The sequence below is a fragment of the Phyllostomus hastatus genome, unplaced genomic scaffold, assembly GCF_019186645.2.
Source record: "Phyllostomus hastatus isolate PE091 unplaced genomic scaffold, TTU_PhHast_1.1 phas_scaffold_200, whole genome shotgun sequence".
Taxonomy (NCBI): domain Eukaryota; kingdom Metazoa; phylum Chordata; class Mammalia; order Chiroptera; family Phyllostomidae; genus Phyllostomus; species Phyllostomus hastatus.
Window position 1 is genome coordinate 5,180,694 of NW_025334016.1, and position 144,179 is coordinate 5,324,872.

Consider the following 144,179-nt stretch of genomic DNA (forward strand, 5'->3'; position numbering starts at 1 on the left):
CGGGTGGACGGTGATGGCTGCTTCGTTGACGGCTTGCAGATCGTGGATGGGCCAGTACCTGCTCCCGTCCAGCTTCTTGACCACCAGAAAAGGGGTGTTCCACTGGGATTGACAGGGGACTGGTATCCCGTCTTGTAGGTGTCTGCGGATGACCTCGGAAATCCCTAGGCAGGCCTCTCGGGACAGGGGATACTGCTGCAGGTGGCGGGGCTTAGTCCCCAGCTTGAGTTCTATGACTATAGGGGTCTGGGTTTTAGCTCATCCGGGCGGGTTGCCTCCAGCCCAGACCTCAGGGTACTCTTCACATAGTTGGGCCTTCAGTCCCGGTCCTGGTTCCATCTCACCTGGGTTCCCTTCGTCCTCCAAGTGAAGCTGGTATTCTTCCTCCCTCAGGAGGACTACAGCCAGGATGCTTGGGGCTTGTACCTGCAGGTGGGCTTCCCCGGAAGGCTGGAAGATGACCTGCGCCCCGAGCTTTGTGAGTAGATTGCGTCCCAATAACAGAATGGGGCACTTGGGTAGATAGAGGAACTCATGCCTGACGGTACGTCCCCCTAGTTCCACAGTGTGGGCTTGACAAAGTCTTTTAGGGCTACTGGGGCATCCAGTGGCCCCTATTATGGTGATCTCTCGCCCCAAGGGGGGCCACTGGAGTTGTTACAGCTGAGTGTTCCACGCCTGTGTCTACCATGAACGGCAGGCTGTGGCCCCCTACTTTCATTCGGACCATGGGCTCGCAGGGGCCTAGATTCAGAGAGGCCGGTCCTTCTCAGTCCGAGTCCCTCCCAGACAGGTTGAGGATAGAGGGAGCTGTTCCCCCAACTTCCTGCTTGGGGGGCCTTTTCTTCCAGTTCAGGCATTCCTTTTTCCAGTGTCCTCTCTCCTTACAGTAAGCACACTGGTCCTGCTCTACACTCCAGTGCCCTCCTGCTCCCTCCCTTCTTCTACCACCTTTCTTGTTTGGTGGTGGACGCCTGAGGGCCATAGCCAGAAGGGCTGCTTTCTTTTCCATCCTCTTCCGTGCCTCCCTCTCGGCAGCTTCCTCCCAGTTGTTGTAGACCTTGTTAGCAATCTCAACTAACTGACTTATGTTCATTCTGACAAAACCCTCAAGCTTCTGGAGTTTCTTTCAGATGTCCGAGACTGACTGTGACACATAGGCTGTGTTGACCATCCACTGGTTGTCAGGGCTCTCCAGGTCAAAAGGGGTGTAGATGCAGTAGGCTTCATACACCCGCTCAAGAAAATCGCCTGGACACTCGTCTGGCCTTTGAGTGACGATTGCCACCTTGGACATGTTAGTGGGTCTCCTTGTTACGGCATGGATTCCACAGAGTAATGTACCACGGTAATGGGCCAGGGCCACTCGTCCTTCCTCTGTGTTGTGGTCCCAGTTTGGCTGGGTCTCAGGGGCTGCCAGCCGGGCCCACTGGATAGGGTCTAGGGTCCCCACAGGGGCAGTCGCCTCCAGGTGATGGTGTGCCTCTTGTATGGTGCATTGGCGCTCCTCCATGTTGAACAGAGTAAGTAGGAGCTGCCGGCAATCATAGCAAGTTGGGCGGTGAGTCTGCATGATAGACTCCATAAGGTCAAACAGAGCCTGTGGTTTTTCGGAATAGGAGGGAGTATGATGTTTCCAATTAAGGAGGTCAGTCGTGGTAAATGGCTGATAATAAACCACGGTTCGACTGGGTTGCTCCATACCATCTGGGCCCATGTGTGGTGGAGCCTGAGTCTCCCTGAGTGGTAGTTGCAGCCCCTGACAGCTGCACAATCAAGTGGCGACCAGAGAGACTTGGGGAACACCTGGTTCTGCCGGAGGCACTGAAGGAGGAGGGGTGTCTAAGGCTGGAGAGGATTCCTGTGCTCTGAGAGCATACGGGGGTGAAGAGCCACCAGGACCTCCTCCTCCAGGTCTCCCTTAGAAATAGGAGGTCAGCGTGCCTGGGTTATGAGCACTCGGGCCTGGGGCATGCTTTGAGGGCCTTGGGTACAGCATGGCCGGCCTGTCTTTCATGGGCCTCCTGCGTTGCCAGATGCCTTGACTGAATGCTTCATACAGCGCTACAACTACCCTGACATGTCCTGCACTAACTCCTGCCAGCGGTCAATATAAACAAACTGGTCGGGGTGACCTGGCCTGCCTGTGACTATGAGATAGACTGCCTGTATAATGCCTAGATTCAGGGTGCCTTCAGGGGGGCAGCCTACCCCCAAAGTTGGCCATTCGGATGAACAAAAGGTCTCTAATTGACCCACATCCATGCTCGCGTCCTGGCCCCTGAACCGATCGAAATTCTGTAACATACAGTCCAGTACTGTGGAAGAACCCCTCCCCACCACCGCCCCATGACGAATCCTCCTGATCAGCGCTGACAGACAAGGGAAGGGATTCTCGGGTCGCCCGCCTGGACTCTCCTCTCGTGAGAGACTTAGGTCCATCTTGGCTAAGGCTGCCCAGGTAGAATTTGGGTTAAACTCCCAGCTGTTATGCTGTATGATGGACCGAGGAACCGCAGGTTAGGGCTCACTCATGCTCTGTAGGCTTCTGCCGGTGGAGCAACAGACACAATCATCCACACAAACACACAGAGATTATCACGTTCCCACCTGCCCGAACAGTGGGAACCCTACCTGGGCCTTCTGGCCTGAGAGGTGATCAGTCCCTCCTTCCACCACAAGGGTGAGCCTGGTCTCGGGCACTGGTCCCTGGGGCACTTACCAGATAGGCGCGCCTTCTAAGATTTCACCAGTTCGCACCCCGCCAGCCCGGGTCAAGGAGCGGTCCGGGGGCCAAGCCCCAGGAGCCCAAGATGTTCAGGACCCGAAATCACCAGGGAGTGCACCTCCTTTTCACCACCGGGCCCCACCAGCCGCCCCATGGCCGCCTTCACCGGAGGCAACAGCCTGCTCACATGAGTCGCTTCCCAGTCAGGGAACCAAAATGTTACAGAAAAGCGACTCAGACAGCTTCGGGGTTTACGAAGTGGAGTTTTATTCGCGCATGCAGATCCAGAAGAGGCAGTCTCCAAAATCTGGGCCCCAAGCTCAGGCTGGGGCTTGCTTATATTCTTGCTACAAAGGCGGAAGCAGGAGAAGGGAAGAGCGCAGTTGCTGGCAGGAAGCCGTTTTACAGAAGCAGAATGCAGGGGTTAGCGTGCAGCCTTGAGATAACTGCTATCTGAGAATGGCTACTGCTCAGTATGTCCTGTCACAAATCCACTGAGCCACACCAGCCAGGGCAGTTCATTCATTTTTATAGTTGAATAGTATTCCTTGTATGGATATACCTCATTTTGTCTATCCATTCACAATGTGTAAGTATTGTCAGGAGTGATGCCAAAACCACCATAAAAATATCAAAAGACAAATGACAACTAGGAGAAAATATCTGCAACATGCATCATACATAAAATATTAATATCTCTAATATATAAAGAACTTTCAAAATTTGAAAGAAGTCCAAAATTCTCATTTAGAAATGAGCTGGTATGGTATAAACCAGCCCTGGCTGGTATGGTTCAGTGGACTGAGTGCCGACCTGTGAACCAAGGGATTGCCAGTTCAATTCCCAGTCAGGGCACATGCCTGGGTTGCGGGTCAGATCCCCAGTTGGGAGCACGTGAGGGTCAACCACACATTGATGTTTCTGCCTTCCCCTCTCTCTAAAAATAAATAAATAAATAAAATCTTTAAAACAAAAGAAATGAGCCAAAGACGTGAACAGGCAATTCCCCTAAAAGGATATTAAAATGGCTCTTAAACATATGAAAAGATGTTCAAATTCATTTATAATAGGAATGCAAAAGAGGGAGGGGGTATAAAGGGACTAAATGGTAATGGAGAAAAATACAATACAGATATTTTTTAAAGAATGCAAAAGACCAAAGGAAGAAAAAAATTTAAAGAAAACAAAAATAAATTAAACAAAACAAAACAAACAAAAAAAGAATGCAAATTAAAACCATGCTGTGAGCCCTGGCTGCTGTGGCTCAGTTGGTTAGGTGTTATCCTGCAAACTCAAAGGTTGCCAGTTTGATTCCAGTCAGGGCACATGCCTGGGGTGCAGGTTGGGTCCCTGGTTGGGACTCTTACAGAAGGCAACTGACTGATGTTTCTCTCTCACAACAATGTTTCTCTCCCCCTCTTTCTCCCTCCCTTCCCCCCTCTCTCTAAAACAACAACGACAACAACAAACTATACTGAGAACACCAACTAGGATGGTTACAATAAAAAAGAAAGAAAATGCCCTGGCCAGGTAGCTCAGTTGGTTAAGAGTGTCATCCTGATACACCAAGGTTGTGGGTTTGATCCTGATCAGGGCACATGCAAGAGTCCACCAATGAATGCATAAATAAGTAAAACAACAAATCAGTGTTTCTCTCTCTCTCTCTCTCAAATCAATAAATTTTTTAAAAAGAAAAAAATAACAAATATTAGTGAAGATGTACAAAAATTGGAAGCCTCATACTAAGCTGAGGGAATGTAAAATGTTGCAGCCATTTTGGAAGACAGTCTTGCAGTTCCTCAAATGATTAAACTTAGAGTTACATATGGCCCATCCATTCTGCTGCTAGGTATGTACCCGAGAGAAATGAAAACATACATCTACACAAGAACATGTTCATGGCAGCATTATTCACAACAGCCAAACATGGAAACAACCTAAATGTCTATCAACTGATGAATGGATGAATAAAATGTGGGTTATCTACATAGTGGAATAGTATTCTACCATAAAAGGAAATACTACTACATGCTACAACATGAACAAACCTTGAAACATGCTAAGTGAAAGAAGGTGGACACAAAATGTCACATTGTATGATTTCATTTATATGAAATGTCCAGAAAAGGCAACTCCTTAGAGTCAGGAAGTAGTTTGGAGATTGCCAGGGGCTTTGGAGAGGGGAGAATGAGGAATGACTACTAATGGGTACAGGGTTTCTTTGGGGGGTGATAAAAAGTCCTAGAATTGATTGTAGTGATGGTTGCACAGCTCTGTGAAAATACTGAGAACCACTGAGTTGTACACTTGAAATGGGTAAGTTATATGGCATGTGAATTATACCTCGCTACAGCTGTTATTTAAAAAAAAAAACTACAGTGAGATACCATTTTTTATCTATCAGATTAGCAAGCTACCTATAAAAAAAAAGAGAGTGTAGAAGATCTCTATGTGGTGAAATGGGGTGGTTTCCAGGATATACTGTAAAGTGAAAGAAGAGTATAAATAGCCTGTTCCCATTTGTGTAAGAGGAAATAAGTAAAAATGCATATATCTCCTTATCTTTGCAAAAGGAAACACAGGAAGGATGACCCAGAAAACAACAAAGTTAATTGCCCATAAGGTGTGCATGTGTTGAGGGAGAAAGGTGGACAGCATGGAATAAATCAAGGAGGAACCAGCCCCTGCAGGGTATATCTTTTTGGGTAGTTTAATACTGAAAGGTCAGATGAAACAGCTTCAAGGGGCTCTTACTGTCCCAATACAGGCCAATTGGAGCATCAAAACTAAGAGGACAGTAAAGGATTATAACCCACTGAATACAATAGGAATCTATGAGACCACATTAATAATAAATAGGTAAGTATGTCAATAGGGGGACGAGGGAGGTTCTTCCTTAAAGCAATGCTGACTGACATATATATGGAAGGACTGTTAGAATTGGAAAATTGTCAGTTTGCATCCATCACAGTAAATATTGATGTGGACATGAATCATTAATGATGCTAAATCTACAGGAGAGTGTGATAAGGAGTAGGATATTTACATAGTCTTAAAGTATCTATCTACTAATCATTTGTTAGCTGCAATGGGCAGAGTTGTAACTCTCCAGTGGAGACACTGGACAATGTCTCAACGAGGTGATCCAAACATACATTATCTAAGAGGGACAGAGAGATGTGTGCCTCTGGGTGTGATCCTCAGAGAAGGATACCAATCACTTTGATAGTCTAATGGCTGAGAAACTATAACCTGAATCTAATTGTGAGGAAACATTGGGCAAACTCCCATTGAGGAACACTATATAAAATAACTGGCCTGGACTCCTAAAAAATGTCAGTATTGTGAAAAACAAAGGAAAGCTGAGAAACTGTTCCAGATGAAAGGGGACTATGAAGTCATACTGGACTGGAACCTGTACTGAAGAAAAAAATGCTATAAAGGACATTATTGGGACAATGGGCAAAACTAAACTATGGACTATAATTACATAAACTATGATATATAATGTTATATCACTGATAACTGTACTGTGATAACATTACAGAATATCTTAGTTCTTAGGAAATACACACTGAAGTATTAAGTAAAGCAGAAGAATGTCTGTAACCTACTCTCAAATTTTTCAGATAAAATAAGTAGTAACGTGTGTTTGTTTGGAAATATTGCAAGTTTGGTTCCAGACCACTGCAATAAAACAAGTATTGTAAAAGTGAGTCACGTGAATATTTTGGTTTCCCAGCACATAGTTTACACTAAACTATAATCTATTAAGTGTGCAATGCCATTATGTCTAAACAAAAGTATGCACATTAATTAAAAAATACTTTATTGTTAAAAAATGCTAACCATCACCTGAGCCTTCAGCGAGTTGGAATCTTTTTGCTGGAAGAGGGTCTTACCTTTAACTTGTAAAAAATGCAATGTCTTGCCCTGACCAGTGTGGCTCAGTTGGTTGAGCATTGTCCTGCAAAGCGAAAGGTCGCTGGTTTGATTCCCAGTTAGGCCACATGCCTGAGTTGCAGGTTCCATTTCCAGTTGGGGTGTGTGTGAGAGACAATTGATTGATGTTTTTCTCCCTCTTTTTCTCCCTCCTTTTCTCCCTCCATTCCCCTCTCTCCAAAAATAAATAAATAAAATCTTTTTAAAAATAAAAATATTTAAAAAGTTCAGTGTCTGCGAAGTACAATAAAGCCAAGCATCATAGACATATACATACATACATATATATACTTACAAATTTATAAAGAGAATAAAACAAACAGCAAAGTTTAAAACGGGCTGCAGTGGTTTGTATTGTGTCAGCCTGGCTGAGCTGGAATCATGTTTCCCAGAGTCCCCTTCCCCTCATGGCTCCAGGTAAGAGCTGGCTCAGAGACTACTATAAGAGATTTGGCATGTGGAAATAAAACATGACTCTCAGAAGGCAGTTGGCAGGAAATGCAGTGGAAGACAAACAGGTACAGAAGTGTTCTCAGATTCCAGCTCTTCCTGACTGACTGCTGGTCTAGTGCCTCCTCCCCTAGCCCATCATCACCAGACCCTTGGCTGAGGGCATCTCAAAGGCAACAGCCACCCCACCCCACCTCCCTGCCATCCTCCCTTGGACCCCAAGCCCCACTCTGGAGGTTGAATGGGCCTGGCTCCTCAAACTGACGTGTTGGTGACCCTTCTCATCTTCCAGCTCCCCTTTCACAAGTCACCACCTCCCCAGCACCCTCCACAACTCTGTTCCCTCTATTCCCTGTAACAAATTCTCTACTCACAGCAGCCCTTCTTCCCTGACAAAGCACTGACATAGAGGAATCTGAGTAAAGGGTATGTGAGAGTTGTCTGTATCTTGCAACATTTTTTTGCAAGTGTGAAATAGTTTCAAAATCAAGTTTTAAATATTTTTTATGATTTAAAATATTGAATGATCCTCCCACTAAAAGGTTTAAAAAAAGGTTTTTACTTCTGGTACAAAAATTAAGTATGTGGAGTAGGCACTAACCTATTTTCTATGACAAAACCCCCTCCAAATGAGGCCCTGGCAAGACAGCGGGTGGAGGAAGGCTTTGCAACCTTTTGCTTGTTTCACCATTGGCCTGTTCTGAGGACACTCAAATAGGCAGAGATAAACAAAAGACTGGGATGAAGCAGTGGGTCACTGGGGCTGGACCCAACCGATCCCTTCCTGCCACCTGATTGCACTAAGAGACCCAGACCAGATTACAACACAAGGGGCATTTTGTTGCTAGAGAAAATGAGATAGAACACAAATTTCACTGCCATTCTGGTAGCTACTAAAAGATGCTGGATAACTACCCAGCCTTCAGCCATTGTATTCACGGGGGGAAAAAACAGCATAAGAAGGCAGAAGATTAGAATCAGAGCCACAGATGGCTCTAAAATTACTTTCAGCAGTAACTGAAAATAGCAGAGCCAATATATCCACCTATTGTTTTATTCATCCAGCTTCTCTTGAGGCACTATGCTATTTATTCCCTTTGGTAGAGTTTAAGAACAAATATTCCAAGGAAATCAGCATAGGATGTGGCAAAAAAAATTCATTAAATACCTAAATCCTAAATCAGTTCAGTTTTCACAGCCATAATTCAGGAATAGTCTCATGCTTTGTAAAATGTTGGCCAGCATTCCTGAGCAATTTTGATGAAATACATTTCTGATTTTTAAACCACAAGACAGAAAATAATTTTAAAAATAAAATCTTGGCTAGGGAATATAGTCAATAGTATTGAAATAACTATGCATGGTACCAAGGAGGTTATGAAAATATCAGGGGGGAACACTTTGAAAAGTATATGATGTCTAACCACTATGCTGTATACCCGAAACTAACATGAAATAATATTAAATGTAAACTGTAATTGAAAAATTAAAAAATAAAATTAAAAAACCCAAATAAATAAGTAAATAAATACATTGTTGCCATCATTAGAGTAAGACTTGATTCAGGCCAGAATCATCAATTGATGCTAAATCTAGTTGGTTAAGTGTTAGATACGGAAATGAATATTTATGCAGTCTCAAAGTATCTTCCCACAAATTACTTATTAAATACAAAGGGGGAAATACTGACTTTACAGTGGAGAAATCTGGTGAACACTATCTTAATATAGCTAGTAGGCAGACACACAGTATCTCTCCTAGTGTAATACAGTGTGGATAGAATACTACTTCCATGGGTGTCCTGCCCAAAATGAACATCTGAATGTAGTCACAAGGAAACATCAAATGAACCCAAACTGAGGGACATTCTATCAAAGAGCCGGCCTGTACTCTTCTAAAATGTCAATGTCATGAATGCCAAAGAAAGGCAGAGGACTGTTGTAGGATAAAAGAGACTAAAGAGACATCACAGTTAAATGCAATGTGCAATCCTGGTCTGGATCCTGGACTAGAAAAACAAAACTATTATACAAGACATTATCGGGGCAATTGGCAAAATCTGAATACAACTTGTAGATTATGGTATTACACCAATGTTAAGTGCCTTGATTTTGATGGGTGTGTTGTGGTAATGTAAAAGAAAGTCCATGAATGTCCATATGCTTAGGAAATACTGAAGTTCTTAAGAAACACCCGTAGGGTAGAGAAAACAATAAAGTATGGTAAAATGTTGATAAGTCTGCGTGAAGGATATATGGAAGTTGTTTGACACTTCCTGTTTTGTTATTCTTGTTTTAAACTATTTTCACTTTTCTGTGAGTTTGAAATTATTTCAACATAAACAGTTGAAAAGAACAATTAAAATAAAAAGATGCACTCTCTATGGTCCATTGTGTTGAAACTCAATGAGAAGTCACGTAGGTTCAGCATTGTTAATATCAAGCAAGATATCATAGGACCTGTGACTTAGAATCTTGGTTAGGAGAAAGTGTGTGTGGCACATTTTCAACAGACTGGGATCTATCTTTGTATTTTCTTGTCTTCTCCCATCCTTTTCCTTTGAAAGATGATGGTGAACTTGTTGACCATGTTCATGGTAGTGTCTCTGGGTTGAGTCACACAGTTGGCCCTGACAGCCTTATGTTAAAGAGGCAGCACAGAGAGTAGAAATGCCACTTCCAATAATATTAAAAGAAATATTAGTTAAGGTATTGATAAACCTTTAGCTCTCATCTTTTAAAGATGTTTAGTCTCATCTTTTAAAACACAGTAAAATATACAGCAGTACTAATTTACCTGCAAAAGCCCTGGCTGGTATGGCTCACTGCATTGTGCACCAGCCTGTGAACCATAGGGTTATCAGTTTGATTCCCAGTCAGAGCATATGCCTGGGATGCAGGCCAAATCCCCTGTGGGGGGCACATGAGAGGCAGCCACACATTGATGTTTCTTCCCCTCTCTTTCTCCCTCCCTTCCCCTCTCTCTAAAAATAAATAAATAAAATGTTTAAAAACAAGACAAACCACCCCCCCCAATTTACCTGCAATGAAGGGTAGTCACAGGTTAGCACTATTGATGTTCTCTAATCCTAAAACTGTTCTGTCACTCTTTGCTTCAGTCATTCAATTTTCTACAGCTCTGCTCATTTCTCCCCCTATATCTTTCTCAAGTCTCTCTTCAAGTGCTGCTAAGTTCCATTACAATGTCTTACCCTCTGTTTGGGCCATTTATTGCTACTCTAACAACCAATGGATATCTACCAGGCACAAAACTTATAGAAAACTATATTTATCCGGCATCTACCAGTCTGGAAATTACCACGAAATACATTGTCTATACCTCCATTTCTCTAACTGTAAAATGCCCCTCTGAGAAGGCAGATCTTGTCTTGTTCAATTTGGGCCACGTCTAGTCAACATATCAGAAAAGCTTGTGGGGAGAAGGAATATTTCATTTGGTGCTACTTTCCCTGGCCTAAGGAAACTTACAACATAATCAGAAGGACAGAAAGACATCAGACGTTAAAGTGATCAGTGCATAGGACTTATGTGAGAGATAGGAAACCTTAATCCTGGTCTACCATGAATTCACTGCGTAACCATGGCAAATAACATGGTCTCTTAAGGCTTCATGCCTTATTTGTAAAATGAGGCAGTTGGATTGGATGATAATAGCTGAAATTCACTCAGCACTTATATTAACAGGCCCAATGCTCAGCACTGATCAAAGATTAACATATTGAAACCTCACAATACTGCTGGGAGGTATGTATCACTATTTTCCTCATTTGACAGATAGTCTATGAGATTCTTTCAACTCCAATGTTCTATAATTATGTGATTCAAGTTAAATAATATGGTAAACTATATTTTATAAAAGTGACCACAATATTTCCCACCCCACATGCTCTTCTTAAAGTATGACTTTGACACTCCTGCCTTTGAGGGTGGGTCTATGTCCCCTCTCGCTGAATTTGGGTAGGCTTGTGGCTAGATAAAATGCGTAATGTTATGTGACTTAAGGCTAGATCATAAAAGCCAACAGAGCTTATATTAATTTCCTATTGCTGCACAGCAGATTACCATAAATTTAGTGGCTTCAAACAAAACCAATTTAATTAGCTCATAGTCTGTAGGTAAGAATTCTGGGTTCAGCATGGCTGGGTCCTATGCTCGGGGTTTCATGAGATCAAAATGAAGGTGTTGGCTAAACTGAGTTCTCAGAGGGTCTTTGGGGACCATCTTAGAATTCTGTCTACCACATAGCTTCTGTTTGATTCTCTTGTCTTATTGTTCTTAGAGTTTAGCTACTACACTGTGAGGAAGCACAAGTAGCTTCTGGAGAGGAACTGAGACCTGTCCACCAATAGTCCCAGCTGAGCTCCCAGCCAACAACCAGTATCAACTTGCCAGCCATGTAGTGAGTCACTTTGAAAGTGAATCTTCCAGCCTCAAGCTGAGCTGCCCAGCTGGCAGTCTATGGAACAGATGAGTTGTCCTTATTGAGTCCAGTCCAAATTGCAAATTTGTGAGTAAAAGAAGGGATTATTGTTGTTCTAAGCCACTAAGATTTGGGATGACTTGTTATGCAGCAACAGATCATTGAAAACAAATAACAACCCAAGTGAGAGATGATCTACACAAGGGTGTCAAACTCATTTTCACGAGGGGCTGCATCAGTCTCACAGTTGCCTTCAAAGGGCTGAATGTAATTTTAGGGCTGCATAAATGTAACTACTCCTTAACAGTTAAGCGAGAGCTTGGCACTGCCGCTGGGTAGAAACAAGATGCAGGCCAGATAAAACAAGGTGGAGGGCCGGATTAGGCCAGTGGGCCTTGTGTTTGCCACCTATGATCTACAAGTACTAAAACCTTCTGTGGACAAGGAGTGGTAATGTACATTTCTTTTAGGACATCCAAGCATCTGGCAGTGTAGGCCTACAATGTCATTCAATTCATGTTTACTGATTTATTAATTCAAGCTTATACTGAACTGATTTATATCAGTATACTAGTCATCCATATTTGGAAGCTTAGCATTTTAGAAGGGTTATCTAAAAAGTATGCTTACCTTTTGAGCAATATATATATGTTTTATTTGTGAAATATTTGGGATGTAAATGAATATATGAACTTTTTTGGTAACCCTCACTAGAGGATATGTTCTTTACAAAATTGATTTGAGAGAGAGAGGAAGGGAGAGAGAGAGAAACATCAATGTGAGAGAGAAACATCAATTTGTTGCTTCTCATACATGCCTGACCTGGGATTGAATCTGCAACCTATGTATGTGCCTTGACCGGGGATTGAACTTGCAGTCTTTTCGTGTATGGACAACACTCCAACCAACTGAGCCACCTGACTAGGGCTGAATGTAATAACTTTATAGGCTTGTTTATAAATCAGTACTTAAAATATTAATATTTCAATGTACACTTACTTTTCAACAACTATTATTTTTATTGGGAAAAGGTAGAGAACACTTGGAAAATAATAATCAGTTTGTTATTAAGAATTCTTTTTTAAAGGTTTTATTTATTTATTTTTAGAGAGAGAGGAAGGGAGGGAGGAATGGAGAGAAACATAAATGTGTGGTTGCCTCTCAAATGCCCACCACTGGGGAACTGGCCTGCAATCCAGGCAAGTGCCCTGACTGGGAATCGAACCAGTGACCCTTTGGTTCACAATCCAGTGCTCAATCCACTAAGCCATGCCTGCCAGGGCTGTCATTAAGAATTTCATCAATGGATATTAAGTGTTAGATGAAAGACTGTTGGAGAATAGAATATCCATACACTCTCAAAGAGGCTCCCCCTGGTTTATTTGTTGATTACAGAGAGGGAAAGCTGCCTTGGCAATGCAGGGACCTGGCAGACAACTCCTTAACCAAATGATCAAACTTAATATTACCAATGATGGAACAAATGACACAGTGCCTGCCACTGTGATGCATTAAGGACACAATCTCACCTGTGTAGTATTCGTGCCAAAAAATGTTTAACCTAAATCTAATTATGAGAAAACAGACAAGTCCAAATTAAGAATATTCTGAACAACCACTGACTTGTACTCTTCAAAAATACCAAAGTCACTAAAGAAAAAGAACACTGCAAAACTATTCCAGATTAAGGGAGATTAACCTAAAAGAGATAAGTAAATATGAACCTTGATTGGATCCTGGATGTCTCCTATTCCAACAAGAAAGGAAAAAAAAAACATAAAACTCTAAAACTTAAACATATACTGCATATTAGATATCAGTATTGTACTGTGTTAAGTATGTGACTAGATTGTGGTGTTGTGGTTAAGTTAGGAGAATGTCCTTGTTAGGATCCAGATGCTGGAATATTTAGGGGTGAGCTGCCACTATGTCTGCAAATATCACTCTGGAAAATTGTGTAAGGCCTAAAATTCTTTACGTGGTTGAAGAATTTTGTATCAGCATGTAGTCAATAGTGTCCACAGACTGAACAGTCAATAGTGTCCACAGACTGAACAGAGAGAACAATCAAAGTTCTCTATATAGCTGAGGAGAAGCAGGCAGCTAAACCCGCACCTTCTTCGGTGGTAGGCAGAGCCCTGAGAGCTTTATGGTGGCCGCAGCATGATCGGTGCAAATGATGAAGCTGTGGTTCCACCTTTGCCAGAGGGGCACACACAGACATTCATGCATACTTGTGCATTCCACACATTGCAGGTACTCACCGGAATGAAGGTACAGACAACTGCAACCGGTGCTGTCGGATGCACTTTACGGCATTGCAGTGCATGCAAGATAGCGGCACATGAAGTCTGGTGCACTTTACAGCAGTCAAGCTAAGGCATGAGGCAGGCATTGACGTCACATCCGGGTTGCTATGGGATCCGGTCTTCACGTTCCACATCATTGTGAGCTGTCTGTTCATCCTCTGGCAGTCCTGCGGCTCCGTGATCATGGCGGCGATAGCGGCACTGTGGCGGAAGGCAACGGACTATGTGAAGACCAAGGAGTTCCGGGATTATGTGACTAGTACACACTTTTGGGGTCCGGTGGCCAACTGGGGCCTACCAATAGCTGCCTTTCGGGATATGAAGGTGTCTCCGGACATCATCAGTGGCCGCATGACAACAGCGCTCATCCTCTACTCGATGGCTTTCATGCGCTTTGCTTACCGCGTAAAGCCTCGAAACTTGCTGCTGATGGCCTGTCATGGCACCAACGTGGTGGCGCAGAGCATGCAGGCGAGTCGCTACATGGTCTACCATTACGGCGGCGGCGCTGAGAAGACCACTGCTGTTGCCACCGTCGTGGCTTCCACCGCCACCACCACTCCAACCGCTACTGAAGACACCCCTTTCACCACCGACGACACAGCCTGTGACTAGGTGGCCACAAGCCCCAATCTGCAGTCCCCGAAATGAGATTAATGACTGAGATGACCCTATCGAACTTTTGCAGCTTGCAAGCACTGAACTGTTTTTCTTCCTAAAGAAAAGACCAATGAAAAGTTTCAATTAGACTCTAACAGTGCAAATCTCATTTAAACCTGCAGTTTGGTTAATAAAAAAAGATGCAAAGTAGCATAGAACTGAAACTGAGTGCTGCCTCTTTCTTGACCTAGAAATAAATTGTTTTGTAGAAGCTGAGGAAGGTAGATTGCTTGATTTTTCCTTCATGGTACCCACAAATTGAAGGTTTAGTTTATATAGGGAAGAAAGATTATTTGAATGAAAGATATTTCAAATTATCTAACTCACTGTTTTTTGGTGTGTTTTTTTTTCAAGTTTTCTTAAAGCTCTCTTGGGAACATGTTTTGTTACTTGTTTTGTATATCTAGGCCAAATAAGGATGCTTAGCACACATGACTTTTAAACCTTGGTAGAGTCACAAATCTCCTTACACCAAAACCAAAGTCTGGGGGCTATTTCTATTGATGGAAATACTTGGAAGTGAGTTTAAATCAACTCCGTGAAATCCAGTTGAGACTTTTAAGGAGTACTTATTAAGAGAATCTAGAATCTCTTTGTGACTAAGCAATTATAGAACTTTCCATGGAAACAGAATAAATAACTGTGAGGTCAATTACTCTGAATTCTAGGTAATTAGGAAATAAAAATGACAAAATCAGAATCCTTTCCTGTTTTCCTCATGCCTAAAAATGGGGAAATGGCAGTTTGTAAAATTGGTTGAACACTAGCTACGGTTGGGGATGAGGGTCTGTGGTCAACAGTATTAGCCCAGAGTATCCACCTTCCCCACCAGGAATCTCATAAATGCTAAGTTTTCTTAAACCAGGGAGGACAGAAAAGAGAAGGGTGGAGCTGTGGGTGTGAGGCCATTCTGCGGCAGAGGCTACCCTCTAGGACTTGATGCAAAATTCCCGCCTAACTCTGGAGGATGCAGGGAGTTCCAGAGTGGTCTACTGGGGAATCTCAATAAATGTGTTTAAGACTGCTTTTGTTAGATATTTCAAATGCAAAGAAATTTAAAACAGCCATCTGAAAGGTTCTGAAATTATCAGGTTTGGGATAAGACAGGCACATTAGTGGAACTCTCAAAGATCCCCCTTTATTTTCTGTGGCATCTAAGCAGTTCTCTTTATGGACAGTTTCTGCATCACACATTTTACATACGGGGGAGAAGAAACAAACTGTGGAAAACAATAATGTATTAGTTATCTATTGCTGTGTAACAAATCACTCCCAAACTTAGCTTTAAACAAGATATTTAAAATTAACAACAACAACAAATATTATCTCACACAATTTCTGAGGGTCAGGAACGGGAATTAGCTCAGTGTTTGCTGCTGGCTCAGGGCCTCTTAGCTGTCCACTGTGGCTGCAGTCTCTGAAGGCTTGCCCGGGGCTAGAGAATCAATCCCATTTCTAAACTGAGTTTGCAGGAGGCTTCAGTTCCTTGTCATGTGGGCTACAGGGGCTGTTTATAACACGTCACTGACAGCAGGTGTTCCGAGAGAGAGAGAACCCAAGATGGAAGCTATCCTGGGAAGTGATATACCATCACTTCAGCTGTGTTCTACTGGTCACATGGACCAACCCTGTTACACTGTGGGAGGACAATACAAGGGTGGAAATACCAGGAGGCAGGCATCACTGGGGGCGATCTTCTAGACTGGCAACCACACACACAGTTCTAAAAATTCTCATGCAGTAGTAAAAAGCTGTTCTTAAAGTTCTCAACTGAATCATAACCTTTCATCTAGATTTTTACGAAAACTTTGGATTTCCCCCTTCACTATTACATGAGTAGAAATTAATATATTTTTAGATTTGTCTTACAAAATGTATTTTATAATTTGAGTATGTTTCAGTAAAAGGCCACTGTCTGTTGAACACATGTCAGAGCGGGTAGGTTTCTAATTAATCTGGGGGAAACAGAGGTACTCTTTGTTGATAATTTCCTATTATTCTACATTTATAATTTAGTGGGCAAAAAGGTTAGAGAAAACATTCAGAAGGTTATAACACCTCTACTCTCATGCAGTACTATGCTTAGAGGATCCAATTCATAGTATGCCCCACTCAATTAAGAGATCTAACCCTTTGTTGCCTAGGATATTCACGTGTAAAGCCATATGAGTGATTAATACTTTAATAAAAATGCAACTTTAAAATCATTAGAGTAACAATCATTTTATAATACCCCAAACTCTCAAACATAAATAATCCTTTCTGGCCTTTGCAATTTAACTTTAAACTGTCTACAGATCTCTACCAGTATTTTATGAAGCCAATAACAGTTTCTCAACTGGCAGTTTTTTTCCCAGAAGTTTTTGTTACTGACACACATTTGTAATTTCCCAAAATTTGTTTTCTATATTGAGTTTAGTAAGTCATTACTTCCTCCTTAGGTGGAAGGAGCTCTGAGCTTCCTGGCAAAGCACAGGCTAAAACCCAAAGAACTGCCTTATCTTGGCAACTATGATGCTAAAAGCCATTTTTTTCCTCTAAGTCTTTCAAAGCATGAATCATATATTGTTTCAGGGAGAGGCTGAGAGCAAATCATATTGCTGGATGAAAACAAGGCACTTCGAGGTGAAACAAAGCCTTGTGCAGAAAGGAAACCACTTCCTGGGGGCCTCTGACCTTGACAACTCATAAATCTCCCCAGAGGTGGAGCTGATATCCACAAAAATGTATGCTACAATGTACTACCGGAAATGTGACACAACTTTTACAGTCTGAATTTATATTGTTCATATCTCTTTATTTTGAAATTTAAAATTTTCAGTAAAAAATTCAAAATACATGACTGCATGTTTGTTGTATAATTTTCACAAAGTAGAAAAGCAAAATTCCTTCAAACCCCTCCACTCAACCCCAATTCCTTTTACAGATCAGCAAAAAATCTTGGGAAAAACACACAACTTTCCAGAAATGTTATCTTAAAATACAAATAGTTTTACAGCATGCTATGCATTGTTAAACATTCTGCTTTTCTATTTAATAGGTCTTAGAGATTATCCCATATTACTGCTTTGCAGCATTTCCTCATTCTTTTTACCAGTTGCTTAATATTCTATAGCATGGCTGTGCTGACTTATTCAACCAGTCTTCTCCTGATGGCTGGCTGCCAATTCTGCTGTGAATACTTGGTGCCCACATGTGCGGGTCTACAGAAGAAAGGCCCACTGGCTGATGTCCCTGTACACAACACATTCGCTTTTAAGCCCTCTCTGGGGAATGTCTTCCTTTCTCTATCTTAATTTCAATGTAATTAAACACTGCCAGTATAGTTTTCTGAACAGTATCTTTAATTTATCAAAGCAGACATTAAGCCCAATAAGATAAAAGCTCATAAACCACCATCCATACCTTTAAAATCCTCACATTTGCATTTACCTTAGTGCCTGGCACATGGTTGACACTTGATAAATGTTAGATAGATAAGGTAACCTAACTAGATACAAGAGGTATGAAAATCAGGAGTTCATAATCCCATTGGAAATGAGGTCTTAAATTGGTTAGTTAATCAAGATTTAATTTGATGCCAAGTTTTGACTCATATCTAGAAGATAGGAAATATTTCAAAGTTTCTTAGTTTAGAGGAGTTACAAGCTGAATGAAAATTCTTACTTCGCTATTGAGGTCATCTGAAGGAACTCCATGTAAAGAAAGGGAGAAAGAACATGTAAGATTAAACACCAAATAGTGCCCCAGCTGGTGTGGCTCAGTGGATTGAGCACTGGCCTGCAAACCAAAGAGTCGCCGGTTGGATTCCCAGTCAGGGCACAAGCCTGGGTTGCTGGCCAGGTCCCTAGTGTGGGGCATGCGGGAGGCAACTACCCATTGATGTTTCTTTCCCTGTCTTCCTCCCTCCCTTCCCCTCTCTAAAAATAAATAAAATCTTTAAAAAAAAAAAGACCAAATAGAAACAGGAAAGATTAAAGCAGGAAGTTATAGGCAAATCTGCATTCATCCAGGTTTTACAAAATTACATTAAATGCCTTTTAATGTAAAAATACACCTCCATCCTCGGCCCATTCTCTATAGATCACATTCTTGATGGGCAGCTGAGGAAGCAAAAGAGCTCAGTTTCAGTGGGGCTATTCCTGCAGGCAGTGGGGAATGTGGCAGTTGGCAATTCTGTCCCTGAAGGTTCAGAGGCAACATGGCCCAGTTGAACACCATTGCATACAATGGGACAGAGGTTTCACAGTTCCAGAAACAAACAGAACAAAGACAGAATTAGATAGCTTTTGGGGTAAAAAGAGTAAGGGAGTATGAATGAATTTGTGAATCTGTTGAAAAAAAAAAAACCGATGTCTTTGAATTCCCGTAAGAATGGTGAAATTTCATTTTTTTTTAAATTCTTAAATCTTGCAAGGAAAGGCCGGGCTTACATAACAGTACAACTAACATTTACATCTATATACAAATACTCCTAAGCTATCAGCTGACCATTCAGTCAACAAATATTCATTGAGCATAGGAGGGCCAGTCCCTGTGCTCTGCACCTGGGATCCAGCTGGACAGAAAGAGCTGTGACTGCCAACGGGTTTACTTTTCCTAAGTGCCACATACAAGTCAGCAACTGCAGAGCTTTCCCCAACATCCCTGTTTGTGATGCTGGCCTAGAGCCCCCTACCCCGCTTTGGTCAGTCAAGTCACTGTGTTCTCCACTCCCCACTCCCTGACCAGCCTGGGCCCACTTCCTTGTCCTACTGCCTCAGGCTACTAGAGCTGGTTGAAATAGCTCTGTAACTAATTGGAAATGGCTAGAAAAATGGCCTTTCAGGCAATTTTTTTTCTTACTTTCTTCTAAAAAGGAAGGATTTATATCTTGACTTTTACATCATAGCTCACCCCTTGGGCATCCTCATGAATGAGACTTTCAGGAAGGAGGGGGTGGGGTGGAGCAGGACTTATGTTTCAGGGAGCAGAGAACTCTGCATGACCCTTCACACAGGCTGCCAAACACAGCCTTTACTGTGTTAAGCAGCTAGAGTTTAGTACCAAAAAATAATCTCACCTTTTAAATAGTAACATAACAAAACAAAACAATACAAACAAAAGGAAAAAAACACCAAAAAACCAAGAATACTACGTTTGGCATAAGAGTATGTAATATTTTTTGGCCAGTATAAATCACACAACACTAAGCTTATGAATATTAAAAAAAATCCCAAAGAATCAAAGGAAAAGTCCAAGAAAAGACAACAAAAATGTCTTTTTGGTTGGGTAGAGGACTCTGGTAAGTTTTCCCTTTTGCACAGAAAAGGATGGCTGAGATGGAAGCCATGCTGACTTTCATAGGACACGTCTGATTTTTGTCAAAGGGCAACCTAAAATAAAAGAAAATATTTAATTTTATTTTGTGGGGGGGAGTAAAATACCAAAGACAGTTATTTAACAAGTTTTACTTAGGAAATTAACAAGTTGCTATCAATACCACAGCTAAGAGCTAGACATCATTATTATCACTGTAGGGTTGACATGCTCCCTGATTATGTGATAAAGTTGAATCCCTTAAGACTAGACCAATGACTTCAGGTATATCTGACCACATGAAGTTGGCAGGGAGTTTTTGTTGAATTACTTCATATATGAAAACTATCAACTAGAATGAGCACAAAGCCCAGTGTCCTTTCTCTCAAACAATAAGGACATAGGGAAATTTCAGAGGAGACTATGTGTGTGTTCATTATGACCTTACACAAAAGAACCGACATCAAAGAGATGAGGCTATTGTATCCTTATTTAACATCAAATGCCTAAATTTACCTCAGGCCTCCCCTTCAGGTGCCTGTGCCCCAGGTTCCTTTGAATCCAGTTTCTGATGCTGTAGATAGAGGCTGTCTAGCTTCTGCATATCTTCTGTAAGACCATTTCTAAGATCTTCATTGTTTCTTAGAAATTCTTTTACCACCTCCAGCTGATTTAAGATCTGCAAAAGAAACCATACAGTTTACAGCTGAGATAATTTTATAGCAGGCTTGTAATTCAGGTGAAAATTAACTGGCTCCTGCTCAAGTCTCCACCAAGAGACAGAAACCTTGGCTACAGGCAACCATCCATAAACAGGTTAAGGTTTGAAAAACAAAACCAAACAAACCCTTTAAAACAAAGCATCCTCTACTCAACAAAATAAGACCCAGGCTAGCTAGTTCTGGGCCACACAAGGGGATGTTTGCAACACACTGATAATCCTCAAGTTATGATGAGGTCACATCCTGATAAGCCCATCGTATATAATTCAAAAATGCATTTAATACAACCTAACCTACCAAACATCACAGCTTAGCCTAGCCTACCTTAAATGTGCTCAGAACACCTACATTAGCCTACCATTGGGCAAAATTATCTCACTGCCACTGCCCAGCAAAAGATCAAAATGCAAAGTATAGTTTCTACTGAAATACGTTATCTGTGTTGCACCATAGTAAAGCCAAAAAACCATAAGTAAAAATCTTTGTAACATACACACATATATATGTATACACATATGTACATGTATATAAAATGAAGCCTTTTCATTTTGATTTTCCTACCTGTACATGCATTACTAGTAAATATATATCCATATATATCCATATAGATGTGTATGGTTATCCATATGCATGCATATGGGTGTATCTGTTTATTTAATAGTAATATATGTATAGGTAAAAATTTCAAGATGAGCACAAGAGTGCAAGGTAAATAATCAGTCTTCTTCCAAACCCCTGTCCTCAGTTACTTAGCTCCTTCCCCCAAAGGTGATCACCATGAAATTTATGTTTCTTCTGGAGATATTCTATGCATTTCCATGTGAGCATGTATATACACTATATACACATTAAAAAAAATATACAAATGCCAGGACACTAGACATTGTTCTTCAACTGATCTTTCCTATTTCCTGTAACAGATTATATAGTGGCCTTGTTATCTTTTTTAATGGCTGAATATTTCAGTTGTTGATATTTCACATTTTAACATATTATTTCAAACCTTCTGTTAGGACCAATAATGCTGTATATGTATCATTTTGAATAAAAGACAAGTCCATTGGTAGGGTGTTTTTAGAAGTGAAATGCAGTTTTAATTCTGATGGAGTTTTCTGTTTTATTAATGGATTTTGCCAAAGCTTTCATTTACTGAGGATGTACCAATTTAAACTCCCACCAGTAATGTACTACCTGATATTTAATGAAAGTACTCATAATAGTACCATGGAAATGTACCAAGGGCTTATCCCAGGACATCCTTACTGGTCACTGTGCTTGTTACAAAGATGAAAGTTACTCATATTTTTGGGTGTGATAAGTTTTTTTAATGGGGGACTCCCAAGTTCAAGCTAGGTCAAGGTGATCAAAAGCTAATGAAGGAAAGTGGTGGAGTACCCTACCCCTAGCAGAACGGTGGTTCTCAAACTTTAGAGTGTACATGAATGATTCTGATGCAGCAGGTCTAGGGTGGAAACTAAGCAAGCACTCAGGCGATTGTGATGTCAGCAAATGAAACAGCCAGAGATGCTGGACAATGACTGCTAGGGACTGAAGGGAGGAGAGGAAGACTGGCTGTGGCTTATTGCCTGGATGAATAGGGAGCAGGGAGGAGGTCTTCAGAAAAGTTAGTAAGTATGCAGCGACATGCCCTTCAGCTGGAGTTGCTTGTTACACAGCTGGAAATAAGCTCACAACTCCCCAAAGTCACCTGGGCTTTAAAATCATAAATCTGGAAACCATAAACTTGTAAAATGAAGATCATACCAATAACATTATTCACAGCAAACACAGCACACCGTGGGCACTGCACCGTTAGCACTTATTGCTGGTGCCTGGTGCTCTAGAAGCATCCCTGGGGTCCTTCCCTCAATACTTGTGACCGCACTGGCTGTGACTGTGTACCACACACACACTACAAGATGGAGTAGGGTCCTTCCTCCCCATCTGGATGGACTTGGGAGTTGTGACCATGTCCTGTCAATTCCTGATCCTCTCTGCCCTTGAAATGTGCTTAAGGGGGGCAATTATTTTAGTTTGGTTAGGTGGGGAGGGGGGAGAAAAAGTCAAGTTTTTAAAAAATTATTAATTATATGTAAAGGGGAAGAGAAAGTGTAGAAATGGAAAAGCTGAAGTACTAGGAGAAAATTATGGAATACAGTCAGAAGTACCCGGATATTGAAGCCCTACTTTGTCACTTAATCACTGTGTGACTTTGGGCAAGACACTTGATCTCTCTGAACTTATTTCCATGTATGCAAATAAAGGATGATGATACCGACCCCACAAGAATTCTTGTGAGAATTAAAAAAGCCTACTAAAAACACTTAGCATTGTGTCTGGTACATTCCTTCCTTCCCACATTCATGTAACAAATGTTTAGTGAGAGTCAGTCTACCATATGCCAGAGACTATAGGCAAAAGATGCTTAGCACCTCCTTCTTCTACTCCCTTAAGCCAAAACCCTTGGACTTGTGTCTGACGCCTCTTTCTCCCTCATGCCACATCTGCCCACCTCACCATCTCTACACTTCCACCCTGGTCCGACCACCATCTCTCTTATATGGTATCTGCAGCAGCCGCTTAACGGGTCTCCCTGCTTTTATCTTTAACCACCCCCACCCCTCCCCAGTATCCTCAGCATAGCAGCCAGTTGTGCTCCTTTTGCAATTCTGCTGCTGGGAATTCTGCCACAGCTCCCATCTCAGAAGAAAGAGCCTAGATCCTTCTCACTGGCTCTACAAGGCCCAAAGTGTCCTGCCTCCTCCATCTTCGCTCTCTCACCTCCTCACCCACCACTATTCTCATCCTCACCCCACTCCAGCCACCCTGGCTCACCTTTCTGCTGCTCCCTCTGCTTGAATGCTCTAATTCCAAATACACGCATGGCCAGTTCTCACCTCCTCCAAGGTGTTGCTAAGTCTCTTCTCAGTAAGGCCATCCTGACCACCCTACTGTAACTTGATATGAGTCCCCACTCCATTTCCTGATCCCCTATACTCTGCTCAACACAGTACTTCTTCGAAGGCACATAATTTATTCATTATGCTGTTTACTGTCTGTCTCTCCCTACAGGAAACTTCAGTTTGTTCACTGATGCACACACTAAGCTTCTAGGATTGTGCCTGCAACACAGTAGGTGCTTGCTCAGTAAATTTCCTGGAATGTAACAAAGTGACATTTTGATCCTCTCTCTGATTGCCTTGAGTACACTGTCACTGCCCCTTCTCCCCAGGTCTCCCCATGGATCTCTGTGAAGGTGGTTCCTTCAGCAGAGTTTACAAAATCAGTGATGATTTTCAAGAATGTGCAAGCTCTTAAAGTGTTTTTTTAGCCACTTACTGCAGTCAATGTGCTTTAGCTGAATTTTTTAAACTCCCAGATCTGAATTGAGCATGGAGGGCTGGCAGGACTATGCGAAGAGCTCCTGGGTAGCAGCTAAATTCTGCTGCAGTGGGGCCCTTGCTGGACACGCTCCACACATGTCCCAAGGGACCTGCTGCTCCCATGCGGCTCTGAAGCGGAATACATTTTACAATCGCTTCCAAATGCATAGTGTATTTTCACAGGAGCCCCTTTTACAATGTTATTTATCATTAGGGCTCAACACTCGAGCAGAAAAGAACGGAGATGATGAGCTCTCTGTGCCATGTGCTCCTTGGCACTCACTCTCATGCTCCATGATGCATTTTTGGGAACTGTCACACTAAATTACCAGCATTAACCATTTTTTTTTTCAACGTGGCTTTCCAACCCTTCTCCTTTTGTTTTAAGGAACACCAGAAACAGATCTTGTTAAACGTTTACAAAAAAATTCCTGTGGTCATAATAGAATGAATAGAATAGAAATAGTCACTGTTTTTCTTAATTCCTAGATGCACTTTTTTTTCATATTTCAACATCTTAAATGTGAATGCATCTTAGCACTGAAAGTGTCTTACAATAAACTGGCAGCATTTTTTTTCTGTCTTAGAAGTAAATGAATTAATGATGTGTCTTACAATTGATGTCATGTTAGAGTCACTGAAATTTGGTTTATCAAATCATCTGACTTTGGAGACTAATGCTAAAGAACATGGATGACCACATCTGGTATTGAACTTACAAATGAGGTCAAGTTCCACACACCATGGAAAGCCACCCTTCAACTTCTTAGAGATAACATGCCAATCAATCTGAATTTACATTTTGATCTATTGAAATATCAAGAGAAATGCCATGGTCTACTAAACAAAAGCATGCAAAATGAGAACTTATCAACTCTATCTAGAGATTTGGGAACCCAGAGAACAAGCCAATTAACCCCAATTTCCTCTCTGTAAAACAGATAATGAGGGTTTGAAATTTAAAATTGCTAACTCTTCAGTGATACAAGATGCAGTGAGGCATGTGGAAAGGCACAGGATCAGAGTGAGGAGACCCACAGTCAGCCCTCCGACCCAGCCGGTGGCCTTACATCTGACAGCACCTGGTCCTTGATGTTGCTGCTTCATGTGTAAAGCAGGGGCTATGATGAGATGACTGCCAGGTCCCCTTCCAGCTCACAGCTCACATAGACTCCTGGCTTGTGTTGCTGCTGATGTGTTTTGTTCTTTGTTCCACAAACAGGAAAGAACTGTAGCTCCCTCAACAGAGAAGAGGAAACTATGAACGACTCAGGGGCCATGAGCCCAATCCTCTGGCTGCCTTCTCTTGTTCAACTCTGCTTCTGAAAGCAGTAGCAGAAAGAGAACTGGGGCTGGCTCTACTGGCATTTTATTAAAAAAAAAAAGATTTTATTTATTTATTTTTAGAGAGAGTGGAAGGAAAGGAGAAAGAGAGGGAGGGAAACATCAATGTGTGGTCGCCCCCTATGGGGGGACCTGGCCTGCAACCCAGGCATATGCCCTGACTGGGAATTGAACCAGCAACCATTTGGTTCGCAGGCCAGCCAGCACTCAATCCACTGAGCCACACCAGCCGGGCTATAATGGCACTTTAAAATAAAGCAAGATGAAACACACGGATTTAGAAAACAGAAGATTTAACAGCCTTATTCCTCATTTTAAATACCTATGATGTGCCAGGAAGGGCACACCCCAAAACCAGCCATACACAGTCCCTGCACTAAAGGAACTCACCAAGCTGAATGAAGCATCTGGGTCAAGGTCAAAACAGTTCACATACGCATATGGACCAGTAAGGAGCATAACTTAATGAACACTTGGTGGTACATAAATATCTTCTCTGTGTTTAATGAGGTAACCAGCAAAACTACCTTCCTTGGACAAGGTGAAATGGAGGGATAAAATGATTTGTCTTAAGATATACCAATCTAGAATTCTAATCTAGCAAGTGCTGGAATATTTTGGAACTTTACTAGAATACAATTCTGGGGGTTTTTTAAATTAATTTTATAGCTTACATGGAACAAATGGGATTCATTCTCCTGCACTCCCCATTAGGACTTAAATTCATCCTTACCTTGCAGTATCCTAAGCTAGAAACCTCACTGATCTTTTTCACTCCCTCCTTCCAGTCCCATGCCATGTTCCAAGTAATCTACTCAGCCACTAAGAGCCATCAGTTCTGCCCAAGCAATGTCTCCCAAATCTGGCTCTTCCTCCATGTCTCTAGTTTCTGCCCTCTTTCTCTCACCATTCCAACACTGCAGGAGCCTACTAGCTAGTCTCCAACTCCAAATGTCACAAGAGTTAACTTTCTAAAAGCCCTATCTGCTCTATTTCATTCACTCTTTCTTGCTTAAAAAAACATCTGTTGGGCCCTGGCTGGTGTAGCTCAGTGGATTGAGCATGGGCCTGTGAACCAAAGGGTTGCCAGTTCAATTCCCAGTCAGGGCACATGCCTAGGTTGCAGGCCAGGTCCCCATAGGGGGCGCATGAGAGGCAACCACCCACTGATGTTTCTCTCTCTTTCTCCTTCCCTTCCCTTCCCTTTGAAAATAAATAAATAAAACCTTAAAAAAATAAACCACCTGTTGACTCCCTACCACTGTTTAGGAATAAGGTCCAACCTCCATGGTGTAGCACAGAAAACCTTTCAAAATATGGCTTCAACCTACCTGACCACCTCACATCTGACCATGCCTCATGCCTCCTATGCTCACTGCCCAGGCCCAAGCTGCTCTTCCATGCCTTGGCTGGTGCTGCTCCTTCTGTCAAGAATGCCATTCTTCTCTTGCCAATTTGTCAAACTCTGATTTGATTCCGTTAGTCCCAGCTCAACAGACTTTGTCAGCAAAGCCCCCACTCTCTTTTTGCAACCCCTCCTTGACCTCCAGAGAATCTCTAGAACTTTTATTCAGAATTCTATGGTATCTCTTACTGTGTGGTACATATTAGGCACTCAAATGTTTGCTGATGAAGTGAAAATAATTATGTAAAGATAATGTTAATCTGTGCCAAAAGAATACTCATTTCTGGAAACGATTTGTCTTATAAGTCCGAAACATAACTGGCAATGTGACTCTTAAAATGAGCGACTCTTCCTCCCTGGCATCTTTTTTTGTTTTGTTTACTCACACAGAGGATATGATCATTGTTTCCTTTTACCTCTTCTGGCAGCACCTCATGTTCTTTTGCTTGAAGATATATCTCTTGAAATTTTTCCTTTAGAAATTCCACTTCTATTTCATTTACTTGGCTCTCACTCAGGTAAATGCCTGTTTCATATTCACCCCCATCTCGATGATCTTCCTCAGGGATGTGAACAGCCCAGTCAGATGTCAAGAGCTGTTGGATTATCGAACAAATATATGAACTGATTGAATGGAAAAGATACTCTACTGTATTACTCAAAGAACTTATAATTAAATATCACTGACTGGATCCATTTTAAAAACATCCTGTGACCACAGAACAGCCTTTCAGACCAGCACAATTCTAGATATCAGAGTAACATGTATTTCCCTATTTACGTGCTAAAGTTTCAATTAAACCTAATAAACCTCAAATTCTCAATGTGTGGCTGTGGTTTCTTTTTCCCTTAGTTCTTTATGTCAGAACTGTTCAGTCTAATTTTTACCTGTTCTATTGTGGAGTAGACCTCCACAATCTCTGGTATATTCTGAAATTCCTCCAGAAAATTTTGGATCTTCATCTGGAAATCTCGAAGCCATGCAGAAGATACCTTCATCTCTGAAGAGTGCATGATTTCATTACGACACTTAATTACCTGGAGAGAGACGAAGAAAAATAAAAGGCTTCAAAGTCAAACAGTGGGGTAAACTAAGATTTTGTAGTTCCAAAGAAAAGTTGCAGAAAGGTTTTTTGTTAGTTACAAAAATGTTCAACCCCCTGCCACTTGAATAATAAACATATCAGGGTAAGAAATAAAAGCAAACTTACAACTATCCTTAGCTCTTGAAATCTTGTGACTGGCTGCATATCTCTTACAATGATCCATATCTCTTAACTGAAAACAACCTGCCAAGAGCAAGAGTATTGGCTACCAGCTCCGCATAAACCCAAAGACTGAAGCAGACAATGCAAAAATTCTTTAACTATCGTTGGAGCCCCAGAAAGCTGGGCCAAGGGAGTTTCTTACCGCAGAAACCATGATGCAAAGAAGACCAACTTTTGCCTGTATTTTGAGACAGACAGTGCTGTCTAATCATATATTAAATTCATGTAAAGTCTTCCACATCTTTGTTAAGAGATATTGTAGAGGTCACCTCTGTACTGTGGTAGTTTTGTCTCTGCAATATCACAGAGGATTCTTAGTCCTTTCAGCCACTGGCAACCTAACAAAATATACATGCGTTTTCTCTACATTTTACACATAATCCATCCAAATACCTTCTCTTCAAAGACCCTCAGAGTAATAAATGTGCCAGAGCTGTTCTCTGGTGAAACAGAGAAAGTCTAAATCTCCAGAGGAAATCTGCCATAGCAACTTATTCTGACCTTGTTTATTCACTAGTGTTTCTATTTTCTCCAGTTTATGTAACTTTTATGTTTGGGCTCAAATACTGGCATACAATGAACAGAATGATGCATTGCTGTGTGTGTGTGTGTGTGTGTGTGTGTGTGTGTGTGTTTAACACTGAAACTAACTGCTTCTGTTTATGGCAAAACAGAGAAGAGAAATTTGAGGTTCATCTAGTTTGGCAGTGAAAAGCATTAATGACAGGTTGTCAGAAAGCGTTAATTAGGGAGAACTGAAGGGCTAACTATATTCGCACTGGGGTTCTTAGACATCACAGAAGGTACATGGGATGTGAGCCCCACTAGCCTGCTAAGGGATGCCAACTTTGAAGCAAAGTCTAAGTTTCTTTGCACATCACTGTTTTGGGGACAGACCGTGTGCTACATCTACACGTTGTTTTAGCATCACAAGGTGTGTTCTTTGGCTGGTCTTCACAGTACCTACAGGACAGACTCCCATTGTGCAGTTTGAGATCTGACAGCTCTTACCTCTGTGACTTTCTTTCGATCAACCATGAAGTGATCGCAGGAGTTGATCAGGCTTAAAAGAGCAGCTGCATCACATTCCTTGGGTCCTGTTTTGTCTGCCAGTCCTCGGGGCATGAAGGCCTGTAGGAGAGGGTCAGAAGGAGTGGTGACACAGAGATGGAGCTCAGAAGAGAAAGCAGGGCTAAGGGTACACATCTGGGAGCCATCGGCATAAAGGAAGTATTTAATATTTAACTCTATGGACCTGGGCAGTATCACCAGAGCAGAAGAGCGGGACAGAATGGGCCTGAGAAAAGCCAACACTCAGAAAGAGGCCAAGGAGTAACCAGGAAAGTAGGAGGAAACCCAGAGGATAATGATGTCATACAGCCAGTAGTGATAAGAGACACTCTTCTTCCTTTGTAGCAGAAAGATGATGGTGGACATGGAGGTAGGTTGGTAGGTCTTGTAAAAATGAAGAACCATGTATCTGGGGGGTCTTCAACTCCAAGAAGGGTGAGCAAGGTTAGCAGCTGGGATTGAGGGTGGAGGAACACAAGTGGGAGCTTGGCAAGGGAAAGGCAGCAACAGTCATCTCCAGGAACAGAAGTCTATAGAGAGACGTGGTCGGATGGCTTGGGCTCGTGAGCGAGAACTGAAAGTGACAAGATTTCATTTTTTATTGTTGAATAATATTCCATTATGTCTGTGTATACACATATACATATACACACATTCGTATATATTCTTTATCGATGCATCTATTTATGGATACCTGGGCTGATTCTATATCTTAGCTATTACTAGTAGTAATAATAGAATGAACATAGGAGGGCATGTATCTCTTTGAATTAGTGTTTCTGTTTTCTTCTTGTCATTTGTGACAACATGGATGGATATAGAGTATTATGCTAAGTGAAATAAGTCAGATAGAGGGAGACAAATACCATACACTTTTGTTTATATGTGGCATCTAGGAAAATGAATAAACAAAACAAAATAGAAACATCCTCACACAAATCGATAACAAGCTGATGGTTGCTAAAGGGGAGGAGGTGGGGGAATGGGCTAAAAAAATAAATTGCTCATTAAAAGAAAAAAAAGAAGAAAAACCAACAGTAAAACCAGCCAGCTCCCTTGTGAGCTTCTTTCCCTGAGTAGAAGCAGGTGATGTCATCAGGGCTGGAGCTGGTCCAGGCAAGTTCAGAGAAAGGAGAAAAAAGGAGAACAGGGACAGAAAAGAATATTCACACAGGGGTGGAGTAGAAGGTCTGTAGGTGACAGCAACAAAACTGATGGCCTGTGCTTCAAGAGGATTCTGAGAGTGAGAAAGCAGCAACAGAGACCAAACTGGTGAGAGACAATCACAGTAAAAGGTAGAGGTTTAAGTTTTATTGTTTTCTAGGTAAAAGAAGTTGGTAATTCTATAGCAGCTTTAAAAAATGGAGAAGAGAGTACAGGTGTGGTGGGTTTACTGGTCCACGAGCACCAAGTCTAGGGCCCCCTGACACAGTCCAATTTCATTTTTGAGGTTAGGGAACACAGGCTGGCCCAATGTCACACCACAGCAGCTGGGCTGAGACTCTGACTTCTGCTTCCCAGGCACCAAGCCTGTGCCTGCTGCTAACTGGCACGAAGGCTGATTCCAAAAGCTATTTTATGTTAGGAGGTCACTTTGACTGCCCCTCCACACCCCCCAGCTGGTTTCTGACAAACATAAAAAAGACAAAAAAATTTTTCCCTCCAATTGGCCCAACTAGCCATGTTGTCAAAATCTAAAACCAGGCATTATGGTATCCTTGTATCTGGCTGCCTACCCCATCTCCGAAGTTTTATTCCTTACATGGGTACTTAAAGTCCTTAACAGTTTAGCCTTTTCTTTCCTAACCTCATTTTGCCATCCTCATCATATCCTAGAACCAAACATAGCCACTAAGGGAGCTTATCCTCAAAAACGCATTTCATATTTCACCCTCTGTGCCTATGCTCATGATGCTCACTCTACATCTTGCGCTAGCATCTCTTGTTGATATCCTTCCTATAGCTTTGCAAGCAGGGGTAGCAAAACTCAAAATGCCTTCAGGAAGCAGACAGAAGCCAGCTTCTACTTCACTAAGGTGGGTTGGGTCCAATAGAATAGCCTAGACACCAGACCTTAAACACCCAATTTCTCTGAATCTGTTTATGAGGTCCCAGGCTCCAGATAACTCCTACCTGGTGCCACCACCCTCCAACCCTACAGACTGAGGTGCTTACCTTGGCCACCTCCCAAGCGTCCACAGGCCAGCGGCCCGGCCGGCAGTTTCCCCAGTGGACGTCTCCATTTCTGTTGGTGTGATGTTTCAAAATTTCCCGTTTCCACTCTGCGCATACCTGACACTGAGGATGAAACTATAGAGGGTGGAGTTGAGGAGGGGCCAGGTAGTGAAGGGCATTTGGGCATCTGAGCCCCGCGCCTTACGGTCAGCCCCCCACCAGGGAGGGCACGGGACGTTATGCTCAGGACCCGACTGGGACTGGGACTGGGACGGGGTCAGGAAGTGGTGATCAAGGCTTCGGGCCAGGCGCTCACCTGGCGGGCGCGCGGGCTGCACCGAGAGCCGCTGCGGCAGGCGGCTCTGGGGCCCAGGCCGGGGTCGGAGGCAAGCAGGCCGCGGTGAAAGGCTAGCATCTCCCGGCTGATGAAGCCCTGCAGGCAGCCACGTAGCAGCAGCAGGCAGTGGCCCGCCTTTACCCAGTTCTTGTACTCCGCGCAGTTGAGGCGAGCTGCCAGCTCAGACAGTACCATGTTTCCGTTCTTGCCCTGGAAGCCCTGTGGCGAGGGGCGGGGGGCAGGCAGCAGTGCGCAAGCGCAGAATCCTGGACGGTGCCAGATTGGGCAAGGCGCCGTGGGCGTGGCCCCATGTACTCCACCCCCAAATGCAGAACTTCCCTAGGTGGAACGTTCTGGCTCTTGTGGCACGTCAGCTCCACCCTAATCATACGTGCCCCAGACATAAAAAATACTTTGTCTGGTGCTTGCCCAGAATGCCTCTGCCTGAAACTCTTAATCCCTTTTCTGTTCCAAAATGAGACCACCCCCGCCCCAGGCGCAGAATATCCTCTTGCGTGAGGTCCGCGGTCCTGTTTTTTATAGGGATGTTAGCACTCAAAGCACACTTCCTGAATTACATTCTTCTTGCATTATTCGATTCTAGGAAGTTTACTGGTTCCTAAACCCACAGATTGGCTGCAGCGAATCAGGGCATTAATGATAAGTGACCATGGTATCCTGTTGTTTGCAGTGTGCCAAGGTGACACAAAGCTCTAAAGCATCTGCCATTGGGCCACCTGGGAAAGGCAAAGTGGACATCACCTGGATTCTGGAAGGCAGCACTACCCAGATAAGGACTACTTTGGACTCCTGATTGTATGATAATTAGTGCTCCTCCCATAAGGGAGTGTTGAGTTAGGTTACAAATAATTGTGTCACGACGGTCAGAATGCAATAAATCAACTTCAAATAACAAGAGGTCACCTCAGTTTTAGTTACGTTTAGTCATCTTACTGAGTTTTGAAAACATGTTAAAATTGTGTGTAGTCAAAAGGTCCTGAGGTTAAGAGTCTAAATGCTGAAGCCTGCCCCCGACTTCCTATTTCACATCAAAGTGGCAGTGTTCAGAACTAGACCAGGACTCAAATGGCCTCTTCTTAGCTATTTGATCTTAAGCAGTCTTAAATTTGATCTCAGCAAGTTATTTCATTTTCCTGGGCCTCAGTTTACTCATCTGTAAAAGGAAGCTATTAATACCTACCATTTGGGTTGTTGTGAGGATTAAATATACACTGAAATACTTAGAACAGTGCCTGGCAACTGTAAATATTAGCTCTCAGTAAATATTAGCTGTTACTTTATATTAACCTAAATGTGCCCTTTCATCAGATTTCTGGGCAAGGTATTTTAACAAGTCACAGCCACTTGGAAGCAGAGGCAATTTATAGAAAATTGTGAGATCATGGTCTACAGGAGTTGTGTAGTAAAATGCTGGTTGGCCTCTGCTAATTTTTTCTTAACAACCTCAAAACTAAATCTATACTAAATAAATTTCAAATCATTCCCTTAAGACATACTGTCCATTCCCATCAAACCAAATGAAACAAAATTCCACAAGAAACAATAAAATACACATTAACATTTGCCCTTTCTATCCCTTAAGTCCCCTAACTATAAGTTCTCTTAAAACTTTCAGAATATTGATTTTATATCAAGAACACTTGGGTAAAAAATAAATATTAAAGCAAAATGCAGTAGGTATTTCTTTGGGGGGAGGGAGGAAATCATGAAACTTTTTATGTTGAAATTGGATCTGAATTTAGAGTAGTAAAATTGTGCTTCTTAAAGTTACCAAATTAACCAGTTCAAAGAATGACTAACAATTAGTATCCTGTGGCTGAGCAGGTTACTGCACTAATTTTTAATGGTATTCAAATTCAAAATCATAGCCCTGGCTGGTGTAGCTCAGTGGCTTGGGCGTGGGCTGCAAAACAAATGGTCACCAATTCGATTCCCAGTCAGAGCACATGTCTGGGTTGCAGGCCGTGTCCCCAGTGGGGGCCAAGTGAGAGGCAACCACACATTGATGTTTCTCTTCCTCTCTTTCTCATTCCCTTCCCCTCTCTCTAAAAATAAAATAAATTAAAAAAAATATTTTAAAAATTTCAAAATCATGTATATTTTAGTTTATATCTGCACTCAGCACACCCAGAGTTAATTTTCAAATATAAGGTTCAGCTTATAATTAATAACTTGACATGTTTTGTTGAAGTTTTCATTTTTTCCCTAATTCTGAAAGTACTTTTATACATTCTGAAACAGCATTTCAACAGATAGAAAAAAGGTGGCAAATCAGGTCCAATTTCTTCTTTCAAGGTTAAATTAATACTAAACCATACTACTACTCAAACATCTTCATGAAAATTAACTAGAGAGTTGGTAGTTCTCTGAAACTTGTATAAATTTTATTTATTACTAAAATCACACTGAAAACATCTTAAAGTTAAGACCCAAACCCCCTATAAGAAAAATCTCTATGGGCATCCAGTCCCTTTGACCGAAACTGGGTAACAAAAGAGGCAAAAGACATGGTTTGTGATGAAGCCTAAAATTCGAATGCTAGAGTGTTCAAGCTTTAATAAAGTATATACCAATTCCAAGTACCAAGCATAATTATCAAAATTCAAAGTTGTACTCTTAAATAAGCATCAAAAGCAATTTTGTTCACTGAATCCTATCTTACTTTTGATTTGTACAATGCATTCAGAAATGAGTTACAATTAGGAAAAGTGTCCACTGAATGCATCATGCTTAAAAATGCAATTAACATTCCAAAACCAACCATACTTAAAAGGGAAAATACCTGAAAAGTTAACTGTTTTAATAAAATTATTTGAGGCAATATTATCCTGTGGATAAAAATACATTTGTTGTATTTTTACATGTAGATTTCTACATGAAAGACAGGATTCAGCTCTAAATAGAATAGGACTGACCCTTGATAAAGACATCTTAGATGGACAAACCGATGTGATTACCACTGTAAGGAGAACTAGAAACAGAAGGATAAAAGGTAAGTTAAAGGAAAGATAGATGTTTAGTCACTTGCTCCTGAATAGTGGCAGAGTTGGGCGAGAATCAGGAGATGAAGGCAGAAATAAGACATAGAAGAAAGTCAAAGAAGGCCTCAACTCTGACCAGAAATGAACAGAGAATCAAGCAAAGTTGAGAACAGATATGATATAGTTGCAGTGAGATGCTGGAAACTAGAATTTTAGTAGTTACAGAAGCTCAATTAAATCATCTAAAAGGGAATTAGACAAAACATCTGAAATTTAATGGAGAACTAATATTGTATTGACCAGATAACTTGGCATGGTAGTTGTCATTTAAAAAACCTTCCCAAATAACATCAAGTCACCAGAAGACCTTTGCTTCCAGTCATATTCTTTCAAGCTTATCAAAGTCCCTGACTGATTGGGAGAGATAGCACAGTACTCCAAAAGGAAACTATGCTGAGATGTTTCGGTATCAGAAACTCCATTCGACTCTGGACAGACCTTGGATGTTAGATTCTTCAAAGTGAGGGGACTGGACCAGGTTTCTTCCAAGCAAAAACATTTTATCGTTTTATTGATAATGAATTAAATTGGGATTGTTCAGACCAACCCCAAATTTGATGGGGAAGTTAAGCAAGATAAGGAAACATCACAGAAATTTCATGTAGGGACAGAGCACTCAAATCCATTTCCTAACTAATGCTGCATGCAGAAGTATCCTGTAAACTAAATTTGCCTAACAGAAAAGTTACCATATCCTCAACAGACCAGAATGTTGAAGTATTTGGGATCCTTGACTAATAGGAAGTACTGTCTCTTTTCCAAGACTGGGTTCTTTCTCTTTTACCAAAATCCTAAACTGAAAGATAACCAAGGTGCTAAATGTTCACCACCAGTTGATTTAGGAATGTTTGAAGAAAATAAACTTGAAACAAAGAAGCAGATGTTTTTGGTCAAATTCCAGACATATGTTATTAGAAATTAATTACTGGCCCCACCAGGGTAAAGAAGAAGGGAGGCCCTGAGAATCTATAGAGCTGATATACACACAAGTGAGTGTCACTGTTTTTTTTAAACCTAGTTTATTAAATATTGCTTCTTTGGGACGTTTTTATAACAACTCCCAGAACATTTTCATGTGAGGATTCAAAGCGGTCATAGTAAAATACAGCTTCAATATAAAGTTTATCACAGTTTTACAGTATTCAAAATGACAGACCTGCCTTAAAAAAACAAAACAGAAACCAAAAAGGACTATTACACCCAAAACATAAGAAAACAATTAAATAAACAAGTTTGGCATTTCCGTAACTTTATAGTATAAAACAGAATATTGACTCTATGATTGGCAAGCGGACACTGATGTAATAATTACCTAGTTTGAAACGTGTCCCATTTAAACACACTATACAAGTTCACTATACAAAAGACTGATGGTCTGTTTGATGAAAGAAATGCACCCTGAAAATTTTTGCGAATTTAGAATATTTAGCTCTTTAAGTCAAAAAGTCCTTTTCCTTTTTAAAACTGAAGGCTGAATTCAGACTTTCATTTGTCAGCCTTCCTGGTTTAAAAACAATAGTGTCTATGGACGCCCACCAGGGGGCAGTGTAAGATTAGCCATTAAATCACGAACAGCTGCAAATATTGTGCATTCACCTGCAACAGAGAAAAATGGTCATTAGCTATTCGCAATACAGGAAAGATGATGTCAACACACCGGTGGGGTAAGGGTAATTAAATCTAAAATTAGCAAGAACTGTAAAGATCAAAATAAAAGAATTAAATTTTAACTGCACAGGTTACAGGGGATTAAGCTTTGGTGTTAAGTATCAGACAATTTGGTTTGGGTTTTGTTTTTTCCTCATGAGGAAATTTGGGGCAAGCCTCAGTTAAATTTGAATTTAAGAAGATATGCCTAGAATTTCTCTATAGAAACAATGGATTAGGAGAATTGGATAAACCTTTCAGCTGGGCTTCAAGGGTACTTACTGACAACTGGCTTACAAATTTTGAATCTAATGAAAAGATCTACATAGTTTGTATTTATACATTAGGTACACCAATGGTGTCCTTCTAATGTTGCATTAAAGGTCAGATAAAATCTCTATGACAGCACTGTCCAACAGAACTTTCTGTGATGATGGAAATATTCTATATGTGCATGTGGCTACCAAGCACTTGTAATGTAGCTAGGGTGACTGAAGAACTGAATTTTTAAATTTTATTTAATTTTAATTAAATTTAAATAGTCACATGAGACCACTGGCAATTATATTGGACAGTGCAATTCTATGACATCTATTGGAGGTTTCTCCCAAATTTGAAGGAAATGATCAGCTTCTGGAGTTCAACATTAAAAATCAATTAATACTTCTTAAAAGTGTATTTTTCTTAAAAGCACTTCAGGGGAGGAAGTGATGGTTTTGGGAGGAAAGGAGGAAGACTGAATTATGGTACAACAATACCAAAACAAGATTTGTTTGGGGGAGCGAGGAAGTTAATGATTCATCCTCTCAATTTCCCCTTCGCTGAAAAAAAAAATACCCTGCCTCTTCCTTCCTATAAATATTAATATATTTTAATATAATAAACCAAAACCAGCTGTAAATATTATAAACCAAGAGCTGGGTCCCTTCCCTAGAGCACAGCCTAACACTACAGTGACTGAAAGTGAGAGAACTTAATTGAAAAGGGAAAACGTGCAGGGGCCCTGTCCAAGTTACTGCACTCTTCTCTTCTAGCACTGGAAAATTAAGGTAGAGAAAGAAAATGAAATCCAAAGGTTTAACCTGTCTAAGGTAGAAATATAACCAAACAACAACAACAACAAAAATTTCCAAGATATACCAACAATTTCTTAAAAGAAGTTGTATCTTTCTTTTTCCATTTGAAAAACACATTTTCATTATTGACAGGTAGAAAAATGCTTGATTGCCATATAGGATCAAAACATTATTTCCTTTTAACTTTAAATTCCACAAGACATAATAATGATAATCATCTGTTTGTGAAAGAATGGTGTTTTATTATCAAAGTTCTACTAAACTACTATGTTGAAAATTCTGACGGCTTTAAACTTTCATTCTTAAGGACCTATTTTTAGCTGAAAGAAGAAATAAGTCAAAGGATGAAAGCAGAAAATTTTAAGACATGGAAGTATTACAACAAAAGAACCATACCCTTCTCTACTGCCCAGTGCATTCCTTATAAACTATACTTGAGTGAGAACTTGCCTATGTATACAATATGGGGAAACAAACAGCTAAAAATATAATTTCTCCCATGATTCCTGTTTCTAGTAAAATTTTGACACTGGTACATAAAAATGTTTCAGAGAACAACTTTCCCTCATTTAAAAACATAATTCTGTTATACTATTCTAAACAGAAAGATAGCAGACTTCTGTAATATTAGAAATAAGCAAATTGAAAGAAAAGTTCTCTTTGCTGAGCTTTATGTTTTGTAACCAAGAATTTAGCACTGCCATGAGTTATGTGTTAAGCGTAGGCTACGACAGTAGTGAACAGACCTTGTTTGTCTTGCCAGAAACATTCTGGTTCCCTTGAAAATGCTCAGTTTGAGAGCTTCATTGTGCACTTGGTGAAAAGGTTCACTTGCACCCGCCTGAACTTATATAAGAAGCCCAAAAAGCAGTGATGCCATTTGTATCAGCTTTTATTCTTCACAAAACATTTTGAAGATACAGAACTTTTGAACGATATTTGTTCTATTCATGATTGAACCATGAAATATGAGAAACCAACATGCATTTCAACTTGGTGATGTACAGAGAGGCAGGTATCAATGGTAGGGCAGGAATTCACAGCCATGGAAAATCCTATCATCCTAACCTAGGGCTTTGTGGCAATGTGTGCTATAAATACAAGCTTCTGGCATTAGCAACTGGGTCAATCCCAATAGTAAGTCACTAACAAAAATAAAGTCCAGGCAGCAGAGACATGGACAAAAACAAAGAACCAGTGAGAAAGGAAGAAAGCGACAGGCAGACATTAAAAGGGCCATAGCAACCAGAACTCTACTACTAGGATTGGGGGTGAGGTGAGTAAAGACAGAGCAGCAGGGAGGAAGGGGGAATCCCTCAAAAGAACTGTTATAACACACAGGCAATTAAATATCATCTACTGGTCATGTACCTTGTCGTGGTGGGTTCATCTCTGCAAACCTCTTCAGAATGTTGCTGACCATCATAGGAGCAGCAACAGAAGAGTTCTGCTGTCTGGGAATGTCTGCCTGCTGGGTTGTACCTGAAGCCATGTCATAAATGATTGGAACTATAATACTAACAGGTTCTTGGGGAGGGACCGATGTTTTCTGAGTTAGTTGAAGCTGTAGATATACAACACACACAAAGAGAATAAAAACAGTTAAAATAAAACATTTGAGCAAATTTATCAAAGGTACTATCATTTACTATCAGATTAAGATACATCAAGTAGAAGAAAACTAAATATGACAAGTGACACACAACTGAATATTATGATTAATATGCAACTGTCACAGATTATGTAGTTCAGCAATTTTCTACTAATACTAAAACTGGGATTACATGAAGTCTAAACTGACAAGGAATCTGGACTGGTATTTGGCAGCAACAGATAATTTCTGCAATTATCCAAAAGGTGCTGTATTATCCTCACATGGCTTTCTCTTCAGAAGCTCTGCACATACACACATGCTGGGTGGTACTTACAAAAAACAGTATTTTAGATTTCAGCACCACAGCAGGAGTCCCAGGAGGTGCGATTGGTGGTGCACTGGGAGGGATCGTCAGACAAAACTGAACATTCCATTTTAGCTGTGTTGCCTGGTCAGGAAACTTTTGAAAAAAAAATCAAGATAAAATTATATGAGCATTAAGAGTCTACAAAGTTAGACAGAATTTTATTTTATACCAAATTATCAACAAGCAACACAAAGTTGGTAACTGGCATATTTTCAAATAGCAACTGGGTCAATCCCAATAGTAAGTCACTAACAAAAATAAAGTCCAGGCAGCAGAGACATGGACAAAAACAAAGAACCAGTGAGAAAGGAAGAAAGGAAATATATATGTAAAGTTAGTAATTGAAAAGTCAACTATGCATTTATGTGGTTTCCGCTCCTCTCCTCTTACTTTTTTAATTCCTGTGAATTCCAAATCCTCAGTATCTCTGACATGTTTTACTTTCACTGATGCCATGGAGCTCAGGGTTTATTACTTCTCCCATGATCTCTTAATGGTCCCTTCCAGTGGCCGCCTCTCCCAGTCCACCCTCACACCACTGCCAATGTTCTAGACCTGGGGTACCCAACCCCCCGGCTGTGGAGAGGTACCGGTCCGTGGCCTGTTAGGAATTGGGCTGCACAGCAGGAGGTGAGCAGCAGGCTAGTGAGTGAAGCTTTGCTTGAATTACCATCTGAGCTCAGCCTCCTGTATCCCCCTACTCCCCACTCACTCTGATCCGTGGAAAAACTGTCTTCCATGAAACCAGTCCCTGGTGCCAAAAAGGCTGGGGACTGCTGTTCTAGAGAATGGCTCTAATCTAGCTCACAGATGTTCAGTGATATGCAATGCTACATGTTGTCCCCCACCTCCTCCAAGGATCAACACCTGGCATTCAAGGCCCTTCGTAAGTGGTGCCAATCTACACTCCCGTTTCGGTTCCAATTCCTTCCCTAAAACAAACTAGTCAGAGTGTTAATAATTTTAAACTATATCCATTGATGCTTTTATTGCCACATAAATATTTACTCCTTTAAAAACCTGAATATCTTTTTGACATAAATAATTTCCTATGGCCTATCAGAGCAGAAGCCATACTGTCCCAATATTAAAACACCAACTGAAAAAAGAAGTGAGGTATTTGGAATCACCCAAAGCAATAGTAGAAACATTAAAATGAAAGGGCTACTGTAAGACTGGAAAAATATAACCAGTTATCACCTGGATTCCATCTATACAATTATATAATCTCATAGGAAAGAAGAGAAATTTAAAATCTCCTGGGGAAGATAGATTTTTTTTTTTGATAAATGGCATTAAGACAATTAGGGGCATCTGAAAAAGCTGGATCCATACCTCACACACATGACACCAAGACATATTTAAAATGGATTCAAAATTTAAATATGTAATTTAATTAAAAAATGAATCCATACAGTATTAGAATAAACCCTAGGAGAGTTCTTTCATTATCTGGGAGTAGGAAGAGTGTATTAAATACATTTGTTTCTATAAGAGGTAAGCCACTGGAACTCAGGTTGCTTGTAGGGAAGGAGACTAAATGGCTGGACAGGGATGAATGAGAAATTTCCCACTGTATCTTCTTATTCTAAAATCGAAAGATACAACAGGATTATGTTGTCTACCCGAAACATAATATTTAAGTGAGAAATCAAGAAGAATTTAAGAGAAAAATAAAAGTACCTAAACAGGTTAAAACCAGTGAACATTGTTCCCACCAACTCCAACATCCTCAAACATACCTGGCTATAAGAATTTGTGTTTCTCTGTAACTTACCAGCTCTAGTTTCATAATATGCACACAGTCCCTGAGGATGTGTGTAGGAGCTCCTAATAGTTTGGTGAAGGCTATTAATGTATTGGCTTTAAATGGTGGTCCAGCAACCTACAGGGACAAATAAAGCAGGTTATTCTTCATTCCACTTTGACTCTTCTGTTTCATTGATTACATTAACATTATACATTAATAAACACATACTCTTGTTTCAAAGAATTTCTCCAAAACTTGAAGTTCATCAGGTTTCCACTGTCCTGCATTCTCAGGTGTTACTTTTAGCTGAAGTGTCTGGTTGGTTTTAGGACTAAGGGCGACTCTGCATTTCAGCGCATCTGTCTTAAACATGATCACCCCAGGTTCATTGGAATTTATCAGTTGCAGCTGCAAAACAAGGATGCATCAAATTAGCATGTAAAAGAATGTGTAAGACAAAGAAAAAAATGAAATGTTACCCAGAAAACTGTTTCAAAAGGAAAACAGTTGCTACCTGTTCTGAAACAAATATGTAGGTGCTAAGCAACAAAATTGCTAACACCACTGCAAAGAGAGGCAATCAGACATTACATGTCTCTTGATGGAGGAATGTGTAACACCACCTATGAAATATCCTTATAAAACAATAACCAACTTGAGCCTGAATTACAGTAGTTAGACCCACAGGATTGATTCATATTATAGATCTAGAGGGGTCAAAAGAACATGTTAAATGATTCTAAAGGGATGCAATCAGCAAAATCCAGACTCTGACAAACTCTATAGGACAAATGATATTTCTTTAACAAATAAATGTAAGGAAGAATGGGGGAATCTATAGTTTGAAAGAGACTTAAAAACTTGCTTGGGTTCTGGTTCAAACTGTAAAAATGGTGATATATTGGGAAATCTGGACACCAACCATATTTGATAATAAATTGTATTTATGGATGAAATGATGCCTGGAATTTTGCTGTTAAACAATCTGGGAGGAACTACAAATGAAACAATACTGGTATGAGTTACTGTTGAAGGTAGGTGTTGGGAACAGAGAAGTTCATTTTCCAATTCTACTTGTGTATACACTAAAAATTTTCCACATTAACAAATTTTAGAAAACTAGCATACTAGGAAAAATTTAAAAATATCTGGATTGGGACCTTCTTTCTGCTAGTCCAGGGGTTGGTAAGTATTTTAGACTATATGGTCTCTGTCACAACCACTCAATGATGCCATTGTGGCTAGAAGCAGGCATAAACAACATGTATTGAGTGGGTCTAGCTGTGTTCCAATAAAACTTTATTTACAGAAACAGGTGGTGGGCAGGACTTGTCTCCAGGTCTATAGTTTACTGACCTCCACTCTAGCCTGTATGTTGATTATGCTGATGAGAAAAATGAGTTTTCACAAGCTGAATATGTATATATATGGCTTTTAAGCAGCAGAGGTGAGCCTAGATCAGATTACCATTTTAAATGCTAATTTATTTAACCTATGTTAAAACCTTTATTTTTTTCAAATCTGAATATAAAGGTTGCCACATAGCTTGGTGCCACCCATGGAGTGGGTATTTTCAAATTCATCATCCTGTCTACCACTTCATAAACAAATATATACTTCAACAACAATAATTATAAGTAACTAATATGTACTGAATACCAAGACATTATGCTACAAGCTTTATATGAAATATCTCAAATTTCCACAACTGTTATGAGCTAGGTAGATACTATTATCTACTATTATCAGAGATGTGGAAAAATGGCCAAGCTCATCCTAGCAGGTGGCATGGTCTGGTACAAATCCAGGCAGCTCGACTTTAGAATGGGTGCTCTCAACTCTGAACTATCTCCTAAGGGTATCACCACAGGATAGGTTAAAATTCCTTTTCTACCAGGGTTTTTAATCAATTCAAACTATTTGTGTATTTAAAAAGCAGCTTTCAGCCTTGTGATCATCATAATTTTATTTCAATGGAGACTCAGATTTGAAGTCAGCCCACCTGCAAAAGCATTCTAGAGGACAAGTAGCTACTCATATGTTATTCTCTACAAAGCCAGATGTCCTGGGTACACGTGCCCTATGGTACTGAGTGGACCTATCTCCAGGTCCATGTTAGCCACAGGATGAAAAATTATAAAATGAAGGAGTATGTTAATGTAAGAATGGAAAAGAAAATAGTGGAGTCCATTTGTAATAATAGGGCTGGGTGCAAAGTGTAATTCTAACAAGCTGGTTAAAGGAGATGAGGAAATATCACTTTAGTTCAGACCCTACTCTGATGGGCAACTTAGCATCTGCCTTTGACAATCACTACTTATCAGTTAGTTCACTAGGTACCCATACCGTTTCTTGTTGAATAATTCTTTGAAGATGTCTTCTCATGATGACCGATCCAAGGAATCTTTCAAGCGGAGAACAAAGGTAACTACCTGCCAGGCCAGGCACAAGGCCTGGCGTTGGAGAGGGCAGCAGTAAAATGTTCAAGGCACTGTGAGTGAGGATGGTGGGTATGGAGGCTGCCCAGGAACGCTGAGGTAGTTTACGAGGTGGGGGCATGTTTGTTGGCATCGTTTGGGAACCTTATGGGAAGGAAAACATGTCATTTCATTTATAAGTACATATTATCTCATTGTTCCCTGATTTGTTTTTAGTACAAATCTTTGACATTCTATAGTAATCTCTACTGTTTTAGTTGCCCCTTGTGGTGTAACAATCATATATTAGCTTCCTTTGCAGTGAGAGTTTGAAACAATGCCTTCAAGAAAGAATGCAGTCTATCTATTTCTCTACCTGGATTCTGAGTTGGCTTTCTGACTTGCCATGGCCGACAGAATGCAGTGGCAGTTGCAAGCCTAGGCTTTCACTTACTCTCTTGGAGCTCCCTGTCCAGCCACCAGATGAACAAGCTCATGATCAACTAGGAGACTACATGGAACAGAGAAAAGCCGTGTGGCTAGAGTCACCTTAGATCAGCCAGGCCCCAACCAACCCAGGAGCTGAGCACAGATGCATGAGTAGACCCATTAGAGCCTGGAAGAATCACCCAGCTGGCCTCAGCCCAAACTGCCAACCTGCAGAATGGTGAGTGAACATACGACTGTTGCTGTTAAGCCACTAAAAGTCACATAGCGAAAGCTAACTAACATAATTATATTATTATTCTCTTTTGTGTTAATTTACGTAACACTGTCAGAAACTTTACGTATCTTTTCAGATCTAGTATTGCAGCTAAGGTAGTAGTCAGTCATAACACAGGTCTCAGAAAAGTTGTGGAAGAGACATTTCTCTTTCTTAAATTTTGCCTGACTTTGATAATTAATTCCTATTGTCACCGATTTGCTAAATGGTTAAAAGTTGAAATTATTAAGCATCCCCATTCAACAAGTAGATCATGATCTTCAAATGTGAGGATGGAATAAAATAGGTCATTTGTTGGTTATACTAAAAGCAAACATAAAAATGTTGATTACGCTCACTTGTTCCAGCTCGAGGGGAATGAGAAGCATCTGGAACTGGAGAATGTAGTGATGGGTTGGCTGGTGACATTCCAGGCAACCGTGTTGCCGGTGAGGGGCCAGACACTTGAGGAGACCCTGGCCAGTTCCCTGCTCGTCCACTTGGTGACACCATAGTGTATGGAGAACTGGGGTCCAGGGTTCCTATAAACAAGTAAATAACGGGTTTTCAAAACCAGTATTTTAATCACGGAAAAGTATTTGACAGCATTTAAATGTTTATACCCTACAGGGTGATACATTTTTTTCTTTCAGTATGGTATTTCACTGAAGCATGATGCTTACCATGGCACATCTGAATATTCTGTGTAGTTTATGTACTTTCTAACATGATATAAAAACTACATAAAACAAGACTGAGAAAGGATAAAATTTACCTTCATACAAGCTTCAAGATGTGTAATAAGTACCAACTTACACCATATAATAAATCAATTATATATTTGAAAATAGTAAGCAAAAAAAAATCTCAAAGCTCCATTAAGGAAAGAAATCTTACATTTTAAAACCAACTCCGACAAATTATGTTTTCATTCTACTCAGAGGAGGCTGAGAAGAGAAATATTTTCCATTTTCTTTACTTATTGAAGGCTGCATTGAGTAAGAAATGAACCAAAGAATTGGGTTTTGAAAGGAGCAATTTTCTGAACAATTCGGTATTTAAATTTCACCCAGCAGATATTTTTACATTTACACCCTTTTGTAACTAAATGACAAACTGAAAAAAAAAAAAACTTCTATCATATTATCAGAGGGTAAATGGTCCTTACTTAGAAGTCTTACAAATTAATAAGAAAAAAACGACAAGAACACAGGAAGAGGATATAAACTGACACACATAAGAAATACCAGAGGCTAATGAACTTCACTAATAATCAAAGCAACATACATTAAACAATAAGATACCATTTTTTTACCTATCAAAATGACCAAGATATTCAAAATAATCATAATACCCCATGTTGGCAATGATGCAGAAAAAGACATTCTTCTATAATACTAGAGAAAATTGGGACAAGCTTTTAGGTGAGCCATCTGTAATATGTTTCAAGAGCTTTAGAATTGCTCAAACCTTTTGGGACAGCAATTCCACTTCTAGGAACTTACCTAAGGAAATAATCATGTGAGCAGAAATGACACCATTTTTAGTTGTGAAAAAATGGAAACATTCTACCATATCATAATAGGAGAGCAGTTAACTTATGGTATGCCTAGAAAACAGAGTACTATGAAGCCATTTAGTATGATGATGTAGAGTTTTTACTGTCAGATGTTTCCACAAATATTAACAGTAAAGAGTAAAATAATCACAGATACTACCCAGCTGTAAAATCTGAGGAAATTCATTATGTTCTGATTTGGCGTGGTATTCATGATATATTTAAGTGAAAAAAGTAAGGAACTAACCACCATGTGCAGTATGCTGTCTGCCATGTGTATGTAAAAGAGATGGAAAAAACACTTACATGTACTTGCTTATTTACACATAAAACATCTATGCAAGAGCAATAAAAAATTAACGACACTAACTAAATGTCTCTGGGAGGAAGAACTAGGTTGCTAGTGGAACAGAAAGGAAACACTTCACTGGCTACTTCTATTCTTTATCTATTTGAACCAACCTGAAATAAAATTTTTGAGTTAAAGAGTGGAAAAATTCAAGGCTCAAAATAACACATAGGATAGGGTCCCAATTTTTGTTGTTGTTGGGCGGGGGTGTCTGAGGCGGAAGACAAGAAGATGGGCAGAGAGCAAGCGAAAGCAAGAGATTCGAGCAGATCGGCAAGCAGGGGATGTGTGACAGGAAGAGTGAGGGAGAGAGGGAAAGGGAGAAAGTCCAAAGCATACAAAAGTGGTAGGTCTCTGCATGGTGTGATTAGGAAATATTTATTTTATTTTGCTATTTCCCCAATAAACAAGTGCTAGATTTGCAGTAAGAAAATAATTTACTTAACAAAAACGACTTTCACGTCAAACTCTTATGCTACAGCAACTTCCATGTACGGACTCACCATGTGGACTAGCAAAACTGGCCCCTGGTCCTATTGAGAGTCCATGCGAGGATGGGGGAGGAGTTGGAACAAATGACGCTGGTGATGGGGCTCTCAAAGCCCCACTGGGGGAGCTTGCAGCATGCAGATTTCCTAATAAATGAAAATAATTATAGATGATCTTGCAGGACACATATCATGTCCTGTTCAAGGACCCCAAGTTAAGACCCTACAAACTAAAGAAACAAATAGTAAAGCTCCCATAAGCAGCACAAAAGAAAACTAGAATAATTTTATTATTGGAAAAGAGAGATTAATTCCACGGGGCCCAAATTCTAGGTCTTATATTGGCTAATTTTAAAAAAATATCCACTGTACTTTTTATTCCCTCATTCACTAACTAGGCATGAAAATACACTTCATGCCAAGTATTGTGTGTAGTAGGCACTGGGAATGTAGCACATAAGAAGATGAAAATTCCTGTCCTTGTGGAACTTATATTCTAGCAGAATGAGAAAGACTTACAAATATATGTCAGGTAATAATGAGTGCTATGGAGAAAAACAGGGGAAGGTAAGGGGGCAATATTGTGCAGTGGTTGAGGTGGGTGCTGTTCTCTATATAAGGTAATCAGAGAAGATTTTGTGAGCTGAGAAATAAAGAAAGTGAAGGAAAAGGTATGAGGATATCCAGGGGATAAGATATTCCAGGCAAACAGAGGAGCTAGGGGAAAGGCCCCAAAGGTAGCAGCAGTTATAAATAACATGGAAGAGGCCAGTGCCGCTGGAACAGTGTGAGCAAGGGGGAAGTGGGAAGATAGGAGGTCAAAGAGGCAGGGGGTGGTCTTATCACACAGGGACTTGTAGGCCACTCAAAGGACTTAGGGTTTACCCTGAATGAAATGGGAAGCCATGAAGAGTTTGCAGCAGAGGAGTCATGAACTAATTTCTGTTCCAGAAGGATCACTCTAGCTGCTATGTGAAGAACAGACTATGGGGCAGGGACAGGGACAAGGAAACCAGTTAGAGGATAAGTACAATCATCCAAGTGAGAGAGAGTTAGTGACTTGGGCAAGGGCACAGGCTGAGATGGTGAGAGTAGTTAGACTGTAGATAAATTCTAAAGGTAGAGGTGGCAGTATTTGGTAACTGACTGAATGTGGGTATGAGAGAGAGTCCAACATGACTAACCGTTTTGGCTCAAGTAGCAGGAAGGAAGGGAATGCCATTTTCTGAGATGGGGTGCTTGTAAGAGGAGCAATTTGGGGCGGGGAGGATACTGCTAGGTTGGTTAGGAATTTAGTTTCAGCCATGGTGAGTTTCAGATGTCAACTAGACAGCTAAATGGAAATGTTGAGTAGATAGCTGGAAAATACAGGACTTGAGTTCAGGGGAGAGGCCTAGATAGGAGATTTAAAAAAAAACGAAACAAAACAACTGGGAGACATAAGCTTAAATATGAGAGTATTTTATGAGAGAGTATTTAGCCATAAGACTAGTTTTAACTTAGAATTATCAGAGGAGAACTATGACTACCAAAACTATGAATAAATTCAACATTAAAATACTTGCTACATTATCATAACTATCCTCCATATCATCAAGTTTGAAATTATCTCTATGTAAAACAATTTCACATTTTCATGTTCTATAATATCTAATGCAATGCCTTACATTCAATATAATATGCTGATCAATTTGATTAACTTTTAAGTGTAATTTTGTTTATTTAGCTGTGTGACCTGGACAAGTAACAACTTCTCCAGACCTCAGTTTTCCTCTATAAAATAGGAATAACAGGTTTCCACCACAGGTTTGCTGTGGGAACTAAACGGCTAAAATACTTTAAGTATTATATACCTATTACTATCATTATTTCAAAATAATTATTTCTCTTACCTTCTATGTAAAACCAGTTTCAACTCTATCCTAGAAAAATTCTATCCTCCTTGCATTCTATGCCGCTGTGTCTCCTGTTTTCCTCCTTGCTCCCTGGCTGTTCCTTCTCAGGCTCCTACACTGTTGACTGCCAGTGCTCCTCAGGAACTGAGCTCACCCACCCACTTGGGCTTCAACGACCTTTGATGACATGAAAACAACTTCCAAGTTTTCATCTGTGGTCCAACCCCTCTCTGACGAGCAGGTAGGAGATCTTCTACTCAAGAAACCTGACACTTGCCTTCCTTGCTAGATGATAAGATCAAGAGCAGGGCTGGTATCTGGCTCACAGATGAATCCTCAGCGCCACTCAGCATTTGGCACAGAGCAAGTGCTTAGGCAACACCAATGAATCGTTTGGTTAAAAGTAAAATTTTGGCATCCTTAAGTAATTTTACAGTGCACTTCATGGGACTGTCAACAGAGTCATTTTGTTTGGACAAACAGGCTGTGCACTGCCCAACTCTAAGGGGCAGGCACTGTCCACGTATAATGGGGCTCAGCAAACTTTCTGTAAGGGGTCAGTCATCATGGTGGGAAAGCAGCCATACACACTACAGAAATGGGTGTGGCGTACTCCAATAAAACTATTTACAAAACCAGGTGGTGGGCAGGACTAGTCCCACAGGCTCTTGCTGTCGACTTCTGACACAGATCATGTAATTAGCACCTCTTGGAGTTGGGCCATGAGTCTAGCTCTGGGTGACAATGCCTCCATTTAATTTAAACCTTTTAAATTGCTCTGGAATCATGAACACAGATTTCACAATGCTGACATAATGAATGAATGGCAAATATCTAGCCACAGACTAGAAAGGGAGTTCTCTCTGAAGTCAAGGCTACCATGTGCAGTACTTCTATGTGTGTATATTTTAGATTTAAAGGTGAACAGGACAAGAGAATAAGTAATATCTTACCTGGGGACTGTGTGTGCATCATAGATGGAGATTGACTAACTGTGCTATGATAGGATGTAGGAGGTGAAGTAAGAGGATAAGCGCCTGATGATCCTGGCTGCTTTGGAAATGGCTGAAAAGAAGAAATTTAAATGTAAAATGGTCAACTGCATATAGTATGAGTGTAATGGCTTTCCCCAATGGATAGCTTCAGTGTTAACATTTACACATTTCATGGAAATGTGCAAAATCCACACTGATGACACAGGTTTTTAAAAACTCTGATTTTCAAATGTTTTAACAATAGCAACATCCTCATTCCTGATCTTGCAATACCATTGCTTATATTTCTCAAGATGTTTTTGCTCATTTTATCTGTCCTAGTTTAACTGGCAGTGTTATTTCTGGCTGGGTATAAAAAAATAGTGCATTTTTCACTCAGTGGAGTTTTGGAGTCAATGAAATATGGTAGTTCAACCTGGCCTCTACTTACCTTTACCTTCATCTGTGGTAATGAAAACCCTAGGACAATGTAAGTAATCTTTTATACACTTTTTTTTTAATGAGGTACGAATCACATATAGTGAAGTGTACAAATCTTAAATGTACAGTCAGATGAATTTTTACAAATGTAATTGCCACACAGATCAAGATATTGAAGAACATTACCAGAACCCCAGAGGTCACCCTTATACACCTTGCCTTTACCACCTCCCTAAAGGTAAGACTCCTCTGACTTCCATCACTCAGGTTTGGTTTTTGCCTGGTTTTGCACTTCATAAAAATACTGAAAGAACTCATTACATACATGGCATCTGACTTCTTTTGTTCAACTTTATGTCAGCAAAATTCATCATGCTGTTGCATGTAGTAATAGTTTGCCTTCTCATTTCTGTAAAGTATTCCATTGTGTAAACATACCACAATTTATTCACTCATTCTACTGTTGCTGGGTATTTGGGGTATTTACTACTGTTTGAATATATACTGTTGCTATGAACGTTGTTGTGTCGATGCATTTCTGTCACATGTACATGTAAGAGCAGAATCGTTAAATCACAGGTATGCATAACATTCAGCTCTAGCCCTCTGGAATACTGCTAAACCTCACTGCAAGGTAGGTGTACCACTTCACAAACCCTTGAGCAATAAATGAGAGTTTCAGTTGCTACTAATGGCAAATGTTGGCAAGGATTATCAATTGTTTTCTTAAAGCCACATTTGTGGCTATGGACGTTTATCTCATTGTGCTTTTAATTTGTATTTCTGTGATCCTGAATGATACTGAACACCTTTTTTGTGCTTATTAGTTATCTGTATATCCTCTTTTGTGATTATATTGGAGATTACCTGGCATCATTTTAAACACATGAGTCTGAGGTTAATGATATTTCTGGTATGGTTAAAACCATTTCTGGTACTATTTACTTCCCACCACTGGAAGCCTTGTCCTCATCACCCTCTATTACTATTTTTTCATGAGCATCTTGGGCCCACCAAGGACCTCTTTGCTTTTTAACAAAGAAGCCCAGACATCTGTAGAACCTGTTAAGTTAAACAAACGTGATGCTGCTTGGAATTTCAGCCATATGTTACCTGTTGCTGGGGTGGTGGCTGGAGTTGTGAGATTAGAGAATCCATCATATCTCCTCCTATGGGAGAAGGGGGATTATCATCCTCATTTACAGACCTTCTTCGAGCATCCTGATTGCTGTCAACAAACATATTCAGGAATGTCTATGGATATAAATAGGCAAAATTTAGATTATTTTACCTAACTTTAAAGTGTTTTTTAATTATTTATAATATTTTAACAGAAATAAACATATGTCTATCTCTGAAATGTAAGTTTAAGACATGATCACCATTACTAGGACAACCTAAAAGAAATACTGGTAATTTTGAAGGGGGGATACTGAGGAAAACTGTTACACATAAAAACAAAATCAACACATCTAGGTTTAAAAAACTGTATCAACTAAGAAGTACTGTGCAGGCAAAAAGTTGAATAAGGAATTACACCCTGGTACTTCTTAACAATAGATCAAAACATTTTCTTATTAATTTCTGAACCAAAAATGGGGGGGATCAAAAGTTGTATCTCAGAAAATTTCCTTTTTAGTGAGAATTCTCACATTTTAAGCTAGAATTAAACCATCTATCTATTCCCTTTTTTATCTAATATGACTAAATCTTGAACCATCAAGAATGGGGCAGTCTGTTTTATAAGGTATGTCACCAAAAACTAAGCAAGGCTCCTAGAATTTCTGTCAAGTACAGATTTTCATTAAAATTTTTTTTCTTTAAAGATTTTATTTATTCACTTTTAGACAAGGAAAGGGAGGGAGAAAGAAGAGAGAAACATCAATGTGAGAGAGATATATCGGTATATTGATCAATTGCCTCTTGCATACCTCCAACTGGGGACCTGGCCCACAACCCAGGCATGTGCCCTGACTGAGAATCAAACTGCTGACCTTTCAGTTCGCAGGCTCACGTTCAATCCACTGAGCCACACTACCCAGGGGCTGATTCTCTTTCTTTTAATACTGTGTATTTCCTTAGTCTTCAAAAATATAGATCATAAGTTTATCAGAATCATGTGAAAGCTTTTAAAAGCACATGGTCTGATTTCTAATTAAATATGATGAATTCACAACACATATTTCATCTCCCAATACTCTACCTGAAGCACTTATAAAAACATTTTTTAAAGCAATCAATGACAAAGATAAAAAAAGAATGGGAAAAGAAAAAAATAGCAATAAATTCTGGAGGCAGCAGAGCAGATGGTTGAGTGGTAAATGAACTACCCAATGTGAGGAAGTTGTATACTAAGCAAGCAGTGGGGAAAGCCAAAAAGCAAAGCTATTTCCATCTAGATCCCAAAAACGCTTAGGAACTGGTAGCACCAGATACCTTCGGAAATACGGATGAAGATAAAACAAAAAACCAAAGGATTGGATGAAAGTCTCTTTAAGAGACACTAAAACCAAGAGATATACAAATGGCCAACAAGGCACATGAAAAGATAATCAACATCATTAATCATCAGGGAAATGCAAATCAAAACCACAATGAGATAATTACCTTACACCCATCAGAGTGGTTATTATAAAAAAGACAAGAAATAACAAGAGTTGGTGAGGATGTGGAGAAAAGAGAACCTGCATGCACTTTTTCTGGAAATGTAAACTGGTATAGCCATTTGGGAAAATAGTACAGATGTTCCTCAAAAAAAAAAAATAATAAAAAATACAACTACCATATGACCCAGCAATTACCATTTCTGGGTATTTATCCAATGAAAACAAAAATACTAATTTGAAAAGCTGTTTGTGCTCCTATGCTCACTCCTGCATTATTTACAACAGCCAAGTTAAGAAAACAACTTAAGTGTCCACTGATACATGATTGGATAAAGATGTAGTGTACATAGCCCTGGCTGGTGTGGCTCAGTGGACTGAGTGCTGGCCTGCGAACCAAGGGGTTACCGGACCAATTCCCAGTCAGGGCACATGCCTGGGTTGCAAGTGAGGTCCCCATTAGGGGGTACGAGAGAGGCAACCACACATTGATGTCTTCTCTCCATCTATTTCTCCCTCCTTTTCCCTCTCTCTAAAAATAAATAAATAAAAATCTTTAAAAAAGAGACTGAAACCCTCCTGGAGCCCCTGTCACTTCCACTGAGTTAGGTTGACCTGTCACCCTGGCAGAGGGTCTCTGACTGGGGGACTCTAGAGTAACTGAGAGAAGGGGTACCATATTAAAAAGGAAAATTAAAGTTTACATACTGACTGCTAAAAACACTAGTTTCATTCTCTTATTTGACTTGCCAAAAATTGGATGCCAGATGCACACCATCTATGCAGAGACTTGGAAACTCTTCTCTTGGTACTCAAACCAGCCCAACCAAAAGATCTGACACTGGGAGTCACTCAGAGAAACGGCACAAGAATACCCTGTAGTGAAGACCATGGTCAACAAGTCTCACTTTAAATAAGAGCAGGGTTAAGAATCACTTAATATTTGAAGAAAGATGCTAATATGAAAGAGATCAAAACAAAAAAAGCAAGATGGATGAAATGGAGATTTTGTAGGAAGAAAAGAGGTTAAAGAAGGTAAGTTAACCATATGCAACAGGATGTCATGAAATGAATATTTAGAAACAAGAAAAAACTCTTGGAAAATTTTTAAAAGACAGCAAAAAAATATCTTGGCAGAAGTGAAAAACAGGATAGAAGGAAAAAGTACAGAAATTTCCCAGAAACAAAGAAATTAGAAAAAAGAGAAAAGAAAATTAAAGGATGAGTTAAGGATGTCCAACACCAGAATACTAGGGATACCAGAAAGAACTAACTGAGAGAACAAAGAAGAATAAAGAAACAATATAAGGAATTTCCCCAGAACAAAAGGTTGTAAGTTTCCAGACTGTAAGAGCCCACTTAGTCACATAAAGTTCAAGAATCTGGACAGGATTAAACTTCTTATCAGTCATACGGAAGCTAAAAGACAATGGAACAATACCTTCAAAATGACTGCAATCTAGAATTGTGTATCTAGCCACTCTCTCAATTAGATAAGGGTAAACTAAAGACACTTTCACACAAAGTCTCAAATTAATCTCTCATGTACTTTCTCCCAGAAACTACTTGGAAGCATTTGACCAAAACAATGGAGTAAACTAAGGAAAAGACATGGGATCCAAGCTACAGGACACAGAACACAAGTTCTGTGTGAAGTGAAGTGAAGATACCTCTCCCTTTGTTATCCTTCTGTAGATTCCCAAGTCAAAATTTTGCAAAAGGTGTGGAGCACTACCATTCCAGTTTAGAGGTCAGAGGACCATGGAAGACATTTCTTCAAGATGTAACTGGTAAGATATCTGACAGGGTGAAGTACTGAAGGAAGTCTGGAAGAATAGTGTTTACATACCCACAATAATGTGAACAATGAAAAATTACCCAACCAAAATTGCTATCTAACCATATTGTAAGGATAGGAGGAAAAGAAGAGGGTATTTGTGTACTGGGATCAGCAACCCAGAACATGGAAGAGACATATAAAAAAGCATTAATTTCTCATCTTTCATTGTAAGAACCAGATAATGCCTCAACAAATTGCAATGTAAGCATCTATTTAGAAATAAGATGTAAAGCCCAAGAGAATCCACTACATAAGAGTTGAAAACACAGCAGGAAAATGGGCAAGAGGAGGCTGCAGGGGACTAATTTTCAAAACAATCCATCTGTAACTATTTTACTCCAGAATCTCCAGGGATTGGGGCCCAGGATCCCACATTTAAAAAAGCATCATAGTTCCACTGATGAATCAAGCCTACTTAATAATCAACAATAAAGACTACTTTTAAAGTTCTTCAGAGTTGCAAATAGTAAAGAGGACTCTTCAGTGTCTTCTACCTTGCTTATCACAGAGAAAGGAAATAAAGGAAAAGACATTTTATCATAAACATAAACATGTTTATGTTTATAAACATAACATACATAAACATACCCACAACACTTTATTAGAACTTCTAGCACCTTCAGAATAAATTGGCAGAGATAATGTGTTAACGTGGCTACTTACTAAATTGAAACACAAATTTGTTGCTTTTCCCCATTATCTCCCCTTCACAGGAATTGTTTGAGATCATATTTATGCTTATTCATGCTGTAACACTGAAGTCTGTTACCTTTAGTCCTGGTGCGGGATAAAATCCTTCAACTAACTTGCTATTATCAAAAAGACTATAGGCACCATCCCGTATTGCCACAACACCTCGACTCCGGCAGTATATATCAATGCAATACATGTTTCTGAAGGCCAGTCTGATGTGAGTGGACGACTGTGGCAAAATGGAGAAGCACTGGTAGGCAGTGTTGGTTCTCTGGGTCAAGCCCAACATCGGCACAGTGGGGAGTTTGTTGATGGCATTTAATGGAGCCTGAGTATCAAACAGTACCTATAGTAAAAAACAAACACAGTGAGAGCAGCTGGTTTCTGTACAATGCTAAAAGCTCAGAATTTTCAATGTGTAACTTTCACAAATGAGACAATGTCCTTCCAACACAAGATCACTGTGTTCACTCTGAATAAAAATTCCCCAAGAAAAGTGGGAGACATAAAAATGACAAAGGCACCCACCCTCATCACTAACACTGACTTAATCTTATTTTTAAAGAGAAAATAAACTTAATTACCTGTAATAACTGAACCACATTTGGTGTTTTGTTGAACATTTCTTGAAGCTGATGGAGAATAGTATTGTGACAGTTACTGCAACCTGAGTTTGGACCAACAGTTCCCAAAGAAATGTGAAATTTCTGATGTATGGAATTCCATTGGATACTAATCTAAATCAAAGAGAATACATGTTTTAGAAACTGAGAAAGTAACAGATTCAAGTATCAGAATAAATCTAAATTAGATCTTTTATGAAAGCAATGCTTAAGACTGGACACTTTAAATTCCAGATGTGCTGTTACTATAGACCAGCACCCTCACTGAGCATGTGAGTTAGATAGCCCTAAATAAAACAGACAGCTCTAAATAAAACAGGAAGTCCTAAAGAAAATATTTTGACTGAACTTTATTTTAAAATTATCATTGGTGTTCCTAATTTTCACTTTTCCTTTGAACTGACAAAGAGTCACCCTTTAGGTGCACACTATCATAAAGGGAAAAGAAGCCACACCCAACACAGATGTTTTCGTTAACAGATTTTTAAACACTCAGGTAATTTCTGATATTACCTGATGTGGAGCCAGCTGGCTAAATTTTCATACTAAATTTCTAGGGCTTTACATATGAGGTAGAAAAAAGGAAAAAGGAAGCTATGGATTATGGGAAATACCTTCAAAAGTAAGACAGGTTCAAACAATGTTAATGATCACATGATCAAAAGCACTGACATACCATATTGTTCAAAACCACTGAGGCATACACTTCATTATAATGATCACATTGCTAAGCAGATTTGAAATTAGTTAAGAACAAAATACAAATACCAAAAGTAATTACCTTGTCTAAAACTCAAGATTATATAACTATCAAAGACACTATTAATTTTTGTTTTCAATTTTAAAGAGTAAAACATTATAGTACACTATGTTTATGCCAACAAAGTATTTAAAATTTACCATTTTGTCTCTAATTTGCACTTGAGCCCTCAATTATCTCAAGGCAGTTTTTATAATTTTTGAATTCTTGATTTTTACAAGATGTATGAGAGGAACTTCAGTTTTAATAAATTCATATACTTACTGAGCTTCCCTTGGTAGTTCCGTAACACAAGATAAGTTTTCGGTAATTATAAACACGAACTTCTGAGAAAATATTTAGATGAGCAGGTATGTCTAAATAGAAAGGAAACAAAAGGTACGAGTATACATGCAAAATTAAAGTCCATATTTTTGAAAAAGAGGGTATTTTGGCAATATATTCATAGATCAAAAGGTCCCCAAATATGTAATTTATTAACAAAAAAAAAAGAAAGCAACAGCATAAACACACTGTAGGCTTCCATTTCCATTTCTATAAAGGGGGACTAGGCAAGGGTGGAGATACATTGAATCAATGTAGCATAGTAGTTAGAGGTTTCAATTCCAGCTCTGCCATTTACTAGCTATTATGTGACCTTCAACAAGTTTCTTAAATCTCTCTGACTTGTTTTCTTCATTTTTAAAATGAAGAATAATTTACCCACCTTACAGGGTGATCATGAGGAGTAAATGAGTTAACACATGCAAACTGTTTATTACATCGTATGGGACATAGTAATCTCTCTGTGAGGTACTACCTATTATATATATGATTTGCCTGTGTGTAAAAATTTCTGGATGCATAAGAAACTTAACAGTAGTCATCTCTGAGGGAAGGAAACTGAAGGCTATGTTGAAAGGGTAACTTTTTTTCATTAGACATACTTCTGAAATTTTTTTTTTACAATGTGCATGTTTTACTTCTTCAGTTCAAAAGGGGGGGGGGATGCTTTCTTTCCCCCAAAAGGAAGATTATCTCATGTACCTGGTAGAGAACGTGCAAATTCCAACACACACTCATATAATCTTGCAATGCTATTCCAGTCATTAAGGAACATTTCAACCACTTTTCTACCACCAACAGGTTCAGACAACAGGTTTTCATATGTTAGATAAACATGCCGGGATGGTCCTACCGGATTAAAAAAAGAGATTAATTACAATCAATATGAAAATAAATTCAGAAATATGCAAAGGCAAAGTGTGTGAAGCATATTACCTTGTTCCCTGGTAGAAGTGCCATTAAGTGGACAATTTGCAAACACTAGCTCTGCTACCCATGTGCGGTTATTTCTACCTTGTAATCGGAAAGTGCAATCGAGGAGAGACCGATCCAGAGCCTTCTGGGTTTCCTCATTTACACCCTTGCAGGGAGGAATTCTGGTGATAAATGAGAGCATATGAAGTGTACCTCACATCACAGAAAGACAAAAGCACAGTCTCCACAATGACAGGAAGGTTATCTACATTAGAGCTCCAGTTCAAATGCACGTACCAGGCACGTTCTATAAAAGAAGGAAGCAATTTACAGCAATTCACGGCAATTAATAGTTGTTTAACCCATTTCCATTCATTTCAACATAGGTGAGGGCTCTTCACTTTTAACAAAGTGATGTTTGTTTTCATCCTTAATCTTGTTATTAGAAAAAGACTACAATTCTTCAGAATGACAATCAAGGATATTGGCTTTCTACAAAATTTATTTAGAAAAACTAAGGGGGACAAAATACTTGTAAAATCACTCTTTGAAGGCAGGATGATAATACAGTGGAAAGAACAAGAATGTTGGAGACAAGGACCTGCCTTTTTTCTTCTTAAGTTTTTAGTTATTTTCAGAGAGAGGGAAGGAAGAGAGAAAGAGGGAAAGAAACATCAATGTGTAAGAGAAACCTATCAGTTGCCTCTTACATGCCTGCAACCCAAGCATGTGCCCTGACCAGGAATCAAACCAAGAGTGACCTCCTGGTTTGTGGGATGGCACCCAACTATCTGAGCCACACCAGCAGGGCAGAGACCTGCATTTTATTTTGGACTCAGCCACATTTAAACCCTCTGAATTTCAGTTTCCCAACTACAAAATGGAGATAAAAATTATCTCATGGGTCAATGATTTGAAAATATGCCAAAAAATATATAAAGTGCTTATGATGGCTGAGATAGCAGGTATCCATATATTTAATTCCCCCTTGCAGTAAACCAAGCCTTGATCACCCACTGCGAATGATAATTTCCAGGTTCATTATCCCCCGCTTCTCCTCTTCTGCTGGAGAGGTGACACATTGTGATAAGCTTCACATGTATTAATTCATTTAACATCCATATTATCACTTACATATATCCTATGTATTAGTTTTGATGTCTTAAAACACCTACCTATCCATTTTCCTCTTGCAGATTTATGACTATCTTATTTGTCATAAAAGATTAAGAAGTAATACAGTTTAGCTGTTTTTTTCAGTAATGGAGGAAATAATGAGATAACATATTATTTAACTATACATTATCCTTTAACTCATAGGGAAGGTGGATTAATTCTCAGACTTGGAATGATTATCAATATCTAAGGCAAAAACAACTAATATAATTAGAAACATGGAATATTGATTCACACCTGGTATTCAGGATGTAACACCTAGAACAATATTAACATTTTGGGGTCGATAACTCTGTTGTAAAGGGCTGTCCAGTGCAGCCCTGGTCTCTACCTACTAGGTGCCAGGAGCTCCTCTACCCCCTCTTCTCAGTTAATGATTACCAAAACCATCTCCAAACATTGCCAAATGTCCCCTAGAGGACAAAACTACCCTGTGGATGAGAACCACTGACCTAGAATAAACAACTTAAGAGAGCAAACAAGAGACAGAGTTTGCACATGGTAAAAGAAAAAAAAAACTTGTTTGGGAGAAACAAATCTATACAGTTTGCATAAAAAGAGAATTAACATAGTACTGAAATTTTCTCAATTAAAAGTTCATTACAGCTCCTCTTAAATAAATGTACAGGTTTTAAGGTTTTCAAAAGTTAATCTTTAATACTACATACCTTTTATCACTACCAGAAAGATTTTATCAAACGTTTTATTTGGAGTATTACTATAGGAATCACATACATCGCATATATGCTTTTCAGCACTGTAGGTGTACTGAGGACTTGCCTGCCCTTACCCTTCAAAACATAACCATAACCCATAAGAGTTACAAAGCAACCAATTCAGATAGATTTTTAAATCTTGATCTTGAAAATATGAATGTACTATATTATTCTCCTTTCACATAAAATAGGTGTTTCATGAAATCCAAGTGGTTAGAAAATGAACACACAGAAACCAAGACATGTTCGAGCAAGACTCCTTCCAATTTATGCTCTCGGGCACCACACTACCTTGAAAAAACATTCCATGTCACTTTCTTAATCTATGACACAAATACAATTGGCTCTACTTCAAGAAACTTGTAAAATATTTACTTGCTTTCATGGTTATAAATGTAACAGAGAAAATAAAAGTAAACTACAGTTTTTAATCTTCCACACATGATCATGTGAGGGAAAGAAAAAAATAGAACTGAACAGGTTCCCCAAAAGAAAACCAGACAACTGTTACAAACTCAAAATACTATTGGGTTGGTCCAAAAGTCCATTTAATTTTTTCCATAAAATAAAAGACACATATTTTATTTTCCCCAATAACTGTACTGATTTGGATATTTTGAGTACAAGGTCTAACTGAAAAACATCCAGCCACTGTTAATATAACGAGAACGGTTTGCACATCAATGTAATCTGGCAGCCAAGGAGAGTGGACTGGAATGTGCATGCATGAAGAACAATGACTTGTGTGAAGCTTGAACCATTCCTCTGAGGGAATTATTCAGATGATTCAGAAGGCCAGAGCTATGGGCAACTGGTGATTGGCAGCTTTATCACAACAATGCGCCCGCTGATGCATCACATCTAGTACAGAGGTTTTTGGTGAGACATCAAACCACCCAGGTGACTCAGCCTCCCTATGGCCCAGATTTGGCATCCTGCGACTTCTGGCTTTTCCCAAAAGTAAAATCACCTTTGAAAGGGAAGAGATTTCAGACAGTTGATGAGATTCATGCTGGGGCAGCTAATGGCAAATTAGAACTGTGTGAAGTCCCAAGGTGCCTACTTTGAAGGGGACCGAGGTGTCATTGGCCTATGTACAATGTTTCTTGTACCTTGTGTCTTTCTTCAAGAAATGTCTTAATTTTTCATAATACATGGTCAGATACTTTCTGGACAGACCTTGTATGTTCGCTGTCTCCCACTATTGCCTTCTAGTGGGTAGAGTCCAGGGGTGCTGCTAAACATCTTCCAATGCATAAGGACAGACCCACAGCAAATAATTATTTGTCCAAGATGTCAATAGCACCAAAAAACTTCATAAACCACTTTAGACACATTTGATCAGTCACAGCACCTTCTCCATAAACTGCACAAATCTTTTTTTAATTGCATTTTTACCTTTCTTAAAATAATAAAGCATAATATACCAAAAATGTTGTATGTTTTCTTTCATTTTCAGTATTATAATGGTTGTACAAAAATTCACCAATTCTGGTAAGTTTTCTAAAAAATGCACACTGATAGGACAGCTGTCACAATACAATCTAACAAAACTATTTCCAATTAAGTTAAAGACAACTACAGTAAAAACTAAATGAACTTTTGGCCAACCCAATACTGTATTGTCCAGGACAATGAATTAACCTTAACAGAAAATTTATACCAACTCAGAAAAGTTTTTTGATCTAAATGGCTACTCCTGACTGATTTTTCTCCTATAATTCTGAGAACTGAATAAATTTAGGAATTGGGTTTTGGTCTTCTAGGGCAGATATTATGTCAGTGCTGCTCCTTTTTGGCCATTTTGTGCTGTGTGTCAGTTTCATTCCGAGGGGTTTTACAAACATCAGTAATGACATTATGACCCTGTGGTCCAAAAGTGGTGTGATCACAGAAAGTGTTAGTAAAAGAAGCACAATTATGCCAGTAAGGAAAGGGAAGAGGGTTTTATAAAGTTTGCACTTGCATGTGCAGAAGGACTGAGTCACACAACTGACATAAGCTGAGTCACATAACTTACAAAAAAGAGACGGGCTTATGTATTACTTACATAAGTTATAAGAGGTAAGAAAACACAATGGAGGAAATGAAAAAAAACAAAACAAAACAAAACCCTCATGGACGTGGCTAGAGGGCCAGCACCACTGTCCATTACTATAATGTTAGTTCTAGGGAAGGCAGGAGGTTTACTCAAGAGCTCAAAACTAGGCACCATAAGCATGCCATTCTTGAGACCTATGTCGTCTTGTGCTGTAGACTCAAGGCTCTTCTGAGTCTGTACAAGGCAATAGGTCCATGAACCATAGCAATCTAAGGTGTTTGCCATGATACTTTCAGAGGCACATCAAGGAGACCAGTTCAATGGATTTTCAAGGAGAAAAGGTGAACAAAAACAGAACATACTTTTAGCCAAGAGGAGAGAACTGTGCTACTTTTAAAGGTTTGAAGTATCATCTTATACTCCCATTTAATATAAACATATCTAGGACTAAAAGCTTTGTAAAAGAAGAGTTTTTGAAGATTAAGTGCATTAGAGCAACTACTAATTATTAATAGATCTATGCAGGGTTATAATTTAGTAAATCATGTTTAGACATTTACTGTTTACTTTTCCTTTCTTCACTTCTATATCCTACACCCATAATGGACAGCATGTACTGGACAAGCAGGTACCTTTAATTAATTTATTTCTATATACTTTCCTTTTATGCTTTAAATATAGAAAACATTATCCAGGATATAAAGACTTTCTAAAAAACTATTGTAAAATGAAGCTAAAAAATATTAAGTGCTTCCTCCTTAGGTCCTAGGAGTATTATGAGTTCTCCTGAGTTCAAGAAGAAAAGGGACTGAAGTGCCCTTCATAAAAAAAAAAAAAGCTGAGCATAAGATACTATAAAACTCTTAAAAATATGAAAAACAAAAATCAAAACACATTCTTGGGCGAAGATTAAAAAAATATGAAAAATATAAGTAACTAATAGAACACAAATGTTAACATCATCTACTTATCTGCAGTTGCCAAGAAGAGTGGAAAAAAACCCCAAAACCCTGTATTTTAAGCAGAAGTAATTCAAAACCAAAAACAATTAAGTTAAACGTACTACATTTTCCTATTGATTTCCATTATAAGACTAGCTCTCCCACTCCTCAAAAGAACATTTCATAGAGATGGCATTAAGACAGCCAGGAAGGGAAGCTATTCCAGTTCTTCAAACCTTTATCTAGAGTGAGCACCATGACACATGGGTAGAGTGTATGCCATTTGCTAGTGCTTCCCATCTTCCACAGAAACAAACCGATTCCCAAAGAACAAAAATTAAAGCCCTGCTGGCTGAAACTGCAGAGCTGCCATGTCTTGGTTGACACAGAAATTCAATCAATAAAAACTGCTTATATGGTTTATATTAAGCAACATCTAAGAAACAATACAAATGCAAAAAAAAAAAAAGAGAGAGAAAAGAAAAGAAAAGGTTTTCTGCTCCAGAAAGGTTGAGCTCTTAAATGGCACACTACCTTTGCAAGTCCATTCGGGTAACATTATGAAGCACATACCCTCCATGAGCTTTCCTTCAAAGTATACTTTGGCCCCTTGTCCTATATGTTTAGAACCAAGCCCTCTGTCCATCTCCTTCTGTATGCTCTATCCAAGTGATCTAATTTACCATCCCAGCTCAATGATTATCACCTTGGTGATGACTCATCTACCTGTCCTGTCCAGACCTGTCACCTGAGTTTGAGATACTTCCGTACCTGCCCAAAGAGATGTCTAAGTACCTCAAACTTCGGAAAGCCCCTTCAAATGCACATCATCAGTGTCCCTAATCTCAGAAAAAAACAACAATCATCTATTATTTGGCCAAGATAAATCTAAGAGCCATCTTTGTCACCATCTCCTCTTTCTCACCTGCAATATCAATCTAATCACCAACCAACCCTTGGATATTTCATCTCTTAAGTCCCTACAGAACCTTCCCTAACCGAAGCTATCAACAACTCTCATGTGAAGCATTTCAACAACTCGTTTCACACTTTTGAGTCTTGTTTCTCTGCAATTTATTCTCCACACTGCTATCCAGGTAAGCTTTCAAAAACACCTATATATGACATCTGTTTCTGTTTAAAAACATCCAATGGCTTCTTACTACCATTAGGCTAAAGTCTAAATTCCTTAAGGACACTTACAAAGCCCTGTAGGACCTGACCCCTTCTTGTTTACACATCTAGATTCACCTCTTCCAACCCCTGCTGTACTGAGCTTCTTTCAGATCCAGGAGGCTGAGCTCTCTTGCCTCCAAACCTTCACAAAAGCCGTGATCCCTTCTGGTTAGGACCACTCACTCCCACCCTGGCTCCCTTTCCTCTAAGTCTCAACTCTCCTATAGTCAGAGTACATACAATTGGCACTTCATCAGAGATACCTTTTCTGACTTCCAAACTAGCCCAGATCCCCCTGCTATGAGCCCAGAACATGCTGAAGGGCTCCATCAGAAGTCAACCATGACACACAGTCACACTCAGGAAACATCTGTTGAATCAATGAAAGAAGTGCAGAGGAAAGACAACCTAAAATACCAAATGGTGCTGGATCACCACTCAGCAAGTGAAAGATAATCCTGCCCCTGCCCTAACCAGTGTGGCTCCATTGGGTGTCATTCTGGAAAGCAAAAAGTCACCAGTTTGATCCCCAGTCAGGGCACATGCCTGAGTTGCAAGTTCGGTCCCAGGTCGGGGAGCATACAAAAGGTAACAGACCAATGCTTCTCTATCACATCAATGTTTTTCTCCTTCCCTTCCCCTCTCTCTAAATACTATGCAGCAGGAAGAAAAAAGGAACTCCTACCTTTCGTGACAGCGTGGGTAGAACTGGAGAATATTACGCTAAGTGAAATAAACCAGTGAGTGAAAGACAAATACCATATGATCTCACCTATAAGAGGAATCTAATGAACAAAATAAATGAGCAAAATAGAACCAGAGACATAAAAACACGGAACAGACTGACAGTGGCCAGAGGGGCAGGGGGTGGGGGATATTAGTAGAAAGGAGGGGAAAGGACTAGTCAAGAACATGTATGAATGACCCATGACCATGGATAATGGTGTGGGGATTGACTGTGGGAGTGGGGGGTAGGCTGGGCAGGGGAGGGCAAAGGAGGAAAAATTGGGACAACTGTAATAGAATAACAGTAAAAAGAAGTGAATCTAGTAAAGAGAGACACACACACATACAATCCTGTCCCAGACCTTAGTAAATCTGTGCATAAATCTGTGACATCCACAGGTTCTGAACTCTGCTTTATGTTGTCTCACGAGAGGAGCAGCTCTGGCACTATATGGCACTAAATGACACACATTACAGGGACTTACTTCAATAAGCGAATTGCATGGCTGAAGCTATCACCTTCCATTTGTACTCCTTGATGTGGAATCTCCAGATTGGACAACTTGAAAGAGAAAAACAGTTATATCATGTTACCAATTTTACAAAGGAAACTACCTTTTCTAAGTACTACTGCTTATTCTTGCAGCATCTGTTCTAGGGCCACTCTTTTCCAAAATTATAATATACTAGGCATGAGTATTGTCCACACCATTTGATTTTCTGGGAACTATATTAAGCCCAGTGAAACTTCAAAATGACCCAGAGCTTCTATTAAAAAATAACTCCATAGGTGGCAAAACTTCAAAATTCAGGAGACTGATTTAATTTTGTAGCAAGTCAAAAGTAATCTATAATCAATTCCAGTGGTTCCAAAGGACGCAACCTTAAAATAATGGTTTTCTTGTGTACTTCAATTATGTTTGAAACACTGAACAATAGTCATATCTCACTTCTAATCAGTTTTTAGTTCAGAACTTTTCTGGAATACATTTTAACAAACTATTTCCTGTGTGAAACCCAAAAAGAAAAGATTTCCAATTTATCCATTTACACAAATGAGGTACCTTTCCCCACTATAGGATTCAGAGAGTGAGTCAGAAAGATGAATGCAGGGATGAATTAAAAAGTGTGTTAAAAAGATGAATGCCTGAGACCATGTCAGTGGAATGGCAGGTTCTTTAGGTATGCCAGAAAGTTCATCTTATTTACCACAGAAATGCTTGCCTTTGGCAGTGTTTCCAAGGTCTTCTATGGCAGACTACTTATATCTACTTTCTTCCAGAAAGGATTTAAGCCAGCCCTAAGTATTTAACTGAACCCTGCTCTTTTGGCCTTGGAAGGGCAGAGGTTTAGAAAAAGAACTACTAACCAAATAGACAGTAGGGGTTCAGATTCAAAAGGAAGCAAAGTGCAGGAGAGCTCAAAAATGTTGTCTCTATTCTATGGATCAGAGAAATAAACATCCCTGGTAAGACTAGATTTAGTTATTCACATCTCGGTATCACTTGCTTTAGGAAGAAAATGTACTTGCTTTTGTCTTTAACGTATCTTTTCCATTGAGAGAAGAAAAAGTAGGTAAGTTTTTAAGAGTCTGAATTCAAAAGAGTTTTATAGAATGTTCTCACATGTCTTATGTGTGCAACAGGTATAGGAGCACAAACAAGGGGGACAGAGAGGACATATGTCTATAGGTATTAGTCTATGTGGCACTGCAGATACAAGTTTCTGCAATTTCTAGCCTGTGGGTAGGGGAAGAGAGACCATGCAGAAAGAGAAGAAATAATTGCATCACACTGTCCCCGGGCACCAGGTAGCCTCTTTGCTACTGCAAAGGTAATACTGAATGACATTCATACAGTCATGGCCCTACGAAAAAGCCCAAGAACACAGTCAAGCTGATAGGAAGCATGGGCACAGTCTGTACAGTTTAGGAGCCATGGCCAATACCCAGACAGGGACATTCATCAAGCTCATAGCTCTAGGAGCTGGAATACTGAGGACCGAAGTAGCTTTTTTAGGTTCCCGTTTCTGGGCTTGGATTTCTCTGGGCTACTGATGCTCTTCACAATGACACACTTGATCCCACACCTTCAGATCCCAAAACCCTATAAAGCAGAGGTCAGCTCATAGCCAAATCCAGCCCACTGCTGTTTTTTTTTTTTTAAATAAAAGTGTTATTTGAACATAGCCACACTCATTGGTTTGAATATCAACTATGGCTGGTTCATACTACACAACAGATTTGAGTAGTTGTGGTATGAGACCATATGACCCACACACATAAAATATTTATTTGGCCTTTTACATAAAAGGTTTGCCGATCCGTGCTCTAAAGCGTGAAAAGTGTTTTCTAAAAGTCTCCCCTAGACTATCATCATCAACTTAACTGAAATAATCTACTTCCATATTTTCAGATATCTTAATTTGCAGAGGGAAGGAGCCTTACAATAAGTAAAATTTTAAACTAGAGCAAAATAATTAAGGTTTTAGTATATCATTTTTAAGGACTGACAAATCCTATCTAAAGACCTTTTTGAAAAATACAGGTTCCGCCTGTTACCTCCCCCTTTTCTTACAGGTTTGGAGATCATGCTGGATTATCACAACTATATACTATTGAAAAACACTAATTCTGCCTAAATCTATTGCTTCTTCCATGTGACAACAGTAAATTCAGTTTAATATCCTTTCTGACCTGCTTCTCAGAAAGAAGCCCAATTTTATTAGTGTATAAGCAATATGTATGGCTTCACCAACTCAAAACTAAGCCACCCTTTATCAACTGATCGTGTCTAGCAGTTAAATAATGCAGGATACTAATTTTCAAAAGTTATCAGATTTTAAATTTTAACTGGAAATAATTTACTTTTAATTTCCATAAACAGCAGAAGGCCACAATTTTGAAGCAGGGAGATAAAATAATTTAAGTCGTTTTACCTGTACACCATGAGACGCTATGACTTCAAGCCTACCCCTCCCAAAATGAACAAAATGACAATCATTCAGATTGTCCTAATGGAATCCATGTGGCTTTAGCAAAACATTTAAAAAATTACCCTTTCATTTACAGAGTACCCAAAATTGTTCTAAAAATTACCTCCACTCGAAGTCCTACAAATGGCATATTTGTATCACACACAGCAACAAAATGAGCTAGAATTTTATTGAAGGCACGTATTTCTCCTGTTCGTTTGGTTTTCTTAGGTTCTACTGGACATGAATCATCAGACGACTAGAATTTAAGTAAAGAGCACAGTAAAAAAGTACATGTGATGCAATTAGTTAAGGCAATTACTATTATAACAAAGCTCAAGGTTAACAAAAAATTTTATTCATTTAATGAATATTTATGGAGCAAATATTGGCCTAAACAAGAGAAACTTAGTAGTAAATATTGTGTATTTAACAAGCTCTCTTGTGGGAAAGGGTATATAATTAATTATTAATTAAAAGAGAAGCATTTTCAAGAAAATGTACATAATTTTTATTTAAACATTATTGCTGCCCAGTATCTTAAAGACTGGATCTTATTCTGTTCCATATGAAAAACAATGTAAGAATACAACAAAAGTAATACATACAAATTCTTTGCTCATTTCCACATATGATCAATACCTTGCGCTTAGTACTGGCTCTAGGCTGTTTCCCGATTTTTGTACGTAAAATCAATTCCTGGATGTTGTCCTTGAACTGCTGCAGCACGAGGGCCATGACAGGGCTGTCTTCCCGTTCCGCAACACTCACAGACATGAAGTAGTACTTGTATGTCAGCTGTGTGGGTTTATTGGGAACCTCTAACATCTCTACAACCTAAAAAGACCCAAGTCAGAAAAGAGACTCAGAAATAATAGGTGTGGGATGTTTTCCTCCTTCTATCAACTAGGGGTCAAAATTATAAATCTAATATTGATGTCTTTTTTCTTCAAACAAGGACAAATCAATTGTGATGTCAAAAAAAGCATTCCTAGTAAACATACAATTTATTTCCTGAAAAATAAATCAGAGTAAAGGAGAATAATAATAGTAAAAGCAACCATAAAGTACAGCAAATGGGACATTGAGACTATTTGCATTAGGTGTTCTTAATATTCATACCTTAGCTTATAAACAGAAAAAATTTTATGCTGTAGTGGGTCTGCTAGACTGTTCTAAAATGTTATCTATTTTAAATTGCCCTGCTGTCTCCCTTAACCATTAAATCATCCTAAGAATTCCACTATTATGGTAGAGAAAAATGACAACACTCTCTATTACTTGGAATTATATAAAAACAAACCCTAATTTTTCGACTGAAAAATGTAGTCACTGTGAGGATAAGAACAAAATCTAATACTGATAGAGTGGTTACTATGCACTGTCCTAACTACTTGACAGGTGTTAACATATTTAACCCTCCTAAATAACTCTGTGAAGTAGAATTATCTTCATTTTTCTGATAAGGAAACTGGGGCACAAAAAGTTAGGTTACTTGCCCAAGGTCTCAGAGCTAAGAAGTGATGGATTCATGCTTTGACCCCAGAAGCTGGGCTCCAGAGACCTTGCTCTCACCCACTATACCAGCTTACTATTTTCAAGGTCTACCTGAAATTTAAGAAAAATCCCCTAAATACTTAGTAAGAGAAATAAAAGCCATTAGGCAAGACTCTTGACCAACACACTTTCCTGTCTCTCTTCCTACACCTCTCTTTTCCCTTCCCACCCTCCTTCCTACATACTCTCTTCAGAAAATGTTTGCCCAACACCTAAGCATCACAGTGATACACCTGACGAAATGGAAGAATTAAAAGTAAAATGGACACTTCACCAAAGATACATGGATAGCAAGTAAGCTCATGAAAAGATATTCATCATCATCTGTTACGAGGGCAACAGAAATTAAGACTACAATAAAACACCATTATATACCAGAATGGCTAATTTACAAAAAATTATAATACTAAGTGCTAACAAGGATGTGTTGCTGGCAGAAATGCAGAATAGTCCTGCCACAGAAAAGTTTAGCATTTTCTTATAAAGCTAATCATGCATGTAACCAGATGACCTAACAATCCCAATTCTAGTTACTTATCCAAAAGAAATCAAAATTTAGCCCTGGCTGGTGTGGCTCAGTGGATCGAGCACTGACCTGCAAACCAAAGTATTGCCAGTTTGATTCCCAGTCTAGGGCACATGCCTGGGTTACAGGCCAGGTCCCCAGTAGGGGGTACACAAGAGGCAACCACATATTGATGTTTCTCTCCCTCTCTTTCTCCCTTCCCTTCTCTAAATATAAATAAAATCTTTTAAAAAAAGAAACAAAAATTTAAGTTCACAAAAAACCTATTAGCAAATACTTATAGCACTTTTACTGATAATTGCCCCAAACTGTAAACAACTCAGATGTCTTTCAACTGGAGACTGGTTAAACGAACTATGGCACATCTATACCATGGAATAAAAGGAGTGGACTATTATACATACAATAATATGGTCAAGGTCAAAGGCATCATAGCAAGTGAAAGAAACTAAACTGAAAAATAAAACTAGAGAGACAGAAAATAGGTCAGTGGTCATTAATTGAGAGTGTGGGGATGGGGTTTGATTACAGAGGGGCAGCAGGAGGGAATTTTGGAGAAGGAGGATGATGGCTCTGTTCAGTGTCATGCTGAGATGGAAGTTACAAAACTATGCATTTATTAAAACTCAAGACACAAAAAAGTAAATTTTACTATATGTAAATTATATCTTAGTAAATCTGAGAAAAGTATGGCAGAAAGACATTTAAAGGCGGCAAAACTTTCCTCAGTTCTTAATGTATATGATAGTAGTTTTTCCACTTTTGTGAATTATGTCCTCTGTGAGAAATATGAAGGCTGAAGAGTAACATGTATTTAATTTTGGTCTAAACTATGTTATACAAACTATTGCTTTATAATAAAATCACTGGTCATTGAAACTAAAGCCTGGCTTTTTGTTGATACTGAATAAGGTCAGAAAATAATAAGTTACAACCATTTTATTTTGCACAAGGGAGGATCCCCCCCGCCAAAAAAAACCCCAGAATTTATTTATTTAAAAATTGTTTATTTTTTCTTACATGTTTAAACTCCAGTCACCTTCCATGTACTCTCCATTTGATGGAATACATCTATCCAGATGTTTTTCCACTGCTCAAAATAGTTTTTGAACTGTTTTGATGCCTTTTAGTGCTTCTGCCATTTTTTTGTTTCATCTCTTCCACATCAACAAAACATCCGGGGAAAGAAAAAAGTCACTGGGAGTAGGGCATGGGGCTGGGGGAGGGTCATGCTGCTTTTGGTCAAAAACTGCTGAACACTCAGAATGGTGTGGGCAGGTGCTCTCGTAAATCACTCATCATGAAATGGGCAAATGCACTAAAAGCATCTTCAAAAAAAAATTCACTGGAGCCAAACACAACCTCTCACAACAATTCCCACTGGTACACTGACACAGATGGGTTCTTAGAACACTCACTTATTGAGGGAAGCCTATACTACAAGGGGCCTGCCCTCCAGAAGATAATTCTGATTTTTGTGGGTCCCCCCTTGTATATGGCTGAGTGTAAGAGGTAACGTGTGTGTTCACAGGTTTGACTATTGTGTGTATTCCACGTATCATTTCAAATATCAACCAAGCAGATAGCCGAGAATTGAAATAATAATCCTTTGTCACTTGTCAAATCTAGTTCCACAGCTGGTGTTTTAAAATTCAGAAAATAGATGAAATTCACATCAATGAGATTTATCAGTTTACATTAATAACACTAACTTAAGATATGTCAGATTACACAGGGTACTTTTTAAAGCTATCTTTTTAAAGCAGAGCTCAAAAGCTTTAAAATAAGTCATTCCCACTATCTTCAACCAACAATCCTGAATTATCTTTTTCAAACACCTTAGATTATTATCCACGAGTATCTACTTGGTGTACAGAGAAACTTCTATAAGCAGGGACATGTATTTAGGGTGAGTTCATATTTCAAGTTTTTGCAAATTTTAACCAATTCAAAGATCTCAAAGAAACTAACTGGAAAATACCTAGAAAGAGTGAAAAAGCAGTAAGAAAGGATCTTGGTATGCACTAAAGGTACATGCAATCAATAAAGTGGGTATATATGCCTTCAATCAATTAAGGATGAAAAAATAAAGTTCCTTCAGCGAGTCCGTATTTTAAAGCCTGCATTATGCAAGTTAACATTTAATTAAAAACACCCAAATTTATCTGACATCAAAACATCTCCAAACCTCCACAGTAGTTATTTTCAAAAATTTTCTTCTTATACAAAGATAATGCCTCGTCCCAAGCAGAAACGAGGTTTCACTATAGGAGAGATCCTAGGGTGAGGAACTGGAGCATATCTTATATTCCCCAAACCTGCCTGATCACTACGTAATTTCTTAGAGACATAATTTTCCTCCCTCTCCCACCTCTACCACCGTTCTCTCCTCTCCTGAGTCAAGAATCACTATACAAAAGTTAGCTATCCACTAAGATACATTTGCAAATTAAACAATAAATCATTTAAGATACTGACAGAATTACTGAACTTGATCACCCAAATCACACCTTGGCATACTTACAATATAGCATTGTGGAAGACGAGTAAGTTTAATGAACAGCTTATGCTTAGAAAGTTTTCCAATAGGATGAGTTGAGTAATTGGACAGCTGCAATGTATCAGTGCTTATTGTAGGCAGATGTTTTATAGACTGTTTGCAACGCTGTTGTCCAAGCCAAAACCTTAATTTAAAAAAGACAGACCACATCATAAAATCATAGAATTTTCTGATTGATTGCATGCTACTGATTTATAAATAGATCATTGAAGACTACTAAAAAGATAATTAATTTGAAGTTTAATTGAACTAGTAAAAAGAACACATGACCATAATGGTGAATCATTTTTCCACTTTTGCACTGGTTTGTTAGTTCTAGTTTTAAGGAGTTAAACTGCAATATGAATGATTTGGATTAGTTATAAGGTGGAATTAACTAGCATTAAGAAAGAGACACTATATTAGTTTATTATAGATGACAGATTTCCTATGGTTTATAAGACAGTGCAAACTAATCTCAACATCCTTTATAAAATGCCCGAAGTGTTTATAAAACAAACAGAACAATAAATAAGTATAAAAGTATCTCATTTTTTTTCTGGTATTATTGGAAATACATAGTCCCAGTTTTTGTATTGTGTATGTCATGGGTATACCTATCAGGTGCCAGTTAAGTATTAACTACCTTCTTTCCCTCTTCTCAGCTATGCCACCAGATTTCACTTTGATGTTTTTTATACTATTCCTTTTAGTGCTAGGATACCACATAATATGTGAAAAAAGGAATATGTGTAAAATAGAGTTTATAAACTCTCACTGATCCACAATGATGTAACTATAGAAAATAAGAATACTGAATTTAGAAACTTTTCATAGCTACATAATAATGCCACACATTCAAGCTCATATCAGTAGGCTTGTCTTGCTGAACAGGGTATAGTCCAATTCGGTTGCCGTTGCCTTTGTGTGGTGAGGTGCATGTGGCACAAACTGTACTAGTTGTGCAGTAAAACCATGTTACATTAAAGTATAAAATCCGGAAACCATTTCTTTTCACTGAAAAACTTTAACTATAACCTCACAGGACCAATTGCTAGAACTGGCTACTAACAAAGGAATAAAGATAAATTTTGAAAATATACTGCCCCAGCCGGTGTGGCTCAGTGGACTGAGCATTGGCCTGGGAACCAAAAGGTCACCAGTTCAATTCCCAGTCAAGGCACATGTTTGGGTTGTAGGCCATGTCCCCAATAGGGGGTGCATGAGCAATAGGGGGTACGCGAGAGGCAACCACACATTGATGTTTCTCTCCCTCTCTCTTTCTCCCTCCTTTCCCCTCTACAAATAAAATAAATAAAAAACCTTTAAGAAAATATACCAATAGCTGCTTCATTGCAGGTAAAAGTTGAATGTCCTGAACTTGCTAAAATTGCTTTCGAATCTCTACTTCCAGTCCCATCAACATACCTTTGTGGGACTGGTATCTCTACTATGTATGTTATTCAAAGAATAACAGAGAAGAATAACCTAGAAACAATTAAGATATGCATGATCTCCTATAATGAGCATTATCATCAACCCAACTTAGATTAGATAAATTAACAAACAAGAAATGGGCTTACTTGTCACAATAAAAATTCTAAATACAAGATATCATAAATAGCCCTGGCCAGGTAGCTAACTTGGTTAGAGCATCGTCCTGATACACTAAGGTTGCAGGTCCGACCCCCCAGTCAGGGCACATACAAGAATCAACCAATGAATGCATAAGTAAGTGGAGCAACAAATGGATATTTCATTCTTGCTTTCTCTCCCTCCCCTCTTCCTCTCTCTCAAATCAATAAATTTTAAAAAGGTATCATAAATACAATGTAAGTATAAATTATAAAGACAAGAATTCTTTTCAAAGTGTATATGAAATTGCTATTTTACTTTTTAATTTTTTGTTTTGTCATGACTCTTTGGAACAAAAAATTTGAGCATTAACAGTAAATTTCCTGGCTGTGGCATAGTGCATGCAAGGGGCCACCACCCAGACCACCCGGCTGGCTGCAGGCAGGAAAATGATCAATTTCAGTTAGAAATTAGTGAAAATCTTCAGTTAGAAAATGGCTTGAGAGCCCATGAATGTCAGGGAGAGAATACTTCACTCTCACTCTATATAGATTAAGAGACTTCTGGCTAAGATGTAGGTATAGGTAAACACACTTTGCCTCCATGCAAAACTACAGCAAAAATTACAACAAAACTCTAAAATGAACATGACCCAGATTTGTCAGAAAATCGAGCTGTATGGAAGTCCAACAACCAAGGATTTAAAGAAGCCACGTTCATCCAGACAGGTACCTTAGCTACAGTAGGCCATGCTACTAAGACAGAAAGTCAAAGCAGCTCTACCTAATACACAGAAACAAACACCAGGAAGCTGCTGAATTGAGGAGACAAAGAAATATGGCCCAAAGAACAGAACAAAACTGCAGGAAAATAACTAAATGAAATGGAGATAAGCAATCTATCAGATGCAGAGTTCAAAACACTGGTTATCAGGATGCTAAAAGAATTCATTGGGTACTGCAACACCATAAAAAAGAGCCAGGCAGAAATGAAGGTTGCACTGAGCATAATAAAGAAAAATCCACAGGGAACTAACAGTGGAGGGGATGAAGCTGAGAGTCAAAAGAACAATTTGGAACATAAGGAAGAAAAAAAGCATTCAAGTCCAGGAAGCACAGAGAATCTTAAACAAGTTGAACCCCAAAAAACCACACCAAGACACATAATGAAAATGCCAAAGGTTAGAGATATGGACAGAATCTTAAAAGCAGCAAGAGAAAAGCAGAGTGTTACCTTCAAAGGAGTTTCCATAAGACTGTCAGATGATTTCTCAAAAGATACTTTGCAGGGTAGAAGAGACTAGCAAGAAGTATTCAGAGTGATGAAAGCAAGGACCTATACCCAAGAAGACTTTGCTGGATGATATACAGCAAAGCTATTATTTAGAATGGAAGGGTAGACAAGCTATCATTTAGAATGCAAAGTGCTCCCCAGACAAGGTAAAGCTAAAGGACTTTATCATCACCAAGCCATTATTATATGAAATGTTAAAGAGAACTATATAAGAAAAAGATCAAAACTATGAAAATTAAAATGGCAACAAATGCACAACTATCAATAACTGAATCTAAAAAAGAAACTAAGCAAACAACCAGAACAGGAACAGAATCATAGATATAGAGATCATTTGGAGGGTTATAGCTGGGAGGGGGAGAATTGGGGAAAAGGTGCAGGGATTAAGAAGTACAAATTGGAGGTACAAAATAGGGGGATGTTAAGAATAGTATAGGAAATGGAATAGGCAAAGGACTTACATGCATGACCCATGGACATAAACTAAGGAAGGGAATTGCTGGAGGTAATGGGGGTACCGGGTGGAGGGAGGCAAAGGGGCAAAAATTGGAACCACTGTAACAGCAAAATCAGTAAAATATATTTAATAAAAGTCAATTTTCTATATTAATTGTCAATACATGTACTTTTAATGAAAAACATGCATAGATTTAAAATTATCTTTTTTCTTGTAGTATCCATTATGATTATGTTTATTGAAATGTAATTTTGTCTGTTAACTCTAATAATAAAAAATTGGGGCTTATATTTTATACATTTCTCCATTTGTTTTTTCTGAAGTTTGTCTTCATTGCATATTATTAAAAAAAGTAATCATATGAACAGATGCTCAATATCATTAGCCACTAGGGAAATGTAAATTAAAACCACCCTCATCATACTCACTAGGATGGCCATAGGCAAAGACAGTAATAAGTGTTAGCAAGAATGTAGAGAAATGAAAACCCTCAAACACTGCTGATGCAACTGCAAAGTGGCACAACTACTTGGGAAACTAGTTTGGCAGTTTCTTTAAAAAGTTAAACATAAATTTACTGTATGACCCAGTAATCACACTCATAGTAGAATGAAAATGTTAGTCCACACATAGATCTGTATGTGAATATTCACAGAAACATTATTTACAATAGCCAGTAAGTGGAAACGAACCCAAATGTTCATCAATTGATAAATGGATAAACAAAATGTGGTCTACCTATACATTGAAGTATTATTCAGTCATACAAAGGAATGAAGTACTGCTCTGGCTGGTGAGGCTCAATAGATTGAATACAGGTCTGCGAACCAAAGGGTCACCAATTCAATTCTCAATTCCCAGTAGGGGGCGCACAAGAGGCAACCACACATTGATGGTTTTCTCTTTCTTCCTCCCTCTCCCCTCTCTAAAAATAAATATATTTTTTTAAATCTTAAAAAAAAGGAATGAAGTACTGAGATATGTACATGCTCCAACATGAATTCTGAAACATTATGCTAAGTTAAAAAAGAAGCCAGTCACAAATGATCACATAATTTATGATTTCATTTATATGAAATGTCCAGAAAAGGTAAATCTATAGAAACAGAAAATAGATTCATGCCTGAAGCTGAGGCTGGGAATAGGGATTAACAGTAAATTAGTACCTTTTTGAGGCGATGAAAATGTTCTAAAACTGGGTTGTGTTTATGGCTGCAAAACTCATTCAATTTACTACAAGTCATGGAATTATACACTTAAAACGGGTAAATTTTATGCTAGGTAAATAATACTTGAATAGTTATTTCAAAAAGTTAATATCCCATGATAAATTTGTGGTAAACTGGTTATTCATCAAAGATCATTTGAGAAGCACTAAAATAACTGACAACCATGGGACCTTTCTTATAAATAAATTATGTGAGCTTAAGGTTTTTGGGGCTTAGCTTTCTGGTTTTAGGTTATATTTCTGCTAGCTGAAAGTGCCAGATAAACAACCTCAAGGTATGCAAGATGTGAATTAATCATTTAAGTATTTAAACCTTGCTTGTTGAGCCAAAATGCACAACAAATGATGCCAATCCACAAAAATTTTAGAAATTGTTATCCAGAGTAATGACTATCATTTTTCAGATACAGATAAACTAAACAGCTGTCCAAAAGGCTCATGTAATATTATCTATCTATTGACATTTAAAATCATGTCCTGTTAATGAAAAAAATGACTTGATGATATCAAAATCTTCAAATATTTACAAAACTAAAACTTGCCAAAGGAGAAGGGGTAGGCTAAAAGATCACAAAATTAATAGATCCCACCCCTTCTCCATTTGCCAGATTTAATTTTAATCTCTAAAATTTATTTTTATCACTTGGAATTTTGTTCTGTTAATTTTAAAAGAGGGTTTGTTAAGAGTTGCTGTAAGGTACCTTTGTGCACTAGAGTGGTAATAAAACCAATCTCATAATTATCTCTAGCTCAATTTTCAATTTATTTAGTTTCACAATATGAAGCATTCAAAGGATTTTGAGACAAAATGAATGACACTATTAGAGAAGCAGAAATGATAATTTTCAAAGTGCCAGCTGGTAGAGTCATACCTTGAAGATTGTCCTGAATAAGAACAAATAAGACACTATTGCAGAGAAGACTAGATACAGTAAAATTCATTTTGTAGAGTACTTAGAGAGTACTTGTACAAGAGAAAATGTGGCAAGGAACGAAAGTTGAGTGTCATGCCCTTCATACCTGTATTTGCTCTAGAGGGGAATTTAATACGAAGCACTCCCATCCTGGACCTATTCCAAGAGAATTTAGATTTAAGTACCAAAAGGTGCTCAAGTTTCAAGTCATAAACATTAAAAGTGATCAAGAGAAAATATATCTTGTCAAAATAAGTTTCCATTTTTAGTCTTGAGCTAAATAAATAAACTTACTTAAGTTGTTGAATCCAGGGAATGATCCGTTTTATATCCTCATTCACAGACTTCTCCATGTCATCCAAAGTGGCCTGGTCTATAAAATAAAGTATTTCATTAATTAATTGCTGACACATGACACAAAATACCTAGGTAGCCCAAAACTTAAATGAAATTATTGTTTTAGGTAAATAGTAGTGTTATTTTTGAGTCAGGAAAAAACTAAACTGAATGTGTCATTAGGCATAAATTAATCTAATTTGTATTCCCTCTTTAACATTTAGGGAGAGTTATAGTTTAGACAAGTAATTAATGGCAAATGTACAATTGCAGGAAGAATAAGTAATATATGAATTAATTCCTTGCCTATATTTTAATTCCCAGAACTCTTAGTCTACTCAAAATTTTTAACTTGTATGTATTCAAAACTCATAGTATTACTAGAATTAAAAACTTAAAAGTTATAAAAATGATAAAACTCCATAATATTTATTTATTTATTTATTTATTTATTTAATACAGATGGTCTCTGGCATAAGCAAGTAGTGTTGTCTGAAGATTAGCATGCTAAATGTCACTTAGAATTTTTAATGACACTAGAAAATGCTAATAAGAGAATGTTGAACAAAAAGCAAAGTATAAAATGATTTGAAATAAAGAAAAGATAGAAAAGGAGCACTGCTATGGATTAGACTGCATTATTCATATGTTGAAGCCCTAACTCCTAATGTGATGGTATTTAGAGGGAGGGCCTTAGGGAGATGATTAGGTTTAGACAAGGCCACAGTTAGGGGCTTCATGATGGGATCAGTGCCCTTATGAAAAAAGCCCAAGTTTGCTCACTCTCGAGTGCTCTCTCTCTTCCTGCCATGTGACCACACATGAGAAGGCTGACATCTACAAGCCAAGAAGAGGGCCCTGACCGTAAGGGGACCATGCTGGCAATCTGCTTTCAAACTTCCAACCTCCAGAACTGAAAGAGTAAATTTCTGTTGTTTAAGCCACCCATTCTGGTTCTTTGTTATAAAAGTCTGAGATGAAAATAACAATGATGGCCAAGAGTAACTATTTTTTGCTTCTTCTCTCATTTTTATATGTCTAGGTTTTTCACTTGAGTATGTACTGTGTTAATAATCAAGAAAACAGTTAAAGTTTTAAGGAACAAACATCAACGGCCAGTTGGTATGAACCATAGTTAAAAGGCAATTCATAAATTTATCAGTTATCATTTAGCCATCATAAATGTGATATGATTCAAAGTAATGTGGCCAGTTTTCCATGAGAAATTCACGGAACAGTATTTCTATCCATGTAACTAGAAAACCTTTTATTTTCATCAATCTATCTAGCTTAATACAAATTTCAAATGGCAAATGTGCTATTACAGTCACATGGCAAATGTGCTATTAACAACATGAAACCACTAAGTTCCTACTATTTCATCATTTCAGAACAACTCACTAATAGAACATGTAAGAAATCAAACTTTAATTTCTATTGTATTTAATCCAGAAAAAAAGTCTTTTCCTCCAGGATTCTGTACCCCAAGTTATCGTAGACATTTACACGGTCATTAAATATGTTCTTCAGCCATGAATGACATGAGAATTCCTTTTCACCATCTCCATGTCACCCAATTATTAGTGGTAAAACAGTTCATCTAAAAAACATCAGCCATCAAAACTATTAGTTTTACATGAGAGAAAGAACATGAATGTACTTCGTACTGGGAAGTTTACCTTCTGGTACAAAAAAATCCAAACTAGAGTTAAAATGGGCCCCAAGGAACAGAAGATATCAGTGAGTTATTCCTTCTGTATCTACTCTCTATACTTGCTTATGCCACTCTTCTCAATATCTAATGGCAGAAAATTCTAATTTTGCTTCTGTTAAAAACATTTTTCCTTACACTGAATGACTGTATTATTTAGTAACGTACCAAGTCCATAAAGCATCAATTGGAACATTCCAGAATGCAAATCTACATAAATGTGTAGACACTCCGAATTATCGCAGGGCTCCAAGATGGGAACAACAAGAGCTGGAAGTGCAGTCTCTATGGAAGCTGAACAGTTAAAAATTAAAAATTATATTTCTTAGTAGTTCTAAAAAAAAGTATTTCTCAGTGAGTAGAAACAAACCAACTATTCAACAATCCTGACAGAAGAAAAACATGATTTTTGCAAAACTGGAATAGTACTATTAAGTCAATTAGTAACTCAAAAGAGTGTAATCTTCAAGGTAACTTGAAACAAACATGCCTGTCTCAAATGCTATAGCAAAAAAATTTTAAGATGCCTTAAAAAAGGTTAATACAGCTCGTGAAATTTAACTTCATTAGTGAGGCAGGTTCTAGTTTTACTTTCACTCAGTAATTACCAGTAAGTTAATTTTTAAGGATTTTCTTTCTAATATAGTGGGAAGAAAATCACTTGTTTGGTAAATCCAATAAGTTTCATCTATGGCCTAAATATTCTCAATGCCATTCTTCATAAAGAAAGGTTTTCTAGAAATTAAGACCCATGTGTTAAAAAAAATGCTTGAGAACTATTAAACATTAATGATTATATAGGAAATTTTTTTCCATTATTTATATAACTCATTTTCAAGTTACAGAAAAATAAGACATAGGCAACTATTATGCACAAATTCCCAAAGCTGCCAATATTCTTATTCTAGAATTTCACAGTATTTTTACCAGGCCCAATTAACTTTTCCCTTAATCCCATAGGTAGGCATAACAAAGTAAGGAGCAGAGCAATGAAAGTACACCAGGTGCTGATCAGGTTGAAGTGTTATAAAAGGAATATGCTCTTTTGGTTACCACATTTCTCTAAAGCTACAGCACAGAAGAAAGGCAGGCAGTGAGAAGAGCGGTAATGGAGTTCCCGCCTTTCACCAGATGTGACTTCTCTGTGCTACTTGATTAAACAAGGACAGTAATATCTTGCTGTCCATGCCATGGATCCTTAGGAGGAAGAAATAACAAGTTTGTAAGGGTGATTTAAAAAGTAAAGTGCTTAACAATATACATTATCTAGACTCCTTTATGACTCAAAGACATACCAAAACCTCTTACTATGATTTTGCAATAATTAAAATATGTGAGGATACCACTGGCACTATCTATACAAATTATCAAATTTATAAAGCAAAAACAGAAAATTGAAGGAGACATAGTTAGTTAGATGAAAACAAACTGCTTGAAAGTATATCTGATATATATTTGTATACAAATGTTTAACATGCAGATCCAGCAGAACTGTCACCTAAAAACAAACAAAATAGAACAAAAAACAGAAAAAGGCACAAACAGGAATTGCTTTTACAGTATTTTACAATTCAGAGCAGTGTGACAAATTAGTTCATGTTTCGCTGAATTGACTGTTAGTATAATAAAAAGTACTTACAGATTTGAAGCACTGTTCCTGATTTTTAAAACTGATCTGTACTGTTATAATTCCTAACAGGATAGAAATGTATTCCTTAAAGCAAAACATTTTTAAAGTGTAGCAATGAAGTAAAACTAGTTCTGACAATTAGGATAACAATTATAATTTCAATCTAATTATAAAAATTGAGCATTCTTGAAAAGGTAGGGCATCAAAGTAGAACATACACCACAGTCCAAAAGATAGAAAATACTTTGATGTATATATCTGAACATATTTTATCACCACCAATGTCCATAAAATAAAATATATAAGGCCCTAAGCATTTAAAAGCAACCGGTGTTATGGTATCCAAAAATGGAGAAACTTGTGAATAAAGTATAGAAGGGAGAATTAAAAGCTATGCAAGATGACAGGACTGTACACTACTTTTTCCTGCAGCAGGAGATATACATATCTCCTCTTTTATTTCTCCCTACCTATTTATTGAGGACAACATGAAGAATGCACCAATAGACAGTAATATAAAGTGTGAAGACCGAAGACAAGCCATTAGGTACAATTAGGAATGGCTATGTGTAGTTCAGTTTCTGAACTGACTTCAATTCCCCAATTTCAGTGCTGACAGAGCACAACCCAAGGAGAGCCCCCCATCTTTCAAGAGTCAGGCAATGTTGCAAATGGGGCCACATGACAAGTCCCCTTTAGTGCCTTTCACTGCCTTTCTCCAGAGCCTTTTTTCCACCCTTAAGAAACCACATCCCCTGGCTTGCATGGCTCAGCAGATTCCGCACCAGGACTGCAAAGCAGGGGGTCGCAGGTTCGATTCCCAAGCGGGGCATGTGCCTGGGTTGTGGGCTGGGTCCCCGGTGGGGGCTGTGTGACAGGCAACCACACACTGATATTTCTTTCTGTCTATTTCTCCCTCCCTTCCCCTCTCTCTAAAAATAAATAAATAAAATCTTAAAAAAAAAAAAAGCAACCACATACTGCCATCTAGGCTATACAAAATCCACTGTCTGTACATTCTCCTAGCCATCCCTTGAAATGTTCCATTTGGGGCATTCCGGTGAGGAGCTGGAAGAAAAGCCAGGGGACAAAGGGTAACTGTATTAAGGGATTATAAGAACAGCCCCTGGTCCCAGTAAAGGATCTGATTAAAGCATGCTTTCCCGAGACTTCCGGCCAAGATGGAGGCATAGGTGGACGCACTGTACCTCCATGCACAACCAAGAGTGGAACAACAACAACTTAGAGGCAGAATAACACCCAGAACTGATAGAGAATTTATCTGAATGGAAGTCGGACAGCCAAGAAGTTGAAACAGACCGTTCATCCAGACCGGTAGGAAGGGCAGAGAGGAGCAGCTGGGTGTGGGGCGTGGAGAACAGGGATAACTGGGTGCATAAGGCAACTGGGAGCAAGTAAGGCATCTGGGGCGCGCAAGATAGCAGTGGATGGACCCTGAGTATGCAAGTGGCAGCTGAACCCTGCTGTGAGGCAGCGATGTGGAACAGGGCAGAGCACCCAACCCAGGATCCCAGGGAAGGGACTGAGGTCCCACAGAGAATGGAGCTACTGCCATTGTTCCCTCTCAGCCTGCCCCCACATACAATGTCACAATCTAGCGACTGGGGTGCCCAGTCCTGGTGAACACCGAAGGCTCCGCCCCTCACCGTAACGGGAGCGACCAGACCAAAAAAAAAAAGAGAAAGAGAGAGAGATGGCTCAAATAGAAGAACAAATCAGTGCCCCAGAACTCATCCTTTTGAGCAACCAAGAAATAGCCAATCTATCAGATGCACAGTTCAAAACACTAGTGATCAGGAAGCTCACAGAATTGGTTGATTTTGGACACAAATTAGATGAAAAAATGCTGGGTACCATGAAAGAAATGAAGGAAAATGCACAGGGAAACAATAGTGATGGGAAGGAAACTGGGACTCAAAACAATAGAGGGGACCAGAAGGAAGAAAGAAACAACCAAACAGGAAAGAACGGAGAAATAAGAATTCAAAAAAATGAGAAGCTTAGGAACCTCCAGGACATCTTTAAATGTTCCAACATCTGAATTATAGGGGTACCAGAAGGGGAAGAGGAAAAGCAACAGATTGAAAATGTATTTGAACAAATAATAAAGGAGAACTTCCCCACTCTGGCAAAGGAAATAGACTTCCAAGAAATCCAGGAAGCACAGAGAGCCCCAAAGAAGTTGGACCCAAGAAGAAACACACCAAGACACATCATAATTACATTAGCCAAGGTAAAAATGAAGGAGAGAATCCTAGAAGCAGCAAGAGATAAGGGGACAGTAACCTACAAAGGAGTTCCCATCAGACTGTCAGCTGATTTCTCAAAAGAGACCTTACAAGCAAGAAGGGGCTAGAAAGAAGTATTCCAAGTCATAAAAGACAAGGACCTATATCCCAGATTGCTCTATCCAGCAAAGCTTTCATTTAGAATGGAAGGGCAGATAAAGTGCTTCTCAGATAAGGTCAAGTTAAAGGAGTTCACCGTCACCAAGCCCTTATTTTATGAAATGTTAAAGGGACTTATCTAAGAAAAGAAGATTAAAAAAAAACATGTATAATAAAAGGACAGCAAACTCACAATTATGAACAACCACACCTAAAGCAAAACCAAAAGAAACTAAGCAAACTACTAGAACAGGAACAGAACCACAGAAAGGGAGATCACATGGAGGGTTAGCAACAGGGGAGTGGGAGGAGGAGAGAGGGGGAAAAGGTACAGAGAATAAGTAGCATAGATGGTAGGTAGAAAATAGACAGGGGGAGGGTAAGAATAGTATGAGAAATGTAGAAGCTAAAGAACTTATGACACATGGACATGAACTAAAGGGGGGAAGTGGGTGGGAGAGGGTATACAGGGTGGAGGGGACTGAAGAGGGGAAATGGGACAACTGTAATAGCATAATCAATAAAATATATTTTTAAAAATAATAAAAATAAATAAATAAATAGAGCGGTAAATAAAACATGAGTGCTGGATTGGGGGGGGGGAGCATGTTTTCCCATCACAAAAGGGATCAATTAAGACTACATGAAGAGTCTAAATGCATACACATGAACTTTAAAAACAAGTTAAAGCTTATGCCCTATAATGGTGGGTCAGATGACTTTTCCTACAGCTGTCCTCATTTCCAGAACTGAGAGGCCCAATTCTACATGCCAGCACTTCCCCCCCACTCCAAAACATAGCTTCCAGAGCACCTTTCCCTAACACTGAGGCCTCTACAGACACCTAGGGCTGGCAAACCACTACAGTAACACACTTCTACTAGTTAGAGTTCTAGGAAAAACCTGGACATCCTCTAATTACAGATGAGGAGACTGGGGTCCAAAGAGTGTGATTTATTCACTTGAGCACACAGTTGAACTCAGATCTTTTGGCTACTCAAGTAGTGACATCTCTACAAAATGCTGCTGAAGAAAAATCTTCACAACTTATGAACAACACACAAAACTTCCTATGTAAACATATGCTTCAAGTCTGTTTTTCAAAGTAATTTAAATATCCTCAGGGCAATTATACTGAGTATTTTTAATCAAGCCTTGATTACAGATGATAAGAAAACCAGGGTCTATCACAAGATCACAAAACACTCTTTTCTGCAATCCCAATAAATGAAATTTTAGAATTTCTGTATTTTGAAAAACTAGAAATTAGAAAAATTAAGATTGCAAAAATAATTTACAAGTTTTTGTAAAGAACAAAAAAGGGGCATTTCAACAAGGGTGCCCAGACAATTAAATAGGGGACAATTTGTCTTTTTAATCAAAGTTACTGGAACAGTACATATCCTTATACAAAAGAATGTGGTTGGACCCTTATCTCACACCAAACATAAACATTAACTAAAGGGAATGTGAACGTAAGAACTAAAACTATAAAGCTCTTAGAAGAAAGCACAGGCACACATGTTCATGACCTTTGGTTAAGTAATGGATTCTTTAGATATGACACTAAAAGTACAAGCAACAAAAAGAAAAAAAGACAATTTAATTTGACATTGTCAAAATTAAAAACTTGTGTTACAAACGGATACCATAAAGTAAAAAAACTCACAGAATGAAAGAATTCTTACAAATCATGATATATGAAAAGGTACTTACATAAAGAACTGTTATAATTCAATAATAAAAAGATAACTAATCTAGCCCTAACCAGTGGGGCTCACTTGGTTGGGCACTGTCCTGCAAAGCAAAACGTTACCAGTTTGAGGCTGCGGGCCTGGTCCTCAGTAGGGGGCGCATGAGAGGCAACCACACATTGATGTTTCCCTGTTTTTCTCACTCCCCTTCCCCTCTGTCTAAAAATAAATAAAATCAAATAAAATCTTTAAGAAAAACCCAACACCTAAGAAATCTAATGTTAAACCTTGATGAAGCTACTGGACATATACCCTCAAATTGCCCTGGCTGGTGTGGCACAGTGGATTGGACACCAGCCTGCAAACCAAAAGGTCACTGGTTCGACTCCCAGTCAGGGTGCACGCCTGTGTTGCAGGCCAGGACCCTGGTTGCCTCTCAGCCGAGTGCTATTTCTCTCTCACAGTTTCCCTCCCTCTTCTTCTCCCTCTCTTCCCCTCTCTCTACAAATAAATAAAATATTTTTAAATAAATAAATTCTTTTTTAAAAACCCAATACCTAAGAAATCTAATGTTAAACCTTGATGAAGCTACTAGACATGTACCCTCAAAATAGATTTAGCCACTACATTCACCAGATGTCTGACATACCCTGTATTTCTTTAAGGCCCACATTTGCATTTTTAAGTTAAGCTGCCCTTCCTCTTAGTCTTTAGCTTTTTCACCTATATTCTTTCACCAGCTTGGAAATCTTGTATTCTAAATATAAATTCATTTTCCTGACTTTGTCTTTTCTTTAGGCAGTGTTTTTATCTACTTCATCAAAGGAGCTTTAATCCACTGTGACTAGTCCATACTTAAGAAGCTGCTTTTTAAGTATAATGGATTGAGGTGGGCTGTGATAATGAAAGGCAGTGTCTTTGCTTCTAGCACTAGTAAGACTTCGTGTTTATATGGCACTTCACTTACATCATCTCACTTAAAGGGCATTCACTATGGGAATGAGGTAATCAAGGCCAAGAACAACTGGGGTAGGGATATTAGTAAATACGTGCATTATAATACCGCGAAACTATATTCCTAATGGAAGTGCTTACTTTCTAAGTGACTGTCCACCAAACTCTGAATCTACTAGGTAAATAGAAGATTTTTCACTATATGTGTACATCTGTATTTATTTTGAACCCTGTTAATGTATTAACAATTCAAAATAATGTTTTAAAAGACAAAGCATATATTCTGCTTCAAAAAGGCACATTTTATAATTATATCATAAAAATCTGCAAGGCTGCCTTAACCATAGAAGAAAAACCAGAAGCAGCAAGATTCATATTAAAATGTTTAAACAGCTTCCATTTCAATAGGAAAAAAAAAGAGTTTTAAGGAGGATCAGTATGTAGACATTTCAAAATAAGGCCACATTAAATAAAAAGAAAATAAGGCAAAGTTAGGACAAGCTTGGTGGATCATAAGTTAAAATGCAAAAATGCCCTGTCTCCATAACAAAACCAGTATATCAGGAAAGAACTCATTCAGACAGACCCTTCGGAAAATGAAAGTGAATACAAGTTCAAACAAAAGAAACAAATGCCTATTTAAAGAACCTACAGTTTTCATTGGCATTGAAGCCTCTAAGAATAGCCTTCAGCTCTTGGAGCTTCTGATGAGCTCGTGCACGGACGCTGTCAATCAGGAGTTTTTCTATTGATAAGTGATCAATCTGCATAGACAAGAATAACAGAATTGTATGTGTAATTTAAACCTTTTTACTTTAAAAGCCTCAGTAGATTATTGAGCTTCAAGATATTTCCTTTTAGAATCACACTGATTGAGTGCAAACAAACTTAAAAAAATAAACATGGTATTGGTGTTTATGGTATGAAGACTCGAGATAACATTTTAGCAAGTACAGATCAAGATACAGTATGTATCAGTTATTATAAAGATTAAATGACTAAACTTAAAAATAAAACAATGATCTAATTTAAATTTTAAAATATGGAAGAATATTTTTAAAACTGTTATAGATTATCAGATTTTTAACAAATAACCAGTGCAGCAGCATAACAATCATTTAAAACAAGTTTTGCAAAAGATTCTAGGAACAATTAGGTATTTTAAAGAATATGTACTAAAAGTTTAACTATAAATGATAAGTTATATTACATTCATTTCATTAAATCAATATTAAAATATACTGACATCATCTACCTTCATGGCTCTTTCTACTAATTTGGAATCAGAAACTGGCAGAGGAGGATCATGAAAAATCTGCAAAGGTTTAGAGACATCATTCTCATCTATTTTAATTGTAACTTTGTGAACAGATGCCATCCCTGTTTTTCTCCCAAGGACCTGTTGACTAAAGAGAAAAAAAGAAACATACAATCTTTTTCAACACAGACTGTTAACTTTTGGGTTGAAATAGAGGCAATCTATTGTGTGCCTTAGCCAGAATCTAGAACATGGCAGACCCTCACTGTTTGTGGAGGGAATACATTGATATTGGGAAGAGGGCTAGTCTGTAATCAAACAGTATTTGATTTACTGCATTAAAAAAACCCCACAGAATTTAAAATTAAAACATGCAAACAAAAATCCAAAACAAAACAACCTATATTCTAAATGGTATCTATTCATCTCTGATTGCTCTATAGAAAATGGGACTCAAGCAAAGTTTAAACAGGGAATTAAGCACTATGAACAGCCTGATAACTAATTTTTCCCAAAACCCTCCTCCCAAAAGATATCAAAAAGGTGCAATTCAAAATGTAAAACTGTGATAAGCAAGCATGTTTTTTAAAAAACGATATCTAACAATGTAAGTTTTTTAGCAATCTGGTATTAGCCCAGAGTAATCTAACTTTTTTAGAATAAGTCTTAAAACAAGCAGATAGAGTCTACATATTTAAAACGCCACATTCTAAGAAAGGTGTCAATTTTGGATGTCTTGTGAAGTTTGTATGCTACCACGGGACCTTACTATACAAAATCATGTTGTTAGAGGCACACAGCTATCAGCATATAGTAAATCAGATATATAAGAGAAAAAGAGAAACAGTATTTACAGTCATAGCATGAATCCACCAGAATCAACTTTACTTACTTCCAAACTGAGAGGGAGAGGCACTTTCCAGGATGATACCTTTCTACCTGCACAAGGTCTCCCCACCGCTCTCGGATTAACATTAGAGTTTGGGAATGTAGCACTTCTAACTGAAGTGATAAGCAGAAAGAATCTGATGGATCATCTTGTTAAGCAAATATAATATACATTACTACAACAGCCAATCAAGTATAAGCAAACTTCATTTAATAAAAGTTTTATTCCCAAAAGCTGGTTATGAAAGACATTTCTGGAATTGTATTTCTTCAGTGACTCATCCTAAAAAGTGATATAATTTGTGGCATAATCTTAGAAAAAGATATATTTAATGTTGATCTAATTATAAACAAACCACAAGGTCCAAGTTGCCCCTTAATTCATCATAGTTTATAGAGTATATGGGTAGACCAAATAGTACTACTTTTTTCTCCAAATAGTACTATTTCTAATTCATCATTTTTTTTTACCCACAAAGTGAACAGTAAAATTTAAAACTTGGTTTATTATAGATCTATCACTATTCTTCCCATTGACTAGTCCCCCAGCCCCATTTCTACCAAAAGAAGGGGAAGGGGAGAGTTTAAGCTACAACAGTTCAAGACTAGAGGCAGAAGGATACGTAGGCAATTGTACATGTCCTGAAGAGGTTTCTCATCAGCAAATAGCCTTGACTGCACCAGCTGATGGATAAAGTCGATTTGCATGCTATGAACCAAGGCTCGCCCATCTTCCATTAGCAGAAGACAAGACAGTGGTTAATCAGAAAAGCATACAGATCATGTCACAGTACCAACTAACAATGAATTTTTTAAAAAGAATTGAAACTATCTAGGAAAACTAAAGAATATTATAAACACTAAAATCTCTAAGGTCAGTCGGTAGTTATGATTATCATAAAATCTACTTCAAATTACATGATAAATTGCTAAACACATTTATTAGTCTGTAAAAAATGTTCAATGATATAAAAACACCAAACATTTAAATCAATACTTAGGATTTAAAACCATATTTGTGATTTACCTCCTGTTTCCTTATCCTCTACTAGAATTTCTAGCTTGAGAAGACGCCATGGAACATCAGGATCATCTCCCATTACAGTCAAGGTGGCTTCAAATTCTCCTTCAACTCGAAACTTCACCCGACCATTTGCTTTTAGAAAAAGAAAAGAAATCTACTTTATTAAAAAAAATAAATAAATAAGCAGCTTTTCGCCCTGACTGCTGTGGCTCAGTTGGCTGGAGCGTTGGTCCCTAGACCAAAAGGTCAGAAGTTTGATTCCTGGTCAGGGAATAAGCCTAGGTTGTAGGTTCCATCCTCTGTCAGGACGCATGAGAGAGGCAACTGAATGATGTTTCTCTTTCAAATCAATGTTTCTCTCCCTCTCTCTCTTTTTCCCTTCCCCTGTCTAAGATCAATAAGCATGTCCTTGGGTGAGGATTTTTTTTTTTTTAAGATTTTGCTAACACAGAACTGTCAGTCTTGCTTATAAGAAATTTTAAGTAGGTTGAATGTTTTTTCATTAAGTGTTCAAATAGTTCAGTGGTTTCTGCATAAGCAGTAGCCAGGTTCCAGATCATTGAGAAACCAAAGGCAGCCCCCAGATGTTATGGCTTAGTTGGTTGGGTGTTACCCCACAAAACAAAGGCCACCAGTTCAATTCCCAGTCAGGGCACATGCCTGGGTTGCAGGTTTGGTCCCAGGTCAGGGTACATATGAGAGGCAACCAATGGATGTTTCTCATATCAATGTTTCTCTCCCTCTGTTTCTCCCTCCCTTCCCCTCTCTCTACAGTAAAAAGAAAGAAACCAAAGGCAACTCTTCTAACTTCAATGAACAATATTTTCTTGAGGCTCAACCCTGAGACTTAGCTCTTCTGCAGCCCCAGGTGACCTCAATCACTCACACCCACTCGCCAGCTTCAAATACCAGCACTGTATTTCCAGGTAATAAAGAGAAATACTAGGGCTGACAAGCGACAGATTCAAACACAACTAGAATTGTAGGTCAAAACTTCATAATGATATTTCTTTGAATAAAACCCCAAAGCTTTTAAAATATTCTAACAAATCAACTGTTAAAAAAAATAACCTTCAAGTACATACCAACTGTAAGATTTGCTAACTGAGGAGGAAGGTCTGTGGTTACAAGGCGATGTCTGAGAATCTGGTTCAACTGGTGAAGTGTGGCTTGTTTCTCAATTTTGGTAATTGGGTCTGGAGGAATAATTTTATCCTTCAAAAGAATTTAAGTGATTTTAAAATAACATACAAAGAGGCATAATTTTTAGCTGCACCTGTCTTAACACAGTATTTTCTTACTTTACTCAGGAGACTATCAACACTCATTCCTGCAGTCTACATCAATAATAGTGACCTTTACTATCATGCATTAGAGTGCCAAATGATTCCAACAGTCACACAACATGATCTTTATGCTCTACTTATGAAACCAACTTAATGTCACTAGATGACTTCCACCACTTCTTACAAGTATAAAATACAATAGTACCAAGGCAGTAAAACTACCACACAATAAATCTAAATACACTTTCCAAAAGCAACTAACATGCAGTACTTTCATATTTGAAATAGATCTAAGTTACATCTACACATCTGTTTATCATCACCAAAAAAAAAAAAAACAACAAACCCCACACATTTTGATACCTACTCACATTCTGACCCCAACTGATTTTAAAAAAATATATACAATTTTAGTTACAGAGGAAAAAACAAACTACACAAAATATTTGTTTTAAAAATATAAAAGTTTTTGCTGGTCTACTTACTAATATAGTAGATCCAGTGCCAAAGCCTTCAACTTTTAAGATGAGGGTAGGTGGGGGAGAATGTACTTACCCTAATGCAGGTTGGCAGCCGTGGGTAAGACCCAGTAGTCAGTACATCAATGGCATATGGGATGGCAAAACTAGGCAGGCGTGCATGAACCAGAGCATCTCTAGCTAACGAAGCAAGGCGATCAGCAGTGTCCACAAACAGGATGGCTTGTTGATCTAAAAAGCTCGAGATCATCTTTAAAGCAAAGGGTAAATGTATTAAATAAGTTTCCTTGAAAACTAGCTACTTTTCACTTCAAATATCATTGATTCATTTCAAAGTAAATTTCAAGGGGAATTCATACAGGTGTTCCATATTGCAAAATAATTCTTCCAAAAATTTCCCAATTATTTGAAGAAATATTTTTTAAAACAATAATTTTCTATCAATTTCAGTAAAAGATTTTCTAATTTGTTTCTTCATTCTTAACATTACAGATACACAATATCATGAGTTGGAAAAAATAAATGGGGGGTAGACAGGGCAGGGGAGAGTAATGGAAGAAAAATAGAGACAACTGTAATTGAACAACAATAAAAAAATATAACGTAAAAAAAGAAAAAATAAATAAAATAAAATGCTTTTAACTACTCTTATGGACTCCTAGAATTGGTTGGTGACAAGGAATAAATTCTGAGAAGCCCTAAATCAAATTACAGCAGGCCAGAGGGTGGAAGGAAGACAAAAATGGGTCAATCCGTTAAGTGCAGTGCAAAATCAACAAAAGACTGCTCACACTCCTTAGTGTAGGTTGGAATTATTAACTCCCAGGTGGCTATTTCTGAGATGATCTAAAGAGAGAAGAGCCAGGTACAATTGAACCCCAGGAGCCTCCGCTTCTTGTTTACGCATGGGCTTTCTACCTATCCCAGAATTAGCCCCTGCTTTCCTTCTCCCACCCCTTTTGTCTAGAGCTAATGTAAATCCTTTCAGCAGGGCTTACACTGACCCTCACAACACACACACACTTGATGTATGAAAATGCTTGCAAAATGCTAGGAGGATGGACATACCTATCTTTTCTACCTTGCCATGGTGGTTTAGATTCCATGCCCCAAGACCAGTCGTCGTCTTTTTTTTTCTGCTAGCAATGGCCTAATAAATAAGCCCTTTCTTTTAAAAAGACTTTCAATGAAAATTTTTGTTTAATAGTTGGTAATGAAGTGTGGATTCCTGAACCCAGACTGCCTTGGTCTCACTTTTAGCTCTGCAATTTACTAACCCTATAACTTTGGGTAAATTACTTAATCCCTCTGTGCCTCAGTTTTTTCAACTGTAAAATAGAGATGATTTCCAACCTTATAGGTTGTTCTGAGAACTGGAACAGTGCCTAGAACATGGAAACATTGAATGGACATTGCCTGTTATGAGATCTAGATCAACTTCATGCCCAAAATGGAGATCCTTCCCATCAATTTCCTGACTTACTGCATTTCATAAGGGCACGTGAACGAGTAGAGCTCTTCACAGAGCTGAAATCTGTAAGGTCTGTCCGGAAAAAGTCCAGCCATTGTTAATATAATGAGAACAGTTTGTGCAACATCGATGTAACCTGGCAGCCAAAGAGAGTGAACTAAAATGCACGTGTGTGAACAATGACAACTTCACTGTACTAGTCAGTGGGAACAGTAGATGCCACTGAGTAAGTACGTGTACTGTGTGGCCACTGCATTCAAAATGACTGAGCAAGTAGAGAAACAAATCTGCATCAAATTTTGCAAATTTGAACATTCTTCCACGGAAACTATTAGGATGATTCAGAAGGCTGCAGCTATGGGCAACTGGTGATGGGCAGCTTCGGCATGACAATGTGCCTGCTCATGCATTACATCTCATGCAGAGTTTTTTGGCAAATCATCAAACCACCCAGGAGGCTCAGCCTCCCTACAGCCCAAACTTGGTACCCTGCAACTTCTGGTTTTTCCCAAAAGTGAAATCACTTTTGAAAGGAAAGAGATCGCAGATAGTTGATATGATTCAGGAAAACAACACAGGGCAGCTGATGGCAAATGGGAGAACTGTGTGAGATCCCAAGGTGCCTACTTTGAAGGGGACTGAGGTATCATTGCCCTCTGTACAATATTTCTTGTGTCTTGTATCTTCTTCAATAAATGTCTCTATTTTTCATATTACATGGCTGGATACCTTCTGGACAGGCCCTGCACTTCCTTGAAACTTCTATCTTCTATTTCTATTCTAGAGTAATACTTAGTCTCTTATGCCCTTCAAAAAGGGGATGCCTAACCTATCTGCAAGCTAAATATTCCACATCACTTTAATTAGTCTTCACATCTCCAAATTCCTGACTTGCCATCCTTGTCCCACTGCCTAGAAATGCTCCTGTACTAGTGGCCAACTCAAAATATGGTATCCAGAATTAATACCACATCATGCACACAAAACGCCCTACATTTTCTCACATTTCAATACTCATTTTATTATCTGATTTTCACAAGTCCAGGAAATAGACAAAACCAGATAATTACCATCACCATAGAGATAAGAAAATTGAGGCTTAGTTTAAGACACTTGCCCAAAGAAAATTAATTATCAGAGAAGCTGGAACCAAAAAATGTTTCTTCTAACTCTTCGTTAGGCCAGTGAAGCCCAGAACAAGTGTTACCTTCCATGACTAGTAAAAGGGACCAAAGTTTTGCCACTCCAAACTATACTTTCTGGGATATTTTAAGCTGGTTATTTTTAAGAAACAAGAGACTCAAAAAGAATCTTTGCTCCTTCTCCTTCCCTGACTAAAGTAATTCAGACAGAAAAACCGGTTTAAAGGAAGGGAACATCACATTAGCATAATAACATAAACTAAATGTGGCAGACAGGGAAAAATTAGGTAGAGGCCATTAGCTGGACTCCCCCCTGTGTCCCATTGTTTCTGGATGGTGTGGCAAGAATTTGTTTACCATGTTTGTTCTTTCTCTGCTACCTGTGAATTGCCTGCTTTCACTTTGAAATACCACACCCCTGCCTCCCTCTCCTAAGTCGAAAATGGCATATAAGGTATATCCTCAAGTCTCATTTTCTTATGAAACTTCCACATGTACATATGTAATAAATTTGGATATTGTCACCTATTAATCTCTTGTTATTCTGATTATTTTAGTTTAATCAGAAGAACTCAGAAATCTGGGAGGAGCATTTTTTGCACCCCCACACCAGTAAAATGGATTTTTATCACTGCCACCAACACTAACTTATTAGAAGCCACAGCTAGCACATAGCAAGCTTGGACACAACTAAAAGGCCTTGATCTCTTGTTCATGATTCTCTAACAGGCAAGATCCACTTTCCCATCCTAACTTAATGCAGGACTAGAGTCTGATTTTAACATATTTATATAACCATCTTGAATCCTGCTTCTCTCAACTTCTGAACTGGTTTTTACTCAGATTTAGGTCATCCCAAACCTCCCTTCACTCAGGACACTGTAAAAATGCTATCAGATTAAAGCCAAGGCCAAAGAATAGCAAAGACCTCCCTCAAGGAAAATATTCATCATCCCTAGCAGGGTGCAACAGTTTATGCAGCCCAAGTCCCTCCACCTTAAACACTGGTAATAAATGAAACACTCTAAACCACCTTGCTCGACTCAAAATATACTAGCTTCAGCTATATTCCTTTGAGTTAGAAATCAAATAAAGATTAAAACTTTAGCTTTGAGTAACTTATTAGTGAATCCATGTAAGTCCCTAATGATCAGCATGTTCTTTGTTTTCTTTTAAGTACTCACATGCCAGCAGTTAATAGACTAGTAATCTTCTTTACATTTTTAAATTTAAATTTTATTTCTCAATTACAGTTTATATCCAGTACTATTTCGTATTAGTTTCAGCTGTACTTGACAATCATATACTTTACAAAGTGTTCACCAGATTCCTGTAAAATTTAACTGAGCACCAAACAGACATTTCTCTAAGAAATAATTACAAATGACCAAAAGCACATGAAAAGATGTTCAACATCACTGGTCATGAGAGAAATGCAAAAAACCACACTGAGATGCCCATCACACCTAGTAGAACAGCTGGAATCAAAATGTCAGACAAATACCAACAGAGAGAAATTGGAACCTTCACACATTGCTGGTGGGAATATAAAATGGGATAGCCATTTTGGAAAACAGTTTGGCAGTTCCTCAAATGATTAAACATAGTTACTATATGACCCAGCAATTCCCTGTTAGGTATCTACCCAAGAGGAATAGAAACATATGTCCACACAGAAATGTGTATAAGAATGTTTATAGCAACACTATTCATAAGAGCCAAAAACTGGAAATAACCTAAATGGCCATTAACTGATGGATAAACAAAATCCATACAAGTCAGGTACAAAAACAAATGAAGTACTACTACATGTTACAATGTAAATGAGCCTTGAAAACATGCTAAGTAAAACAAGCTAGTTACAAAGACCACATGATTCCATTTATATGAAATATTCAGAATAGACAAATCTACACACAGAGTAGATTACTGCTTGCTTAGGGCTAGGAGCAGGTACTTGGGGGTGATAAAAGGTGAAGGTTTAATTTTTGAGGTGATGAAAATGTTTTAGAATTAACTGTGGTGATGGTTGTACATATCTGTGAATATACTAAACACCATTGAATTGTGTACTTTAAATAGGTGGATGGTATGGTATGTAAACTACATCTCAATAAAGCTGTTTTTTAAAACGTTCTATGAGAATGTGAGAGACATTTTTCTTTTTTCTTAAATAAAACATTATCCAGACAAAAAAGTCATTAGTCAGAGTTCTATAAACTGTGTATTTATACACTCAGCTAAACACGTACTATGTCTGGCATGGCTAAAGATCATTATCTATTAAGCACCTCCAAAGATATCAGTTAAATCAGGGGTGTGAAACTCATTTTCACTGGGGGGGAGGGGGGGGGCACATCAGCCTCATGGTTGCCTTCAAAGGGCCGAATGTAATTTTAGGACTGTATAAATGTAACCGCTCCTTAACAGTTAAGTGAGAGCTCAGCGCTGCCACAGGGTAGAAACAAGGTGCTGGACCAGATAAAACAAGGTGGAGGGCCGGAGTGACTACAGGTCTGTGTCTGCCACCTGTTGAGTTAAATAATCATTAGGTTGAGAACAGAAGTGTCAAAACATGAATAATCCTCTAATTCTCCATCTGATGAACTTTATCTTTGACATAAACACATCTGTATCTGCATTCACAAAACATAAACACTAAAACTTTATATAAATGTAATGAGACTTCATCAGAATATGACTTATTTGAATAGCCAATTTAAAAAACTTAACACCGTACTATGAATTAATAAGAGATGAATGCAATATGGCTCAATATCAAAACCAAGAGTTCTGGTTTTTGTTTGATTTAATGTTACTGAAGCACAACTCAGTAGTATCAAACAGGTAACTTAAATACCCATGGTATAATTTGGGATTTAACACCAGATTTGAAAAATTGTACACTTGGATTTGATATACTTCAGTAATACCTAATTTTTCACTGAAAGTTTGAACATCTTTAAGAAAAGATTACCCCATCCCTGTCTTGGTAGCTTAGTTGGTTAGAGCATCATCCTGATAAACCAAGGTTGTGGGTTCGATCCCTGGTCAGGGCACATACAAGATTCAACCAATGAATGCATAAATAAGTAAAACAACAAATCAATGTTTCTCCCTCTCTCTAAAATATTTTTTAAACAAACAAACAAACAAAAAAAGAAACATAACTGTGCTGTAGATTTCTTTCTGAAGTACAATTTTATGGAATATGCAAACTCCAATAGATTTGCAAATATAAAATTCTATAAAAGTATTTCTAACTTAGTTCCCCAGTGTGCCAAAAATGAATTTATTATGGTATCTTTATAATGGGCAGCTGCTAATTTTAATTATCCAGGAAGCCTGATAAACTTAAAAGAATTTTTAAATGACTTGAATATAATTTAACCTAAATAAAGTTTTTCCGATTTCACATATAAAAATAAAAAAATTTTAATGTCATTACATAACTGAATGAAAAAAAAAGAATTTATAGCATCAATGTCAAACTTACTTAGAGATTCTACCCCATCCCCCACTTTCCAAATATAAGAATCAGTGACTAGGATAGGAGGCTACTTGCCCATTGAAACATGGGCCTGGAGAGCTGACTTCAATTACAGTGGGTAAATGCTCTCATTATTTTAGGATTTTATTTTTTATGACAATTACTCTACCCTTTCCAATATGAACTCCCATTTCTCTCACTAGAATTGACTGAAGCAAAATAGGAAGGAATAATTGTGCATCTTATATGTTAACACCACACCATCCTCCCCCAAGTTATGAGCTCAATAGGCTAACACAAGGTCCCTACTGATGTTTTTCCTCTGAACACTTCTTGAAAACAGCTTGAAACATTTTTTGGAGGGAGGGGGACAGGTTTTAGCATCTTTGCTAAAGCATCTTTGGTATGCTTCACTATATGCCACTCCTTTGAATTCAAAAGTGATTCAACAGTCAAAAAACTATGAGTTTCTTCAGCAGGAGCTGTGACTTATTCAAGCCTCCACCTACCATATCCCATAACCTGTACTCAATAAATGTTTGTAGAATGAGATGAATAAACAAACAAAAAATAGACAAATTTTGTTATCTACTCTGTGACCATGAAGAACCCATTTAATCTCTAGGAATCTTACTGTTTCCTCATTTGTAAAACAACAAAATACTGACTTTGTCATACTCACAGGGTTGTCAAGAACCAGTAGGCAAAATTTAAGGTAGTACTTTGTAAACTCTAAGGAATGATACAAATGTAAATTAACTGCTTCCCCCTTAGTTCAAGGCTCCTAATTAATGCCTTCTAGTGTAATGTCTTCAGATATTGCCTACTCTTCTTTCTGTCCATAGCAAATACTAAGCTTCTAAAGAAATATATATTATCACAATATGATTACTCACATAAATGTCTCCCAAAACAAATCACCAGATATAAGTTAAAGCTAGAATTAAAAACTGTGTTTATTGCAAGTTAACATTCCACAAAGTTATTTTATATAAAATAAAATCAAAAGTTCAACTCACCGCACATTTTTCCACTTTGCCAGCATTATTAGCCCATTTTACTAAAGCCAGTAATCGAACAAAGAGTTGACGTGTCCGGCTAGCAAACTGCACTATTTCTATTTTCCTATAAAATAGAACAACTGTTAATGAACCAACAGATTTAAAAGAGCATTTCACAATGTATTTCATCTGAGCTAAAGTATGACACAATCTGTTTAAAAGCATTACAACAAAATGAACCACCTACAATATCTAACTACTTATATAGTCAAACTTTGCATACCATTTGCATATGCTGTTTTTTCACCTTACAGTAATAAATCCAAAAGAATGTTTTAGCAATAAATCACATATTAAAAATTAATTTTATATTATAATAAAAGTTGCTCACTAAAATATACTAAATCCACAGATATAAAGTTATTATACAGAAGTTAACAGGTTCACATAGGAGACCAAATAAGGAGGTATAAATTTCATAATTGAAATTATGAGTTATGAATCAGTAACCTTTTTGGTAAAAGGAATTAAAATAGAGCTTAAAATTGTATTATTTCTACAAAAGCAAGAGCACAATTCACATCTTGCAAAGGCATGATTTTAAAATTAGGGAATAAAAGAACTTAACTATGTAACTCTTTATCAAACTAATTTAAATGATAAACTTAGATATTAAATTAGCCAAGCAAAGAAGGTAAGTTGAGTACTAAGAGTAAAAACTAGAAGGTCTGTCCATATTTATTTTTATTCTATACTCGCAATGCTTTTTCTCCCAATACTTATTCATCACTATTTTTATCATCTCCTTATAAAGTCTTTATCTTATCAAACAATGTGTTAGCTAGACCTCTCAACTTCCTGTCATCGAAAAAACTAATAGTCGTATCTTTCATGGCTCACCTTAAGACACTGAAAAAAAACATTCAACAGGCCATAACAATGGCAGGGACTGAACAGGACATCAACCTCCCTCCAAGTGGCTTTTGACCTATTAATCTTAGTACTGCTGTCCAATGATCTACAGATCCAGTCTACATCTCTGCATCTCGACAACACCAATATCATGATACCAAAATAAAATTTTTGCTGAAGTATAATTCTGACTGAAGACTACAGAATCTAGCTCCTATTGAGAACATTTATAGCCCACAAACAACCTGACAGTCTTCCTTCAGGATCAGCCAGTAATAATATCAAGAAGACAGACAGTTATGACTCTCTTCCAGTGTCTGTGAAGGATCCTAAGAGATAAAATAAGTAGAACCTCAAGGCAAGAGGGGGACACAACAGAAATGTTAAATGTGAATTATGATCTGGCAGCCACCTCAGTGCTAGGAGCCTCAGTACTGTTACTCTAACTCAGGGATGGCTTACAGAGGACGAGAGGTCTCTGCTTCTCTTCCAGAAGAACTATACTTGTATATTATTAATTTGGTTTCCCAAATGAGTTCCTCTACTGGAAAGAAGACACCCCGTGTTGCAAACTATTATAGGATGTTTGTTGGTTTATTGACACCATGCTGTCTCAAGTAATAGATTTTCCAGAGCCCAGTTTCCCTTCTTACCCAAGAGTCGATAGCACAAACCCTGACTTTCTCATTTTCTTCCTTTAAAATTGACCAACCAAACCATAACAAAGGCATGCTTCAATTGTCTCTTCCACCTCCACTCTTTTGATCGATGTCTAATTCTATCGGAAAGGTCAGTTGGGGGTAGGGGTGGAATGCTGTCATTAATAAATGCTAAAATCCTCCCTAGTGACTTAGTATTTAAAAAAAATCAGCCCTGGCAGGTGAGCCTCGCTTGGCTTGAGCATCATCCTGTGAAGCAGAAGGTCACAGGTCCGATTCCCAGTTAGGTTCAATCCCTAGTCAGGATACATGCCTAGGTTGTGGTTCAATCCCTGGTGGAACACATACAAGAGGCAGCCAATCGATGTTTCTCTCTCACATGGATGTTTCCCCCCTTCTCTCCCTCCTTTCCCCTCTCTCTAAAATCAATAAACATGTACTTGGGTGAGAATTTTAAAAAAAAAGTAGTAATTTCACTGGATATAGACTTCTAGATTAGCAGCTTTCAAGGAAAAGAAAAAAGTCAACCAAGGAGCATAAGTAGTGCCAAAGATACAGTTAAGTAGCTATGCTGTAGCCATAATTTAAATCTTAATTATACAATTTCTTTGAAACCTTAATTTGTCTTGCTCATCTGGCCTATGGAAACATAATAGTGTTTAGTTGTATCTTAAGCTCCAAACTCCAACTGAATCAAAACTCTCTCAATTATAAAACAGTAATTGCACTAGGCAAACATTAATTCTCTGAAGAAATCTAATACATCATTGTAGTAAATGATAAATTAGTAGCCAACTTTCCACAGTCAGTCTACTCCTCGGCTTCTTCCATTAAGTTCTGTATCTTCTACTTGCACATCTTCCTATGCCCCTCAAGGACTTAACTAAGTCAATGACTCAATAAAGGTTTCTAGAACCTAAGGTCCAGAGCTGGTTACACACCAAGAATTGTCAAGGATGAGGAAATTACAAACAAATAATGTGGAAAAAAATCACCCTAGGCATTCTGGACCTAGGTTTCTGACCTATAGCCCACCACCCACACTCACACCCACACTCACTCTCACACACTCTCTCTCTCTCTCTCACATACACACACACTCTTATAGATATATCAACAGAGACACAGATTTAAGGATTTTTCATACTCACCTTTCCACATCAGATTTCCTTGGCAGTCTAAAAAGAAATAAAACAAAAGAAATTGACTAAATATATGTATACCTTCATCAAAATATAAGTCTTTACTTTGACTCCAATGACTTTGACTTTAGTGTTTAAGAAAAATTAGATAAATAGCCACTACAAGCTTGTGTGGCTACCAACTCTTTTTTACTTTTATGAGTTTCCAGCAATATGGATATAAGAGAAAAACCAACAAAGGAACATTTATCTCCATTTGAAATGCTTCAAAAGGTACTACATGAACCTCAGGCATTTAAAATGCCTGAGTCTTACATCAGTACACTATAGGAGAGAGTCAGAGAAAATATTCTTTTAAAACCAAAATGGTCACGGATGCAGAGTACTACTTAGTTGCCAGTCTCCCCATATCCAGTAGAACCTTGCTTTCAAGTTGTAACCCTTCCCTGTTTTGTTATGGTGGGCAAAAGTAGAAGCTGAGCATAGAAAAGGGCCAGTGTCAGCAAAGGTTGTACTTATGATGCTGCATGTGGTTAGGTGTAAATGATTTATACTACCTTTAAATTGCTCTAGTTGAGTCTGTCTTTTTCTTTCTTTCTTTCTCTTTCTTTTTGCTAGTTCTTCAGAACTGATAGCTAGCAACCAATGTCACCATTTTCCCTGACAAATAATGCCATATGACACTCTCACATCTACTGTGCTTTTACCAAAGGTCCTGATCTACCTCTTGAATTGTCCTATTCTGTAAACCTCTATCCCATGGTTGAAGACTCAACTCGAAAGCCTCCCCTAGCATTTAATTGTTCTCAAAGAATACATACCAAGACTTTTAGATCCTCTTCTCTTACCCACATGCCACAGGTGCAGAAAAACTAAGACCAACTCCAAAGATTCAAAGTACAAGGAGGGAAAACTATTAAAATGAGTTCTGGCTTATAGTTACCTACACATCTCATGGTAGACAGTGGGATGGACGCTAAAGGTATCATCCAAATAATAAAGGGAATTAGGAGCTGGAAGGACCAGCAAGACCAGAGGATGAAGCAGAAATAAAGACTTTACTGTGAGACTGGAAGTTAAAAGCAGCTGTCAAGTTCCTCTACCTGGGAAAGTTCCTGAGATCACTCCTTGAGAAGCCACAACCCTCATCCTCAAGGGACAGAGAGAGTAAGAACCATGGGTGTAAGAGAGAAACAGAGTAGAACTTTTGAGGATAGAAAAAAACAGGAAATATTGTTCCAGCTCTTCCTACCAGCCCCAGGGGCCCCAAAAGGATCACCTCATGTCAGAGTTTGTACCATTTCAGGGACAAAAACAGGCTTTGCAGTCTGTATCCCTTTTCCCAAAATTCCTCCAAATCTATTTAAAATTCCTTTATTGAAAACAAATCCACCATTTGGGGCAAAAGCCTTAAAATGCTAATTTTTGGAAATGGTAAGTCACAGAAACTTATTTATATGTAAGGTGATTAGGTTTACATGACTGAGACTCCAGCATTTTCTGATTTTAATTTAAAGAGGTTTTAAAAAGAACAGATGCTAAGTCCCTAAGAAGTCAAGGTAGCCCTGACTGGTTTGGCTCAGTGGATTGAGCACCAGCCAGCGAACCAGAAGGTCACCAGTTTGATTACCGGTTGGGGCACATGCCTTGGGTTGCCAGCTGGTCCCCTGATGGCGGAGTGTGAGAGGCAACAGATCAATGCTGCTCTCCCTCATTCTCCCTCCCTTCCCCCCTCTCTAAAAATGAATGAATAAAATCTTTTTTCAAAAAAAGTAAACGCAGAGTGTAAATTCTAAGATGAGAGCATGTATATGGGGGGAGGGAGTGTGGCAGAAGCCGGCAGTATATAAGCAAAGAAAAAAATCTGGGGCCAAAAACCAACCACCTAAAATGCCAACCAAGGCTGTCCTTTTTTCCTTTGATAGTTCACAGACAAGCATCAAATGTGGCAGAAATAAGACTCTTATAAAGTGTCTTATTAAGAATAAGAATACTGATTTTACATTATTAATACATTTATCCTGACAGTTTATACCTGGAACAAGGAAAAACACATAATTTAGGAACTTCCAAGGTAGGTCCCTAAACTAATTTTGGTTACCACAAATCAAAAGAGAAAAAAGTTATTTTGCATATACCTATCAAGAGCAACAGTGAATTTTCCCATAAAATTTTCTATGGTCTACCATGACAATTCTAAAAATTAATTCATTGATGTGGTAAATCAATAAATAATTAGTTAAACCCTGATTAGGTGCCAGGCACTGTTCTAGGCCTTGTTTAAAGTAGCAAACAAATCAAAATCCCTGTCTTCACTGAGCTTTCGGTGGGGAGTAGACAGGCAATAATGTCTGGTGGCAGTAAATGCTTACAGAAAAACAAAGCAATGAGTAAAGGATAGAATGAAGAGGCAGAGGGTTTTTCATGGATAGTCGGTGAAAGTCTTTCTGCTAAGTTATAGCTGAACAAAGACCTAAAGGAAATGAGAAAGCAAACCATATAGAGTTCTACAAGAGCAAACACTTAAGGGAGGGGCGTTCCTGACACTATCCAGAAACATCAAGAGGGAGGAGAGTATTGGGAAATGAAAAAGAGGTAAGGGAGAGAGGACACAGATCATGCAAGGCCTTAAAGCTAAGGTGACCACACGTCCTGGTTTGCCCAAGATAGTTTCAGTTTGTAACTGTTGTTTTGATATTATTACTAACACCACCCATCTTTCATGCTCAAAAGTGTCCTGATTTCCAAGTAGAAATAAAAGGCATCCAAATTGGAAAGGAGAAAGTAAAACTGTCATTATTCGCAGATGACATGATATTGTACATAGGAAACCCTAAAGACCCCCCCCCCACACACACACACTACTAGATCTAATAAATGAATTTGGCAAAGTGGCAGAATATTTGGAAATCAGTGGCATGTTTATATACCAATAATGAGCTATTAGAAAGAGAAATTAAGAAAACAATGCCATTTACTATTGCAACAACAACAAAAAATAGTAAGATACCTAGCAATAAATTTAACCAAGAAAGTAAAAGACCTGTACTTGGAAAGTTACAGGACATTGAAGAAAGAAACTGAGGAAGATACAAAAAAAGTGGAAGCATATACCTTGTTCATGGACTTGAAGAATTAACATCATTAAAATGTCCATACTACCCAAAGCAACCTATAGATTCAAAGCAATTCCTATTAATACACCAATGATGTATCTCGCAGATCTAAAACAAATATTCCAAAAATTTATATACCTCCTCAGGCAAGGAAAACAAAGGAAAAAATAAACAAATGGGACTACATCAAACTAAAAAGCTTTTTTTGGTGTGCAGCAAAACAAACCATCAACAAAACAAAAAGGGAATCCACTGAATGGGAGAACATTATTTGCCAATGATACATCTGATAAGGGGTTAATTCCAAAATATATAAAGAACTTACACAATTCAACACCAAGACAAATAACACAATTACAAAATGGGCAAAGGACCTGAATAGATAGATACATCTCCAAAGAGGACACAGAGATGGCCAACAGATATGAAAAAATGTTCAACATCACTAATCACCAGAGAGATGCAAATTAAAACCACAATGAGATGCCACCTCATACCTGTCAGATGGCTATCATCAATGAATCAACAAACAGGTATTGGCCAGGATGTGAAGAAAAGGGAACCCTTTTGCACTGTTGGAGGGGATGCAGATTGGTGCAGCCACTACAGAAAGCAGTATAGAGTTACCTCAAAAAATTAAAACTAAAACTACCTTTTGACCCAGCAGTCCCACTTCTGGGAATATATCCTAAGAAATCCATAAACTAATTCAAAAGAATATATGCACTCCCATGTTCATTGCAGCATTATTTACAATAGCCAAGATTTGGAATCAGCCCCAGTGTCCATCAGAAGATGAGTGGATAAAAAAGCTGTGGCACATTTACACAACAGAAAACTACACGGCATAAAAAAGAAGGAAATCTTACCTTTTGTGACAGCATGGATGGACCTGGAGATTATTATGCTAAGTGAAATAAGTCAGACAGAGAAAGACAAATACCACATGATTTCACTTATATGTGGAATCTTATGAACAAAATAAAGTAACTGACAAAAACAGAAACAGGCAGGGACACATGGAACAGACTGACGGCTGTCAGTGGGGAAGGGGATGGGGGACTGAATGAAAGAAGGTGAAGGGATTAACCAAAAACCATATATACATAACACATAGACACAGTGTGGTGATAGCCAAAGGGAAAAGGGGGTGGGGGACTAGGTGGAGGTGGGCAAAGTGAGGGAAAATGGGGGACAAAAAGAGACTTTGCTTAGGGAGGTGGGCACATGATGCAGTGTGCAGATGTTATTGAGATGTACATTTGCAACCTGTATGGTTTTGAGAACCAATGTTGCCCCAAAAATGCAATTTTTGAAAAAAGAGTCCTGATTTCAACCACAAATTTTATGGTCACCCAACAAATAGGTGACTATAAAAATTCTTACTCTAAGTGAGATGGAGAACCACGGGAGGGTTCTGAGCAGGTTTAAAAGACCACACTGGCTATTTTTTTTTTTTAGGAAAAACTGTAGCAGGAAAGGGAAGCAGTACAGATACCAGTTAGCAGACTACTGCAGTAACACTGGCAAAGGAATAACACATGATGGAAATGTTGAAAAGTGGTCAGATTCTGAAGTCAGAGATGACTTGCTTTTATAATGGGTGTGGAGCTAGAAAAAAGAGGAGCCAGGAATTATTCCAATAGTTTTGATCTAAGTAACCACAGAACGGAGATACTATTTAGTGAGATAGGAAAGGTTGGGGGGGGGGATTGAGTGGAAGCAGGAATTTGCTTCTGGACTTGGTACACCTAAATGCCTATTAGGGCTTTAAATGTAGGCATCTGGTTATAGAGTTTGGGGTTCTGTGGAGAGATCTATATTGGAGACATATGAGTGTGGGAGTCATCATCATATAAAGGCTAGGGGACTAAAATTATATACTTATTCTACAGTGATAAAATAAGTGTTTCTCTTTTCATAACTAAGCCCTAAAATAGTAAGACCACCACAATGTGTTCAATGAATTTCTACAAATCCCTATGGAAAAAGTTATACAAATTACACCATTACTGGTAACAGTAGTTTTTAACACACTTACATAGTTAAACATTGGAAATGTGACATTCACATACATGGAATTTTCTCATGGACACTTGGATTTTTATGAAACCCAATGATAAATGATGCAGAGAAGTATATTACTACAATAATCCCTAATCATGACAGCTACTTAAATTTCTCATCAGACAAGGGTCGACTTTTTTTCTGTCCCATTCAATCAAGTACAGCATATTAAAATTGAGTGAGAATAATGTTTTAAAGGAATAAGAGGAATCTTTTCAAATTCTTTTAATCGTCTGCAAATAAATATTTTAAGTCTCTAGTAACAAATTATTCTGACACTTTACAGCCTAATATCTATATACTATTATTTCGATTGAAAACACTTATCTGGAGTCTAGCAACACAAAAAAACATAAAAAGTAATAATTCTTACTTTTTCTGAACCTGGAGTAAAACACATAAAACAGTAATTAAAGTATATATACCCCAAATTTTACGGTGCCTCTTCTTCACACACTAAAAATCATTAGTGTATTCTGATCCTATTCTGAAAGGATTACACTCTAATCATGTCCCATGGCATTTCATGGGTAACTTGGTGATTTATAAACTCCCCTCACACCCCTAGAAACAGTAACAGCAGGCCAGTTACAAAAAATCTTTTACTTACACTAAATGCGTTAAGATTTCAAATGTTCCAGAAAAAAATTGAAATCCAAACTTCTGGATTATTTTATATACATCTCCCGATTTCAAACTTAAAAGCAATTACAACCACATTCAAACGTACCATCAAGTTGCTGTAAAACAGATTTCCCATCTTTGGAATTTTTTTAAAAGCTCGAGTATTATGTATTCCTAAACCCTAATCTTGAGCTTTGAACTAAAAAGCTTCCAGCCAAGAAATCAATAGAGTTCTGTTGGCAACTTGAGCAAAAATCCCAAAGATAAGATTTTCAAGGCAAGTCTAACAACATGTATAATTAACTAGTCTAGGTTGCTTCTCCAGAAAAACTACAAATGCAAAGCTTCTCCACCTCCGCTAAACCCCAGCTCAGATATTATAGAGTAAGCAGCCCCGCAGAGAGGCGAAAACAGCAGCCTCTAGGGGAAAGGAAGGAGTAAACCTCTCTCAGCAGCTTGGGCGGGAAGGGGGAAGCTGGGGAGCAGGCATGGGTTTCGCGGCACTTACAGATCCGTCAACACCATAAGCTCCGAGTAGGCCCGGTGCAGCAGAAATTCGATGAGGGTGCTCAGCCGGTAGCCAGGGCTAGCCGCAGCGGCTGCAGCCGCCGCCACGGCGGCTCCAGGAGGAGGAGGCGCCGGGGCTGACGCGGGGCCGCCGCTGCCTCCGCCACCGCCTCCGGGCGGGACCAGCTGGTGGTTCTCCAGCTGTACTGGGGCCATGGCGGCGCAGGGTCGGGCTTGGTGCAGCGGCCCTAGAGCCTACGGAGCGCTCGCTCACCGCGCCGAAGCGGGCATCAGCCGAGTCCGCCACCTACCGCCAGACCGCCTCTGAACAGGAAGCCCTGCGCAGGACGCGGAGGCCCGCCCCCATGTAGTGAGGAGCCCGCCAGCCCCAGGGACTGGAGCGAAGGGCGGGGGAGGGGGGAGGGGGGAGGGGGGAGGGCGGGGAAGCGGGACCGCTGCCGCAGAGAAGGTACGCCTCGCCTCGGATCAGAGTCCGTCTCGCCCAGCAGCCGCAGCAGCCATCTTGACGGCCCAAAGCGGAAGTCGATAGGCAGAACGGAAGGGGAACCTGCAGGGGGACTTCCGACAACAACCTAACCGTTTCAACCGACGTTGGGGACGCCCGAACGTTCAAGGGTGCTTTCAGTGGGGCGGGGCCGGCGCGCGGGCCAGAATAACGGAAGCGGGGCCGCGCGCCACCGGAAGCGGTTGTGTGGGAGGAGCCGGCTTCGTCACCGCAGACGTCAATAGTTACCCCGCCCTTACCCTCCCGGCCCTCAGGGTTTAAAAGGCTCCAATTTCCCTTAAGGTAATTATCCGCGTTCCCCAGTGAGCTGTGAATGCGGCAGGGGAGCTAGTCTCCTGGACGTTCGTGAGTTGTGGTTCTGGAATCGCGAAAGAATTGTAACGGCTGAGTACTTGTGACTTCTCAGGTCTTTCCACCTCCCACAGTTTGCTCATGCGCCTTCCGTGGGATAGAAAACGTTTCCGTCATTTTTTTTTTTTTATATTGTGGGAAAAGATGCGAGAAAATATGATTGGAGGTAGAAGTAGGGCCACTGACAGAGTAAGTTCACTTTAATGGAATTGAATGCATACTGATCTTATTACCGACCCCCAAATCCCCGCAGATCTACCACAGAAAAGAGCCTTTAAATCCTCTTCTGCTGACTCTCACTCAGTTCTTTTCCCTAATGTTTGCAGTAGCTGCCCTGCCCTACACGGGCTTTCAGTTCATCTTGTATGACCCACCGCCACTTTTTCCCTCTCAAAATCCAGGTTTCATATTTTGCTTTCTGCTTTAAAACGGTGATCTCAACCTCACCGGCACGTTGGACTGGGGGGAGGGTGCTTTAAAAAATACTATGCCAGCTCCACAGATTCGACTTTAATTGGTTTGACTTGAGAGGTCTAGCAGGTGGGATATTTTCCAAGCTTCCTAGGTCATTGTAATGTGCAGCTTAATGTCCACTGTTAAAAAACCTTCATTGCTGCAACCCCTTTCAAACAGCTTTTTGCAGATTCCTATCTGTAACTCTCAGGTGTCAGAGACGCTGTTGGTGTCACTAAAGTTAAAATACTCTCATTGGTCTCTACCTGTGTAGTCATTCTTGAAGGTCATTCCCTGGTTTTTTAAACTTGTGACCTTCGGAGTGAAATTGCTTACTTCCTCCTGTTTAGGGTCCTAAGCACATTTACACAGAGTGTCACCGTGGTACTGGTCAAAAGCCATTAGGATTACATGTAATACCAACAGGTGCAGTTGTTGCAGAGCAGAGACTCATTCGTCCTATACAGGCTACCTCAGGGAACAAACACATTTTTTTTACAATTTAACTGGAATTACCATTTCTTGTACGGTTGTTTTGATTTGTTTTATTGAAGGTTTTTGCCCTCTTTTGAAAAAAAAAAAAACCTGGTGGTCACATACACACAGAAGATGGTGGTTGTACAACATGGTCCTTAAGGTTTGCTCTAACACTCAGATTCTGATTCTGTGTGATATTGATTGGATTTTAATTCTGCCTTATTGCATATGTTAAACACGTACACCATCCCTTTTGGTATTCATTCTGTTTGGCAGTAAGATTCTACATAACGAGGAGTACAACCACCTTGCAAACAAAAGAAAAAAAATGGGTGGGTGGGTTGTTTTAGGAAAGAGAAAGTCACTCACTCCCATCAGATTAGATGTCATTGAAATTTCTGAATTTGAGTAGGTATCTTTAAAAATTGAAAACTAGTTATTTAAAAGGATGTTCTAAAAGAAAATAAGGTGAAAATATGGGAATAGGACTGTGAGATTTGATATGCTTGAATTGGAGATCAGGCAGCTAACGTAAGTGAAATGGCATGTAAGAGTATAGCCACCAGGAAAGTATAGTAAGTGCTAGTAGAAGAAATGAGTGGAGGTGCCCTGGCTGGTGTGGCTCAGTGGATTGAGTGCTGGCCTGCGAACCAAAGGGTTGCCGATTTGGTTCCCAGTCAGGACACATGCTGAATTTCAGGCCAGATCCCTGGTGGGGGTGCGTGAGAGGCAGCCACACATTGATGTTTCTCTCCCTCTCTATCTCTCTCCCTTCCCCTCTCTCTAAAAATGAATAAATAAAATTTTTTTTTTAAGAAATGAGTGGAGGAAAGAAAATGCTAGGGTGTTTGGCTGAGTTACTAAAGAATGACTCACACCCAAAACACTTTTGAAAATAATGTAATTTATAATTTTAAAGCCTACAGTACAACATTTGGTACTGTAGTATATGTACATAATTCTTGCCGTCACACTTTTCAATTGTTCTCTATTTGGTCATCACTAGACACTATCACTATAGCATGATATTTCCTCAGCTATTTAAAAGAAGTTTTCAATTATAGTTTACATTGAATGTTATTTTGTTCTCAGCTCTTAAATTGACCTAAACATTTTAGACCTTTCATGCAGTCAGTCTGATTTCAATTAAAGGAACTAATTTAATTAATTAATTTTAACCAGGTTTATTAGGCTTTTGTTATATGTAATCTTTATGTTTCAGAGACAAGTTTCAACCTCCCTTGTCATACAGTATAAAGATTTTTGGAACCCTGGCTGGTGTGGCTCAGTGAATTGAGCTCTGGCCTGCAAACCAAAGGGTTGCTGGTTCTAGTAACAGTCAGGGCATGTGCCTGGGCTACAGGCCAGGTCTCCAGTAGAGGGCATGTGAGAGGCAAGCACACATTGATGTTTCTCTCCCTCTTTCTTCCTCCCTTCTCCTCTGTCTAAAAATAAATAAATAAATAACCTTTAAATTTTGTTTTAAACCTTTAAAAAAATTTTTAAAGATTTTTGGAGTGGGGAAGTAAAGGAACAAATTGACTGCAAAACATGGAACAAAAAACATTTAAGCCCTTTTGATGGAAAAATGAAATTATGATACATGTAATTTATTTTGGAACATACAGCTACCCCTCAGACACAGAAGAGCAGGAGAGGAATTGGAATGTAGTTTCTTCTTAGAAAATTAAAATCAGTTCCTTTAAAATGGAGAGCAAACGCAAAAGCTGCATTCATTCTACAGATGCTCCTTTAATGAAGTTGAGGGAAAACACTCACAATATTGTAAGTATGGTTTGACCAACCTAGAAAAAATGAGAACACTTTAATGGCTTTGCATATTTACATGTGAAATGAAGTGACTAGGATTTCTTTAAAAATACTTCAGAAAAATAGTTGGGTGATGTAGATGAAGTAAGTTTGGCAGAATGTTGATAATTGTTAAACCTGGTGATGGACACGTAGGAGTACATTATACTCTGTTCTTTCTCTTCTTTTCTTTTCTTTTATTTTAATCATCGTTCAAGTACAGTTTTCTCCCTTTTACTCCCAATCCAGCCCACCCTCCCAACCCTCCCCACTTCCCTCTCATTACCACCCTCCCCCTAGTTTTTGTCCATGTGTCCTTTAAATTTGTTTTAACCAGTTCCCGTGAACCCTTCCCACTGTCCCCTGAAATTCCCTCTTCTCTCCCCTGTGGTCACTGTAAGCCTGTCCTCTATTTCATTGTCTTTGGTTATATTTTGCTTGTTTCTTTGTTTTGTTGTTTAGGTTCCTGTTAAAGGTGAGATCATATGGTATTTGTCTTTCACTGCCTGGCTTGTTTCGCTTAGCATAATGTTTTCCAGCTCCATCCAAGCTGTTGCAAAGGGTAGGAGCTCCTTCTTTCTTTCTGCTGCATAGAATTCCATTATGTAAATGTACCATAGTTTTTTGATCCATTCATTTACTGATGGGCATCTTGGTTGCTTCCAGCATCTAGCTATTGTAAATTGTGCTGCTATGAACATTGGGATGCATAGGTTCTTTTGGATCGGCGTTTTAGTATTCTTAGGATAGAGTCCCAGCAGTGGAATTGCTGGGTCAAAAGGCAAATCCATTTTTAGTTTTCTGAGGAAGTTCCATACTGCTTTCCATAGTAGTTGTACCAGTCTGCAGTCCCACCAACAGTGCACTAGGGTCCCCTTTTCTCCACAACCTCTCCAACACTTGTTGTTTGTTGCTTTGTTTATGATGGCCATTCTGACTGGTGTGAAGTGGTATCTCATTGTGGTTTTAATTTGCATCTCTCTGATAGCTAGCGATATTGAACATCATTTCATGTGTCTTGGATTTTCTGTATGTCCTCCTTGGAGAAGTGTCTGTTCAAGTCCTTTGCCCATTTTTTTAATTGGGTTGCTTGTCTTCTTAGAGTGGAGTCGTGTAAGTTCCTTATATATTTTGGAGATTAAACCCTTGTCTGAGGTATCATTGGCAAATATGTTTTCCCATACAGTTGGTTCTCTTTTTATTTTGATACTGTTTTCTTTAGCTGTGCAGAAGCTTTTCATTTTGATGAGGTCCCATTTGTTTATTCTTTCCTTTATGTCCCTTGGTCTAGGGGACAAGTCAGTAAAAAAGTTTCTGCGTGAGATATTTGAGATTTTCCTACCTACGTTCTCCTCTAGGACTTTAATGGTGTCACGTTTTATATTTAAGTCTTCTATCCACCTTGAATTTGTTTTTGTATATGGTGTAAGTTGGTGCTCAAGTTTCATTTTTTTGCACATAGCTGTCCAGTTCTCCCAGCACCATTTGTTGAAGAGGCTATTTTTATTCCATTTTATGTTGCTGCCTCCTTTCTTTCTCTTCTTTTCTGTGTGTGAGAATATATATAAAACAAAGTTTTAAAATTGAGTTTGGGTAATCAACTAAAGGGCCAGATCTTTTTTTTTTCTTTCCTAATGAACAGCCTTTAAGATATATCTACTCAATCCTTTATATTTTAAAAACATTTTTGTAATTTATAGAGTGTTTAAAACCACATTTAAAAAAAAAAAAAAGAAAAAGAAAAAGAAAACTGCCCTGACTGGTGTGGCTCAGTGGATTGAATGCCAGCCTGCAAACTAAAAGGTCACTGGTTTGATTCCCAGTCAGGGCACATGCCTGGGTTGTGGGCCAGGTCCCTGATTGGGGGCATGTGAGAGGCAACCAATCGATGTATCTCACACATATGTGTTTCTCTCCCTCTCATTCTCCCTCCCTTCCCATCTCTCTAAAAATAAATAAATAAAATATTTTAAAAATATGAAATTTTAAAAAGAAAACCACAGCCCTAGCTGGTGTGGCTCAGTTGATTGATTATCATCCTATAAACCAAAACGTAGGTTTGGTTTCCTATCAGGGCACATGCCTAGGTTGTGGGTTTGTTCCCAGTTCCAGTCCGGGCAAGAGGCAACCAATTGATGTTTTTCTGTCACATAGATGTTTTTCTCCCTCTTTCCCTCCCTTCCCCTCTCTCTAGAATCAATGAGCATGTCCTCAGGTGGGGGGGCAGGCAGTGTGCACACACAAGGAAAACTCAATTATAACTGCTTATAAAAGAGATAGAAGCATCAAATATTTTAACAATTTTGCTTTCAGGCTTTGAAATAAGAATGTCTCAAAAAACTTACATAAATTTATAATCTAAACAATTTCTAACTATGCTAAAATTCAGTATCTTTTTGTTCACTTCACATAGTTACCTTTTTAAAATTTTTGTGGTGAGGACATTTAAGATCTACTCTCTTAGCAACTTTCAAGTATACATGTTAGTTATAGTTATCATTAGATCCCTAAAACTTACTAATTTTATAACAGGAAGTTTGTATCATTTGGCCAACATCTCTCCATTTCCCCCACCCCCAGTCCCTGGCAACTACCAAGCTACTCTTTGTTTCAATGAGTTTGGCTTTTTTAGATTCCACTTATGAGATCATACAGTATTTGCCTTTCTATATGTGACTTATTTTATTTAGCATATTGTCCTCAAGCTTGTGTTCATGTTGTCACAAGTGTCAGGGTTTCTTTCTAGGAGAGGGTGCTACAGTGGCTCTTAAAGGTGTTGCCACAATCTCCTCAGGTAAAGGAAGACACATCTGTGGAACTAGGACACACCTGTGTGATTGTGCTAAATGACACTGAATTTTACAGTTTAAAATCATTAATTTTATGTTATATGAATTTTATCTTGTTATGGAAGTATATTAAGTTTAATTTTAAAGGGCATATGAATGGTAAAAATTATTAAGGGTATAGTAAATGTTGATAAATTTATTTATTTGAAAAGGTATATAAATACCTGCTGTAAATTATTACATAGATGATATACAAAAAAAGTAAAATTAGATTTCAGTTTTCTCTATTGTAAAACAACCACGTAATAATCTACCTAGATAACAGAGGTTTCTGATATGACCTATTTAAAAGTCATAAGACTTATTTTGTTAAGACCAAAAATATTCTTTTTACTCTTTGTACTTCTAAGAAACTCTTGAATAATTTTGACAAAAGTTTCTCATTTTTTTAAAGTTCCTAAAAATCACTTTTAATCATTACTGTGGTTTTAAAATATATATAACTAGGTTTGGGGTTTAAAAATTGTGACCACACAGTTAACAGGAAACAATATTTCTTCCAAGGACATTTTGCAGATGTAAATGTCATAATAACCACCTTCTTTGGGTGACTTCTGCTGTGATACTCACTGAGAAATTTTATTCTCTAAAAGCATGGACTATAAGAAATTTTGCTATCTAAAAATATATCTTTTATAATATATCTTTTGTAATATATGTAAAAATGCATCCCTCTCTTACCTGAACGACATAAGTTACTCTGACTTGAAGCAGCTGCAATTTTCCCCTGGGAACAGAGCTTCAGGCAGGGATTCTGGATTCAATGTTCTACATACACTCTAACTCTAGATTCTGAGGAATCCAAAAGTTTACATTGCCACTTAGAGCTGATGTTGATCCCTTTACACACAATCTTGCTTTGGGCCGTGAAAACATGGCTTCGTTTAAATTTCATGTAAACTCTACTCTTCCCTCAAATTCTCTGTCTTTTCTTTCATTTGATGAAATGCCCCATGGTGCCTCTGGTGTGATCTTCCAAATTGCAGTGGGTCAATGAACCTGATTTTGTTGCACTACAGATTTATCCTTGTAGTGTGATTGGGTTAACACAGTATAAAATTCATGTTTCCACAGATGCTGTAGAAGTAGACAACGAGATTCAATAAATCAGAATTAACATTTTATTATAGCGTACAAACTAGTAGGAACATCAGAATGGTGGTGCCAGTTTCTATGCCCCCAAGTCTCATGAGACTGTGATAAGCTACACACATAGTGGATTGTGTTACAGCTGAGGACCCCAGGGCAAAGGGCTCAGCATGTTTTGTAGCAAGCATCAAATAAGCCAGTCCCCTTTTTGTGGGGAGCAAACAGTTGCATCACAGTCATCTTTTGGTCACCTTGACCAACTTACTTATATATGTGACTCTATTAAAAACTACTTAATATCAGGGGATGGTTAGGTCCTAGAGTGGCCTATGCCATACAAGGATGCTTGAGACTGTCGTGGACCACTTCTCCCATAAACCAATGTAAAGATTTGTACAAAATTAATCTTACTTTAAAAATTTAGCCCATTATTTCTAGAGATTTTTGAATAAGATACAATGAGCCAAAAAGGAAGGAAACTCCCAATTCTAAGCTAAGAGCAAAGTTTAGAAAGAAAACAATGCTTCTCAAGGAAATGTGAATTATAACTTTGGTTTTTATTTTATATTTGCCAAAATTCTTTCCTGTGAATGTTATCAAAAGATTGTTCAGTTAGGTACTGTTAAGGGATAAGTAATGGTTTGCAACATTTTCACTAAATCGTGGTCTGAAATAAGATTGCCAAAAATTAGAAGGTTGTTAATTCCTCAGTAATTTCATTTATATATGCTTTCTCAATTTTTCAGAGTTATATCTTTTTGCCAAACCAAAGAACCGGAAATACAGTTGTTGTATTGGAACCTAGACTATATTGAATCCAAACTGTTTGACTTTTAGGGCCACCAAGATATAAAAATACATGTGGATGAATCTATATCTTGAAATCTGGCATTAGGTTAAGCTTTTATCAATTCCTGGAATCACTATATAACCATTTTTTTTCACAGTAGAAAATTTAGACTACATTGCCTTTTATTTGGCAGCAAAGTAACAGTTATGTCATGTTGAATTTCAGTATCAGTCAGTTATTTCCTTCTTATGGATGTTGCATTCAATTATTCCAATATTATAGGTTATTATTTATGTCAAAGCCTTTTCTCTTTGACAACAGAACACTTTTCCAGATAGAACAAATAATAAGTAGATTTAAGAAACCATGCAGAAACCTGTATTGATGAATAGTGACACTGAATACTAAGTTCATCTGTCTCTGGTATGTAATTGTCACAGCCCATTTATAGACATTTCCAGTTCTAGACTGACCTCAGCCAAATACTAGATTAGGTTTCAAATTCATTGAAACTGGGCACTGATATGAAAAAAATAAAAATAGGCACTTCTGGCCATATCGCCGGATATCTGCTGAGTGACCCTTACAAGTCCTTCTTGATTTTGAAGTGGAAAAGGTGCGGATTTTACTGCTGGTATTAGAACTATAAATGTAGCGGGCCATGGGGTTGGAGGATGAGCGGAAGATGCTGACCAGGTCCAGAGATCCCAAGGAGGAGGAAGCGGAGGAGGAGGAATTAGTGGATCCCCTAACAACAGTGAGAGAGCAGTGTGAACAGTTGGAGAAATGTGTAAAGGCTCGGGAGCGGCTAGAGCTTTGTGAGGAGGAAGTATCCTCCAAGTCACACACAGAGGAGGATTGCACGGAGGAGCTCTTTGACTTCTTGCATGCAAGGGACCACTGTGTGGCCCACAAACTCTTTAACAGCTTGAAATAAATGTGCAGACTCATTTACCTGTGGGCACCACTGAGGCATCAGGACATTTCCTCATGGTTTTGAACATGTCATTTGTTTCTTATTTGTGTAACTAAGTTCATGCGAACCTCATAGATTTGCTTAGGCAATAGTTCCCATGTAATTAGCAGTGATTCCATCTTCAATAAAGTCTAGTAATCTACAGACCAAAAATAAATAAATAAATAAATAAATAAATAAATAAATAAATAAATAAATAAATAAATAAAAATGAAATTCTGCCTGAGTAAAAGCTAGTTGTTGTTTTTTTAAATGTATTGACTTTAGAGAGAGAGAAAGGAAGGGAGAGACATTGATTTGTTGTTCCACTTATTTATGCATTCATTGATTCTTGCATGTATACTGACCAGGGATAGAACCTGCAACTGTGGCATATCAGGATGATGCTCTGACCAACTGAGATACCAGCCAGGGTGTTCTATTTTATTTTTAAAAACTCAAAGCTAGAATAAGAGGTCTGTCCAGAAAAATTCCAGCCGTTGTTAATATAATGAGAATGGTTTGTGCAACATCAGTATAACCTGACAGCCAAGGAGAGTGGACTGGAATGCACATACATGAACAATGACAACTTCACTGTATTAGTCAGTGGGGGTGGTAGACGCTGTTGAATGAGCATGTGTACTATGTGGCCACTGTTGAATGAGCATGTATACTGTGTGGCCGTCACATTCAAGATGACTGAGTAAGTAGAGCAGTGAATCTGCATCAGATTTTGCATTAAGCCTGATCATTCCTCTGTGGAAACAATTTGGATGATTCAGAAGGCCACAGCTATGGGCAACCAGTGATTGGCAGCTTCATCACAACACATGCCCACTCATGCATCACATCTTGTGCAGAGTTTTTTGGCAAAACATCAAATCACCCAGTTGACTCAGCCACCCTACAGCACATATTTGGCACCCTGTGACTTCTGCATTTTCCCAAAACTAAAATCACCTTTGAAAGAGGAGAGATTTCAGACCATCAATGAGATTCAGGAAAATATGACAGGGTAGTTGATGGTGACTGGGAGAACTGTGTGAGGTCCCAAGGTACCTACTTTGAAGGGGACTGAGACATCATTGTCCTATGTACAGTGTCTCTTCTATCTTGTGTCATCTTCAATAAATTTCTCTATTTTTCATATTACATGGCTGGATACCTTCTGGATAGACCTCCTATCTCCCATTGTATGAGCTAGGAATGATTTTGGCTGCAAGAACAGATAAGGTATCTGGAGATTAAGATCCTCTGCTTCATAACTTCATGGTCACAAGATGGTTGCTGCAATTCCAGACATGGCATGAAGTAGAGAAAAAGAAATGCTACCAGGATCTTTGTCCTTTTTATTATAAAACACAACTCAGAAGTCCTTCAACAAATTTCCTCTTAGGATTCATTCATTAGTCAGACTGTGAAGCATGGCCGCTATTGGCTGTGAGGGAGACTGGGAAACCAAGGCTTTTTGTAGCCTCTAGAATGCAGACAAGGCAAGCACAAAGCAAATGGGTGCAAACATTGGGTTAGCCTACCAACACATGTGAAATACATGTAACTTCTGTTCTATTCAGTGAGACATGGGGTAGCAAAATTAAGGAGGTAGTGAAAGAAATTCTGTCTGCCAGGATTCATTTTTTTTTCCATTTATTTTGTCAAAATACAAATCAAAGCCACGTTCAATCTTTGTTTGCTAATATTTCTTTTAGTGTACTGTATGATCTGACTCAATTTAATTTCCTGCCTCCATGCATTTGCTCACGCTGTTAGCTCAGCCTGAATTTCCCATTTCTACATATTAAACATTTTATTTGCTCTTCACAACCTAGTTCAAATATAATCTCTCCCATGAACTCCCTAATCTCCCCAACTGAAAATTATCTGTGAACTCCCAAGACACATTACCATATTTTGCCATGTATAATGCACACTTTTTTGCCCACATTTTTGAGAAGAAATAAAAGGATGCTCATTATACATGGGTAGTACCTGAAATACCTTGTATCTGTTCTTGTGTTTTGTAATTAATTGTTACATAAAATTTCTTGTACCACAATATGTTAAAAAAATAAATGCTAAAATTTCTTTATAATATTAAAAAAGCAAGTATCTAAAAATACATAGATAATTGAATTAAAAATTGAAACAAGATTTTTTTCCTGAAAGTTGGGCCAAAAATGCAGATGCACATTATACATGGCAAAATACAGTATTATTGTCTTAAATAGCAATAACTTGAATACTTTAACATAGGATATCTCAAACTTCACAACCACCTGATGAGGTAGGTACTATTGTTATTCTCATTCTATGGTTGTTGAAACGGCAGCTTAGGAAAATTAAGTAACTAATCAAGAACACATAGCTTGTACGTGCTATAGTGAAAAATCAATCTCAGCTCTGTCTGATGCCAAAATCCATTCTCTTAACACTATATCATATTGCTTTCTCTATATACCCACTAACTGCAGGAGGGCAGTGTCTTACTTACCTCTACTAGCCTCCCCTCCTTTACTCACCCACTGCCTTGGAAATCAGAGGTGCTCAAAAAGTTATTAAATAAATTAGTAAAGCTGAAGACTTTGTCAACATGGCAGGAAAATAGTACATAAGAAGATTAGAAGTCAGGCTGGCTGGGTTCAAATGCTGACTGACTTAATGGAGCAAGTTAAATACCTACCCTATCCCACAATTTTCTTACCAGCGAAATAGGAATAAGAACCCTTTCTCTCTCTGTAATGTTATTAGGTTTAAATGAAATACATATAAAATATGGATGGTCCCCAACTTACGATGGTTTGATTACAATTTTTCAACTTGATGATGGTGCAAAGTGATATGTATTCAGTAGAAACTATACTTCGATTTTTGAATTTTGTTCTTTTCCTGGGTTAGTGATATGTCAGACACATGATCAAGAGAGTAAACAACCGATACTCTACAGTAGTGATTTTCAACCTTTTTCATCTCATGGCACACATAAACTAATTACTAAACGTATGCAGCACATCAAAAAGTATTTTTTTTTTGCTGATCTGACAAAAAATAGGTATAATTTTGATTCATTCACACAGGATGGCTGTTGTAGTAACTATTGTCATTTTTTAAATTTGAAAATCTAAGGGAAAAGAGGTCAGTAGCCCTGACAAAATGGTCAGGTATTGCATGTTTTAAAAATTCTTGTAGCACACCAGTTGAAAATTGCTGCTCTGCAGTGTACTGTGTTGCCAGCATTTTTTGTATATTGTATTTTGTGTTTTCACATCCCATTATTTCTATGAAATGCCCATCTGTGTCTCCTGTTTCTGGTGAGATAAAGAAGAAGAAGGCAATTATACTTAAAACACAGTTTGGCACAAAAATAACTGTTTAATAAACGTTAGCTATTATTTACTTTTCCAATAGCCCTCTTTCAAATTGAGATTAAAGATCCTAAAAGTAGAAGGACCATTTTCTGATGGGTCTACCTAACTGGCCATAATGTGAATATAGTGCTACAAATCTGATTAATTCTGTGTCTTTCATACAATTGTTCTTGTTATTTTATTTAAATGTATATTTCAAAAGCATGTAACCTTAATAAATACCTGCATCTTTTTCTCTAACTCCATACCCTATTCCACAAAAATAAGTACCTTAACATGCATTTAGTTTTCTACCTGTGTCCCTCACATGTTGAGATCACCTGGGTATTCAGTGGGACTGTTGTTTTTTCCAGCAATGTTTACTTAGATTTGTTTTCTTTTTTCTTCCTTCTTGATTAATTTTTCTTTTGCCATAGTACATCTTCAAATAATTCTTTAAAAATAGTTTACATATCTAGACACTGAGAAATTTTGCAGTTGTCTGGGTCTGGGAAAAACAATTTAGAGGTACTAAGCAAAAGTGTTTCATTTAGCCCTCAAGGTTGAATGCTAGTGAGGCTTGGTATAAAATTATAGTATCAAAACAGTTTTTCCTCACTTGCCCTGGTGGGTTGGTTAGAGCTTTGTCCTGATATGCCAAGGTCACAGTTTTGATCTGCAGGCAGGGCACATACAAGAAGCAATCAATGAATGCATAAATAAGTGTAACAACAAATCGATGTTTCTCCCTCTCTCTCAAATCTATAAATTAAAAAAAAAATTTCCCTCAGAACTTTCAAGATACTGTCTTGCAGTGTCCATTGTTGCAAATTTAATCTCATTTCTTTGTGGGTACCCAGTTTGTTTTTTCTCTGAGTGCTTTTAGGATTTTCTCTAAATGATAAGATCAAATTTTCACCTTAACGTATATAGGTAAAGGATTTTGTAGAAATAAATCCGTCTATCTACTTGGTGATACCTAGTGGCCTGAAGACTGGTGCCTCTTTTGGGGTCTGATAACATTTATTCTTTGTTCCTTCCCTTCTACTATCTTGTTTTACTCACGAAGAATCACTATCCTGTGGATATTTATTTTTCTGGATCTATGTTCCATGTCTTTTGATGTGTCTCTTATACTTTTCATTTCTTTGTTCCTATGTACTATATTCTGGAAAAATCTGGCTTGGTTTTCATCTGTATTTAAGGCTGAAGTTAAGTCAGCATACAGTGTTAGGGCATATTGTTCCAAGTCTTACTGGGTATATTCTGATTGTTTGATACTTGTGCCATAGTAGTCAGTAAATATTTTTAATATCATTAGGGTGTGTTATTATTTTAGCATATCTCTTTGAGTTTTTAAAATTTCAATAGTCATACATTTATTTCTAAAAGATCTAGTTATATCTTTTCCCTCATGCACTTTCTTGTAGAATGTCTCTGGGAATATTATATCTAATTTTAAAGTCTTCTTTGGCTTGCTATGTTAACTGTTTCTTTCATGTGGAGAGTATGCTAACTTTCTTTTATGATTGTTCTTGGTTTTGTGCTTATATTTCTTTGAGGTACTTTATTATTCTCTCTATGGGTTTTTGCTCCTATAATGAATTTGGCATTGTGAGCAATGAGAAGTTTTAGATAGATTTCAGTTATCTGAATTAATCTGTAATGTAATTCTTTCAGTACTAAAACACATAAGTACTTTTGCGTGGACATAGTGATGACTATATAATTATTATGTGCCACATAGGAGTGAGGCCACCTTTACAAGCAGACAATGCTATATGGGAGGTTTTGAGGGGAGAGAATCTCCCTCAAAAATCAAAATTGAAGGGATATGCCTCTTCTGCATTTGAAGTTCAAATTTATACTACCCACATGTTCAGTAATCCAACATTATAAAAGTAATATAAATATGGGTCCTGATCCCATGATACCTCCTCAAGAACCTGATGTACCAGTTATCAGTTTGTTGCCTCTCAGCTCTAAAGCCACCTTTCTTTGCCCTGCTTTGTGATACTGGCCCTTCTAAACATTTCTCCTTTGCCAGATGGTGTAATGTCAGGCTTTGTCAAGTGAGGGTGCTGGAGGGACAGTGTCAAGCATAGCAGAGGCAGGAGTTCCTCTTTCTGGTCTGGTGATTTTGTATTTTTTCCCTGAATCTATGATGCAACAGTCATTGGTGTGCAGGAGACACACTATAGTAGTGCCTACCATTCAGCAGTTTTCACCAGATTCCTAGCAGGCAGCATCTTTGCCAGTAGTGTACAAGAGACTCAGTGTCACCCCCCCACCCTCCCCAACACAAACACACACATAATGAGCTTCCCCTACTCTCCAGCCCTAGCTCACTAGCCCCAACTCATTAGCACCCTGGTGAGCAGCTCCCTGATCACCAGGCTTGGATAGCCAGTGTGGACCAGCTCTGATATGTTATACCTTAGACTTTTCCACAATCCAGTGGGCTTCAACCCACCCTCTCTGATGAGGCCTAAGTCTCAACCTTGCAGGGAGGGCACTGAGGAACAGTGCTTTTTCAAGTGTTTTTACATCTGGATCCTCTCCCTCAACTTAGAGGTGGTAGCTGCTCCCTCTAATGCTATTTCTGTGTTCTTCAGAGTTTTCTTTTATCCTTTTAGTAATTGCCTTTAACTCCTTAATAATTCTTTTATTAATTATGTTCAAATTATGGTTTCTGACTGCTGACTGGACCCTAATTGATACACCTGGGAAAAGTGCAAAGAATCAGATACACAAAGAAAAGTAAAATGCTCACCATTGTTGAACTTACAATAAAAAAATTGTAAGACCTTACAAGGAAACAACTTACCACAAACAGAAATCAGCAGACATATTAAGTGGAAAGATTAGAGCTCCTCAAACAAGAGATAATACAATAACATTTGAAAGAGAATATAAAATCAATATATTTTAGATAGTTAGAAACCTAAAATAAGGTTCAAGACACAATGAAAAAGAATGGATAGATTAGGAAAAATTACCATAGAAACATAAAGATTAAAAAAATACAGGTACTGGAAAGCAATTCAATAGGTAAGTTAAAAAGCAAATTAGACACAAATTAAAAGAGTAAATGAACTATAGACAGATTTAAGGAAATGTTTCGGAATTCTGTGACACATTGAAAATATTTAAAGAAGTTTAAGAGATCTGAAAGATAAAATATATAAAACTCAGAGCAGTGTTTATAGTATGCTACCTTTTATGTAAGGAAAAGGAAAATAAGATTGTATTCATCTTTTATAATATTTTCATTAAAAAGTCAAACAATATATGATACATGAAAATTTGACAAAAATGTAATACATCTGTGTGAATGTGGTTGTGGTGCAAAAAAACAATAGATGTGGGCAAAGGTAGGACTTATACTTTTATTACTGTATCATTTTATATTGTTTTGATTTATAAACCATGTATGTTCGTGCAGGTCCTCTGAGAAGTAGAAGTCAAGATGTGACTAGACATACAAGAGACTGATTGGAGGAAATGCCTGGGAGTGTAAAAAGGGAGGAAACCCCAGGAGGTGGGAACAGTCTTCAGACCACAGTGCAGATGTGACAGGTAGCAATGAGGAAAGGTCACATAGGCAGTTTTAAAGATTGCAGTGCAGTTTTAAGAAAGATTCAGCCAGGCTGATGAGGAGTCAGTCCTCCAGCCAAAGCAGCCATTCAGAGGTATCACGTGTCTTGCAGGAATGGGTCTGTCTTAATATCCTTGCCATACTTAATCACTGACTGAGAGCAGCCTGTGTGCAGCGTGGCCTTGGTGGCCTCCATGCTAATGTGGTGGTAGATTCAGAGTGCAGCAGCTGAGGCCATCTGTCAATTACACTCCCATAGCAAGAGATCTGAACAGCGTGTTTTCATGGCTGCCACACCATGTGATTAAATTTTGTATTCAAAGAAAGATAAAGACATTTTCTAGACAAAGAAGTAGCTTACCACTCACAAACTGCCACCCTAAGAATCTCTGAAGGTTTCACTTTGGAAAGAAATATTTTTAGTTGTAAAGGACAGCGTAGGATGCAGGAAGTGATTGTAAACAAATAAATTTGTAAATATGTGGGAAAGAAATGGGTAAATGTGCAGATGAATATGAATAGGCATTGACTACTAAAAAAGCAGAGATACAATAATGATTAATTTGAGTGTATTAAAAACAAGATAGAATTAGAATATTGGCAATGACATATAAAATTGGAAGGGGAAATTGGAGGTAGAGTATTTTAAGGTTCATTCATTAATCAGGATGTAATCGAGTTGAAATGAAGTCATACTGGATTAGAGTGGGTCCTAAATCCAATGACTAGATTTGATGAATAAAAGGAGGAGGAGATTTAGTTAGAGAGATACACAGAGGGAAGAAGGCCATGTGATGACTGAGGCAGAGACTGGAATGATGCAGATATAAGCCAAGGAACATTAAGAATTGCCAGGAGCCTCCAAAAGCTTGGAAGAGGCAAGGAAAGATTCTTCTCTACAGTCTTCAGAGAGAGCACGGCCCTGCTAACACCTTGATTTTGGAGTTGTAGCCTTCAAAACTGTGATAGAATAAATTTCTGCTGTTTAAGTTAACAAGTGTATCGTACTTTGCAATGGCAGCACTAGGAAACTAATATACTGCCAAACTGTTTTCCGGAGAGGCTGTACCAGTTTACATTCTACCACAAGTGTATGAGCAATCCAGTTTCTCTGCATCCTCACCAGCATTTGGCATTATTGTTATATTTTGTTTAGCTGTTCTAATAAGTTTATTTTTTTCTTAAAACTCTTTAATTTTTTAAGTATATTTTATTGATTATGCTATTATAGTTGTCCCAATTTTTTTCTCCCCTTTATTCCCCCTCTACCCTGTACCACCCCACTCTCCAGCATTCCTCCAACACTTAGTTCATGTCCATGGGTTGTACATATAAGTTCTTTGGCTTCTCTATTTCCTATACTGTTCTTAACCTCCTCCTATTTTGTACCTACCAATTATGCTTCTTATTCCCTGTACATTTTCCCCCTCATTCTCCCTATCCCCATCAATAACCCTTAATGTGATTTCCATTTCTGTAATTCTGTTCCTGTTCTAGTTGTTTGCTTAGTTTTGTTTGTTTGTTTTTTAGGTTCAGTTGTTGATAGTTTTAAGTTTGTTGTCATTCTATTGTTCATAGTTTTTTATCTTCTTCTGTTTCTTAGATAAGTTCCTATAACATTTCATGTAATAAGGGCTTGGTGATGATGAACTCCTTTAACTTGACCTTATCTAGGAAGCACTTCAACTGTCCTTCCATTCTAAATGATAGCTTTGCTTTATAGAGTAATCTTGGATGTAGGTCCTTGCCTTTCATGACTTCAAATACTTCTTTCCAGCCCCTTCTTGCCTATAAGGTTTCTTTTGGGAAATCAGCTGCTACTCTTATGGGAACTCCTTTGTAGGTAACTCTCTCCTTTCCTCAGGCTGCTTTTAAGATTCTCTCTTTATCTTTAATTTTGGGTAACTTAATTATATGTGCTTTGGTGTGTTCCATCATAGGTCCAATTTCTTTGGGAATCTCTGGGCTTCCTGGACTTCCTGAAAGTCTATCTCTTTCATCAAGTTGGGAAATTTTCCTTCATTATTTGTTCAAATAGGTTTTCAATTTGTTGCTCTTCCTCTTCTCTTTCTGGCAGCCCTATAATTCAGATGTTGAAGCACTTAAAGTTGTCTCAGAAATTCCTAAGCCTCTCCTCATTTTTTTGAATTCTTATTTCTTCATTCTGTTCCAGTTGAATGTTTATTTCTTCCTTTTGTTCCAAATCATTGATTTGAGTCCTGGTTTCCTTCCCTTTACTGTTGGTTCCCTGTGTATTTTGCTTTATTTCATTTTGTGTAGCCTTCATTTCTTCCTTCATTTTGTGACCAAGCTCAGTCAATTCTGTAAACATCCTGATTACCAGTGTTTTGAACTCTGCATCAGGCAGATTGTCTGTCTCCTCATCACTTAGGTTTTTCTGGAGTTTGGATCTGTTGTTTGGGCCATTTATTTGTCTTGGCTCACCCATTATGTTTTAAGGCACAGAGCCTTAGGTATTTGCCAGGGCAGGACAACCCTCTTTGCTGCATTGTGGTGCTGTCTGTGGGGGAGGGGTCAGAGATAGAACAATTCCACTCCCTCTCTCCACTCTAACCCCACTTTCCAGTGAACTCTCCTGTGAGACTGGGTGTTTCTCCTGCCTCCAAAACCCCCGCAGTATTTTACAGCTAACGGTTTTGAGTCTTTAGTTTCTCAATCCACCAGCCCCTCCTCACCCACCTTGCCGCAGGTCCTCTCCACCTGCCCAGCTGCCTGTGTCCACACTTCTACCAGTCTGGATAAATGTTTCTTTAACTCTTTGGTTGTCCGAGTTCCATGCAGTTTGCTTTTCTAGCAGTTCTGGTGGTTTACTTTGTTTTTAAATTCGTTGTTATCCTTCTTTTGGAGGCAAAGCATTTCTACTTACACTTCCATCTTAACCAGAACTCCCCTTGTTCTAATAAGTTTATAGTAATAGCTCATTGTGGTTTAAATTGTATTTCCCTAATGACTAATGATGTTGACCATCTTCTCATGTACTTATTTGTCATCCATATCTCTTCCTTGGTGAAATGTCTGTTCATATATTTTGCCCATTTTATAATTGGATTTTTTATAAGTTACTTATTCCACAAAGAAAACTCTTTAACAGATATGTGGTTTGCAAATATTTTGCAAATATTTTCAACTATACTGTAGCTTGCCATTTCATCCTTTTAATAGTGTATTTCACAGCACAAAAGTTTAAAATTCTGAAGTCCAATTTACTATTTTTCCTTTATGAACATGATTTTAGTGTCATTTCTAAGAACTCTTCATTTAGTCATGGGTCCTGAACGTTCTTCTATGTCTTCTTTTAAAAGTTTCATAGTTTTACATTTTACATTTAAATCCATGATCCATTTTGAATAATTTTTGTACATGGTGTGATGTTTAGGTTAAGGCTCACTTTTTTCTTTTCTTTCTCTATGATATCCAGTTGTTCCAGGACAATTTGTTGAAAAGATTGTCATTCATTGAATTGCTTTTACACCTCTGTCAAAAAATTAATTGGCCATTTCAACAATTGATGCTGGGAAAGCTGCATATCTACATGTAGAAGAATGAATTTGGACTGATTTCACACCACATACAAAAATTAATCCCAGTGTATCAAAGACCTAAATGTAAGAGCTCTCTGTTGTTCAGATTATGGAAATTCTATTGATTTGTCCTTTTTAAAAAAAATTTGGATTATTGTTCAGTTACAGTTGTCCCACCTTTTTCCTCGTTTATATTTCTTTGACTTCACTGATTATGTCCTCCATCCTCTCCAATCTACTATTGAACCCATCCAGTGAGGTTTTTTTATTTCAGTAATTGTATTTTCTAGTTCTAGAATTTCTTTGGTTCTTTTAAGTATCTTCTGGGGGTTTTTTTTTCTGAGAATTTCTCATTTTTTTCATTTGTTTCAGGAGTGTTCATGATTGCTCATTAGAGTATTTTTATGATTGATGTTTTAATAGTCTTGTCAGATTATTCCAACATCTGAATCATCTTAATGTTGGCATCTGTTGCAGTTGACCTGGTTTTTGGTATGATGAATCATCTTCATTTGTATCCTGGATATTTCGGGTATTATGTTGTGAGGCTCTGGATTCTACTTAATCATTCTTAACAGACAATCCTGTTTAGGTGTAGGGAGGAAGTCCAGCTTTTTTCCATTTATAAAATTCGCTTGGTTGTTTTCTTATTGAGTTATAAACGTTCTTTGTGTATTTTGAATATACAAGTTCTTTATCTGGATATGTGATTTACAAGTATTTTCTCCCAGTCTATGGCTTTTCATTTTCTTAGTGATGTTTTTTAAAATTCAAAAGTTTTTTAAATATTTTATTTTTTTCATTTTTAGAGAGAGAGAGGAAGGGAGGGAGAAATAGTGGGAGAGAAACATCAATGTGTGGTTGCCGCCCATGTATCCACGACTGGGGACCTGGCCTACAACCCAGGCATGTGCCCTGACTGGAAATCGAACCAGTGACTCTTTGGTTCACAGGTTGTTGCTCAATCCACTGAGCCACACCTGCCAGGGTAAAAGTTTTTAATTTTGACATTTGATTTATTAATTTATTATTTTATGAATCATGCTTTTGGGGTCAAATCTAATAAATCTTCCTAATCAAGCTCCTTAAGATTTTCTCCTTTTCTAAAAACTTTAATCTTTATTATATTTTTTCCATTAGCCTTTAGTCCCCTTATATCACCTTGTCCCCAGCAATTACCACAGTGTTTTTTTATTACAGTTTTTATAATATTAGCTTTTACATTTAGGTCTCTGATTCATTTTGAGTTACTTTTTGATAACAGTGTACATGTGGATATCCAATTTTCCCAGCACCATTTGTTGAAAAAACTATCCTTCTCCCCACTGAAATGCCTTAGAACCTTTGTCAAAAATCAGTTAACCATAAATATAAAATTCACTTCTAGATTCTCAATTCTATGTCTATGTCTGTTTTTATGCCAACACCACCCTGATTGATAGCTACAGTTTATAAAAAGTTTTGAAATTGAGAAATAGAAGTCCTTCAATTTTGGTTTTCATTTTCAAAATTATTTTGTGTATTCTAGGTCTGTTCCATTTAAGATCAATATTAAGTCAGCAACTGTGAGTGTCTGGTATTTTACCCTACTTTCAAACTAAGTTTGTCAGTTTCACATGTATGTACTAACAAAATATTAGGGACACAGGTGGTTTGTTATTCATAGTAAAAGCAACATCCAGAGTAGCATCTTTCATCAGTTTCCTATGCGGCTATTCTCCACAGTGCAACACATGCGACGGTCAGGTGTTTACCTGAATATGCAGTGGGTTTCACTGCAGGAAAGGATGCCCCCAAATTATGAGACTCAAAGCTTTTATAAGGTTTTCTAGCACACCTGCCAATTCTCCCCTTTAGGGAAAGAGATCATGACTTCATCTTTAGAATATAAACAGATCTTCTTGGGAAAGGTCTGTAGATTTATCACCTTGGAATTTAAACAAATATCTCTAAGGGAGACCTATCTCTAAATCTCTAGCTTCCGTGGCCTTTTTTGTTCAAACATGTTCTTTGCTCAGAAGACCTAGGTTGTACAGAATTGTGAAATATTCATGGAGAATTGTCTACCAACTACAAGCTTGTCAGGTTTTGCAAACAAAAATTTGTTGGAATTTTGGTAGGGGTTGTGTTAACCTATCAATCAATTTGGGAAGAATTTCCATATTAATAATATTGACTCTTATAATCCACAGATGTAAGATATCTTTCCATTTATTTAGAACTTCTTTAATTTCCCCCATCAGTGTTTTAAAATCTTCAGTCTACTTGTCTGGTACTTATTTTATTAAATTTATTCTGAAGTATTTTTATTCTTTTTAATGCTTTTTTGAATGGAATTATTTTCTTAAGTTTTAGATGGTTCATTGCTTATAAATAGTAACACAATTGGTTTTTGTATACTGATTTTGTATCCTGTGATTTTGCTGAATATATTTATTAGTTAATAGTTTTTGTGCATGATTCCTATATGGAATTTCTCCATATAGGATCATGTCATCTGCAAATAAAAATAGTTTTACTTCTTTTACAATCTGGATGCCTTTCATTTTTCTTGCCTGATTGCACTGGCCAGAGTCTCCCATACAATGTTGAAGTGGCAACAGTGAAGTGCTAAGAATGGGTGTCCCTGTTTTGTTTCCAATCATCCAGTCTTTTATCACTAAGTATGATGTTAACTGCAGGGCTTTTGTACGTGTCTTTATCAGGTTGAGAAATTTCCCTTCTGGGTTTGTTGAGAGTTCTTATTATGAATGTCAAAGGTTCTTTTTTTTCTGTGTTTATCAAGATGATCAGGTGGCTTCTTTATATTATATTGTTCATTTTCAACTGAATTTAATTTTCCTGAGCTTTTAGAAGGGAGATATGGACTTTATAACTTTATGACTAGAGCTCTCACCTGTTGTTTTTTTGAAGTGTCCAAAGCTATGGTGGCTTTATTTCTGAGATCTCCAGCCTTTGTTCTCCTCCTCTACTTTTTCTGGACCTGTCTTGCCTTTGTCTCAATTGTCACTATCCTGTTCAATTATATCAACAGCAGATTTCCTCAGTGTGGATCTTTATCTTCAAATGATGCTTTAGCTGGCTAATTCAAAGAGCTCATATGTTTTAGCCTTCTTAGACCTTACTGCAGACCCATGTTACTCACTTGCCTCTGGAATGTTAAAACCCTTATAGTTTTAGCTCTTGTCTTCACATTGATTCTATGAGCTTTCAATGAGTATCTGTTGTTTATTTTCTTGTTCTCAGGTCTGTGAGAGGCCCTATTACCTCCTATGTTCCTTCTGCACAAAAGCTGATACTGTAGGTAGTGTAGCTGTCACTAGTCAAGTCCCTACTTGCTCGTATTTTGTGGAGTTCTTCTGTGGGGCAATAATTTATCATCTAGTTTTATTGCACAAATTACTCCTAGTGAAAAAGAAAGCTAACAGCTGAATAACTTGAACGTGATAATGGGAAACCAAATAACAAAAGTGAAGTATGTCAACTCCTGGGACCAGGACTGTGATAGATGTGTATGTATATGTGTGTGATAATCCCTTTGGTTGGACCACATCTTCTATGCACGAGGTGGCAAACATAATTGGGAATGGACAGTGAGTAAACAACAAAACAAGCAATACTCTTCACTCTACTATTTTAACTTGCTAATTTTTAAAAATAATTTTAATGAAAAATTAAATTACATTATAGATCCTAAAATTATATTTTATGCATGTAGTTATGAGTGGAGAAGAAAGGCGATTAATGAGCTGGTGGTTTGGTGTTGCAAAAGATATCATTTGAATCCTTCAAAAAAGATGTTTAAGATTTTTATTGGTATGATAATGAGATCTGTTATTACAGTATATACTCTGCAAGGAGGGAGACCTTGAGAATGGATTTTACTCCCAACTGCCATTAGTAGACAAGTAAAACAAGCAGGATTTAAGTACAAATGATTACTCAATGAAGTTAAAGTAAAAAAAAATTTGAAATCAATAAAAGCAATCTGGAGGTTCTGGGTGGATACTTTTAAACTAAACAACTTTTTTGTTTGTTTTGTTTTGTTTTGTTTAAAGATTTTATTTATTTTTAGAGAGGGGAAAGAAGAGAGAGAGGGAGAGAAATATGAACCTGTGGTTGCCTCTTTTCACCTTTTACTGGGGACCTGGCCCGCAATTTAGGCATGTGCCTTGACTGGGAGTCAAACCGGTGTCCCTCTTGTTCACAGGCCAGCACTCAATCCATTGAGCCATGCCAGCCAGGGCTAAACCAAACAACTTTGATTGTACCCTAAAATGATTTATCAGAAGGTAAGCATACAGATTCAATTTTTAAAATAAATATTAAAAAATCTGACATGCTATGTGATTAGAGTTCTCAGTTACTAAAATAGGAAATTACCATTTTTAAAAAGTAAAATGTTGGTCTTTTGGATATTTCAATTCCACCTCCACATACACTATTCTCATCCTAATAATTTTATTTCAGCCATCATGTAACATTTTCAATTTTTCCACAAATAACTTTTTTATTTTTGTCTTAAATTCCCCAAATGCTTAAAATCATACATTTTAAACCTTTAAAAAAAGTCCCTACTACACTTAGTAATTTAATAGTGCCCAAGTGAGGAAGTATAACTCCATTCATTAGTTGAAAGTAACTTTTTAAAAATTACAAATAATCAAAAAAGTAAAGACTAACAAAAAGCATTTGTCTTGAATATTGAGCCTTCATAATAAAAAGTAGGGGACATACTTCTCTAGTTAATACACTTTCTGTGGGAGCCATAGAAGGCAATTCACAGACTTGCAAATATTTTTAATAAACATACAATTGAAAGTAAATCTTAATTTTATTTTATTTATTATTAAAGTATAGTTGACATACAATATTACATTAGTTTCAGGTGTACAACATAATGATTCTACATTTGTATACCTTATGAAGTGATCACCACAATAAGTTTAGTAATCATCTGTCACTATACAAAGTTATTACAATATTGACTATTTTCCCTGTGCTGTACAACGTATTTTAATTTTTAAATCAGTCTAATTTCAAGTATTTTTCTGACTGCCTAGTATATTCCAATTAAACATCATAATAACTGGCTATACTTTGAAATTATAGGAAGAGCCCTGACTGGTGTGGCTCAGTGGATTGAGTGCCAGCCTGCAAACCAAAAAGTCACCAGTTCGATTCGAGGTCAGGGCACATGTCAGGGCTGCAGACCAGGTCCCCAGCTGGGGGCATTGGAGAGGCAGCCTGGAGAGGCAGCCCATTCATGTTTCTCTCCCTTTCTTTCTCCCTCCCCCCTCCTCTCTAAAAATAAATAAATAAAATATGTTAAAAAATAGAAGTGTAGGAAGAATAATTAAAGATTTTACTCAGGAAAATTAAAAGACATTACAGAGTGATGGTAATGATTTGAAATATAATAATTTTCAAATAATTTGAAAATCTAACTTAAAATTGATGTGCAAGTGCCTCATTAAACTCCATCAAGTGATTCTGATATTTGAGGAACACAGATGCTATTTCCAGAAGACATCTCTGCTTCCTTCTTCATTTAATGATGCAATTTATATGTGTTGTCAACGGAGGGACATTTACAGTAAGCAGAGCTTGATGAATAAAACTGTATATCTAATATCTGTATCTAAGAAATACTTAATTTATCTCATTTAAACCTGTTCAAAGTTGAGATAATATGAAAAAGATTAAGGTAAAAGGTGAAAGGTTTTCCTGAATATAAACCCATCTCCCAAATACTTCTAGAGCAGGGAGGTGGTGGAAGAAGATGAATCATACACAGAAGGAAAGAGATCACAAAGAAATTGCTAAGAGAAGAAAATACATTCCTAAGAGCAAAACAAAACCCTGGCATGTTAAGATCTATCAATTCTGAAGAAGGAGGAGCCCACATTCACAGCTCATAAATACATTGAATGGGGACTTCATGGACCCCATTCTCTTTTATTATTATCTTTTATTATCTTAGTATTATCTTTTATTATTTAAAATTATAACTATTGATACATAAATGTTATGATTGAAGATGTGGAAGAAATAGCTATAGAAAATATCTGTCCAGTGACCAGTATTATAGTTTGTAAAGCATAATACTCAGCCAACAATTCCCTGTTTAAATGCACTTAATTGGAATAGGCAACATAATTCATTTAAAATACATATTGAGCACCTACTACATTGCCAGGATGGTTCTAACCACTGAGACTAAAGAGAAAATGAAACATAAAAATTCATACCTTCATAAGATTGTATTCTGGTTGGGAAAACAAGTAGGATGAATAAGTAAAGTTATAGATATAGATATAAAAGGAACATATTTTAATCACCATGATGCCCTAGACACATTGTTTGCAATAGCAGAAAACTGAAAATGTCCAAAAAAAATTATCTGAATAAATTAAATCCAATAAATATAAATTACAGTTATAAAAATAATTTTATGAAATATGAAATTATATAAAAATATAGAATGTATATTAGTAAAAGCAAGTTAAAAAACAGTGTATACTATAATATTGTTTAAAAAATCTGCAGATACCTTAATAATAACAGTTATTGCCTTTGATTAACAATAATTTATTTACTTCTTATCTGTGCCTATAACATTTTTATTTTTATTTTTTAATATATTTTATTGATTATGCTATTAATGTTCTCTCATTTTTTTCTCCCCTTTATTCCCCCTGCCCTGAACCACCCCTCCCACCAGCAATCCTCCCCCTTAGTTCATGTCCATGGGTCATACATACAAGTTCTTTGGCTTCTCCATTTCCCATACTATTCTTAACCTCCCCATGTCTATTTTGTACCTACCATATATGCTTCTTATTTCCTGTACCTTTTCCCCCATTCTAACCCCTCCCCACTGATAACCCACCATGTGATCTCTATTTCTGTGATTGTGTTCTTGTTCTAGTTGTTTACTTAGTTTGATTTCATTTTTGTTTTTAGGTTCAGTTGTTGATAGTTGTGAGTTTGTTGTCATTTTACTATTCATAGTTTTGATCATCTTCTTGTTCTTAGAGAAGCCCCTTTAACATTTCATATAATAAGAGCTTAGTGATGATGAACTCCTTTAACTTGACCTTATCTGGGAAGCACTTTATCTGCCTTTCCATTCTGAACAAAAACTTTTGCTGGATAGAATAGTCTTGGATGTGGGTTTTTGACTTTCATGACTTGGAATACTTCTTTCCAGCCCCTTCTTGCCTGCAAGATTTCTTTTGAGAAATCAGCTGATAGTCTTATGGGAACTCCTTTGCAGGTAATTTTCTCCTTTTCTCTTGCTACTTTTAAGATTCTCTCCTTATCTTTAATCTTGGGTAACTTAATTATGATGTACCTTGGTGTTTGCTTCCTTGGGTCCAACTTCTTTGAGACTCTCTGAGCTTCCCTATTTCCTTCATCAGATTGGGGAAGTTCTTCATTATTTTTTCAAATAAATTTTCAATTTCTTCCTCTTCTCCTTCTGGCACCCTATGATTTGGATGTTAAAGCACTTAATGTTGTCCCAGAGGTTCCTAAACCTCTCATCATTTTTCTTAATTCTTGTTTCTTCATTCCGTTCCAGTTGAATGTTTATTTTTTCCTTCTGGTCCAAATTATTGATTTGAGTCCCAGTTTCCTTCTCTTTACTGTTTGTTCCTGTATATTTTTCTTTATTTCACTTTTCATAGCCTTCACTTTTTCCTCTATTTTGCAATCATACTCAGTCATTTCTGTGAGCATCCTGATTAGCAGTGTTTTAAACTCTGCATCTGATAGGTTGGTTATCTCTTCATAGCTCAGTTTTATTTTTGGAGCTTTGATCTGATCTTTCATTTGGGCCATATTTCTTTGCCTCGGCTCACCCATTATGTTTTATGGGATGATGGAGCCTTAGGTATTTGCCAGGGCAAGACAACCCTCTTTGCTGCATTGTGGCACTGTCTGTGGGGGAGGGGTCAGAGAGGGAACAATGCTGCTTACCCAGCTCTTTGCTGGCTTTCCGTCATTTCCCCCACTACACACAAGCAAACTGGGCCCTTCTGGTGCTGATTTCTGGGTGGGTGGTTTTGTGTATGTTCTTGGACCCTCTGCATCTCTCCAGTGAACTTGCCTGTGAGGCTGGAAGTTTCTCCTGCCACTGTAAACCCCCAGGTTTTTACAGCCAGAGGTTTTGAGGCTTTCTTTTTCCATGCTGGAACCCTGGGTTGCATGGTCTGTCTTGCTCCCCAGTTATTCCTCCTTGTTTATCCACTTGCAAATGTGGGACTGCCAGCCACCACCTTTCTGTGTGTCCTCTCAGCCCCTGCTGCCTGTCTCCACCCCTCCTACCAGTCTGGATGAATTTTTCTTCTTTAACTCCTTGGCTGTTGGACTTTCATACAGTTTGATTTTCCGGCAGTTCTGGTTGGTCTTTATTTTTAAATTTGTTGTTGTCCTTCTTTTGGTTGTGTGAAGAGCAAGGTGTATCTACACATGCCTCCATTGTGGCTGGAAATGTGTACAACATTTTTATAATATCATAATAAAAAAATATGTAAACCTTTAGAAAGGGGGAGAGAGCTGTACCAATACCGCTGGATGTGAAAGAGAAAAAATAAAGCCAGGAAGGGGGATAAGACATCTTGGGCAGAGGTTATGATGGTAGTATGGATATGAATAAGAAGGTGAAATTAAATAATATCCAAAGGATGTCAGGTATCTGGGGAAAGAGCACTCCAGACAAAGGGAAAAGCAAATGCTGAGATGTTGAGACAGGAGATTATCTGATGTTAGATGAATTACAAGGCCAGTGTGGCTGGAGCAGAGTTAGTGAATGGAAGAGAAATAAGAGATGAGGTCACCTCTTATAGTTACATTTTTTTCCTCTTGTGATGAGAACTTTTAAGATCTCTTATAGCAACTTTCAAATATACAGTACAGTATTATAAACTGTAGTCATCATGTTGTACATTATATCCCCAGAATTTATCTTATAACTGGCAGTTTGTACCTTTTCACCACTTTCGCTGAATTCTTCTACCCTCCATCCCCTGCCTCTGGCAACCACAAATATGATCTCTGTTTATATTCATTTGGTATTTTAGATGCCACATATAAGTGAGATAATACAGTATATAGTATACAGTATACACAGAACTGACTTCTGTGGTCTGACCAATGGATAAATGATGAATGTTAACTCATTGTGGTTATCATTTTGCAATATATACATATATCAAATCATTATGTTATACACCTTAAGCATATACAGTGTTATATGTCAGTTGTATCTCAATAAAACTGGAAAAAAATAATGACAACACCAAGTGTAGGCAAGGATGTGGAGAAACTGGATCTCTCATACATTGCTGGTGGAATCTAAAATGGTACAGCTACTCTGGAAAACAGTTTGGCAGTTTCTTTAAAAACTAAACATACACCTACCATATGGCCCAGCAATTGCACTCCTGGGCATTTATCCTGGAGAAATAAATACTTATGCCCACACCAAAACCTGTACATGATTGTTCATAGCAGTTTTATTTGTAATAACCTAAAATTAGAAACAGCTCAGATGTCTTTCACAGGTGAATGGTTAAACAAGTGTGGTACATCTGTGCCATGGAATACTACTCAGCAATAAAATGAAGTGACAATTGATATATGCAACAGCTTGCATGAATTCTAAAGGCATTACACTGAGTGAACACGAGCCAATTTCAAGAGCTCAACATAGTGCATGATTCTATTGATACAACATTCTCTAGTGACAAAATTATAAATATGGAAAACAAATTAGTGGTTGCCAAGGATTAGAGTTGGTGAGGGGTAGGGTAGGGAGGAGAGGTGGGTGTGTCTGTAAAGGGGTAGTAAAAGGGAGTTCTTTATGGTGATAAATGTGTTCTGTATCTTGATTATAGTGGTAGTTACAATAATCTACACATTTGATAAACTGACATAGAACTATACACACTCAGTTTGCTGGTTTTGATACTGTTCTACAGTTAGGGAGGATATAACTATTGGGGGGAAATGAGTGAAGAGTATCTGCAGCTTCCTGTGAATCTGTGTATAACCACTTCAAAATAAAAAGTTAAAAAAAAGTAATTTAAAAAACCAACAGCCATGGCTGGTGTGGCTCAGTGGGTTGAGCACTGGCTTGTGAACTGAAAGGTCACTGGTTCGATCTCCAGCCAGGGCACTTGCCTGGGTTGCAGGCCAGGTCCCCTGTCGGGGGCATGCAAGAGGCAACCAGTCAATGGTTCCCTCCCTGTCTTTCTTTCTCCCTTCCCCTCTCTCTAGAAATTAAATTTAAAAACTTAAAAAATAAAAAACAACAAAAATAGAACCTTATAGGAAGGCATTGAAGAAGAGAGAGGAGGCCACAGAGGTATACTTGAGGGCAGTGCATGTCAATCCCACTGTAAGGTCTTATAACTTGACTCTGAGTGAGCTGCAGAGGTACTGGAGGTTTGGAGGAGTGCTATCATCTGACTTTTGTTTTACTAGGATCACTCTGACTGCTATAGTGACAACAGAATGAATCAAGAGAGGTCTTCCTTTTAAGATTAGAGAAATAATGATTTCTTTACACGCATACTGATGAAATAGTCTATAAAGAGGGGGAAAATGATTATGCAAAAGGGAGTGGAGAATTATAACTTACCAGCAACTTAGTAAAGATACCTAGCTAACCAGTCTTCTTAATAAATCCAAATGTATCTAACATACTATATAATTTACTTATTTATTTATTGCATATGTTCTACCTCCTACCACTAAAATGCAAGCTCTATGAGGGCAGAGACTTTTGTTTGCTTAAGTATGTGAAGCACAGACTATTACCTGGAACATAGTAGGTGCTCGAAAAATTCTTACTGCATAAACAGTTTTATGGACATAAAGGAGTAAAAGGTCCGTCACATAAGCATAAGCACTTGGAATGTGGGGCAGCACTTGGGGATGATTGGAAGAGATGGTGCCAAGTGAAATGCAGAGAGAAATGCCAATTCAGCCATTAGTTATTATACTATCCTATGGGGACACAGAAATCCATTGTCCTTCTTTGCTTCAGGTTTTATGGTTAGTTTTGACATTTTTTTGCATCCAGAGTAAAATGCAGGGAAAGCTTTCCATCCTCTATCATGATTACTTAAAATATATACTTGAAAAATATAGTTTGAAGGACTACCTAGATGAAAGGTTCTGCCTTTCATCTAGGTAGAACCTTTCATCTAGGGCCTACCAGGCCACTGATTCTGGTATTAGACCATATAATTTCCTAAAGCATCCCCAACCCTGAGGTACCCACACCTACCATGTGAGGATCACTACTAAAGATTAAATATTTTTATTTTCTTAAAGACCACTTTTAAGGAAGCATTTAAAATTCATTCATTTGGCCAGCCACAGAAGTCAGTTCTCTCAGTTTTTAAATACTGTATGCTGAGTATTCTCTTTGACAGTAACCAAGGCCTGGGGAAAAGTGCTACTGCTGTGGGACAGTGAGCCTCTTGTCCAGAGCATTTAAGTAAATGCGAAGTTCTCTTTTCTAGTTTGGAAAACTTAAGAAAGACCATATTCTCTATAACACAAATGATAATTTCTGACACAAGAGCACCTTATTCTAAAACAATTCAGCTTAAATTGCTGTTTAAACACTGAAACTCATACTACTTTGGGCTTAAATGTTCATTGCTCTGCTAATAAACTGGACATTATTGTAATTGATAAATAAATACATTAATCTCTCTGTGACAGAGAATAACACGTGCTTTTCCTGTCCTCAAAGAAATAGTTGTCATCATCATAACTGAATTCATTGAATTCATTATGTCACACAAGGGTGCCATTTTCACTGAGGGAATTACTACAGTAAATAATTTGTAAGTAGAATACATAGGAGCCATATCTTTTTAAAAAATTTCCTGATCTCTGTATGCTAGGGAAAAGTCAATCCTTGATCTCTCTTGTGACAGAGATGAACTGGTCTGATAAGTAACTGGTTTTTCTTAATTAATCTATAGTATTATTGACATTTTGTTTGTATGCATGCACTTCTGTGAGTTCTAACACAACTATAGATTTGTGTAACCACCACCACAGTTAGGATACAGAACAATGATACCACATACCCCACCCCAGACTCCCTTGTGCTATCTCCATGGGTCAGCAAACTACACCCAAGACAAAACTGGCCCATGGCCTATTTTTTTAGGGCCCAGAAACTAAAAATGAATTTTAAATGTTTAAAGTGTTGGGAAAAGAACAAAAGCAACAAACAAAAATAAAGAATAGGCAAAAGAGACCATAAATGGCCATCAAAGCCTAAAATATTTACTATTGGCCCTCTGCAGAAAACATTTGCTGACCCTCTGTTTTACATTTATGCCCTTGATGTACCCCAACCCTTGGAAACTGCTAATCTGGTGTCTGTCACTATAGTTTTGTGTTTTGGAATTATCTGGCATATAGCATTTTGAGACTTCAGAGCACAATTTCTTTGATATTCACTCATGTTTTTGTGTTCATCAATAGTTATTTCCTTTTTATTGCCAAGTACATTTTCATTCTATGAATGTACTATCATTCATTTATTCATTCACTTGCTGAAGGACATTGGGTTGTTTCCAGTTTTTGGCTCTTAGGAACAGAGTTGTGATGAACACTCATGTACAGATTTTTGGATGAATGTAAGTTTTTATTTCTGTAGGAAAATACCTAGGAGTGGGATTGCTGGGTCATATGGTAAATGTACATTTAACTTTATTTTAAAAAATGTCCAACTGTTTTCAGAATGCCTGTACCAGTTTGCATTCCAACCAGTAATGAGAGTTTCAGTTGCTCTGCACCCTTGTTGGTACTTGGTATTGTCAGTATTTTTTATTGTAGCTATTCGAATAGGTATGTAGTGGTATTTCCATGAATTTCATTTGCATTTCTTTTACAGTTAATAATTTTGAACATACTTTCGTGTGCTTATTTGCCATATGAGTATTCTCTTTGTTGAAGTGTTTGTTTAAATATTTTGCTATTAAAAAAACCTTTTTATTATGAAATAACTAAACTTATAGCAAGTTGCAAAGATAGTATAAAGAGGTCCCATATACCCTTCATCCAGTTTTCCCCAATGGTTACATCATACATAACCATAGTATAATATCAAAACCAGGAATTGACATTGATGTAATGTGTATATAGTTCTATGCTATTCTCTGATTTGTGAAGATTTATGTAATGACCACCTCAAGCAAAGTGCAGAACTATTCCATTACCACAAATATCTCCCACGTGCTATCCCTCTACAGTCATAGCCACGTACCTCCCCCAACCATTCATAGCCCCTGGTAACCAGTAATTTTTTTCCATCTCTATACTTGTATCATACTGAGAATGCTATATAAATGAAATCATATAGTATGTGACAGTTTGAGATTGGCTTTTTTTTCCTCCACAAGATCCACAATACCCTCAAGATCCATCCAAGTTGTTGCATATATTAATAGTTCATTGCTTTATATTGCTAATCTATTAATGGCACTTGAGTTGCTTCCATATGTTGGCTATTATAAATGCTGCAATGGACATAGGAGTGCATATATTCTCTTGAATTAGTGTTTTGGGTTTCTTCAGCTATATACCCAGAAGTGGTATTGCTGGGTCATATGGCAGTTCTATTTTTAATTTTTCGAGGAACTTCCATACCACAGTGGCTGCACCAATCTGCATTCCCACCAACAGTACATGAAGGTTTCCTTTTCTCCACATCCTTGCTAACACTTGCTGTTTGTTCATTTATTGATGATAGCCATTCCGAGATATGAGGTGGTATCTTACTGTGGTTGTAATTTGCATTTCTCTGACAATTAGTGATATTGAGCACCTTTTTATATGTCAGTTGACCATCTATATGCATTCTTTGGAAAAGTGCCTATTAAGGTCCTCTACCCATTTTTTAAATTGAATTGTTTGGTTTTTTGATGTTGAGTTATATGAGTTCTTTATAAATTTTGGATTTTAACCCCTTATGAGATGTATCTTTGGTGAATATCTTCTCCCATTAGTAGGATGTCTTTTCATTTTGTTGATGGTTTCTTTTGCTGTATAGAAACTTTTTAGTTTGATGCAGTTCCATTTGTTTATTTTCCTTTTGTTTCCCTTGCTCAAGGACAAAATATTGCTAAGAGAAATGTCAGTGATTTTACTGCCTATGTTTTCTTCTAGGAGCTTTATGGTTTCAAGTCTCACATTTAAGTCTTTAATTCATTTTGAGTGTATTCTTGTATATGGTGTAAGAGGTGGTCTAGTTTCTTTTTTTTTTTTTTTTGCATGTATCTTTTCAATTTTCCCAACACTATTTATTGAAGAAACATTCTTTACCCCATTGTATGTTCTTGCCTCCTTTGTCAAATATTAATTGACCATATGAATAGTCAAATGACTAAGTTCTGGCTGATGAGATATAAACAGAAGTTTTGGTTGGGGATTTTGAAGAAGTTCTTTTAAAAGGGAACTGATAAATTTATGGTGACAAAAGATAATTTGACTTTGGGTGATGGGCACATGATGCAGTATACAGATCATATATTATAGAAGTGTACACTTGAAATCTACATAATCTTATTAACCAATATCACCAATAAATTTAATTAAAAATAAAATTAAAAAATGCAACTAAGACATGAAAAAAGAGGTAGTTGACTTATCTGAAAAGTGCCTTTGTTGCCCCTTCTCTTTGCTCTTTTCCCATTTTCTCCAGCCTACAATGCAAACAAAATGGCTACAGTTGCATTGGCCATCTTGCAACCACGAAGCAAACTTTAGGGTGGAAGTTGTGTGCTAAGAAAGGCAAAGCAGAAAGATAGGAGAGGCCTGGGACTTGTATGACTTCAAAAGAGAGAAATAACCTCCCAATTTATTTAAGCCATCCTTTATTGAGTGTATGTTACTAACAAATGAACACAATTCCTAAATGATGCATTCACATCCATGTGGTGGGAACCATCTTCTCCCTATTGCTCATCTTTACATGAGACCATCATGAACCTGATATATAATATTTTGGACCATTGAGTTAGGATTGTGTCTCAGTCATTCTTTCCCTCCACTGCCAAACATAGTGCCTGACTAAAAGTGTGGTGCTCAGTAAAAATTGAATGACCAATCAGGGGCCTGGCTTAGTCTGGGTTCATAACTCTTAGCCCAATTTATTCAGGCTAGCCATGTTCTATAGTCATTGTAGTTCCTACTTAAAAATAGCAAGGAAACCTTGCTTCACTTTCATGGTAGCAGAATCCAAAACAATCATGAGGGTATTTAAAGTAGTAAAAGGCCATTGAAAACAGATCAGGCCAATGGAAAAGGTAGATGATGAAGATACAAGAAGAGATTCCAGGTCTGTATTCATCTTTCTTTCCTAGTCCAGCTGTCTGTGGTACATTTTTTTATCTATTGTTTATTTCTCCTGCCATTTAGAGTACAAATGCTCATCTGCTTAAACATTTGTAAAACTATCATTTAAAATAAAGTGACCTATATAAATAATTATCATGTATGAATAAATAATGAGCAAAGGCTGGAAGAAGGAATGCACATTTATGCTCACAGGTGACACACATAAAAAATAAATAGTAGCACCCTAGCTGGTGTGACTCAGTGGATTGAGTGCTGGCCTGTGAACCAGAGGGTTGCTGGTTCAATTCCTGGTCAGGGCACATGCCTGGGTTGCAAGCCGGGTCCCCAGTTGCGAGCATGAGAGAAGCAACCACACATTGATGTTTCTCTCCCTCTCTTTCTCCCTCCCTTCCCCTCTGTCTAAAAATAAATAAATAAAATCTTTTAAAAAATCAACAATGGCATTCTTCTAGGTCACCAGAACAGGGGAAAACCATGAGAGAAGAGAGAGGAGTCAGATGCAGAATATGCCCAGAAAAGGTTTATAAATATAAATACTGGAGGAAGGAAGCCTTGCAAACTAGATAAGATATTTTCTCTAACTTTCCAAAATGTATTTCAAAGTGACTGGAATTGGTGGTATCTAGCTCTCCTTCCAGACTGTGGGAACTGTCTTGTTATCCCCATGACAAACCTACAGCCAAGGAAAATAAAATTCAGTCCTTCAAACAAGAAGGGCCTGGAGATCATGTCTGTAGGAAAGAGCTTACGTTATAGAGTGTTCGAATTTCTCATCTGCCTTTTTCTTGTGATACAAGGTCAAGAGCTTATGATCCTAACATTATGGAAGTGTGTTTCATTCCTAATTTAAAGAATATGTGGCATATGATAGAATATTTAGAGGTAGAAGGGTATACTCATAAGAATAGACCCAAGAAAAGCCATAGATTTAGACTTTGTCCTTACTCTACTCCTAATTTTGCCCATCACAACTTTGCCTCCAGCATTTTATCTTTGGCTCAGCATATTTTTTATTTTATTTTTTACATACTCTTCTGTTTAAGCTTTTTTTTATTTTGAAAATTTTTAATCTTTCAGAAAAGTTGTAAAAATAGTATAACAAACACCCAAATACCCTTTATCTAAGGGTATACTACTTATCTCAGTTCACCAGTTGTTAACACTTTGCAAAATTTGTTTTCTATTTAAATATATTTTGTGTAAATATATGTGTGCGTGCATCACACACACACACATACCCCTTTGTGTGAAAGATTAGAGAGGTTTAAACATAAGTTTCAGACATCTTGACATTTCACCCATACATACTTCAAGCATACTTTTCTCTTTTTTTACACATTTTTTATTGTTCAAGCACAGTTGTCTCCATTTCCTCCCCATGACTCCCCCCACCCCATCCATCCCCACTTTTCACCCTTGATCCTACCCCCCTTTGGTTTTGTCCATGTGTCCTTTATACATGTTCCTGAAAACTCTTCCCCCTTTTCTTTCCCCTCCTACCTCCCCTCCTATTATCCCCTCCCACCTCCCCTCTGGTTACTGTCATTTTGTTCTTAATTTCAATATCTCTGGTTATATTTTGCTTAAAGCATATTTTTATTATGAAAATTATATTCTTTTACGTAACTATAATACATTTAGCACACCTAGGAAAATTATCACACTCAGGAAATTTAACACTGATACAATACTGTTTGTTATCTAATATGCATTCCATATTCATATTTCTTTTTTTAGTTTTGTTTCTTT

General features: G+C 38.0%; 4 protein-coding genes across 7 annotated transcripts; 2 read left to right on the forward strand and 2 right to left on the reverse strand.

Annotated features, from left to right (window-relative positions):
• Positions 1-14,052: 14,052 nt before the first annotated feature.
• Positions 14,053-14,576, forward strand: MPC1L (mitochondrial pyruvate carrier 1 like). The gene has a single exon (XM_045860659.1). It carries the CDS (start codon positions 14,053-14,055, stop codon positions 14,482-14,484), a length of 432 nt encoding a protein of 143 aa, XP_045716615.1. The 3' UTR covers positions 14,485-14,576.
• A 2,729-nt stretch (positions 14,577-17,305) lies between these two features.
• Positions 17,306-31,747, reverse strand: CUNHXorf38 (chromosome unknown CXorf38 homolog). Of its 2 annotated transcripts, none has more exons than XM_045860657.1 (7): positions 31,512-31,747; positions 31,196-31,330; positions 28,961-29,080; positions 27,570-27,719; positions 27,098-27,277; positions 20,344-20,506; positions 17,306-19,904 (listed from the first exon to the last, which is right to left on the reverse strand). In XM_045860657.1, the coding sequence occupies exons 1-6, from the start codon at positions 31,725-31,727 to the stop codon at positions 20,345-20,347; spliced, it is 963 nt and encodes a 320-aa protein (XP_045716613.1). In that variant the 5' UTR covers positions 31,728-31,747; the 3' UTR covers positions 17,306-19,904; position 20,344. The 2 variants fall into 2 exon arrangements, with proteins under 2 accessions (XP_045716613.1, XP_045716612.1); XM_045860656.1 differs by having other exon boundaries at positions 27,068-27,277.
• Positions 31,748-35,594: 3,847 nt separating this feature from the next.
• MED14 (mediator complex subunit 14) lies at positions 35,595-107,630 on the reverse strand. Of its 3 annotated transcripts, none has more exons than XM_045860529.1 (31): positions 107,250-107,630; positions 100,944-100,970; positions 98,240-98,345; positions 91,194-91,367; positions 90,438-90,567; positions 89,356-89,484; positions 88,952-89,059; positions 88,333-88,465; positions 87,438-87,588; positions 86,835-86,946; positions 79,665-79,790; positions 77,744-77,822; positions 71,968-72,127; positions 68,003-68,197; positions 67,485-67,619; positions 64,873-64,949; positions 57,633-57,793; positions 57,399-57,545; positions 56,637-56,728; positions 55,574-55,726; positions 55,066-55,335; positions 50,967-51,107; positions 49,392-49,503; positions 46,559-46,690; positions 44,508-44,690; positions 43,375-43,610; positions 41,257-41,436; positions 41,056-41,163; positions 39,246-39,371; positions 38,689-38,881; positions 35,595-36,190 (listed from the first exon to the last, which is right to left on the reverse strand). In XM_045860529.1, exons 1-31 carry the CDS (start codon positions 107,462-107,464, stop codon positions 36,117-36,119), a joined length of 4,365 nt encoding a protein of 1,454 aa, XP_045716485.1. In that variant the 5' UTR covers positions 107,465-107,630; the 3' UTR covers positions 35,595-36,116. The 3 variants fall into 3 exon arrangements, with proteins under 3 accessions (XP_045716485.1, XP_045716484.1, XP_045716486.1); XM_045860528.1 differs by having other exon boundaries at positions 87,429-87,588; XM_045860530.1 differs by lacking the exon at positions 46,559-46,690 and having other exon boundaries at positions 87,429-87,588.
• An 8,603-nt stretch (positions 107,631-116,233) lies between these two features.
• Positions 116,234-116,656, forward strand: LOC123832773 (cytochrome b-c1 complex subunit 6, mitochondrial-like). The gene has a single exon (XM_045860568.1). The coding sequence runs from the start codon at positions 116,254-116,256 to the stop codon at positions 116,527-116,529; it is 276 nt and encodes a 91-aa protein (XP_045716524.1). The 5' UTR covers positions 116,234-116,253; the 3' UTR covers positions 116,530-116,656.
• Positions 116,657-144,179: the final 27,523 nt, after the last annotated feature.

Bases quoted from the DNA above. Each gene is read 5' to 3' on its own strand.
- MPC1L (XM_045860659.1), top strand. From the start codon at position 14,053: ATGGCGGCGATAGCGGCACTGTGGCGGAAGGCAACGGACTATGTGAAG.
- CUNHXorf38 (XM_045860656.1), bottom strand. From the start codon at position 31,727: ATGGTACTGTCTGAGCTGGCAGCTCGCCTCAACTGCGCGGAGTACAAG. The intron at 31,331-31,511 runs GTGAGCGCCTGG...CACCCTCTATAG, and splicing joins GCAGCCCGCGCGCCCGCCAG to TTTCATCCTCAGTGTCAGGT. The intron at 27,720-28,960 runs GTAAGAGCTGTC...GTCTCTCTCCAG, and splicing joins ATCGAAAGAAAGTCACAGAG to GTAATTAAGTGTCGTAATGA.
- MED14 (XM_045860528.1), bottom strand. From the start codon at position 107,464: ATGGCCCCAGTACAGCTGGAGAACCACCAGCTGGTCCCGCCCGGAGGC. The intron at 88,466-88,951 runs GTATCCTTCTGC...ATGATCCATCAG, and splicing joins GGACATGTACAATTGCCTAC to ATTCTTTCTGCTTATCACTT. The intron at 57,546-57,632 runs GTAATATGCTTC...TTAATCCGGTAG, and splicing joins CACTTCTACCAGGGAACAAG to GACCATCCCGGCATGTTTAT.
- LOC123832773 (XM_045860568.1), top strand. From the start codon at position 116,254: ATGGGGTTGGAGGATGAGCGGAAGATGCTGACCAGGTCCAGAGATCCC.